The sequence below is a fragment of the Cucumis melo genome, chromosome 2, assembly GCF_025177605.1.
Source record: "Cucumis melo cultivar AY chromosome 2, USDA_Cmelo_AY_1.0, whole genome shotgun sequence".
NCBI classification, from domain to species: domain Eukaryota; kingdom Viridiplantae; phylum Streptophyta; class Magnoliopsida; order Cucurbitales; family Cucurbitaceae; genus Cucumis; species Cucumis melo.
In genome coordinates, this window is record NC_066858.1 from 274623 (window position 1) to 414571 (window position 139949).

Below are 139949 nucleotides of genomic sequence, written 5' to 3' on the forward strand. Positions count from 1 at the left end.
AATTATAATTTTTCGATAATAGAATTCAAAATTAAAATATTAATTTATTTCAATTTGAAGTTAACGTATTATGATTAAAAAATATGTTCTTTTTGAAATTAATTACGGTGATAAATGTCTATGAAATTTTATTTAAAAACCTAGTAATATTAATATATATATATATATTAATATTAAACATTAACCCCTCTAGGTTTTATCTCCCAAACAATCTCAAACCATTTAATCTAAGAAATAACACGAGAAAGAAGCCCTTTATTTTGGGCCAAATTAGGGAATATACCCCTAATATTTTGGGCCTTTTGATGCTGGGCTGACAGGCCACGGGGATGGGCCCAATTAATATTTTCCTTTTCTTTTTTCTTTTTCTTTTTTGGTTTTAAAGTAATTCAGCCGCTGTCGATCGAGGTCCGTCGCATCGCATCGCAACGCAGCTTCTCAAGGTGCTCGTTGAAACAACCAAGTTTCCATCTTGTTTGACCTAATTTCTTTCAAATTCAGGTACTTTCTTTCCCACATACGATTCCCTTTCATTTACCACGTACAATTCCCTTGCATACTCCCATGATTTTCATTTTTTCTTTCTATGTCGCCCACGCCATTTGTTCTCCCCTTTGTTTTGGCTCTGGAATTTCATTGCTTTTCTGCTTAATCAATTAGCTACTTTTATGAATTTCCGTTACATTCTTTTTAGCTGAATTGTTAGCTTCTGATTCCTCCTTCTTGGGGTAGTTGCAATTTTATTTCCGCCTCTTTATGCTATCATTTGCGATCATGGGTATCTTCTTGTTGGCTGGTTTTTTATATGTATATTCGCTCGTTCTCTCTATGAAACTATGGTCATGTAAGAGGGAATTAGGGAAATTAATGATCCACTAGGAAGTGGATGACCAAATTTCCCAAACACTACAATTCTTCTTCTTTCGGAGGTTATTTTCTTGACAAAACCTTCAAATCTTCAGATTTATTTAATAAAGCTCAGAGCTGTGCTGAATGATAACTAAAAGCAACCGCATAATGAAATGTCCAAAAAGAACAATTCTTTTCACCAACTCTAAGATTATACTTGCTTGAGATCTTGTTCTATGCATCTGTTTTACTCGCAACTTGCAAGTGCTACAATTTTGGTGTTCCTGGGATATAACAACCATGAGTTGTCCATTAGCTACTGGGTCAGCTCATGATGAATATTTTGAAATCCATTGATAAAATTGATTGAGTTTTTTCTTTTGCGTGGTTAAAATTTTTATGTGAAGTCCTGTGTAGAAACTGACTTTGGTGCTTGAGGTTAACAGAAGTGGATTTGACATGTTCTTGTCAACCAATCTAGAACTTTCTAACTTATTGTTCATGTGCTTCAAATTTCTATTTGTAATTGTAATGCTTTTACCTAACTTTATGATATAGGCAATACAAAATGGATTATCGAGGTTTCAGTAGTAGACTGGAAACAAACAACCCAAGTAAAGGCTATGCTCGGGAGCAGGTATGACTGAGTGATCATGTCAAACTGGAAAATTTTGACATATGTCTAACTCTCTGACTTACTGAACTCCACTTTTTTTTCAAATCCATTTGGTTTTTCTAAAAAAAAAATAATAGGAATTTTGGTTTTTGTGATATCTAATGTTTCAACTATTTCTGTCTTTTGTGGGAATATTAGGAATCTCTTGGTGATGACTTTATTGATGATTTTCGCTTGCCCATCAACCATAAACCAACAGAAAATGTTGATCTTGATAATGTGGAACAAGCATCATTGGACACACAATTAACATCATCAAATGTGGGATATAGGCTTCTCCAGAAGATGGGCTGGAAAGGGAAAGGACTAGGGAAGGATGAGCAAGGTACTGTGTTTTTCTGGATATGAAATTCTGCTCTGCTCATTCGTTGTACAATCTGTCTCTTAGTGTATTATTTTTCATAATTTTTTCTCATGAACCTTAGATTCTGTAAGTATTTAGTGGTCTACTCATTGCTTTCCCTCAAAGCCCTTGCATGCAAATCTCATCCATTTTCTTTATATTTCATTCTGAACACGATATGACTCATATATGACAAGAAGATAGAGTTCCATTCTCTAAATCAACTTCTGGTCGTTCTATTTTACAATCTTGTAATTACTTGTCTTTCCTCTGTTCCCTGTAATTCTTAACTAAATTACTCCCGTCGCCATATTTGAACCAGATTTTTTCTATAGGTTGTACTGCTACTGTGCCCTTGAATTCTGGGAACAGAATTACTCTGTTGCTTGATTTATATTTTTCTTCAAGTTTGTATGAAATTGCACACCAGATTTTTAACGCAAGGAGAATATCTATTTTTTAGTTGGAAATAGAGTTCCTTGTTTTTAATTAATGTAGTCACGTCAAGTATGAGTTTAATGATTGCCCATGCTCAGTGTCAACCGAGTATAATAAAGGGGAGAATCCTCTAAAACTCCAGTGTTTTAAGATACGTGAGCATGTTTAAAGTTGCCCATTTGAAAAAAAATTCTAATATAAAAGCAGAAACGTGTCCCAAATTTAGATACTCTGTAGAAGTAGAAATCTTAAACTTAAATAGAGATATAAAAAGAAAAAGTTCTCTTATGGGCCTAAAAATCTTTTTAATTATTCTTCTTTTAAAATATAACTTTCTGTATGTAGATCCAAAATTAATCCATAATTGGCACTTGTTTGTCTAGCATTATGAAAATAATAGGAACTTGTGGTGGTTTGTTTAGGAATTATTGAGCCAATAAAATCTGGAATGAGAGATCCCAAACTAGGAATTGGAAAACAAGAAGAAGATGATTTTTTCACTGCAGAAGAAAATATCCAGCGGAAAAAGCTTGATGTTGAGGTGGAGGAGACAGAAGAACATGCCAAAAAACGGGAGGTATGTTATTTTTGTCATACAATTAGTTGGGAAAAATGAATAATTATTAGCTAAGACTTTGAGGTTGATGCTTTCCTCTTTCTGAAACTCATATCAAATAGCAGAAGGCTGCATATAGCATATATGCATGTCTTTTAGCGGGAATGGTATATCATAGGGGACCATCAACTTTGGACGGTCTTCAGATTTTCCTGCAGTTTTTATTACCTGGTGGCTTCTACTGCCCGCTTCGTGCACATTATGAAAATCCAGGTTTTAGCAGAACGTGAGGAGAAAATTCAAACTGAGGTCAAAGAAATACGCAAGGTTTTCTATTGTGATCTTTGCAATAAACAGTACAAACTGGCAATGGAGTTTGAAGCTCATCTCAGCTCATATGATCATAATCATAGAAAGGTAGGAAATTAAGAGTTTCCTCATAAGCAAATCATCATTCTTCTCTCTTTCTTTGGATGTCCATTGAATCTAAAGCATTGTAGCATGGGATTGCAGCGTTTTAAAGAAATGAGAGAAATGCATGGTTCAAGCAGCCGGGATGACAGAAACAAGCGGGAACAGCAACGTGAAGAGAGAGAGATGGCCAAATTTGCTCAAATGTATCTCTCTTTTTTTCTTCTTCACCCTTCTTTTTTCCAAAAAGATCTTGATTCCCATTGTGCAGTTTCTCTTTATATTTCCATTTCGTGTGGTTTTGTTGATATGTTCTTTCATGTTAAAATAGTGCAGATGCCCGGAAGAAGCAGCAGCAGTTGTTGGAGCAACAAGAAAGAGCAGCCGAGGCTCCTGTTTCTACTGAACTTAGAAATGCTACATCAGTTGCAGATCAGGATCAGCGGAAAACATTGAAATTTGGATTCTCTTCTAAAGGTGGCACCTCAAAGGTAAGCTAAAGTAAAGCTCTAATGAGTGTTTTTTTTTTCCTCTGAAGAGGAAACATGACCTTTCGTTGATATAATGAAAAGATCTGAATCCTTATGGTGAGTAATGATTATGAAGTGTCTGGCACATCTTTTGGAGTGCTTAGGATTCAATAAGTGACCAGTTGAATACCCGGTTCCCATGGGATCGAAGCGAAGCAGCACTATTTTGGCATTATTGGCAGCTCACATGTTCCATGTTTGGAACTTAACAAGCATTGCTCGAGCTTTCGGGATAAAATATGTCTTCTTCATGGTAGTAGTAATAGGATCCGAGAAATCTTCTCTAATCTTTTTCCTGTCTAATGTTATTGCAGAACATGTTTGGTGGAGCCAAAAAGAAACCGAAAGTAGCACCTGTAGCTTCTGTTTTTGGGAATGATAGCGATGACGAATAGAAAAACCGTTCCTAAGTTGCATTTTGTATCAGCATTTTGAGGTTGTATCTTCAAGGAACACCTTCTTACCTTCCGTAGAGTTCTTGTAATCTCATTCCAGTGGATATTCTTGTTTAAACTTGTTGATACTCGCTCTATTAGACTGATGTGTCTATCTTATTTGAAGCCGAGTGAGTTAGTCTGATGAAGATATCCATACAAATATCATACCCCAGACAATATCCTTATACAAACTTGTAGTTGTGATATTTTCTGTTATTATAAGTACATCATGCAAATGAGACTGGATAATATTGTAATCTAAGACCGTTGTCAAAGTTTATCATGTCACCAGTCTTCTGAATACGTATTTTATACTGGTATGGATTGATTGCTATTTTTCATTTATCTTATTCGAATTATGCATAAAATCAATGGCAGTTCACTTTGTTTTTCACGCAACTTGATACAATTGTGTGTATTTAGATTTTTAAAAATAAATTGTAAATATTCTTATTTAGATTAAATGCTAATTATTTGAGTCTAGAGTAGGGTTTGGATATTTATGTGTTGATTCTTAGATTTTAAAATGCTACATTATTACTCCTCAATCCTGAAATCAGTCTCTGATTTTAGCTAACTCCCTTTCAAACCATCCAGCCTCTGTTCATATTCATTCCTTTATGTCCTTGTCAGTTTCATGCCACGGTTGATTTTGTCTTTCTTTTTTGTTATATATTTTATTTATTTAGAGTTTTTCTTTATACATCAGAAAGAAGAGTCGATCCAAATCATTCGATATAATGCGGATAAAGTGTGGAAGTTGTAGCTATTAGAGTTGATGAATTCTACATCGTTTTAATTCAAGAGGCATCAGTCATTGTCTTTGTACCTTATGCATTCGTTTTTTTTTCCCCTTTTGACCCTTCTATGTCTCTTCATCCCTCCAATCTTCTTAGTTGAAAGCATAGGCACAAATATTCTTTAAATGTAAATTATTTTTTATCACATTTGTCCTGACGTTACCTCGTACTTGTATGTTCTTATTGTTCAACGTGACGATATTCATTTGGCATGTCTAAACTAGGGCCAATGAAGTTTTCTGTAGAGCTTGAGCCAAGGGGTACCTCCAACTCTATTATTTGTGTGTATATAATCTTATTACATTTCTTTAAAAATATATATTAAAAAGAATCTTAATACATCCTAAATGTAGAGACTAGGGAGTGTTATTTTTAATAAGTCTTATTTTGAAAATGAGAGAATGATAAATGTTTATAAAATAAAATGATGATTCTATTTTATGTCTTGTCTTGGCCAACTTTGTATTTTGTTGACTTTAAAAAAGTATTAAAATTATGGTGCAAAAATAAGATAAAACAAGTTAAAGAAAAACATGGTCATATTAAATTTTATAAAATTCAAAATAAATAGTCTTGTTTATTATTATTATTATTATTATTAGAATATTGAAAATGGTTTTTGGTTGTCTTCTCCAACAGTGAGTTTGAGTGCAAATTTGCAAACCCTAATTTTAATTTCTCTGCAACTTTCCCCCTCCTTCAACTTTTGAAACCCAAAACTCAAACGAAACCCTATCAATACCTTCTTCTATTCAGTATTCCCTTCTGGGATTGTTTCATTCTTCCATTCTTCCATTCTTTTCATCTTCAATTCTTACCTTTGTTTACGGTTTTTTTCTTTCTATTCCTTCTCTCAATGAATCACCCTCATCTTCCTCCTCCACCTTCCACTCCAAATCCCCCTACCAAAATGCTGAAGGAGTGTGGAAATTGCGGCTCTCAAGGTCGATGGATTCTCCATCACGTTCGAATACGAGGTATTAATCGTCGCCTTTGCACTTCCTGCGTGCTTCGTCTTCATCCCAGTTCGTTTTGTCCTTCTTGCTTCCAGTTCTATGATCTTTCTGTGTCTCCTCATCCCTCCAATCGTTTCACTTGTTCTAAATGTTCGTCTATTACGCATTCTCATTGCGTTGTCAATCCGGCTTGCCCCGACCCTCAGCTTCTGTCCTCCACTTCCTCCTCCTCTTATCTCTGCCCTCCCTGCGCCAAACCCAATTTTTCGTTTTTCGATTTGGACTCAAAGCCTCGAATTTCTCCTAAGTCTATTGATAGGAAGACGGCTGTGGTGTTGCTCTGTGCGGCTAAGATTGCCTCTACGTCGATGGGTAAGGCTGCGATTGTGGCGCGAGCGGATGCAGAGAGGAAAGTGAGGGAGGCGGCTATGGCGAGGAAGAGAGCAAGAGAGGCTCTTGAGCATGTTGGTTTTGTTTTGGCTAGAGAAAGAGCTAGGCGTAAGGAGGAGGCTTCGGTGGAGGTTTCAGGTTCTGGGAATTTGGGAATGAAGGAGAAAGAGAGGAATAGGAATTTGGGTCCTACGGTGAAAGCAGAGAATGCTTTTGAGATTCCTGCAGTGTCAACTTTGAACACTGGTACTGCTTTAACTCAGAGAAGGGAGAGTTTAAATGGGTTTGTGAGACAGATGTCAATGGTGAAGAATGAGGTGGCTGCTTCCATGGAGGAATCTGCAAGGCATAAAAATGTTGAGGTTGCTGAACGTTTACAGAGTAACAACAACATTGGTTTGTTAAATGAGAAGGAGAAGAATGAGAATGGTGAAGTTGAGCATGTGAAAAATGATCATATTGGAGGAACTGTTAATACCACAAAATAGCCTTTTTTTTCATGATACAGAGCCAAGAATTGATCAAATCATTGTTTCCTTGGTCTTTTGCTAAATGATATTGTTCTAAAGTATGAAAATTGATTGAGCTACTTTCGTACTGGGTTTGACTTGGCTCTTTAGGAATTCATGTAGTGAGGATAGCACAATGCCTGTGAGTTTTTTTTCTTTTTTCCTTTTTTTTAGAAATATTCCTTGTTGATATTTGGGTGGTCTAGAGTTTATCTGAGTTCTCTTTTTAAGGGCCCCTCCAAGCAATGGTGTAAAAATTGTAGATTAATTGAAGTTTAACATTATTCTGTGTACTTGCCACATTCTTACTTTGCACATTACTGCAAACATTCGTTTAGTTTTCTGAAAGCCTCTCCCAATTTTGATCAACTGTGTCTTCTCATTCTTGAGAAGATAGTGTTGTAGTTATTTTGCTTATTTATATCAAGATTGGCGATAGTCTCGTAGAGAAAATGACCCAGAATTGTGATGGAATGAACTGAATGTGGTTTTCATTGCCTCTGGACTGTGATAATATATTGTTGGTTTGGTGCTTTGAATCATCCATTTTTACATTCTTTTCTAGCAGGGTTTATTTTACTTTGCATTATGCCGAGGGTACTTTTTTTTGGTAATCAAAGCCATAATTTGATATTTGGCTATATGTGGAAAAAGTGTTCATAAATACTTCAGGTACTCAAAAAGTATTTCTTTTGATATTAAGAAGGAAAGAAGAGGCAAAATACTCTTCTTGAAGGAACATGCTGTGATCAAGATTTACAAGACCATGTTTCCTGTGAAAAATAGTATTCTTGAAGAAATTGTGTGTGAAATACCTTATGTGAGTTGACATGTGAAGAATCAATTTTTCTTTGAGATTCAAATGGTAAAGTAGATAAACTGTTTGTGTTGTCTTCTGCAATTTGTTTATTTCCCTTCCATTTTGGATATAGTTGTAAACAGATGGTGGGAGCTGTATGGGCAGATATAGAAAAGTTTGATAAATCTCAAGTGGTGGTTAGGTGAAATGCGTAATCAAATGATTGCAAGTTAATAAATGGGTTGTTAAGTTACTGCTTTGGAATCCAATCCCAATTCTTAAAGTTGGTGGCAACGGATAATTTTGTTTCTCTACCTATCTCTATTCCTTGGATTATTTTTTTAGTTTGCTTCCACATACTTGAAGGCTTCAGCACAACAAATCTGAAAGGTATCAAGAGTTTTTGGTATTAAACTTACTCAAGATTTTGAAGACCTCTTGAGTCAGTAATAGACTCTAAACCCTTGATTTGAGTGATGATTTGGGAGAAACACCAGTGGCCACCATTATTGAAATTGTGGTAAATATTGCTTTAACTAAATCAATCCACCAAATGTCTCTTCCCAATCATTGTCCTAACATGCCTGCATGGCTGACTAAGTCCCCACTTTTCTGCTTCCAAATCATCAATGATCAATTCCTTCATTTTTATTTTCAAGAAGTACGTATTAAGAAAGATTGTTGAACTTTGTAGGTTTACTTTTTACTTTCTACACTTAATAACAAAACTCATCTTATACTGTATCTCTATTTTTCATATTTACCAAGTGATTACATTTACTTTCTTAATCTATTTTTTCCAAGTATCTAAGAAATCTTACAAGTCTATACCTCAATTCTCACTCCTTGATCTTGGTAATTCTATTGATACCACATTTAGAGATAATAATCCAAAGATGATTAGGGCAAAAGGTGGAGCAAGGAGTAAAATTGATGTTTTTTTAATAGTAGGACCCACCAACTCTTTAAACAAAAGGTGGAGTTCCCAACTCCTTGGGCCAAACACACTTGGTATATAATAACATTTAACACAATAATAATAATAATGAAATAACAATAAATTTTAATATAGCAAAATTTATTAGTGATAAGTCTCGATAAACTCCTACCAATACTATGATCTATCTTTAGTAGATTTCGAGGACTAAATTTAATTTTATGATGTATGCAAATTCTTTATCATTATCATTATGCCATAGCTACAAATAATTTGAGTTTGATTGCAATATTTGGAATTGTTTCTAAATGGATTATAAAAATCCAGAGAGCTTTTAAATGTTTCTTTAATGATAAGTAGAGATCTTTCCACCTCATTTCATTCCTATCACCATAGTTTTCTGTGTGTAACATTCTTTTTGCAAGTTAGGCACCGCAAATGAGTAGATCTCACATCAGCATTCGGACTATTTTGTCCCAAGATTGTTCCTCAACTTTAGTCTAAGATTTAATTTAAGTGTACTCACATTGATGCTTAATGCTCAAGTCTTCGGTCTTTCTAATCTTCCTTCCAAGTTCCAAGTACTCTTGTTGTTTACTGGATGGAGAAGAGCAAGTTAACTAATATAATTTCACACGAAAGTTCAGCAACAGCTCATCATGCAATTGCAACTCATACGTAAATAAACAATAAATTAATCATTAACCCATAAAAAACATTCAAGACTTAAACATAGGAACAGAAATACTTCCAAGTCGAGTTATGTGTCTCTGTTTCTTCTAACTAAAATTTTAATCTTAATGCACAATGATCAACAGCAAGACAAGTCCCAAAATCTAACAAACATTATATTATATTACAGAGTCTCAAGTTGGAAGTAGCTAATACTAATACATCCCTATCTTTGATCTTTACACAAACAAAAGCTCAAGCAGGGCAGTGGCAGTGGTTTATCCTTCCAAACTCAAACTCACCTCTGGTTCCTTTTTCTCCTCCAAAAATTGCACTAATGGTGGAACTGGGCGACGATTCTGAAGCTATGAATAACGAGGGCCTTTTCATGTACAGTAGAAGGAGAAGTCGGTGATTTCATTTCATCATCAGTCCAGAGTGATTATTCTGTGAGTGATGAAGGACATGGTGAGAATGATGAAGCAAGTAAAGGGTCTCAATCCAGCCGCTATGGATATTGAAGTGCTTGAGCTTGGAGGGATCTCAGTTCCAAACCCTGTTGTGCTGCCTATGCTCGAAGCTGGATTGTCTGTGTTAAATGCACCAGGAGGACTTCCATTTCTGCACCAACAACATGGATCATTAATTACTTTCTCCCTTAATAACCGTTCCATGATTATTTGGTTATTGATTTTCAATCTTATAAATCTGTTTTTAGCTATCGAAAATTAAGTTTATTTTCTTTTAATTTTTTAATAAGTTGATTTCTTAGTCAATTTTATTTTTTTAAAAATTAATTAATTGAATTAAATTAAAATTACTTCTTTTTAATCTTTGTTTTTTAAAACATTAATAAAAGGTAGAGGAAAGGATAGATATGAGTGTTTATAAGCTAAATTTCAAAACCTAAAAACTAAAACTCAATTGATTAACAAACAAGGTTCAGTTTTTTGTTTTTATTTTTTAAAATAAAGCCTATAAACACTACACCCTTTAAAAGTAGTTTTGAGTAAAAATAAAAACAATAGTTTGGAAGAAAAAAATATTAGAAAAGAAGCACAATTACGAAAGTTAAAAATTGAAATTCAAAACGACTACCAAACTAGAAAATAGCTTTAAAAACTTTTTTTTCTTTATTGCAATTAGGATGAAAATGTAGGATTGTGCCATAAAAAATAAAATAAAATAAGTAAAGAAAAAAAAACATACATTTTCCCGAAACAAAAGCAAAATAAATCTTAATGAATACACAATCAAAAGGCCAAACGACTCAAAATCAACAGAATAGTTAATCCTTCCGCAACGTAAGATACAGAGGTATTGAACCATCTGAATTTATTAAAAATAATCAAGTTGAAATGGAAGATTGTAAATAAAATAAATCAGATGGATACCATTTTATAAGTTGAAGATATATTGTAAATATAAGCTATATGTAGTTCAACCCTAATTTAACCTATGAATTAAAAAGTTTCAACTTTTTCAAAGAATTCAAAGGCATGAGAAGTGAACAGAGGACTTACTCTGGCATGCCGGACCCCACGGGTGAAGAAGTTGTTGGATTTGTAACTGTAGTTGGTGAGACTGTGATCGGCGCTGTTGTTGTCGGTGTCTGTGTTGGAACCGACGGCGTCATGGATGCCGGCGTCGCAGAGGAAGATGATGATGGGTAAATGCAAGAGCCAGTGCCTGTCGAAAGAAAAGAAGATCAATTGCGAAAAAACAGAGGAACAAGTGGGGGTATTTAGAAACAATGAACATCTTCTCTTACTTGGATTGGAGTTGGTAACCATGGCAGATCCTCCAAAGTCACAGCTTGTAGAAGAAGGATTCTTCTGGAAATAGCTATTGAATGCAAAAGATGCGTGGTTTTCAAGTGTATTTGGGTTGTAACAGCTTCCACCTTGCTGGATTTGAGAACAGTCAGCCCCTCCAGTGCCACAAGCGTAATCCAACGCCGACTGAAGAGCCATCTCCGAAGCGCCGGACCTGGCTACACACCAGCTCTGTCCTGGAATTACCGGTGCGTTTGTTGTCGCCGGAGGGGATACCGGAACTGGGTTTGTGGGGGGTGTCAACACTGGAGCGCCACCTGACGGAGCTGGATATGTCGTTACAGGGTTCGTTATGGGCTGTGCTCCGGGAACTGTAACCGGCGGCGCAACTGGATTGGTGAGCGGCACCGGAGAGTTAGCCGGAACTGTGAATGGTGTCGTTAAAGGAATGGACACCGGTGTGGCCGCAGGGCTCGACGGAGTGATAGTGACAGGGTTGGTCGAGGGAACGGTGATGATCGTCGGTGTGGAGGTGTCCGGGGTTGTCGGAAAATTTGTTGTGGCGTCGTGCATTGTAGTCCGACCAAATTCAATGAACTTCCATTTCAACTGCAAGGAAGTATTTTCTTCCACTCCCAAATGCGACCCACCAAATCTACCTGCGAAAATGGAAGAAGCAGAAGCATTCAGAAACAGAAAGGAAACAAAACCTCCAAAACAGAAAATGCCGTTAAGTGGGAACAAAAAAATGCAAAGCTTAGATTTAGAAGCTGTAACTCGCAGGAAGCAAGACACAATCAGAGCAGAAAACGACAAACTGAGCTAGATCTATAATCTGTTCTAGAGGCGAAGTTGCTTACCAGAAGAGCAGATGGCAAGGAGAGACATAATGGAAAAAAAGAAGCATTTGGAAGCTGCTTGGGCCATTTTAATGGTGGGAGGATATAGTTCTCTTCTAGGGACAAATGAAGAGACCCAACTGGATTCCTAATGGGATCGGTTTAATTTAGGTATTGCTTTTAAAAACACAAAACCAGACAGGGGAAATGGTGTAAAAGGAAAGGGTTTAAGAGCGAAACATGCAAAGTGAAAGAGAAAGAGAAAAAAGGGAAAGGAGGGGGGAGGGAAAAGGTAGAAGGTAAAGGTTAAAAAAGTAGACAGATGACCAAGTTGCAAATGCTTACGGCTGCAATACAAAAGAGAGAAATAGATTATTGATAAAAGAAAGGGAAAAAATGGTTACTTTATGAGCAAGGATGATATTGGAAATATTGGCTCTGATGCGGTAGAAAAAAGGGGATCAGCCATCCTTACTTTTTTGCTTTTTCCATCTTTTTTCAAAAGATAAATAACCTCAAAGATAATAAAGTAACATTCAACCATAGCACAACTACAGGAGAAGAAAACATGCATGTGCATTTGTACACATGCACCCATGACTGCAACTAAGCTAAGGTGATTTCATTCACTTCCCTTTCCAAGTAATCGCAACCCTTTTTTCTCTTTTCCCCGACCTAATTACTTTTGAAATCGGGAGCAAGATAATCAACTGATAAAGTTTATACGTTAAATTGAATAAACAATAAGCTAACAACCATTTCAATAAATACAAGATATAATTTCTCAAAATTCGACTTTAAAGTCTAAAGAACATAAGAGATAAAAGTTGTCTCTGGACAGATTCAGTGGAGGTTTAAAATAATATAGTTGGAGTCAAATGTGTTCAGCTCAGCAAAACCCACAAAGCAAATAGTTTATTAGTGTAAAAGAAAGAAATGAGAGAATCAGATGTACATGGGAATTGAGATTAGGATGAAACGATGCAGTCTTTGGCCTTTTGAGATTACTTCAGGAACAAGATTTGACAGCCATTATTGGAAAAAATGAGACATAATGGGCAGAACTTCTGAGTTTATGCCAAGTGCAACAAAACAAAAGGAAAAAAAGAATACACAAGATGATGCAGACTTCGAAACGAGGTTGATCCTGCAAAGGCTTTCCCAATTGGCTCAAAAAAAAAGGTTTTTTGCTACTTTCCGCAAACATGCCATGGAGGTTCTGTTGCTGCTGGTGATGGTGGACGTGGAATTAAGATTTAGAATATACAATGAGAGTGGGGACAATGCATGTGAAATTACCTATGACGCCTTGGTTCTTCGTATCAATGGACCAAAAGCACCTGTGTGACTAGACAAAGCCGAAAGCAAACATATTACATTTCAAAGAGAGAGGGTGCCCATACCGTCAATCACCTGTTTTAATATTTCTCCATTGGGCTTTCCTGCATAAAGCCATACGCCCACCCTTCTGATGCCCAATTCTAGAGTCAAAACATGTTTTAAAACTAAATCACAAACTTGAGAACAATAATTCAAATGCACTCAAGATAATCCCTGGGAATAGTTCCTGCACAATATAATAACTCAGAAAAGGCACTCGAGATAATCCCTAAGAATAGTTCAGAAAACAAAAATGAAAAGCTAGCTTTTCAAAGTAATTCTCCAGCAGAAATATAAAAGATGATAAAAAGAGAAGGGTGCTTTTCCCTGCCCAAAATTGGAAATTAAAGAACCAGAGGAATCGAATTTTGGTTCATGTACTGGTCTATCATGCCACAATCCTTGAGAGTTGAGCCTATGTCATGCATATGCATGATTCTAGTAGAAGATAAAATGGTAGTGGTTTTCCAGCACATCTTCAGATGATGTTCTAACAAAGACTCAAATCAATTGGCTTAGAGATTATCACAAAGTAAATATGATGCAAAACATGATATAATGCACCCTACTTTTTACTAAAGCAAATTTATCACTTATCAATCCCTTTTTTCTCTGATAAGTTTGCCTTTAATTTTTCATAACTATAAGAACTCAGATAATTCATAATGAAATGAGTAAAGTCACTGTCGAGAAACAAGATAACATAAAATTCTAAAGAGAGGTTATTAAAATAAACCTTTTGCCATTATACCTACAATTTCTGTAAATTTGGTCTACATTTTCTTAAACGTTATAAATACCGTGATTTATTTACATGATTAGATCCACCGCAGGTGGCAATATCCTACAAAATATTGGTGCAAATGATATCAGTACATAGTTTATGCAATGACATTTCAGGACTTCATTCTACATCATGTTGGAAAAGTCCAAATCATCCAGCTCTACTCCACGCTGCTAGACCAAACAATCAACTCACTGAAAAATGGATCATAAATTGCTTCTTTTGCTGAAGTATATTTGTCCAGACGTTTCTTGAATGCACGCAGTTCCCTTTCATGTTTTGAACTACGCTCCTGGAAAATATCGACAGCCTTTCAATCAAATTTTTCCAGTTGACATTTCAGACAGCAAAAACATTTCCAAAACCACTGTAAATGTACACCTTATTGGATATCTGAATCCCCTTGATGGCAAACACCACAGCAGGGGGAAAAACAAAAAGGAGAGCAGCTAAAGTATTTAACTTACATTTTATGTGAATCTTCAGAATAATCAACCTTGTACTTCGCCAAATTTTGTTCAGACAGACACAGATGAGAATATATATACAAAAGTATAAAACCAATTCAGAAATAAACTTTCTGAATATGTACGAACCGTTGGAAAACAATACTACCAAGAAAATCTAGATACTGGTCTGGACTCGAAATCAAAATTCAGAATAATAATTATAGCTTAAATAGAATCGTTTGATAAACCTACTCTAAAAGTCTTTGAGAAATGAGCAATTAATCTTCTTTCCGATAACCTCTAATTGAACGTGATTATTCACAAAAGCTAAATTCAATTCTTCGGTTTCTAAGGAAGGTTTATGATTGATTTCCTGATAAAATATAGAAAACTTACGAATGATTTCTTCAGAAGTAATATATCCACAAGGTAGAGTAACCACAGGACGTTCGTTCTAGGAAAGCTGTTGAATATAAAATCAACGGTTTCAGTTATAAGTCGTATACAATTTTCAATAGCGAAAGGTATCGGGTTAGTATGACGGAAGGTAAAAGGTTTACTACTAAATACTATATTTTGAAAGCATGTTGTCTTGCCAATTTCATCGATTATATTTTTAAATTTTAGATGTACCAACTTTGTGCATGGAGTTGTAGATTCATATCAAGTAGAATAACCGTGTTCGCTCTAGCTGGGAGGGGAAGGGGAAGAACTAGAATAAAATCTTCCCCCTTTGCACGTTTACCAAGAAGAAAATCCAGCACAAGCTCATCTTTTTTGGACATTTCTAAAAGGGTAAACATATTTAAGCCTCTCATGTTTGGGTATTATTTTAATCTAGTCTCTATCATTTAAAAAGTTTCAATAATCCCTATAAGTTGGTAATTCTAAAATAATCCCCTATGATTAGCATTTTTCAATTTAGTCTATGACAATTGATAAATATTAAATTTATAGATGATAAACATGAATTGTATAATACACATTTTTTATGAATACATGTTATAAAACTTAAAAGGAGAAAAAAGATCGTCTAAGAAAGGGAAGTTTCTTATTTTTCCTCTAAATTTCTAGAAATTAGTACAAATTTCGATTCTTTTTATTTTATATGACCTTTTTACTCCTCTGAATTCTAATTAATTTTAAGTTAATAATCAACCAAGTTTCCTACTCATCAAGAAAGATTAGATAAAATGTTAAGTTAAAAAGTATATTTTTTTTCCTAATCTTTTGTGGGAGCAATAATTTATTCTTTGAACTTTTTGTAGTTTTAGCTCCCGTATCTTCATTTTGACAACAGTTTAGTCTATAAAGTAAATAATGTAATAACTTAGTCTTTCACTTTAAAATTTGTTTCGATTCCATCTCTATCATGAAAAATATCGTTAAGATTTAATTAGTTTTCTTACTTAGATCAAATTAGTTGGAAACCAAAAAGCTTATAAACTACAAAACTTAAATGCTTATATAACAAAATTTGAAATTTTATTTTGCGAAAAGTAAAATTACGAGTTTAAAATAACATGGATTAAATTTTACAAATTTAAAAATGTCAATAATAAATTGTTGCATACTAAAATTTAAGGACTAAATTATTTCAAAATCAAAAGTAGAAAGTTTAATTTTTTATACACTGAAGTTCAAAAAAAAATTACCAAAATTGTTTCTGGATCAAAATTACTCATCCAAACAAATAGAATGATATCCCTACTGAGGGGGTAAAATGTTATCCCAGGCTTTTGGTATTCAAGTTTGTATACCAAATCCTTGGAAGTGAAGGGAAACATGACTATTGCTGAAATTTTGTAACGTGTTAGAGCATTTCGTTAGTCAGACTAAGTTGGAAACTTTTAAATAATAAAAACGAATTGAAAAATACCAAATATTAGCTACGGAGCCTATACTGAGTTTTTCTAAAATCAATTGGCATTTAAAACCTGAGGATCCCAAACGGAAGAGATCAAAATCGCCTCTATGATTGATTCAGATATGATAATTGATAGAAAGATAAATGCATATAACACTCGTACCTCCCCTCCCAGCAGTCTCCGGTCACCTCCTTCATTTTTCTATATGTTTCTGACTGCATATGAAAATAAAAATTGAAAAGTAACACGAAAATTTTCAAATAAGTAGATTAATAATAGTTATCTTTAGCAATCAAATTGAACGGTTGCTTACTTGTCTATCTCCTCTTGGACCTTTAAAGAGATAAGGATCTGAGGAGAGATCTAAAAAGAGTACGTCTTCACCTGCATGTCAAACATTCATTGAGTTTTCTAACTCCATTTTTGGCTAAGCAAGCAACAAAGCTAGCTCATAAACAAATTTTAATTAAGAAGGGAATTGGCTCAGTGCAAACTCCCCAAAGATGATAAATTAAAAACCTCTTACCAGTATTAATTCGCGATAAAGTGAAGTCGATTATCGAAATCTGAAGTCCAAATGTTTGTACGGTCATGTTCTTACCCTCAAGGGTGAACTGCAACGCTTCGTAATCATTCCGACTTAAAAGTACATTTCCCCTGGCAATAAATACACGATGCAAATCAATAGTCAATGAAAAGAAACGACTAAATTTTTGTAGACTGACGAATAACCCGACCAGTGCAGATCTCGGTGTTCAAATTCATAAGCAGCTTCAGCTACAGCCAGACCCGCAGTTACCTGCAATTCGTCAAAATTGGTTTGATTAAAGCTTCAAAAGCCAATAACGTTAGTAAAATCCATTGCAAACCTGTACTAATAAGCTTTGGGCCTCATCATAATTTAGGAGTACAAAGCTTTCAAGATCTTTTCCCCCATGTTGGAGAACAAACACAACATAAAGCTGTACAGAACATCAGCAAGAGTCAACAACCGGATAAATTACATAAACCAAGCCTCCAATATCATAATATGACATTTATTTACTGAAGGCATACATTGTGAGATCTTACGACAAAGTGACATGTTGGTATTATACGAAGAAACACAAAAAAGAAATGATCATGATCTTCTAGCAACAAGAATTATTTTCAGAAGATGAGCAATATCATGTGAGCATATATACGTTTCTATGTTTTATCTTTCCCCTTTATAACTTGGGTACATGTAATCCCCTATAGGTGTTTTGGGGGTTTTCCCTGACTTCATTTATCAAAAAAAATGTTTTTTCTAATCCAGAAAAAGACCTACTTGAAAAGATCAAAAAATGCAAATCCAGGTAGGTAAAAGTAATTCGTGATGAAAAAGAACATGTTTCTCTGTAAACTCAAATACATGTGTAATATGAAGAAACATAAAAATAAATCAAATGATCTTCTAGCTACATAAATTATTTTCACAAGATAAACAACATTGTGAGAATGGAAATACGTTATTGTGTTTTATGTTACCATTCTAAATTTCGGAAAAAAAAAAAAATTATTCATGATCTATACAAAAAGAAACCTGTTTCTCCGGAAATTCCTTCGGGTGATCATTTTCTGAACCATGCTTTTCATCCCAATCTTCCCAAGCCTTGACTAGTACAGCGTCATAAGAACCTTGACATACCCTTAAACTATTGGATAAAAAGATCACGTAGATATTAGTTCATAAGTCATAAGAAACTGCTCCATTACTGCATACGAAAGTCATTCTCACAAAACCCAGGGTATGGAATGTGCTGGAAACAAGTTCTCCCCTATAATTGGACTAAAAATTGTATCACATCAAAATGTTTGATTGCCCAACATAAAGCAGAAAGAAACTACTGCGGATAAAGAAAAACATGGTCAAAAATTCTAGTCAGTGGATGTGTATTGGCATTGTAGAAAACCGTGGATATTTATCTCACTAGGCAGCAAACATACTCTATGGTTCGTATGAATGTTGTGCAGAAGTTATCAGCACTGCCCTCGTTACTTCTTAAAGAATTCAGAGTTCTGGAAAGTATGACTTCCTCCAGAAGTTCTTCTGATCTCTGATACAAAGTAAGTATGACTGATTTAGAGTTCTTTTTCATAAAAAAACCCACTTCCATTGAGAAAAAATTAAAGAATATACGAGCATACAAAATATCAACCAAAAATGAAAAGGGAGATACCCATTACAAGAAGGGCCTCCAACTAAGCAAAATCATTCCTATAGAATAATGACTGACTTAGAGTTATAACAAGTTTCTGGTGAAACTACATTTATCAGAATCAATGGAATGAAACAAAATCAAAAACAAATATTATAATCTTTTTAAAGAACAAACGAAAGAACATACAGTAAAGAATTTCAAAAAATTCAATGAGTTAAAAATCTACTTCCCAAAACGCAAGGATTCGTCCACATGATCTCCCACCCCCCAATTTTTCTATCAAGTGCCTGCCAAGATGGAACAGTCTTGAGTTGGTGCTAAAGTGTACCTTTTGTGTTTCTCCATTAACTTGCAAGTCTCCGTCTATTGGAACTACCTTGCAAACGGTGTTACCAGCTTTGAAAGCTTCTCCATACGTACCTTCACCAACTTTGACAATAGTTTCCAGGTCGCTGAATCAAAAACAAAGTAATTACAGAAATTTAAAGAAAGTGAATGAGCAACATACAAGATAAAGTAAACCAAGAAATTAACTTGAATTGCAAGAGCAGTGGCCGCAAACCATTTACAAAATGGCATATAAAAAAATAAAAGTGAATGTATATTATTGACTCTATGACAATTGGAGACTGAAATTTCAGAAGAACTACTTGAGTTCAACAGATTTAAGAAAGCTGTAACTTGTTGAGCTTGATCCTGAATCAACTCATTCAATTAGTACTTCCAAGTAGAGTCTTTCATGCTAAAGCTTGATAATAAACTAAAGGGCAGCAACACAAATCCCTAAAAAGCTAAACCTCAAAAAACACTTCGTGCATTACGTTACTTGGGAATCTCCGTTTGGAGGTGAAACTGTCGATTCATAGAACCCAAATATGTTGAGATATAATTGATAACCAAAGTATAAAACAAACTAAGCAAATAAAGGTATTTGGACCCCCCAATCTTGAGATCACACTCAACCCCTAATTCACTCACCAAAATAAACAGATTCAGAAACCAACCATCAAATATTGGATAAGACAAAAGGCTAAATATATTGTTTTATGCCTTTTTAAACCATAAGCAGGATAAAGGCATGAAAATAAGTATTTCCAGACTGACGAACAAACCAATAATTAGAGAAAGCATCTTTAAGCGTGGAAGGAGCTGACTGTCCACAAACTGCTAATAATGCATTAAGTGGATCCAAATCATATTTATGGAAAGAAGTAGATGTTGATGTTAAAGAAAGTTTCTTCACAGCAACTTCAATATCTTCACGATCCTCAGTTCTTATTTCTTCTGCTCTGTTACTTCTGTTGTCATTGCTATCTATTCCAAGGGCATCGATATCATTTATACTGAAAATAAATCTTCTCTGAATAGAGCACCAGTGCGCATCTATATCTCTAGCTGACTCCTCAGGAGTTTTCAATTTTAATTTGTCCAAATGAAGTCCACCAATTGGTTCAATGGACCCCAGTGGAGTCTCTAATATCTTTGATAACGTGCTAGAAGGTGCAAGACTGTAATTTGATTTCTTGGAAATTAACCATTTTTCTATTCTAGAGCATAGAGATGGTATTGTAGAACTATCAAACTGGCTGCTTGTCCATGTACTGAAGCTCTTGGGGGAAGGGCTCTCCTCCAACAACTCAAAAGCATCTACCTCTTGAAAGTATGCACGCTCCTTGTCAAAGTTTGTAGGCTGTACATACTTTCCCTGCCAATTTCAAATATTAAAGTACTTGTGATAAACGTACAGAATAAAGAACCTCATATAAACTTTAAATACTAAATGCAAAGCATAGGAGTGAGATGCAAAAAGGTTTAACATTCACGAAGAAAAGATTAAATGAACAGAACACTCTAACTGCATAAAATAAAGGGGAAACAGAGGTCACCAGTAAAAAAGAAGCCTACTTTAGGAAGAGCAGGCTTTCCTTTTCTCTTTGCCTGCTTATGTTGTCGCTGACGATCTATACAAGCCTCAATTGCAATACTCACCCTCCCTCTGATAAAAGTGAAACACAATACACTCAGCCAATTGGAAGTGAATGAGAAAGAAAATGAAGACTGTTAAGATGTTGAGAGTCCCACATTAGAAAAACCAAGGAGACTAACACTCCTTGTAAGATAGATGGGCTACTCCTCTCATTGCCAATTGGTTTTGAGATGGAACCCGTTACTATCAAACATGATATCAGAATCCATTAAGCCCAAACAGGTATTCAATCCAAGATAGGTAAACCCAAAGAGGCGCCATCTTGAGGGGGCATGTTGAGATGTTGAGAGTCCCACATTGGAAAAACCAAAGAGACTCACATTCTTTATAAGATAGATGGGTTATTCCTCTCATGTCAATTGGTTTTGAGATGGAACCCTATGTTATCAAACAAAGACAATAAGTGAATATTTACTATTTGGTTAGAGAATAACATCAATCAATAAATCAATGGAGTAGAGATCCCATCCTTGTCCTTAGCTCTATAAGGATTTTTAATCTCCACCTCAGTCCCATATAACGATGCAGTTAAAGCATTACTAGCTGAAATTTGGTTTGAAAGGAACTAAGAGTTTTCCGAGATAAGAATCTCCAGTGGCCTGAACATTTTAAAGTAGCAAAAGTTATGCTTCCTCTTGGTGTTTCTTGTCTAAATCCTTCATGAATTTTTCCATTCAAGATATTTGTCTGAATTTGGGAGATTTTATTGTTCTGATGATGTTGTACAGCTTTCAGTACCTGGTTTTTTTTATTATTTGTATCGTCCATTTTGGAACATTAGCTTATTTTCATTACATCAATGAAAAGTTAACATCCTTCCACCGCCACCACCACCCAAAAATTGCCTTCTTCTATTGATCTTAGAAAACAAAGGTTGATTTAATGGTTGTGCGGGTTTTGAGGCTCCACCAAGAGGTTCAACATCATCTTGAATAAGCTAACAATTCCTGTAAGGCTCACGGCGTCTAAGGGTTTTCAACTTAGTGATCTTGTAATGGTGCATGAAGATTCCCGCTAGGACTCATTCTAAGCTCACCAACAAGAAGGTTGGCCCATTTCCAATTTGAGAGAGGATTGGCCATAATGCTTATTGTATTGATCGCCCTCCTTACATGCCCATTAGCAACACCTTAAATGTGTCAGTTGTCTTCCCTTACTTCGCATCTTCTGAATTCAACTTAGCACCTAAAATTCTCGGGCAAGTCTTCTTTCTGGTGGGAAGGGTTTGATGTAGGACCTTTCATTATGTAAGTTTTCTTAACCAAGTACAGTTGTGGATACTTTTACTCTCTTTCTTACAATTATTTAGGCTGAATGTTATAAGTTAGTTATAGCTGTTTCTTGGCTGTTTAGTTGGTTAGCAGGCTGTTGGCCGGTTAGGCAAGCCTTCCCTTTTGTACAAACATAGTCTCTTTGTATGCTTTTAGGCTAAATTTTCCATTTCAAAAAAATAGCTTAAACTTGAGTGCATCATAAAATCTAGCTAAGAGAACCTAGACCTTGTTAAAGAGTTTCATTAGCCATTCCATAAATGTGAATCTACTCAGCATGAAATCAAACGTGCAATATATCAAATTATACGGGGTCTGTGAATGATACTCTTGTTTGCAAGAGAAGAAGAATGTACTACGAAGGCCAAGGCCACACAGTTGACACTATTGATTCCTACACTCTCTAACCCGTTCTTACAACTCATCTATCTTTCTGTGATAACGTCATGGCATCCGATTAGCAGTTATACTTCATGATAACTTACTGCCGCAGAGCATATTAGTGTGTTGTCTAGACTTATATCATTGTCGTTCGGATATTTTTCTCTCTGTGTTTCGTTGTAGTCATACATAGTCAACTTAAAGGGGATGAGCTACAACAAAATTGTCCGTGTTAGCAACAATTTATAAAGTAGATACCAAACCACATCGACAATCTTATTGGAATTGGCAGCACAAAATTGAGAAGAACATTAAAAGAAAATCGAAGTAAACCTGATGGAAAGGGCACGGTTCCAACTAATTCTCTTACTGTCAACAGCAGCTAAACTCACTCTGTTCACATTGCAACCATTGGAACCCAAGTTTTGCTTCCTGAAAGAAAATTGAAACAGAAACACATGGAACAGTGGATTTGATCAAACAACGTAAAAAACAGAGAGGAATTAAACGAGTAATTGAAGAAAATTTACGGGTGAAGGGGATGAACGGTCTTCTGGGTTGGCTTTCTTCGTCTATAAACCTCTTCTACTGGGGCTTCTTCTTGGAGGTCGCTTCCCTCGCTGGCTATTAACTCGGACCACAAATCAATGGCCTTTCCACCTAGAATTTGACCCGTTTGACACAATCAGAAAATAAGCAAAAAATTATATAATGAAAGGAAGATGAGAGTTGAAATGCTGTAAGGTTTGGGGTACCTAGATTGGAACTCATGCTGTTGCTGTAAAGATAATTGGAGAAAGTAGAGGGAGTGAGAGAGGAGATGGGCAAATGCAGAGAAGGAGCGTTCGAAAGTTCGAATGGCGGGAGGCCAATGAACCACCCAACGCCAGAAATGAGACCACTTATGTGAAACTTAGAGAAATCGTTTTAAATGAACAAAACTTTCAAAATATTTATAATAATCGTTATTTAAACGAGAAAAAAAGAACTTGTATTTTTTTATTTCCAAGGGAAAATTCGATCATTCTAATATTAAGTTTTTATTTCAAGTTAGCAATTTTTAGGTTTGGGCTGAAATCAGATTTTAGAGTTAAGTTGAGATAAATTTATACCTTATTTTCCTCGATTTTGTTAGTGAGCTAATTTACATTTTTTCTTTGGTTAATTTTAAAATGCACAAAAAACAATTTTTGTTTTCAAAATTTTGCTTTAATTTTAAAAACACCATTTAAAAACATACAACAATAAAAGAAAATCAACAACTAGTGAACGTAGACTTGACTTTTGAAAACAAATGATTATCGAAAGATGAATAGTTATTCACGTTTATTTAGATTCAATTGTGGACGTAAAATTTTGTTTTGTTTTTTTACTATATAATACAAGAGCATACACTATTCTAGTTACCACAATATTTTTCTATCATTCCATAAGTTAAACTTAGATTATCATATTTATTTTTATCTGAAAAACAATATCATGTTTACCATATAAATATAAAATGTAACGTATACAAAACTTATACTATTTATATTGAGATTAGAGTTTCAATTTCATATATATATATATATAGAGAAGCAAAATAAGAATTTATGAAGTGCTTGGATTGGACTTTGACCAAAGTTTATCTACAATTTTTTGTTTTTGGCTCGGTTTTGGATTCTTAAGAAGAAAGATGTACCAACTTTATTAATAAAAGAACACAAAGAGAGTACATAGATAAATAATTGAGTAAAGCCATATTACTCGAATAATACGTAATAATAAATGAAGTTTTCTTTTGTTACATAAGATCAAGATAGATTTGATATATAAGATGATCCCAATAATTAATCGTGAAAAGTAGTTAATAGCATAGAAAACTCATTAAATAACTTTTTTGTCTCCTTTATTTTTGTCAAGACGTATCTTCCTATTGTTAATATGACGACTTGGTTTGCAGCGGTAATAATGTCTGTAATCACATTCAGCACTGGCATCAGCAATTGGATCGCTATAATCACTAAATCTTGATGCATTTACAATCTCAATCATGCCAATGTTGATGCTAAGCAAGATAATGCAAATTGTAATGAAAATGCTTCTCAAAGAGAACGTCATTCTTGCTTGATCAAATCAACAAAGATCTGAGATAGAATTGCTAAAACTATGGTCAGAAGAATGTAAGTAATGGTTAGAAATTTGGGGAATTTATATTGCATTAAGTCTTCCATATTAAGTGTTTTGTTCCAATTTCTAATTATGGCTTACATTTGTAGGGTTAACATTAATTGGCCAACTCTCCTTAGTTCCTATTTACATACATTTTAAGCTATAAAGTATCTCTATTTATAATAAGTAGTACAACTCAAGATCACAAGTTAAATTTTAAAGCTTTTGTGATTTTGTATCCTCGTCGAGTATTTATCGTCACCAATCAAGATTTAAAATGGTACAACATAAATGGTTAGAAATAATTTTTTATCTATAATGTTATATATACACAAACTATATACATACATACATATGATGCAAAACTTGAATTTAAGTCTCTTGTGTTCCAGTATTATTTTGTAGATATACCTTCTAAATTGGAGAAATATTAAAATGTGATTGTACAAACTATATTATATATAATTTTTATTCACAAACAACCGATTGAGCTAGAACTATGTTTGGTTTACTTTCTTAGTGCCTAAATAATATTTTTAAAACATTTAAAAAGTTATCATAAACATATCCAAGATACACTAATGTCCACATCAAAATTATCAAAATAATTGTGTATCAATCTTAATTTCAAACTCCACAATGATTTTTCCCCACTTTTTAAAACTTAATATTTTTAAACACTTTATCACATAATTTTGTAAAAATGACCCTTTAGTTTATTAGTTTCGCTTTACTTTTAGGTTTTTCTTTATCTTTTAAAAGAAACATATATTTAATAAATTACTTACATCTCTCTTACTTATCAAATAGGTCCCGTAGCTCAGTTGGTTAGAGCGTTGGTCTTATGAGCCGAAGGTCGCGGGTTCGAGCCCCGCCGGGACCAATTTATTATTTTTTCTTCCATTCTATTTTTCATAGTACGACGACGTTTTTATTTATATAAGGCCGAATATGAACAAACCCTCTTATTATTATTATTATTATTATTATTTTTAGAAAGCAAAGCATGATATTGTTCTATTGCACTAAACGAATAAATATGGTGTCTATCATACATATACCATTTTGCTATAATTTATATAAATATTTTAGTTCATTTTGTTATAATTTATATAAATATTTTAGTTCATTTTGCTATATTTGAAAATAATTATATATTAAAGTTAATATCTTGTTAATAAAATTATGTTATCTACTTATCTAAAAATTACGAAAGTGTGATTGTATATTGTGACTTTAAATTATAAGTAAATTGTATACGGTATTTTTAATAATAATAAAACTATTTATATTATATAAAAAATCACTAAAAGGTAAAATTTTGTTACACTGAAGTATAAATACTGTATTCATTTTACTATCTTTTACGGTTTTTCTTTATTTTTATTGATATCATCACATCAATTTCTTGGTTCATACCATCTAATCAAGTATAAAAATGGAATAAAAACTTTTATAAAATAGAAAAAAAAATCTGACAATAAGAGAATGAAAGGGTCGTGTGCTGAGACTAGAGACTTGGGTATCTAAGAATCAGGAGAGCTTTAAACAAGCCAAACAACCAAAATTCAAAGATGAAAGTGGAGTTGGGAAGAAGAAGTACGAATAACACCCTTATATTAAACATGGCAAAACAAAGAAAAGAAAGAAATAGTTACACAGCTAAAGCAAGATTAAAGTAAGCATTTTTTGAAAAAAAAAAAAAAAAGGAAAAACAAAGCAAAGTTGTGGAGAATGTTAAATTTTGATAATAAGAACAGTACATTGAGGTGATTACGAATGGTGCACACAACGGGTTAACCGGAGTCAAAAGGAATACACACAGAACTTAACTCTGGCATCATCTTCATATGGCAAAGAAATAAGAAGGGATTGTTTTCCAAATTCCAAGGACCACAAAATTAAACGAGCAATATACCAAAACTCCCTTTCCTTTACCTTTCCCCTCCCCACTGCAGCAGATACCAAGCAATAAAGGATATTTAATAGATCTTTCAACTCAGTTATCCGCTGCAAAAGAAATGGGGGACTATGCAGCAGACATTATGCACTCAATTGCTTGTTTGCAGATACCAGTCATTGTGGCTTCTGGGCCGAAAACCTGCATGGAGAGAGGGAAGAAAGTCTTATACAAAATGCATAAGCCGGGAAAACGTAGGCCAAATCTATAACCAAACCACGGAAGTTCATCCCAAGAGTTTAGGGATCACTCTCCAAAAACAAAGGTTCTATTTTAAATTGATATTTAAAAAACTATTGCAACCCTAGTGGGGGATTTTGGGATAAGGAGTCAAATTTTGTCCGGAGAATTATTTACTCTTGAAAATTTGATTTTTTTTAGTATTGAGACCCACAAACTCTTTGGACAACAACATGAGCATAACTCCTCGTCGACAAACAATGTCGATACCGAGTTTGAGGAGCTGTAGCTCAGTTTCGTTTTCTTCCACATCATCCCCCTGGCCAGTGCAAACCCTTTTTACTCTAGGAACTATATTACAATAAGTTTATAGAAGACCAGATATCATATGATCTCCAACATAAGTTGAGCCGATATTGGGTGTTTTCTACTGAAATGCAAACGGCTACCCTTCCACTCATTCACAACTTTTCTTTAAACAGGTTATCTTTCATTGATGTGATGAAAAGAGACTAATGTTCAAATTACAGTGATATGTAATAAGAACTAGATTCAACTTATTTGACGGAGATCAATAGGTGCACCCAACTATCTCAATTAGATTGACACACCCCTAGGATATAAAGGAAGCATTTCATAAAAATCCCTTTCATACATGATGATCTTTTGGTTTTCTCTTTTTAATATGGAATTCATTTCAATACCCCACTTCGTATTATGGGACCACTAAAGGATGAGTGAAAATAGTTACACCATCTACTTGGTAGAGAAGAATTAAGAGTGAACTTATCGTACCTCGAGTGGAACTCCAAGCTCTTCCCCGAGAGCCCGCATTTTCGTAAGACCAGTCTGATAATTTGGACCACCTCTCCGAACATAGATATGCATTCTTGCAGCCTTTAATTTTGATTCCTGGTAGATAACAAAAATATTAGACTTTATTTAGTGGAAAAAACTAAACTGAAGAGCAAATCAATTCTAATAGTAACCCACTTTCTCTCTTAGAGCTCGGATAATTCCATTGAAAGTAGCAGCAACATCTGTGAAATTAGCTATTCCCCCTCCAATTAGAAGGGCTCGCTTCCGCCCATCAGGGACAGAAGTAGCACACTGAATTTCATCAAGATTCAAAATCAATTAAATAGTTTCGTGATGAAAAAATTATTCCCGACATATAGAGATGCTTAAACTGAAGGTGTAAACATTAATTCTTACATCAATAACAACTCGGGCATATTGCAACACCTCCTCCTCATTTGGAGCTCCACTGTATTCTGCATAATTACCAAGCTCAGACGCATAACCCAAATCTCCGACCTACCAGTAACAGACAATACGGCATCAGTAGCAATGTCTTTGGACCATAAAACGTAATCATCAAGAGCCATATAAAGCTCCATGCTTTCAGTTTGAGGAAAATTATAAAGTCCATGCATTGGACTAGGACCACTTACAGTATCCGCATATATAACGCTAGCACCCCCTCCTGCCACCATTGTCCATATGCGCCCTTTTGGGTTCAAAACAGTGAATTTCAAGGATGCACTTGTCTACACGATCAACATTATAATATGTTATTAAAACTTCTGCCTTCTTAGGTAGAGATGCAAATTCTAATACTATACACTTCATTTTTACCCTTTCTTATGAGTATTTGGACTAGGTTGTTTATGCTTCTACCAATCTTGTGGAACAACTCCCGATTTAAAAAAAATCCTTATAAGAAGAAACCATACAACATTTAATATCTTAAATGTTTTGAACCCATGACACCCAAGACTCCAAGGTATGTTGTCGTTTTGATCATCATTAAATATCATAATACTCAGACAAAATCATTGGTTAATTTACAACTAAATATCATTATTAATCATCATGGAGTAATCCAAAAAAACAAAAAACAAAAACAAAATCTTCATGGCTTCAGTCAAATATTGAGACGTGAAAACTCAGGTTATTTCTAAGCATCAATGATGGCTCAAAATGAATTACCTTTTCATCTAAAGAGTGAACAAAACTTTCTGTAGGGTTTAGCACTCGACCAAAGGGCAAAGGAAATTCAATGTTTCCCCATCTGAGAACAGCATATCATAAATGAGACGCCACAAAGGATGCATTTTCATATGGTAAATGATTTTTTTCAAACTGAGAATTAATGAACAAGTCTTAAAGATAAGAAAAAAATTTTGAATGAAAAATGAAGCACACGTTAGAAAAAAAAAATTACTGAGAATATATATTATCGATGAATACTTCTTAAAATTTTTGAAGGCAGCAGTGTCATCCAATTCCCCTCTCATATCCAGTGGATATGGCTCCCCGTTCACCAGGGTGAATGGATTCATCTCCAGGAAACTGAAGTCCAGATCTGTAGAAAATTTAAGCCACTCTAGAGTCAAATGCTATTATTTTGCATTCTTTAAGGAAAAATTATCTGAAAGCATATGGACATATGTACGGAAAATCTATGAAAATAGCTACGGTATTATTCTCTGATTGGACAAGTGACACATATATGTGCCTAATATCATCTCTAGAATATTTATGAGGCCATGGCTTCATCAGCAGATATTGTACCTTGAAATACATTGAATACACCCATTATGAAGTCACCAATCTTTCCTCGAATCTGGGAAAATACAGATGGTGCAGTAAGTACAACAGAACTATAAGCAAGAGGAAAACAGAGTTGAAAATAAATCATTAATTAACTTATAAAAACTAGACAACTCTTTCAAGCTTGAGAAAGTTAAGAGTAAGAGTATCCAGGAAAGGAAACAGTAAGGGAATTTTGTAGTTAAACCATAAAAATGGTTGAGTGGAATGAAGGTTGAATCCTAAAGCATTATCCAACACTAGCATGTGGCACATTCCCAATGGAACTTCAGAGAATTTTAATTATAGCTGAGCCGAGTATTATAAGATGTATACTCTTTCAAGCATTCGTCATTTCATATCACATTGTCCATTTGGGCATAAACCCTCATGACTCTACTTTGGTTTCACCTAAAATATCTCATACAACTGGAGCTAGTTGTCCTCGCTTATATACCCATGATCTACTCTTTATCTAGCCAATGTGGGACTTCGTTTGTGTTCCTGACACTCCTCTGTTGATCGAAGTACCACCTTGAACCTCCCCTCCAATAGTCATCCCTTCAAACTAGATTCGGTGATATCACTTTTAAACCGAGCCAACTCTTTACTGAAGCACACTGCCTATCTGAAAGCTCAACCATGGATTCACAATGACTATTGACAAACTACAACTATGTGATTAAGGCTCAGTAACTTTATTGTTATGCACTAGAGGGCTTTTTTTGAACTATGGATTTTGTATTGACGCAATTAAGTCAAGGGTATGGCTCTGAGTCCACTTATTCGACACAAAAAACCTCCAAATATCTCCACAATGGTATGATGTTGTCCACTTTCAGCATAAACCTTCGTGGCTTTGGTTTGTTTCACCCAAAAGGCCTCAACCTTTGGAGATAGTTGTCCACTTAAATACTCATGATCTTTCTCTTATTTAGCTAGTGTGAGACTTTGTTTGTATTTCTAACAGATCATATTAGGCATGAAAAGATAGAGAAAGAGGGTCAATACGCGCTTGAATGGTGATGACCGATGCCCTTGACTACATCATTGCTCGAGAAATGGAACTTTTTATCATAATTATTGTAAACTTTGAAGCATACCCATCTCACACTGTTGTAGGCTAGTTTTCAACAAAATGTGGACAGAGAAAGAAGTTGATCCCTTAGAAAGTAGATCAGTGGGCTTCGCTCATTTCTGTCTTGGGAGGTCCTCTTTTTTTTTTTTTTTTTTGTGCTGTTTGTTATGAATACAGCTTTGGCTTAAACAAAAGGCTACAGTGGTTTTGAAAATAGAAAATTAAACTCCATAACAATTTAAATGAAACTGACCTCCAGAGGAAGTGTAGCTATTAACGGAGCACATGCCTCAAGTGTAAAAGTTTTTTCAGTTGGAAGGAAAATCGTCTTGACCTGTATGAAAACAAAACAAATAAAGTTTACCACTCAACTCCCAGATGAGAAAAATATAATTCACGTATTGAAAATAAGTTAGTGAAAATCCAACGCCTACTTTATCCCAGTTCTCTTCAATTTCGATACCCCCACACTCCGAAAAACTTATTGTGCAGCCAAGCCTTTCAGAGACAATAGATAGGTAGTATTCTTGATCATGGGGAACAAATGGCTCCACAATGAACGTTGTAATTGGAGCCTTGCAACCACCCATCTCAACCTATCATAAAAAGATACTTGTTTTATATGAAACAGAAATAGATAGAATTCAAGGATCATGAAGGTGTGAAAGAATAATCACCTGCACTCCAAGGCGTTGCTTCACGAACTCAGCAACTTGAGCTAGATCCAAATTCAAAGCTACCAAGCCACTCTTTCCACGTTTCCCAAATAACATGTCTGGTTTCACTACCAACCTGGTGGATGACAGCCATGGTTCGTTGTTTGTCAGCTCAGCGAAGTCAGTTGATTGATTTATCTATGCCCCAGCAAATTCCATTAGGTATATATAAATATACTAGACAATTAGTCCAAAAAACGGACAGCAAGTGAAACAAAATGATTGATAAGTCGAATGCTTGGTTGATTGAGTTACAAAGTCAAACAAAAGGACATTTATTCCAGAAATGGACAACAGAACTTAGTAAAAGGAAATGGGAAATAAGTTGTTTCTATGCCTTCCAAACGCAGAAGATAGGTAATATTAACCCAAAAAAATCACGCATGAGTATTGCTGTTAGCATGGGAAGAAGGAAAAACGTATTGTTACAAGATTAATTGAGAGAGAAACAATCCTTCATTATTAAAAAAATATAAATTAATAAATTAATATAATAAAAACAACAGCAAGAGCAACAAAAACAGGAAACAAGAATAAAAGGATTATCAAATCTGGTCCTCCTTGGTAACCATTCAAATGAAGTATATAACAAAAAATCAAATGAACAAGATAAAATCCAAACTTCGTTTTAAACATCTAAATTTCAAATTTCATTTCTGAACGGGAAAATGCTTCCAAAAACAATGGATTGCTGTTTTCGAGGAAAACCCCATATCGAAAACAAAAATCTCCACATACACAAAACCCCATCCAACGACATAAAACCGACCCAAACTAGAAAGCAAACTCATAAAAAACTCGATCAAGAAACCGGCAAAGCAATCGAACTTCTAACTACTAAATCACACCCACATAACAATCAACACGCAATTGCGCAAATTGGACAGATTGGCACCAACCCACCACCAAAAAGAGACCAAGGAAATTGAACCCAGATAATAATCAATCGAAATTCCCGACACATATCGATGAAGACCGAAGACAAAACAGATGTGCATTACATAAAGACGCATAGGAATATGCATTATGAGTTATTAACCTGAGCAGAGCAGATCTGGAGGTCGATATTAGCGAGGCGTTTGAGATGCTCCTTGAGAAGCCTCTTAGAGTCATACTCTCTGATCTTCTTCCTAGCCATTACAAACTTGCTGACGTTCTTCCGATTGAGAAAAGAAACTCAACGAGTGTGAGAAATAAGGGAGAATAGATGGGAAGATTAAATAGAGAGAGAGATATGAAGAATAAGGGTGTGGAGGAGAGTTTCAACAACTGGTTAGGTGAGTAGGTGACTCAATTAAGAGAGATAAGTTTCTGAGAAATATGTCCACGGTAACTGAAAGAATGGCGCGCCGCGATGAACTGGACGACGTCGGAGTAATCTTTTTCCTTAACGGTCAACGAATTAAACGAAAACAGTACATTTTAATTAATAATTGATAGTTGATAATCATATGCTTTTACTAAATATGTATGACTATGCTTTCTGCCCAAATATTATATGGATGTTTATAAATTATATTTTGTTACATTTTAGAAATATTTTAGTTAATCTTATCGTATTTGAAAACAACTCTAGTCATTATTTTTTGTTGTTTCATCTATTAATTGTTAAGATTCGTTCCACTTGGATTACCATTCTTCTAGACAAATCTTGTGAGATATGATGGATTATGTCTAGAAGTTTGAGTTAAGCTCGCCCTAATATTTCTTATTATTTTTGTTGCCACAAGATAAGGTTAAAAGTTTGAGTTGCACTCACCCTAATGGTTTTTATTATCTTTGTTGCAACAAAACAAGATTCCTATAAAGATTCAAGTAATATTTCCCCTAAAAATGATTTCGTGTAATTGCAATATGTCGGACGTAGTAGAGATGCTAGAAGAATTATAACAAAAATAACCATTTTAAAATGAAACGAAAAGTTTTTTCAAACAAATTGTAACTCTAGTGACTAAAAATAATTATGAAGAGATACTTGTTTTGAAATAAAAACTAATTACGATAAAGATCCCTTCAAGATTGGCATGTAGCTAAATGTATCTTAATCGTCGACAATAACATGGATAATATAGCTTAATTGGTCCGATCTAACTCCAATTAACGATGCCTCGTTCTACCTCAAGAAAAATAATTGATAAACATATAAAATCAAATCAAAGAACAATCCTGCTTAATTCAGCAGGTAGAAAGAATCTTTCAAACACATTTTAGATACTATCATACTTTGATGTGTATATAATTGTTAAGTTGTCCGAACTCTTGTTATGATTGGTATAAAAGTCAATGCAAATATGAGATAGGTAAAACTAAATTTCTTAATAGATAGTGTGACGTGTAGTTTGGCATTAAAAAATTCGATTAAATCATCAACCTATCTTGTATATATGTGGTTGACCAAGGTTAGAGGGGATAACCCATAGACCACATGCTTGGACAAAAGGGGAATAGATGACCATTTTTCTTTTGTCATGATGGGTGAAGTCTCAATTGCATAGTTGAATAAGAGATCAAACATTTATTCCATAAGTTGGATGACAATTTCAAAGTAACAAAAAACAATATATTTTTTGTTTTTTTAAAAAACAAAATACATAGTTTTATGATATTTTATATAATTTAGTATATAGTTTGGAAGAACAACTTATTTTAAATGTTAAAATTATTCGAAAATATTTTTAAATATAGTAAAATTTTGGAATCTATTAATGATATATATTGACAAATATTCCCAAAATTTTATGGGCGTTTATATCAATGTCATTGATAGAGGTTCAACCATAGACACTGAAAATTTGCTATATTTTATAAATATTTTGACTCATTTTACTATATTTAAAAATAACATAATTTAAAACATAACATTGTAAATTCAATCCTTAAAATGCTGTGTCATTTTGGTTATTGATTTTTTAAAATGACAATTTTAGCCATGACAGTTAAAACGATATTTGTTTTGTTTTTAAACTATCAATTATACGGGACACAAAATCAATTATAATAGACATTCAAATTAATTTATATCTAATAAATTAATTAATTTATTAAATGTTCACATTTATAAAAATTCTATTAGACATAACATTAAGAATTAAAAACTTGATAGAGATAAGTTTGAAGTGTAAATATTTTGACTGTTTTGTCATTTTTTAAAATTCAACCACAACATACCTATATGATCGAGGTTGTTCAGGAAACTATAATAGAGTAAATAAGAATAGAATTAAAAAAAGAATGAAATGAATTTAGCTATCACATACCGACTTAAAAACAATGGTTCCATAACTTAAAATTACACCATATTATAAACTCCTACTATCACCCAAACTCCAAAACACATAAAACTTAGAGTAAAGTAATTTGATGTTAGTGTTGTGAATTTGGGAGGAGTATATGTTATGTGGTATGGGGGTAAAAAATGTAGAGAGAAATAATTGAGTTGAATTAATTTAGTGAATGAATCGGAAGGGAGTGGATGCTGGTGGGTTCCCAAAATCACTGATCTCTCTCCTCTCCTGTCTTCTCTCTCTTGCTTGCTGGCTTTCGTTCTTTCCTCACTTCCGATCCGCCCAGCTCTTCGATCCCACTCTGTTCCTCTCTGCTTGCAGACCCTCCTACACAAGGTAAATCTCTTCCCCTCTCCCCTTTTAGATTCGCCTATTCAATTCATTTCAATTCCACCCTACCCATGTTTGATTGCTTTGCTTTGATGTGATTCCACTTGCTTCCGACTCGGTTTCTTTATTACAATTCTTTGTTTTTACTTCTTTGCTTGTGCCAGATCTCCCTTTCTTTTCACGCAATGCTAGCTTCTATTTCATGCTCTTATTTGACTTTCCCGGAATCATTTCGACATCTTCTTTCTCTTTCAAATCTAGTTTCCCCCACTGCTATTATTTGCGTACCCAATTGACTTGTGAATTCAGTTTCAGTCATTGATTATACTTACTCGATGTCTGCCTCCTTTGAACTCTGGTTTCGGAAATTCTTCTGTCTAGCTAAAGAATCAGTTTGAACAATTACGTAGATGGAATCTGGGGGATTTTCTGGGTTGCATTTTCGTGTTCTTTATGTTTTTCCCCGCATCCCGTTCATTTTTCTATTGTAATTTAAATATGCTTTGCCGCTGAGTTAGGAGATGTCTGGCTGTTTAGTAAGATTTATGTTGTGGAAGTTCTTATTTGCGCGTCGATTGGCAATTCATCCCCCTCTTCTTTGAGAATAGTTTTGATCTTTTTCTCATTTTTCACTGTTGGCTGGACAGGTCTGCGTCATGCTAGCATCCCATTAATTCAAAAAGCGTGAGAGTGCGACAATAGAAACCATGGGGACTGAAAATCCTGCTCACCAGAATTTTCCTACTAGACCTGCCGGCACACCTTTTACTGCCACTCAGACCGCGTCACCCTTTTCATCCTCTGGTCCTGTAGTTGGATCAGACACCACTCGTTTTAGACCTGCCGCTCCTGTTATGCCCCCAAACACAATGCCTTTTCCTCCATCCTCTGGTCCTGCAGTTGGATCAGGGGTCCCTGGGTTTAGACCTATGCAACCAGGTAGGTTTTCTGATCCATCTGTTCCACCACCACCAACATCAAGCGTCCCGGCTGCTGCTGGGTCTTTCCAGCGTTTCCCAGCTCCACAGTTTACTTCACCATCTCAACCACCTCCTCCACGAATTCCACCAATGGGGCAACCCCCTGGAGCTTATGTACCACCCCCTTCAGTTTCCTTTCACCAACAAAGTCAGGTTCCTTCAGTGCCGATGGGATCACCTCCTCAAGGCTTAGGTCCTCCTCCCACAAATGTTCCACAGCCTATGTCAGATCCATCTTTTCCATCAGCCAGGCCTAATTTTCAGTCCTCTTTGCCTGGTTATGTCCATAAGCAACCTAATGCAGATTTACATTCCCAACAAATGCAACCTCCTCCTTTTGTTAGTCACCAAGGGCCGTATGTTCCTCCTGCAGCACCAGCTTCCCCTTTCCTTAGTCACCAAGGAGGTTATGTCCCGCCTCCTCCTGCTGCAGCCTCACAAGGTTTACTGACTACAGACCAAAAGCACCATCCAGGAGCTGGACCTCCTCTTGGTTCGATTCAAGGATTGGCTGAAGATTTCAACTCACTTTCTATTGGATCTGTTCCAGGATCAATTGATGCAGGAATTGATCCAAAAGCACTTCCAAGGCCATTGAATGGTGATGAAGAGCCTAAAATGTTCTCCGAGACGTACGCCATGAACTGCGATAAAAGATATTTACGTTTTACAACCAGTGCTATACCCAGTTCTCAGTCACTGGTCTCAAGGTGGCATTTACCTCTCGGAGCAATTGTTTGTCCACTTGCAGAAGCTCCTAGTGGGGTTAGCGTCTCTGTGTAATATTTTGGTTTCTGTGCATGCTAAAGTTTCTTGTTAAATTTCTGTAATTTTTCTCTAGGAAGAAGTGCCAGTTATCAATTTCGCTTCAACTGGCGTCATCCGCTGTAGGAGGTGTCGCACTTATATAAATCCATATGCCACATTCACAGATGCTGGAAGAAAGTGGCGCTGCAACATTTGTTCATTGCTGAATGATGGTATGAAGAATTATAATTTTCTAGGCCCTTGAACACTAGAATTAGAAACGATATGACCTATTGCAATGCAGTTACAGTTTCTTACGTGGAAATCTAGTGCATAGAAGAAATATTTTTAAGAGTCAAAGTTACGTCCATTCTTTTGAACTTAGCCAGTATAAACTTGTCTTTTTATTTTCTCCTTCCTTTTCTTGGACAGAGAATTTAGTGTTACTGTAGAACTCGAGCATAATATCCACTTCATTAGCTTTCGTTTTCTTGGGGAAGCCAAATATTACCTATTTGTATTTTTTGCTTAGAAAAAGTAATTTCTTTTTGTATCTTACTATTTCCCCTGTTGAATTATATTGAATTACATTGCTTCCTTATTCAGTTCCAGGAGATTATTTTGCTCATTTGGATGCCACTGGCCAGAGAATTGATTTGGATCAGCGACCTGAGCTCACTAAGGGTAGTGTGGATTTTGTTGCTCCAACCGAGTATATGGTTCGGCCACCTATGCCTCCACTATACTTTTTCCTCATCGATGTTTCTATAGCTGCAGTTAGAAGTGGGATGCTAGAGGTAAACATTTTTATACTATTGCTTCCACTACTTATTATTTCTTTAAAGAATCATTCATTGATAAAATGAAATTACAAAATGATGAGATCACCCATTGGATTACAAGTGCTACAACTTACAACTATTATTAGTTTTATTTTCTTTATCTTCTCATTTTCTTTGTATATTTTCTATTTCATTGATTTTTTTGAAAAGGATACTAAATTTTTCACCAAGGAAATGAGAATAGTTAATGCTCAACCAAATCCAAATCATAAGAACATTCTATTTTGGGACTCATGCTTCCAATCTAAAAGAATGGTATGAATTGGAAGATAGCATTTAGGTTGACACGAAAGGTTTCTTTGGTGAAAACTAAATCAGTGAGTAAATTGAATGATAATCTGTCCATCGCCATCCTAATAGTGGTATTGATACCATTATTATAACCAGCTGAAATCTAAACCGACAACTATTAACGGGCAGTTTTACTGGTTTGTAACTACAAACAACCCAACAACCTACTAGCTAGCGACTCATGGTCCCAAAACTATGCTCATCTTTTTTACATTTTATTTTGGTTAACTAAAATCAATGCTTACAAGGCGCCCTCAGGCTAGCCTATTGAAGGGGCAATGGGAAGCACATGCCCTTGATTGAGACTATTGGATGTTATATTAAAGTTTCCCTCATCTATAAGCTTAAGCTTTTGGGTCAATTGGTGATTTAAGATGGTACCAGAACTCATTAAGCCCAAACATGTATTTGGTCCTAGATTGGTGATCCCAAAGAGGCACCATCTTGAGAGGACATGTTGAGATGTTGAGAATCCTACATTGGAAACACCAAGGGGACTCACACTTCTTATAAGATATATGAGCTACTCCTCTCATTGTCAATTGGTTTTGAGATGGAAACACATACCATCAAATATGGTATTAGAGCCTCTGCAATGTTATTTACCTCTCCAATTAACATCAATTTTCACTTGCTTGGCCCTTCCTCATATTTCAAGCCTACAACTGAGGAGGAGTATTAGATATTAAATTAAATTTACCTTCACCTATTGTCTTAAGCTTTTGAGTTGAGTTGGTAATTTAAGATGATATTAGAGTAGGTGGTTCAGGAAGACTCTGTGTTCAAGTCCCTGCAACATTATTTCCTCGTTTAATGTTAATTTTCACTTGTTGGGTCTTTCTTGATATTGCAATTCCACAAGTGAGGGAGAGTATTGGATGTTATATTAAATTTACCCTCACCTATAAGCTTAAGCTTTTGGGTCAATCAGTGATTTAAGAGATATCCTAGGTGAGCGCCTCCAAGGCCCTTGCCATTTCCTTCAGTAATATTTGTTTATTACTTTATTAAGACTTTAAGAGTTTAGCAACATCTTTTTTAACATATTCAAATTGTGCTCGAGAGTCCATAGTATCCTCATTACTTACACTAACTATTGATTCTCCATTTGAATTGTAAATGGAAAGATTATCCTTAGGGGGGAACAATTAGAAATTATCCTTAGGGGGGAACAATTAGAAATTATCCTTAGGGGGGAATGACTAGAAACTCCTTTAACAAAAGGAATATTTGATCCCAAGATATTAGTGATTGATTGACTGAAGTTCATACAAGGAGGCAATGGGTGTGGTGTGGTTTGTCTATCGACCGAGAATCTGCTATAAGAGACGTGCACAAGATTCCTCATGAACATTTAAATTGATAATGTTCATTTGCAGATGGTTGCGTGTTAAAAGAGAATAAACTGCTTTAGAGAGTAGAGAAGTGTGGGCTTTTCATTATTTACGGATAGAACACCACATAAGTGTCTATGTATATTGATGTGAAATGGTAATTACAAGAATTGAAAGACTCTTCGTGAATCAATGAGTATTGATGACGATGACAGAATTCCCAGGAGAATACTCAAACAACAATTACAATCATAAAAGTAAAGACTCAAGAACAAATTCATAAAAACCTGGACCCTCTGCGTCTCCTTCCTCTCAAGGAGTCTGCAACCTCTCTTTACAAAAGTTCCATCCCTTCTCTCCGTAACCTCCCTTCTTTTTGACTCTTTCTTCTAACTAACTTCCAGTCCCATTAGAGTGGTCCCTCCCTCTCTCAGTTCCTCCTTCATCCTCATTCGCGTTATTATTTTTATTTCGTCTACTATATTTAAATTTCAGCGAGGGCCTAACACTTACCTCCACCGAACCAAGAGAACTGGAACTAGGATGCAACTGAACATTACTTAGTATTTTAATTTGGATATGATGTTTTGGTGCCAAGGGGTGGTTGTCAACCTAGTTGAGATGCTTGGGTTCACCTTCTGATTTCCCCTGCATTTTGCTTTTTAGGCTTCTTTATTACACTCAATGTATATATCTCTTGTACTTTGAGTATATATTATTAATAAAGAAGTTTGTCTCCGTTTAAAAGAAAGATAATATAACCACATGCATGGTAGCGAGGTTGGATTTTCATTTTTTAAACATAACTCCTCTTCATAGTAGGGAAGGTAAGTTTTGTAGCGAATCTCATTCATGGTAGGGAAGGTAAGTATTTTAGCGAATGCCAAGCCCCATAACCAACTATAAACTTCGGATGAAAATGTGCTTTGTAAGACTAACTTTCCAACTTCCTAATGGAAGTTGCCAATTTTCCTCCATTTTCCATCAAAGTCCATATCATGAAGTTTTATCGTGCCCTATCAACCATAGAAAGATTGATTATAAAATAATCTTTTTATCTTTCCTAACCCTAGAAGATGAAAGATTGTTATCAGGAATACTAATAAAAAAATTATTTAAAGCCTGTCGAGAATTGTCCAAAATGTATTTGGGCACTTTCAAATCATCTGAGGAAATAGAAACTAAAGACTCACCAATACAATGATAACTAACATATTTTTCTCGAACTCCCTTTCTTATACACTCCTACTAGGCTATTACCCAACCAGCCCCACGTATTTATTCTGAACATTATTGCCTCTCTACGCATACCCTTCCTCTCATCATTTTTTTAATATTTATTATTTTTTATTCTCATCATTGGAGAAATTTCTGGTTACTTTGTTTCTGTGGGTTGCTCCTCGTTGGGTGTATTATGATTTATCTCCATGGACCATGATAATTGTCCGTGAAGAGAGTGTTTCGAATACAGTTATACTTAATTGAGGGATTGCCAAACAATAAGAGCCTAATTTTCAGCGTGTCAAATTTGTATTTCCTTTTGCAGGTTGTGGCACAAACAATTAGGTCATGCTTGGATGAGCTGCCTGGTTCTACTAGAACACAAATAGGTTTTGCGACTTTTGACAGCACGATACATTTTTATAATATGAAGGTAGAAAATATAGGTTGCTATTGTATGTTTACCTCAATTTTGATACTTCATGCTAAAAGTTCTGTTTCTTTCACAGTCGACTTTGACTCAACCACAAATGATGGTGGTTTCCGATCTGGATGACATATTTGTACCTTTGCCGGATGATCTCCTTGTCAACTTATCTGAATCAAGAACTGTGGTGGAATCATTCCTAGATAGCTTGCCATCCATGTTTCAGGAGAACGTGAATGTTGAATCTGCCTTCGGCCCAGCCCTTAAAGCAGCATTTATGGTTATGGTATGTGATCTACACCTTTTAAGTTAGTTTCCGATGTCATACTTGTTTTTCTAGTTCTATTATATAAAATTGTTATTTCTTTGTCTTTGAATTAAAATATAAACATGTGGATATTATTGTAAGTTCGTTTATAATCAAACTGATCTATTTTAAAGAGTTTTATATGACTATTGGTTTCGCTCCACTCTCTTTGCAGAGCCAACTTGGGGGGAAGTTGTTAATTTTTCAAAACACACTGCCATCTCTTGGTGTTGGCCGCTTGAAGTTGCGTGGGGATGATCTCCGTGTTTACGGAACAGACAAAGAACATTTGCTAAGACTGCCCGAGGATCCATTCTACAAACAAATGGCTGCTGAATTTACCAAGTTCCAAATTGGGGTCAATGTCTATGCATTTAGTGACAAATATACAGATATTGCTTCCTTGGGTATGCCTCTCATCTCTTATTTATTTATATTTGGTAAGAAACGGAAACTTTTCATTCGAAAAGATCATGAAGGACAGCCTAAGGAGGCAGGGACAAGGAGTCCCTTCATATTTTCTCTGGAGAATGTATTTGTGGTCACATGATTGAATTTGATTCTTTAGAATTTGCTGGGGGCTGTCCTGTCAAAAAATTTTTTTTCCCTGTCAAAAGAACATTTGACTGGGGCCTGCTATGATTGTTGGTGACTTTTTATAATCACCTCAACATGCTATGAACATTTAAAAAATATATTTCTATGAGCTTCTCTGGTTTAGCTTTGAAGATCACCATGGCTACTTGTTTTCATTTGGGAGGATCTGAATAACTCATGGTACATTTCTAAGAAGCACCGACACTTCTAAGATGGCCACGTGTGGGTGTCAGACATGTGTCTGACTCTAACATGCTTGACACGCCCCCAATTCGTGTCCGACACACTAGCTAGCGTATCAATTATTTTATTATTATTTTTTAATTTCGGACACTCCCAGACACGGTTGGCACACTTCTAGGACACGGCTGGGATACTTCTTGGACATGGAACCTGCAGATTTGGGAAGAAAAAATTTACTAAAACTAACATTTTAAAAGCCCAAATGCGTAGCCCACAAACCATCAACCCCACATTTTAGGCTTGTCTGTCCTTTTCTTTTCCAAAAAAACAGACCTCACACAGCCACAATATCCCTCATTTCTCCATGCCCTAACCTCCACGTCCAAACGGTCACACCCCAACATTCACGTCCAAACCTTCACGCATAAATTCATGAATTCTATGGTGTTTAACTTGTTATTTTGATGATTTCAAATGGAACATTTCACAATATGTTTATATGCACGACTTGTAGATAATAAAAAAATAACGTGTCCCCAATGTGTTGTGTCTTACCTTTTTGAAAGTTGGTGTATCATCGTGTCACCGTGTCACGTGTCGGTGTCCGTGCTTCATAGGTACATTTTATGTTTGCTTGTTCTTCTGTGAACAATGAGGTCTAATGGTTATTGGTTTATTAAGAAAATAACTTTTACACAATAATCCCGGTGCATTCAAATTTGTTATTTCAGTCAGCTTTATAAGAAAACTGGAATTTTAGGTCTACATTTTATGTTTACTGTCACTCATGTTTGTTAAAAATTAATGCTCGACATTTCCTTCTTCCTTTCTTTAGTCACAAATTTACTGATTATTGATCTAGGTCTGATAGATCTAATGACAATCTTTCCTGTACCTATTTATCTTTTTTACATGACATGCCGATATCGCTTTTGGTGCACTGACAATTTATTTATTTATCTTTGTTTCTCTTGTATTTAGGGACTTTGGCAAAATATACTGGAGGCCAGGTGTATTATTATCCAGGCTTCCAATCTTCCAATCATGGGGAAAAGTTGAGACATGAGTTAGCAAGGGACTTGACCAGAGAAACTGCCTGGGAAGCTGTAATGCGTATAAGATGCGGAAAGGGTGATCTTTTATTTTTATTGGTTCTCAAGGATTGTTTATCTCCTTCTTTACTTGCATGTCGATACTTCTCTTCTCACTATTTGTGTTTGTTCTCCTAGGGATCCGCTTTACATCGTTTCACGGGAATTTTATGTTAAGAAGCACCGATTTATTGGCACTTCCAGCTGTAGATTGTGATAAAGCATTTGCAATGCAAATTTCTTATGAAGAGACCTTACTTACAACTCAGACAGTGTACTTCCAAGTTGCCTTGCTGTATCCTTTGAGTAAACTGTTGGGGTAATACCCATCTAACGTCTATTAGTTCCCCTATTAGGTAGCAGTCCCAGTCCTTAAGTATCATCAGCTGTTTAAGTAGGTTTGGTGCACACGATGTGTTTCTCCAATGTTTGGTTTTAAATTTTCTTAATTATTTTCTTCTTTTAATATTCGTGCATTTGGTTCTCCAGTGTTTTCAAAGTTGGCATCTAGGGTTCTACTGATAATTTACTTATTTTCTCTATTTTAAGGGTTCTACCGATAAGTTTGTTCTTTGACAATAAAAAGATATACTGCATCTTGTGGAGAGAGACGTATTAGAGTGCACACAGCAGCAGCACCCGTCGTTACAGATTTGGGTGAGATGTACCGCCAGGCTGATGTTGGTGCCATTGTCTCCTTGTTTAGTAGGCTAGGTATGTTAGGCACAAACTTCTATGCGTTGCATGTGAGACTTTGATAATCGTCTGTTCACTTTATTAATCGATCATTCTAAATTCTAACTGAAACAACTCGCAGCAATTGAGAAAACATTGTCCCATAAGCTGGAGGATGCTCGCACTTCAGTTCAACAAAGAATCGTTAAAGCCTTCAGAGAGTATCGTAACCTCTATGCTGTACATCATCGCTTGGGAGGCAGAATGATATATCCCGAGTCTCTTAAGTTCCTGCCTTTATATGGGTTAGCATTGTGCAAATCAGTACCTCTTCGAGGGGGTTTTGCTGATGCTGTGCTTGATGAGCGATGTGCATTAGGCCTTTCAATGATGATTCTTCCTGTTAAAAACCTATTGAAACTTTTATATCCTTCACTAATTCGACTTGATGAGTATCTATTGAAGGTTGCAAATCTTACGATTCAGTTATATATAAAAAATATGCTATATATTCTCAGAATCTTTGAAGTTTATTCTACTTTAACTTGCAGGCATCTCCCTCTCAGACTATTGACCTTAATAGCATAGAGAAAAGGTTGCCACTGACTGCTGATAGCTTAGATTCCAGAGGCCTGTACTTGTATGACGACGGCTTTCGCTTTATTGTTTGGTTTGGTAGAGTGCTTTCGCCGGATGTGTCTATGAATTTACTTGGGGCAGACTTTGCAGCAGAACTATCAAAGGTATGTAGTTGTTTTAAAATTTAAATAATGGAGTTCCATTCTTGAATAAGAGGGGAGAGTATTTGAATTAGAACAAGTTGGCTAGGAACTTAGAAAAACTCGTGAGTTGGCTTATGGAAGAACCTTGCAATAGACATTTATAATCTTCTTTGAGTAATATTGTTTTCAGCCTGAATTTAAGTCCCAATTTCAATCTTATTGAAATTAGAGACGAAGAACAAATACAATTTTACGTGAAACCCTAGTATAGGGAGAAAAACTAGAGGGCCGATAATTTTATTATTTTCTAATAATCATAAAGGTACAGAGGGGAAGTATTTAAAGGCAACATGAGCCTAGTTAACATAATAAAAATAGGGCAAAGTAAATTATGTAATTTCCTTTGGACTTTCAACGTGACCTAAGCCATCAAATTTAACCATCTTTTTTCCATAGAGCTTTCTTGCTTCTATTTACATGACAATACAATAGCTGAATAGTCATTCGATAAAAAAGAAATCATTTGAATATCTCATTTCCTATCAGAATAGGATCTAAATCTAATCACTAGGATTATTAAGTATTAATGAGTCCGTCTTAAAAAAAAAAGGTTCCGTTATATATAGTGAAGTGATACTTAGCGTTCTCTCAAAAGAGAATTATTTTTTTTTCAATTAAATCAATTCAATTATTAATTTATAAATAGTCACCGGTAACACTCCCCCTCAAGTTGGGACGTAAACGTCATAAAGACCCAACTTGTTAACACACAAATCAAAGTTTTGCCTGAAGAGCCCCTTTTTGAGGATATCGACAATCTGTTGGCTCGAGGGTATGTAAGGAATGCAGAGACTACCATTGTCAAACTTCTCTTTGATAAAGTGTCTTCTCCACTTGTTTAGTCCTGTCATGTTGGACAGGGTTATTGGCAATGCTAATGGTTGCCTTGTTATCGCAGAATAGCTTCATAGGCACCTTATAGTCTTGACAAAGATCAGATAATACCTTCTGGAGCCAGATCTCCTCGTAGATCCTCAAACTCATACCCCTATATCAACTTCAGCACTGCCTCTAGTCACAACTCCTTGCTTCTTACTTCTCCAAGTAACAAGATTGCCTTACACAAAAGTACAGTATCTTGAGGTAGACTTTCTTTCAACAATAGATCTTGTCCAGTTAGAATCAGTATAAGCTTCAACACATTGTCAGTCTTCCTGAATCTCAGACCTTTACCAGGAGTTGCTTTTAAATACCTCAGAATCTTGTTAATCGCCCTCATGTGGTCCTCATAAGGCGCCTGCATGAGCTAACGGACGGTGTTCACAACATAGGAGATGTCGGGCTTAGTGTGAGATAAGTAAATCGGCTTTCCCACCAGGCGATGATATTTCTTTATCAATAGGAACCCGTCACTTGAATTTTCAAGTTCGGCATTGAACTCAATGGTTGTGTCAGCAGGATGACATCCTAGCATACCTATCTCAGCTAATAAATCAAGAGTGTACTTTCTTTGGGACACTGAATGCCTTCTCTGAATCTAGCAATCTCCATCCCAAGAAAGTACTTTAGATTTCCCAAGTCCTTGATTTCAAACTCTAACCCTACCTTTTTTTTAGTTGAGCAATCTCATCAGTTTCATCCCGAGATAGCACAATGTCATCGACATAGACAATCAATACTGCAATTTTCCTTGCCTTGGAGACTTTGGCGAACAAGGTGGATCAAAGTGCCATTGATTGTACCCCTGAGACTTGATGAAAGTGACAAATCTGTCAAATCACGCTCTTGGTGATTGTTTCAACCCGTATAAAGACTTCAGAAGCTTGCAAACCTGATTATTAAATTGAGCTTCAAATCCTGAAGGCAAACTCATGACACTTCCTCTTTTAAATCCCCATTCAAAAATGCATTCTTAACATCAAGTTGATATACATGCCAATCCTTATTCCCTGCAATAGACGACATAACTCTAACAAGAGAAAAAGACTAAGAATAGTCAATCTCATAAATCTGATTAAACCCTTTTGCAACTAGCTTGACCTTATGTCTGTCAAGGATACCATTTGCTCTGTACTTGAGTGTAAACACCCATATGTATTTGACAGTCTTGTGTTCCTTATGGAGCGTGCTCAGATCCCAGGTTTTGTTCTTTTTCAGGGCTCTCATTTCTTCCATGACACCTGCTTTCTACTTCGGACACTCTAAGACAAGGTGAATACTCTTGGGTATTGTGATAGAGTCAAGACTGGCAGTAAAAGTTCTGAATTGTGGTGAGAGATTCTCGTATGGTACATAATTAGAGATGGAGTGCTTTGTACAGAACCTTGTACCTTAGATCAAGAGTTGGATCATACTTATTGGTATTTCCTGAATGGTCTGACGTATTTTCGTTTTAGTATGTTCAGCAACCTCATTCTCATCAATCCTGTCCTCTCTATCTATAATGATCCCATCAATATTGCCCTGCTCACCTATATCTTCAGGAACAACTGTCTCGGAGTCTCAGACCCGTCATTCTCACCTACCTCTTACTGTCGTTATGGGAGATAGTTGAATTCATTTCGGACCCATTACACTCGATATAGGTTATTTATATTTGTCATAATTTTTGTTGCATAATATGTTGAAAATACATACAGGGTCTAAACAGGTTACACATTGAAAACTAACAATTTTTTTTTTCTATAGGTTTCTATATATCCCAGTGATCTTATTGGTTAAGTTGTATTGTCTTTGAACTGCAATTTAGATGTCAACTCTTAGTTAAAAAAAAAAAAGAGGTTACCAACATGGCTCGAGAAATTGTGCTGCTCCACCATATCAGACTTGTGATACTGAGCTTTTGGCATCTGTGTTTTTCAGACGAAGAAAGATTACTTAGCACTTTATGCTTTCTCTCTCTCTAAAATGTTCGCCTTTCTCTTTTTTAGATTCCACATGGAACCTTGGTCAATTGCTTATTTTGTGTATGATTGAACTGATTATATCTACGGTCTACCCTTCTGTTTTCTTTACATTCAATTAATTATTTCCATTTTAGTTTGCTTATCTGGTGTTAGTAATGGTTTTCTTTTTTTGAAAAATCCAGGTTATCCTGAGTGATCATGATAATGTAATGTCAAGAAAACTATTAGAGACGCTCCAGAAATTTAGAGAAACTGACCCTTCATACTATCAGCTATCTCATCTTGTTAGACAAGGCGAACAACCTAGAGAAGGCTTTCTCCTCCTAGCAAATCTTGTTGAGGACCAAGTGGGTGGTACAAATGGTTATGTTGATTGGCTTCTACAAATACACCGGCAAGTTCAGCAAAATGCTTAATACAAGGTGAGAAGTGTCTTGCGCCTTGTTGTACTTGGGTTTTAAAATGTTTTTCTTTTAGTGAAAGACGTATCTATATAATTCTTTTAATCCTCATTTTCCCTTGCTTTTATCATTGTTTTTTTTTTCTTTTTCCCGTTTAGAACCTTGCTTTTATCGAATGTTTGGCTTTTCCGTTGGATGAATAATTATTTAAATGCAAAATAGTTTCGTGTTCTACAATGAATGTCAAGTTTTGTACAAAAGATCTGTAAACATTTTGCATAAACTGATATCAGTATGCAAAAATTGCTTTGGGTTCACCTCATGGAAATAAAAAAGAGTTTAGAGGGAATTGGTTCAAGTCATGGTGGTTGCTTAGAATTTAATACTGTACAAGTTACCTTGACAACCAAATGCAGTAAGGTCAGGCTTTAGGCAGTTATTTCTCTCTCAGTGGGTTGGTGGGAAGCTTTCCTCGATTGGCTTCAAAGTCTTTTTTTCAAACAAGAGATGGAATTATCTCTGGTTGGGTTTCAGAATCTTTCAAAAGCATGCATCACTTATGAAATTATTGCAACGGGTGGATACAGTGAAGACATGATCCCAAATGGTAGGATTTAACGTGAAGGTGACAAAAGGAAATGTAATAATAAAGCTTTCGGATCTTGGAGGAGAATTAAGGTTTACCTAGCATGTGGGAAAGATAATGCCATGCAGTTTCTGCAATTGTTTATGTTGTGGATGCTGCTGGTTAGGAGAACTTGTCTGTCTCAGCAAGCAAACTTCATGCCTTGTTAAAAGTAAGCCTTTACTTGATGGAATCCCATTGTGTAACAAGATTGACAAACAAGGAGCTCTCTCTATGCAGGATCTCGTAGAACGGATGAGACTCAAGTCTATAATTTTTTTTATTTTTAAAAAGAAATAAGGTTTTTTATTGATAAAATGAAAAGAGATCAAATCTCAAATTAAAATGAAACAAAATAAAACAAATATACCAAAATGCCATCCATTATAGGCACTTAAAGTTTAAAAAGAAATAGAAGCCATTCGTTATCAACTAAGCAGAATACAAAAATAGTTTTATGATGTCACATAGGGCACTCGCTGCATGCATTTCTTTTTACTGTTTCAGGCCTTGGTGATTGAGACTTTCGAATGACCTGGCTCAATTTTCTGTTCAATACAGATTCATTTTCGTTGAACGTGTCAGTCAGTTCATGAAGTTCATATATTACTGTATTAGGATGATAGATGATGAAACAATTTTGAAGCGATCTCACGAAATGAAAGCCATATTGAACCTTTTCTCTTTAATGCAGTTTTAAATCTAGCAGGACAGAGTTTTGGCATAAAGAAGCCCGTTGTCTCGGAAACAATGGAAGATTTTACTGAAGGCCATGAGGGGGATTCAGCTTCAACAACTGGCTCCAGGAAGCAACGTGGATTCTGATTCGGCTCTTCATAAATTTGTTACCAGATAGATTAATTTTTTTTTGTCTTTTAACAATAATTTTTTCCCTTCTTGAGAGGTTGTCACGATTATAGGGATATCTAAATCAGATGTTACTTTCTATTTCTTATATTATGTTGTCTATATCTCACCCCCCCCCCCCCCCCCCCCCCCCTAGATTTGGGTAGAATTGTTGCAAAAGCTTTGGATTTTGTTTGGTTATACAACTTTAATTTTGTCCTGGTTATTGAGGTGGTTATTTGAAGGAAGTTGTGTAATTTTACAACTGGAACTACATATTATTTATTATATTCATATTTATTCAGCCAAATTTTGGAACTCCTATGAAGTAGGTCACAGCCTAATCTTCACATGGCTTTGTATTTCTTCTTTGGTTTCATGCAAATGGTGGCCTTCTACATTATTTCTATTTCTAGGTCTCTTTGCTGTTGTCTTTTCAATTTTCCATTTTTAGGCCCCAACCTCCCCTATGCTTTACTTTCCAATAGACCTTTTGGCGATCTTCAAAAGATGCCTGTTATTTTCATTTTCCATAAAGGAAAGAGATTATCGGTTGTTTAGACAACCTTGAGTGAGTTATCATCAACCCACGATCACATACAATATAACTCAGTTTGAGAGAAATGGTATATGGCAAATGATGCCCCTTGTGAATTGAATTGAATTAAATTGGTTTGAAAACACCATGGGAAAATGGAAGCAAAAAGAAAAAGTGGAGTTGAAAATTAGGGGAAGTTAATTCAAGTCTAATGTAATGAAATAGGCTTTTTATTTTTTGGGAAAATGAGGTGCCCGCACCAGAAATAAGAGAACAGAAAGCAGAGGAAAGTTGAATGGTCAAAAGAGAAAAGCCAAGCTGGAGTTCGCACAGATTTTCATCTTAAATTCTTAATTAATATAATCTGTAGTTTAATTAATTAAATATAGTAATAATAAAGGCAGAAATGTAGGTGAGGACACCTATTTCCATTTTGCTGGGGCTCTTCTTTTCTTTGACTGTCACCAGCGCATTATAGCATATACCACAACACAACAGCACAATACGAATACAATAATCAAATCAATTAGTAAAAAAAAAAAAAACTCTCTCTTTCCTTTCATTCTCTCTCTTCTAACGCAAAATCCAAAAGGGGAAACCCAGTTCTTCACATCGCACATCCCACGAAGCTTTCTCCCGATCTGACCCTTTCATTTTCTCCCACCAATCTGTACCTCTGTTTTCTCCTTCATGTCTCAAGATTTTACATTTCATTGGTAATGGGTTTCTTCTACTGATTCTGTTTCTGTATTCTGTTGTTTTTTCAAAAAAAATAAAAATAAAGATTGGCTCCTTTTAATGGGTTTTCTTTATCTGGATGGTGTTATTCTTGAGTAGGATCATTCTGAGTAATTTATCTGGATTACCCACTTGTTGATGTTTTCCTTTCCCCTGTGGTTTTATGTTCGTTTGTGTTTCGATTATTTTGACAGCTTCCGACGGGGTTGGTGGGTTAGTTATCTAATATTTTATGCTGTGTTTGCTTTATTGTTACCTCGAGTATTTAGTTTCTGTTTATGTTGATCTATACCCTTGTTTGAGGCCAGATCGCATTTTTTTTCTTGTGAGGATTTCTTGAGAAGTTTTTTTTACTATTTAGAGATGGTTTGGATGAATAATGGTTTGAGCCAAAACTTTATTGATGTGAGAGAATGACAGATATGAAGATGAACGCCTTTTGGGTATTTGGTTTCATTTTCTGCAAACTGGTTAATGAATAAAAATGTAGAAATAGGTTTATCATTTGTGTAGGCATTATGGTGGATTAATGTGCCCGATTTAGCATAGTGTTTTTCTTCTTCTGGGTCCTAGGAGCTGAAAATTTCCAGGAAAGTGCAGTGTGGAAAATTAAGTCTAAATTCTTGTGAAGTAAGGATTATTTTTTCCTGCCAGGGTTAAATAGTTGATGCAGTTCATATTAATATTTCACGGAAATTGTGCCAAAAGGGTTGAGTAATGTGGTAGATGATAGTGGAATGAAGATATATGATTAAGTTAGCTTATCTGAGTTGATCTCAACAGGTGAATGGTTAGTTTTATAAGGATCATTCACTGAAGAAAGCTCGTGACATTTCCAAGAAATGGCGTCTATGGGTGTTGTTTCTACTTCAAATTTGAGAGAACCAGCTGGCCATAATGTTGGTGTTGATAGGTTACCTGAAGAGATGAATGACATGAAAATTAGAGATGACAAGGTACACTTGGATTCTTTGATGCCCTTAAATTTTATTTCTAATAGCTATTGTTTACCTGAATTAGGTCTGAACTTCGTTCTTGTCCTTTTTTATGATTTCTCACGAGTTGAAACAATGGCATAGGAAGTGGAAGCAACCGTTGTAGATGGCAATGGGACAGAGACAGGCCATATAATTGTGACAACAATTGGTGGTCGAAATGGCTACTCAAAGCAGGCATGAAATTCATGATATTCAATTCTTCCTTGCATCTCATTGCTTTTATTTTAAGTGTTTGTGCTCATCTGAGTGGGCTAATCAACGTTTTCTAGTGTGAGATTGCATATATTATATGTTGTTCATGCCTCTTTTCTAGTGCTGAAATTCATTATACATTTTATACTTATGTCTTGAATTTGAAATGTAAACTATTATGTAGTTAGTTTGGGCTTTTTTCTTATTATCTTCAAGTTACTTTTTTGTTATGCCTCTAATGGTATGTGGTATTACACTACAGACAATCAGCTACATGGCAGAACGTGCTGTTGGGCATGGATCATTTGGAGTCGTGTTTCAAGTAATGTTTGCAATTTTTTCCCCAATGGATGGCAGCTTTTCACCTTTTCACGTTTCTAAAAAATTACCTTCTTAGGGCTTTTCAGATATTGAGGGTGCGCACTTTGTACGTGTATTTATTTATTTTCTGTATCTTGTTTAGGCAAAGTGCTTAGAGACTGGGGAAACTGTGGCTATAAAGAAGGTTCTCCAAGACAAAAGGTACAAGAATCGTGAGCTGCAAACTATGCGGCTTCTTGACCATCCAAATGTTGTTGCATTAAAGCATTGTTTCTTCTCAACCACCGAAAAGGATGAACTGTATCTCAACCTGGTTCTTGAGTATGTCCCCGAAACAGTTCATAGGGTGATAAAGCACTACAACAAGTTAAATCAAAGGATGCCACTGATCTATGTAAAACTTTACATGTACCAGGTATTGTTCTTCTGTATATTTTTTAAGAAACGGAATATTCACCAGTTAGTTAATGAGAAAGAAAACCCCTATTAAGTCCATTCTGTTCGGTTTGGTTTGAATTTGAACTACCATTTTCATGAACTTCTATTGCTGATTTGTTCTTCTTAGGGGTTCTCTTTTTCTTTTTATAAAGAACTTAATCAGTTTTGCTTATGTTTAAGAAAGTAATGGTGGATGATTGATTGGCTTCAATTTTATCTCTCTAAATGTTATTATCACAGATCTTTAGAGCATTGTCATATATCCACCGTTGTATTGGGGTCTGCCACCGGGATATTAAACCTCAAAATCTTTTGGTAAGTTGAGAAAAGCAAGAATTATGGTCCTCATTATTTGCTCCTGGTATCCATATACGTAATTTGTTTCTTCTTCCTATCAAGGTGAACCCACATACTCACCAGGTTAAACTATGTGATTTTGGGAGTGCAAAAGTCTTGGTATGTTCTTTCTTCTTTTTCTCAGAATGAAATGTCATTTCGGCTGATTGTTATCTGACCAAGTAGATGCAATTATATTCTTTATGATGTACAGGTAAAAGGAGAGCCAAATATTTCCTACATCTGTTCAAGATACTATAGAGCTCCTGAGCTTATTTTTGGAGCAACAGAGTATACTACTGCAATTGATATATGGTCTGCAGGTTGTGTTCTTGCTGAGCTATTGCTTGGTCAGGTATTTGGTTGTATGTGTTTCGTATTTTGCATGTATTTTTGTATGAGGTTTTGTGGAAACTAAAGATTTAATTTATTTCATATCAGCCTCTTTTTCCTGGAGAGAGTGGAGTTGACCAGCTTGTTGAGATCATTAAGGTAGCTTTGACGTTTCAAATTTCTGAGTAAATTTTGCAAAACGTGCTCATGCGACTAACACTTCTAAATTATGTTCAGTGTCAAGCTGTCTTAGAATTTTTTGGACATCCATCTGTTTATCACATTTTTTTTAAAATAATAAATAAACAAACAAAAGAAAAAATAAATAAATGGGAGAAAGTAAATTTACTGTTGTGTTTTAAATGTTTAATGTTTATCTCTCCATTGATTTATATTGGCTGGTTAAATCTTGGGACTTTTGGATGACAAAGAAACATTTATTTAATATTGTGATCCTGAGGATGCTTACCATTTTCCTTCCTACGATTTTTATTTTATCCCCAAGTTTTGTTGTAAGCTTTATGTACTTGTATGTAATGCAATTGGTTTTGTAGGTTTTGGGCACTCCTACCAGGGAAGAAATTAAATGCATGAATCCCAACTATACAGAGTATAAATTCCCTCAAATTAAAGCCCACCCATGGCACAAGGTAATTGTATTTGGAAATTTTGTATGTATATGTATTTATTTATTACTTTTTTGAACTAATGTATTTATCATGCAGATATTTCACAAACGTATGCCACCTGAAGCTGTTGATCTTGTGTCTAGACTACTGCAATACTCTCCTAACCTAAGATGCACAGCGGTAAGTATCTGTTCTCATAACAGATTTGTCATGTATTGCCATGCTAATACATAACGTCTATATTTTGTATTGGCCTGTTCAGATGATATGAGCATTAGATATACTGGCTTGGCCATTGTCTTGATCCACTTTAAAATTCTGATGGTCGTGTGTATTTTCTCCTCATTGTCTTTTGTCATCAACTCCTGCAACTTCTTGTTTTTATTTATTATTTTTTTCATACGCTTGCATATTAATGGTTCCTAACCTTGGCCTACTTGAGCATTTTACTTGCACAGTTGTGTTGTATTTGAAAACGCTGGATCATTGATTGGAGAAGAAATTCTTCAGTAAAATGGTTTCTTCAATTCTATCAGTTTTAGGTTAGCTGTGTGCAGTGTATGAATCAATATAATAAGAGAATAGGTGGCTACCAAAAAGTAATCTATATATGGGTTGTCTTGTTGAGCAATATAAATATTTCCACCTAATAAAAAGGACCTCTGAAATTCAATATGATATCATCAATCTTTTGACTTTTAGTCCTTGGGGTAGCATGATTGTTGACTTGTTGTCTTCATGTGCAAGACATCAACCTGTTCTCATATTCTTATATCTGCATTTTATTATAATAGGAGTTTTCCAATTGTAATGTTAGAATTAATTAATTCCATTTGACATATGATACAGTTGGATGCCTTGACTCATCAATTTTTTGATGAGCTTCGTGATCCAAATACCCGATTGCCTAATGGACGCATCCTTCCGCCACTATTCAACTTTAAAGCTCATGGTATGGTCACAGACTACGTTTTTATATTTTTTAAAAAATAAGTGCAAACTATTTTCATCCAACTATTTTTCTAGTCGACATGCTAATTAATCTTCTGCATTTAATGTTGCGTCTACTGCTGCTGCTTCATTTGACTAGAATTGAAGGGTGTGCCTGTTGAGATATTGGTGAAATTGATACCAGAACATGCAAGAAAACAGTGTCCATTTCTTGGGTTATGAGTTTGATTAGAAACATAACCGTTTGACCGGTGGTGATTTCTTGACAAAGAAAGCTACGGGTGTCCCAGTCTGTGCTATTCCTTCTGTTTGCTATGAGTATATCTCTGTATTACCTGCTACCTTGTTTTGAAAGAGCAGATCTAGATATGTTCTTAATGAATGGGTAACAACTCTATCTAATGTTCCATGTGTATTGAATTCGGGTTCAAGTGTTTTAATTTGTATTAGGATTTGGATGTAGTTAAGGTGAAGTTGGCAGCGGATTTCTTGGTCCGGCTGCCCTCGACGGAACTGGCTTACCTGGCTACACAGTCTAGTTATTGGAAAAACATGTGTGTGCCAAGTATGTATCAACCTTTTATCTCCATGTGCAGATGATGATGTATCTACTTCCACTTGTACACTTTTATGAACACGGACTTTCATCATCTTTCTGCTCCACATCTTTTCTTTCCTCCCTCGCTTACACCTTGTTCAGAAGGGGCCCATAATGTACATATTTTAGTTTGGATTATATTTGAGAATCATTTTCCCTTGCTCAGATTCACAGTGAGATGAAGGACAAGGGGACCCTTTTGCCTTGCTTCTGCTATTACTTTGCTTGATACAGAATTGAGGCTCATTGCTACTGGGAATTGTAAGGAAACGAGAAATTTCTTTTTTTTTCTTTCTTTCTTTTTTGTGTGTTCTCTTTCTAATTCGTTGAAACTCTCATTATATCCGCCATGGTGGCAAGTGGCAAGCTTAAAGCTGTCAATAACTTGGAGAGTATTCAACCGACGTATTAAAGTGATTTTGAACATAGATTTTTTCCATTGCAAAGTAATCTTGTTGGTGTATTCATCTCTCCCTCTGAAAACATTAATCTTCTTTTCTTGTCAAAGAAGACTATCTATTGCTAAAATTGAAGTTTGTGTTGGGGGATTGTTATTGTGGTCCAATTCAGATGCTTTGATATTGAATAATCGTTTGTTTTGTTTGGTGTGGTGGGTTACTATAGAAGATTTCTACCGCTCGTCTGAAATCTGTCTATTATGATTTTTCCCAGATGTCGTGTGGGAAGAGAGTTAGCACAAAAATGAAATTATATTCATACTGTGGTTCTATGGAGGAAAGCCATTTTTCATAGTGTTCTATGGTACTACGAACTATCAAGGAAAATACCAAACACCCTCTTCTTCTATCGTCTCCCCTTACTCATCTTCCTCTCCTTCCTCTTTAATGGTCAGCACCGAGTGGGGGTTGTAAACATTTTTTTCTCCTCATCCGTATTTTCCAATGGATCTCAATTTTAGGTTTTATGCCCTAAAGTTTTGCAATTAACTATCAAGGGTCTATTTAATTATTATTTTATTAACTTATTTTCAATACTACTTATTCATTACAAGAGAAGTTCACGGTTAGTAGTGTAAACTTAAGAAATATGTGATCGACATAAATTTTGTTTTATTGGAGCTTATGTTCTATCAGTTCATAACGTCTTCTTACTAACTTTGTATTAGCAATTAATGATCAACTTTAGCAAAGGAAAAGGATAAACATCCCCATCAATTTATATTAAATAAGGAAAATTATGTTTATTGAATCTGATACATTATATATATGTAGGATAGGGAATTTGTTTTCCAGATTGGGTTAGTAATCAACTGGTTTGTTTTTTCTTTTTCGGGTTAAGCAGAAGGTGTTTTTCATTCTAGAGATAATTTTGTGGAGAGATTTGAGAAATGGTTTAGTTTTTGCAATCTGAGTATGTGATGAATTTTCAAATTGGATTTGACGGTTACTTTTCTTGATCCTCAGTCAAACTGTGACCAAACAATAACAATTTACCAAAATTGTAGTAATTTTCATATGTTGTCAACTATCAACACTGTCGATGCAGTCTTTCACAATGTTAAACAATTCTCTATTTTTGGTACTTTAGCAAATATTAACAATTTGACTTATTGAACTGTTGACTCGGATGCATCTACTCACAAAATAAACACATCGAAGTATGCTTTGCTCAATGGTATCAATATATTAAATTCGCCACCTCATGGTTGTACTAAAAAAGGAAGTCTTAATACCAATTTATACCCAAGAAAAACAAATCTAGAAATTGTGGGGAAAAAAACATAAGGTTGATTGTAGGAGAAATTGATCAGAAACAGAAAACCTTCAAAGAAAGCTTTGGAACGACGAACAAGAAGATGCCATTGGGAAAATATTATTGCGACTATTGCGATAAGCAATTTCAAGACACTCCCTTTGCTCGGAAACGCCATCTTCAAAGTCTCTCCCATCAGAAGGCCAAAGCTCTATGGTTCGACTCCTTCAAAGGTCCAACACCCCATCTCCTTTCTTCTTTCTCCCTTTTCCCCTCATTTCCCCCCCTCAATTCTTCCTTTTTCCCTTGCAGATTCCAATCAAACTTTCCCTCATTCCTTCCACTTCCGACCACGCATATGTAATCGATTCCTCTCTACGGTAATTCTCAATCCTTCTTCTTCTTCTTCTCTTCGCATCGTCATCCATTTTCTTTTAACCTAATTTTTGCTTCTTTTTCGTCTTCATTTCAAAGGGGTTTTGCCAATACGGTGATTCTTGTAAATATTTTCACCCCAAGAACAACCACAATGACAATACGCACAACTCCAGTTCTCACCCCATTGCAGGTATCCCGAAATTTATTTTCGTTTTTCATCCATTTCCTGTCTAATTTTGAATCTAATTCACAGGTTTCCCGGAAAATACTCAACCCCCAAATGTTCCGTTTAATCGATTTGTAGACGGCAACTCTTCTTCCACAGGTAACTTTTAAAGTGAACTTGTTGCTGGTTTTTTTGGCGGCTTTATGTGTTCCACGCTTTATTTGTTTATTTATTATTACCAAAAGGAACAGCCGTGTATTTGCTCATTCGTAGCAACAATTCATCTTTCATTGATCGATTTTGAACAGCTCTACATATTGTTTGGCAACCAGGTTTATTGTATTTGAAAATTAACCATCTAAAACACTAATCCACCTCTAAGTTCCTTGCTTTATTGTATACTTCCTACCAATTTTTAAAAAATCAGGCCATGTCGTGAAACTTAAAAAAAATTGTTCTTATTTTTAGAATTAGCTAAAAATTGAAATTTTTTACCCAATAAAGATGAAACGAGTGTTGTAAGAAATTGAGAGGAGATGGACTTAATTTAATAAAACTAAAACTAAATGGTTACCAACCCAGTGGGTTTCTGTTCCTTACATTAGTTCATAATCTTTACCTTCAGGTAGTCTAGTTAGCGATAGACTGGGAACATCATGGGGAAATTTACCTCCATCACTGATGCCTCCTCCAGAGGGTGGATACCCACCTCTTCCTTTCGTAGATTGGGGATAATCCATCTCAATATCAGCTATTGGTACAACTCTCATCGGTTCTCTGGTTTCTGGGAAGTGCTACTCTATTTATGCAGAAATTTGTACAAATTTGTTGTCTTCACATCCAGCAAATGTGCTCTCTCTTGTTTCCCCTTCGGGTACGATTTGCAACCCATAAATGTTATCAACTTTCATCTTATGTTAATGTTAAAGTATTTAGTTTGCATATGTTATTATAGCTCAGGTTGAAACGTCATGATATATTGAGTTATATTGAGTTTATGGTGCTTTGAACTTGTTGAGATCATAACGATCGAATGATATATGGTATAACAGCAATATGACGATGAAGAAATTAAGCAAAACGCTTGATTCTGAGACTTTCTTTCTTCGCTAGCAAATTTAACTTTTCATTCATAAATCAGGCACGGGAGGCTCCAAATGTTATTGATGTCGACAAGTAGCCAAAATCATCTAAAGATAAGTATGAAGAACATTTGAATGCACGTTTTTGAAATACATACATTAGCCCTTAAAGCATATTATTATTTCTTTTATTCAAGCATCTTGACAAACAAGCATCACCCCAATACATCCTCCTATACATTGGTAACCTAATAACTTGAAGATGCAAGAACTTCTAACAAGGAAGCAATAAATTGCATCTGGGTCTCTTCATCTATAGTTAAGAAGAGAGGAACATGAACAAATAGTGATTTGATGCCGTTCTCTTCTGCTTGGCGGAGGGAATGGTAGTAGACATAATTGCACACGAACCGACCAGCATCATCCGACGTCATTACTTCGTATCCCTTCTTTGCCAATGTCTTGGTTATTTCCTCCACTGGAAGAGAGGTCTGCAGGCAGAGTTCGGGTATAAAATCAGGACGAGGAAATAATTTGCATAAAAATTAAAGGTCATCAATGGCGGTAATATGAACCAACAAAGGTTCTGTAATTTCTACAAATCAAATCTTATGCCATCTTCGTGTTTATAAGCAATGGAATTTACTATATAGTTTGCAACCTGCCCCGAAGAATAACATAGACACCACACAACAGGGACACCAATTTCGCATTTCTCAAATAAACAAACATTACCCTGAATGGCTTGACATTTTAACAGAAAGAACTCCAAATCAGTAGTGTTTATATTTATATCTCGATCATTATAAATTTTGTCCAAGTGTCGATCAATTTATTATCAACAAAAAAATGAAAGATATAACATTTAGCTTGAGTGTCAAATGTGACACATATTCATAAGTTCATAAAACACAGTCGTTTGATCAAAAGGTCAAAGGTTTAAGTTCATCTCCACGTGTTGTTGAACTTAAACTCAAAAAAATTAAACAGGTTCAATCTGGGAAACATGATAATAAATGTTGCATATTTGTGTTTCAAATGCTCTATCAATGTTGTCTAACGTATGTTTGACATATAACCCTAACCAAACTGGTCATGCTTTGTAGGTGCAACAAACCCTCAAATGTAGGTGCCAACTAACCCTCAAATATCAACAGATGCTGATGTGTGATATATTAACATTAGTATTTGGTAAAAGAGAAGCGATGTGCAGAAAAGCAAATCAAGCAAGAAGGCATTCCCTATAAAGTTCTAACACAGTCAGTAATTGATGGTTGTATGTTTGTCCCAAGAAAAAACAAATCCAGGTACCTCTCGTGTACGTGATACTTCACCGTCCTCCGGTACAATTGGCACTTTCTGCAGAGCAGACAAAAGTAATAACAAATAATCAACCTCCCAGAAAAATAGACCGTCAAGCAAACTAAACTCTGGAGACTAGGAGTTCCAATTTTATCGGATGTCCCTGAAAGGACCTCCGGAGACTAGGAGATAAATACATATTAAGCAAATTATCTACCTGAGGCTTCCATCCCATTTCATCAGGACAACGAAAAGTGGCTTCATTAAAGGCTTGGCGTTCGATAGCAAATCTTGAAGCACCACTATTCACTCCCAAGTGAAGCTGGAGGAAGAACAGTAACAATTTCTGAGTCATCACTCAGAACATTAATGAAGATAACAATATTAAGTTGTTAACATGATGCAAGGCACAAACTTGCACAAGTTCTGCTTTAAGGTTTGCCGTTTCTCGTCTCAATCATCACAGTCAAGTGAAGGAAATGGCAAATGAAGACAGCTAAATGCTTTCTGAACTTAATGATCTGTATTTCAGAATTATGACACATGTATCTAGATTGTTTAAGACGTGGATTCCATTTATATGATTTTATACAAAAACCAACTTTTTTCCTCTATTAGTATTTTCCTTGTTGTGTCATGTGTGCATGTTCCGTTCGTCTTCTCAACTCACTGAAACATTAATATGGTTTTTTGCCTTATAATAGTCCTGTGCAAAATACCTAATCAAATTTCATAAGAAAAGTTAATCATGATCTACAACAGATCCCCCAATACTAAATTAGGCGACATCACTCAATGGTTAAGTGGCTGTTCGTTTTCTTCTCCATGCACTTATGATTGTAGAGACACTGAAATTATAATGATATAGACTAATTTGTTTTGATGCTCTAGACAACAATACACTTGGGAGGTTTTTCAGCTGAAGATCGAAAGCTTTGTAAGAAAATAAAGGAAAGTCAAACCATAACAAAAGGAAGTAGTGTATCCTCCGAGTAATTTCTGTTGTAGATTTGATTATCCAGTTGCAGAAACTAACACGAAAAGAACTAATGACAAGCAGATAATAAGTTGTAGTGGAACATAAAATGAGAGAAGCTAGATAAAATGGAAGGCAACTTCAGAGATGAGCAAAACATGAAATAAGTGTTGTATAGAGAAAGGTTTGAGCTAGGGGCAGGAATAACTAACCCAGATGATTCTTCTAGAATTGGTAGGTTCAGAACCCTTCCCCTCTACAGCAGATTGCAACGTCTTATGTAGCAAGTCGAGAGCTCCCTGCCCCGCAGTCTCAAGAATGCTGCAACTCCCAAGAGTTAGACCTTCTGGCAAACCATTCTTCTCCATATACTTCTTGAGATTGTTCACTATCGTCTCAGTTGGATTATCAGAAACTCCATGGAACTTCTTAAACCCTGTTACATGAATCGTAACCGATGGAGGCCCTTCCGACCCCATTTAACAAAGATCTGTTCTTAATAACAGTACTGCTACGGAGAGAATTGTCCCCAACAATCTGCAATATATGAACAAAAGTGATTAACTTGTTGCAACTGATCACCAAAATCTCTCTCTATAATCCATCCTTTTCTCTTAGACAAGGATTAGAACAACAACAAATTTCACAACACTAGCTCATTAATATTGTACTGTTAACAACAAATTTCTGAAACCAAAAATAGCATATCTTGCCCTCACTTCACTAATTGTGTACGCAAACTCAAATGAGAAAACAAAGAATGAAAATAACATCACAGAGTAACAGCAGCAATTTCCACTGGAATACCTCAGAAATCAAACAAATCGAGAAGGGAAAGTGAAAAAAAAAAAACCCAGTTCATAAAACTACTTGACAATAGAATAATAGTAATGATCCCATGTAAAAGTTGAAGAATACAGAAGCCAAACCATCCAGCAATTCATGAACACTCAAGGAAAAAGAGAAATTAACTCCCGATCGAGATGCTAAGTTTTTCTTTTCTTTTTTTTTTTCTTAAATGGAACAGAATCAAAAACCCCAAAACGATCAAAAACAACAACAATTGAAAAATCCAAACTTGGAACAAAAATGGAAATTAAAGAAATGGGTTCAACAAAAAGAGGAGAAAAAAGAAAATTCCTGAGAAGGGAAAGAGAATTTAGACATGTTTACCTGTAACGATTGGAGAAGAAGGCAAAAACTCAACCACCAGTCTTATCTATTCTTTACCTAGTAAAAGACGATCAGATTATCAGAGAATTTATTAAAAAGGAAAAAAACAAAGATTAAATAAATAGCATAGTAGAGAACGTGGAGATGATGGGAGTTGGAAAGTTCGCATCGAAACGCCAAAACCAAAATTATTAACTCTGATCATTGTTTTTTATAAAAAGAAATTTAAAAACGCATCCACTTTTTTGGATAACATTTTGCTGTCGTAATCATTCATCGACATCGTTAACTTATCATCGAAGAAAATATTGAAAGAAAGAGAGAAAAAGAAAAAAAAAACCATGAGCTTTGGTATGATAAAATATTGTTTGATGACTTTTCTCTTATAAAATGACAATCATAAAGTTGTTTTGGGAGCTGGATGCCAATATTCTAAACAGTCATTGAATAATTATAAAAAACATAGCTTTTTTTTCTCTTAATTTATTCAATTATTTATGATACCATATCTTTCTTTTTTTTTTTTCTCTAAAAAGTAGGATTCTTCCCTTCTATTCTTTATTCATCCTAAATAGTTAAGTAGATTCTTGATTTAAACATGTCTTGAGCTTTCTCTTTTTTCTCCTCTTTCAAATATTCTTATTGGAGTAGTTTCTTAAGTGTGTTGTTGTATCAAAGTATTGTGTCTAAAACAATGCAAATCACCTGACTTCTTCAAAAAGAACCGAGACAGACTAAAGGTTAGATCTAAAAAATAGTTGAAATTTTGAGAGTAAATCCCTACCAATGCTATAGAGTTGTTCAAAAGAGAAGTAACAACAAAAATAGTAAATAAATAAATAAAAACCAATCTTTTTAAGTTAGATACTTCCGAGGAAGGGAAGTAGATGACTCTTAAAATTGGTTTTCTCGTAAATAAAAGATCTCATAAATCAAATTTTAGAAAAATCACTCTAAAATATTTTATTTTACCATTTTTAAATCTTAAAAAAACATTGAAATATTCATTAACAAAAGCTTTATTTAATTTTTATTATCACCATAGTTTATTTTCGAAAAATAGCCTCAAAGTAATGAAGACAAAAATTGGTGGCTATATTCATGTTGGTATTGACATTTTTCTATTAGAAAATATATTTGTTGACGATATTATTAGAAAATATATTTCATCTCAATTTTCATCTACGTGTATTTGGTTGTGTGTGTATTTTAGCTTTCGCTTAAATGTAATTTTAAGTTATATATGTTCACACATATTTTGTTGTTATTTCATTTAAGAAATATTTGGATGAACTTGGTATTAAGGTTGCTCAAAAACTAGTGGACATGTTTCTTCGTCGACAAAAATATATTCTTCACATCATTTTAGACCGGAAGATGCAGTATGCAAAGTTTCCAATGAAACAAAATCGTCGTTTAGCACTAGTTATTGGTACTGTGTTGGTTAATCCTAAACGATATTAATGATTAGTTAGAGGATTCATATATTCCTTCTTCATGCAATTTGACGTAACTTACATTTTAGCTCAATTTATGCCTTCATCACGACTATCTTTTTTATATGTTTAATTTTAGACTCTTCTACTTTAAATTTAATGCTTTCAATAAAATCTTAAATTTTGTATTTAATATTTTCATTGACTTCACCTTATTCTTTCTAGGAAAAAAACAATATTATTATTTAGTCATCATTAGTGTTAATGTATAGTGTACATATCATTTCCCTTCAATTTCAAAGATGATGTTTGTTTGATGTGACTTATCTCCTAATCAGTCTTATTTGGATAGGCAGGTGGAATACAAATTAAAACAACCTTCTTTATTAATTTGTATCATTCATCAAGATAAAATCCAAAGTTTTTATGGAAAAAGTGATTAATTATTATAACTTATAGTTTGACTGCAATGGCATGTTGTTTTAAGGCATGGACTACTCCAAGTAAGTATGAAGATGGGAGGAAGAAAAGTTGGTTTGTCCTTCTCTCACTCTAAATAAAAATAAAACGATCTCCTGATAGCTAAAAGAATTAAAAATTTAATTTTCCAATTTATAAATCATGCTGTCTTTTAAAATTAAACGCATCGAACTAAGAGGACGACCATATTGCAAGATAGAGGCTGCGTGGAGAAAACATCGACCTATCTCATTAGGTTACAGGTATTGCAACATCATGCTGAGAGAGGTACCCCTAACCCAATAGGACTTAAGCACCATTGGTGCATTCTTACTTAGCAAAAGATGGCAGTAAACATATAAGAAAAGGTGATTTATTTTGGACTATCTATTTTTGAGAAGGGTGTTTTCGATTATAGCAAAAAAGACTACAATGTTTATCAATGGCTTCGTTCTAAAAATTTTCCATATTAAACTTTTTTTTAATTACTCTTATTATTTGATATTTGAATTAATTTCACATTTTCAAATATACATTTGCTAATTTTTTCTCTCTTTTTCTCGGAGGTCAGCCGTTCGCCCGCCAGCTACCGCGCACGCCAGGCGCCGACCCTAGCCAACAGCCGTCAACCGCTACTCCTTGTCCTCGGCCACTGATCTTCGCACGGTACCGTTTTCGCCGCCGCCAGTAAAGCCCCTCTTTTATTCGTCTCCCTCATAGTTACCATTCGTTCAGCGCCTGCCAGGTACCTCCGCGCCACCTCCGAACGCCAGTGCCGCCGCCTTCCACTGAGTTCGCAGTGGTCAGCGCCGCCGTCATTGGAATTGGTGTTTTGGGTGTTCTGGATTGTTTTTAAGTGAATTTTGATTACGCATTGAGTTTTGGACTAAGTGTTGTTTTACCCATGATTATAGAGGTTACATTTGAAATTTTGAGATGATCGAGCCGCTGTCCAGCAAGGGAAACGGGAATTTGGACGTTTTCGGTAGGTTCTGAAACCCGTTGGATTGGTTTAATGAAACCCTTTCGGTAGGTTTTAGTTTGGAATGACAATTGACACATGACACAGTATAGCTTGGAATGATAGTTTTGGCCTGGAATGGCTATTGACACAGTTTTGGTTGCGGTTGGCCTACTTGTGTTGGGTACCACTAGTTTTAATGATTTTCAAACTCATGATTGTATGTAATTGCATTGCCTGAATGAACCTAGTAGTGGGGTTTTTAGTTGGTATTTTAAATACTCATTCTTTTCATATTATGTTTTTCTACTCAAATTTTGTTTTAAGTGATTCAATGTTTTGACGCAAGGCATTGAGATAGATAACAAATTAATGAAATATTTTCAGGGGATCTTGAACAAAAGTTCTCGTCGCCTTTCATCAAATTGTCTTGACAACGTTTTGTTTATTTAGAAAGTTTTATTTTATGTCAAATTTGTCGACTTGTTATTGTTTTGAGATTGCATACATGTAGTAATGACTCTTTATCTCTTTTAGAAATCTCAGAAAATCGGGTCCTTACACAAAGTCAGTCCAATAAATTTTGAACGGGGTTTGATTAGAAACAAACTGGGATGAGTGTTGACAAACTAGCATCCTCCCCTCATTTCCACCCAATTCCATTGATAGTAAGAAACTCTCTTCAATGGATAAGCAACTCCACCTTACAATCAAACCCACCTTTCACACCAAAAGGACCATCCTTTTGGGCCACAAATCTCATCAAATCATACTTCGACAAAGGCCTAACCAGAGAAGCTTGTAACCTGTTTAATGAAATTCCTGAAAGGGATGTGGTCACTTGGACTGCTATGATTGTTGGCTTTACTTCCTGCAATCACTACCCTCAAGCATGGACTATGTTCTCTGAGATGTTGAGGAGTGAAGTTCAACCAAATGCCTTCACTATGTCTAGTGTTCTCAAGGCTTGCAAAGGCATGAAGGCTCTTTCATGTGGGGCTTTGGCTCATAGTCTAGCAACCAAGCTCGGTATTGACAGGTCGGTGTACGTCCAGAATGCTCTCTTGGACATGTATGCTGCTTCTTGTGCTACCATGGATGATGCATTGAGTGTGTTTAATGATATACCACTGAAGACTGCTGTGTCATGGACTACTTTGATTGCAGGGTTGACTCACAGAGGTGATGGCTACAGTGGGCTTCTAGCTTTCAGGAAAATGTTACTGGTAACAATCTTATAGTTGTTACAGCAATCTATTTACATTTATGAAGTACCTTACTCGATTTCTCGGGCACACTACATCAGTTATACAGTTGCATTGAGTTATTAATATTAGTTTGCATAATAGGCATGGTTGTGTTGATTTGGGCTTTGTATGGTCCTTAAGCTTTAACGTCTTGTCTATTCAGGCCTTGTATTTTTAAGCATTAGTGTAATAGGTTTCTAAACTTTTATAGTCGTGTTTATTTAGTTTATATACTTTTAAAAGTTCTTACGAGCTCTTAACCTTTCATGCTTTTATCTATTTAATCTTAGCACTTTAAAAAGTTTCTAAGAGTTTCTTACACTTATATGGCATGCTAACTGTGTATTAGTTAAGAACCATAGGTGGGTTGATTTCAAACACAATCCTAAAATAATATTGTTACCACGCCTCACGTGTTTTAAACTAATTTTGTGCTGAGAACTTATCAAACACAAAATTGAAAGCTCGGGAAACTATTAGATGCATTTGAGGTTTAGGAGCTAAATATAAGACAGCCCAGAAAGTTCAGGACCAAAATTCCAACTTAACGTTAATATTGTCACAATCTGTTTATCTTTATGTAACAATGCATGCTTTGCCCTACAGGAAGATGTTGGACCAAACTCATTTAGCTTTTCCATTGCGGCTAGAGCTTGTGCTTCAATCAGCTCGTATTCATGTGGAAAGCAAATACATGCAGCAGTCACCAAATATGGTCTACACTGTGATGCTCCAGTAATGAATTCAATACTCGACATGTATTGCAGGTGCAACTATTTATGTGATGCAAAAAGATGCTTTGATGAATTGACTGAAAAGAACTTAATTACATGGAACACCTTGATAGCGGGATATGAAAGGTCAGATTCCAGTGAGTCTCTGAGTTTATTTTTCCAAATGGGGTCTGAAGGCTATAAGCCGAATTGCTTTACATTCACAAGTATTACAGCTGCTTGTGCCAATTTAGCAGTCTTAAGCTGTGGACAACAAGTTCATGGTGGAATTGTTCGTAGAGGATTTGACAAGAATGTGGCATTGATCAATTCCCTTATTGACATGTACGCAAAGTGTGGAAGCATAAATGATTCACACAAACTTTTCTGTGATATGCCTGGAAGAGATTTGGTGTCCTGGACTACTATGATGATTGGCTATGGCACACATGGATATGGGAAAGAGGCTGTGAAGTTGTTCGATGAAATGGTTCAAAGTGGAATTCAGCCTGATCGGATAGTGTTCATGGGAGTCCTAAGTGGTTGCAGCCATGCTGGACTTGTGGACAGAGGACTAAAATATTTTAGATCTATGCTGGAGGACTACAATATAAACCCAGATCAAGAAATCTACAGGTGTGTGGTGGACTTGCTTGGCCGTGCTGGGAGAGTTGAGGAGGCTTTTCAACTTGTCGAGAATATGCCATTTGAACCTGATGAGTCTGTATGGGGTGCTCTCCTTGGAGCTTGTAAAGCGTGTAAACTTTCCAATCTAGGGAATTTGGCAGCTCAAAGAGTATTGGGTACAAGGCCAAACATGGCGGGGACCTATCTGCTGTTGTCCAATATATATGCAGCTGAAGGTAAATGGGGCGAGTTCGCCAAAATGAGGAAGCTGATGAAAGGGATGGACAAAAAGAAAGAAGTGGGTAAGAGTTGGATTGAAATCAGAAATGAAGTCTATAGTTTTGTGGTTGGAGCTAAGATGGGCCCTCACATAGAGTGGGTGCACAAAGTTATCGATGTACTTATTTGGCATATGAAAGATGATGGGGATGTGGCAGATTTAAATTACATAGTAGATTATCTAGAAGGGACTTAATCTAGAACATGATAACCCGGAAGACCTCATGAAGCAATATGAAGTTTGGAATATCATATGCTTCCTTTTTCAAAAAACATCGTTGTCAACATGATTGAAACAAGAAGACGAAAATGATATTTGCAAAGGAGGTAAGGGTCCTTCTCTGCTATGTTCTTAATAGAATTTGCTGTTCAGAACTTCATATTTTCTCAGTTTGTAAAATGCTTCCCATATAGGCCTTTTGTTTCCTCTTCATATCATAAACCTTTGTTTATTTGTGTTAGAATTAGTGGGCTTGGCCCAAGTAAGGATTTACCCTAATTTCCTTTCCTTTTTTTTCTCATAAGCATGTTGTCTATTTATTTTTTCCCTTGTATCTTTTGTTAATATGAGAACTTAATAAGAAAGTCAAATCGTTGTTTTTCTCCCGGTACTCGGGTTTTTTACGTAACTCAGTGTCTATTTTCTTTACTGCTTTTAATAGTTTGCACTTGATGTTTTATATTGAGTTTAATTATCGTTTGAATCATGTTGATTTTGTTAACTAATTTCACAACAATGGGATGTGAAATTTACTTTTTAGTGAATTATCATTTTATAGAAAATTTTTTGTTGTACAAGTTACAACAAATTTAAACTTTTGATTTTATGCATTTTTGTGCTTTATAGTGCTTGGGTCTGTTATTCTTGGTTGGACTTACTTAGCATTGTGATTTTCTTGACTTCCTCTATACCGGCGTCTTAACGCATAAATCAAGTTCACATGCTTAGTGTGGGTGTGACTGTGTGGTTACAAAACTTGACTTCCTCTATACCGGCGTCTTAACGCATAAATCAAGTTCACATGCGTAGGGAGTGTTTAACCCAAGCATTATAGATAATGAAATTGCATTGACTCCTTGATTCAAACACCTCTTAGGAGAGTATTGTTCCACCCATTAGTGTGATGCTCCTTGTGGTAGTATTCATGTTTTGTGATCCTGTAGTTATGGTAACCACTTTAAGGTTGTTGTGAATTACTTTTTGGTCTTGAGGGTGCTTAGACATCCTTAGAATATGTTTGTGGTTTTAGAGTGTGGGTTACACGCCTAAATAGCTGTAAAAATTTCTTAAGGTGGTTTTGAAAGCCAAAATGATACTTGAGCAATTTTGAGATAGTTTTGAATGAGAGTCAAAATGACAATTAGGTTGTTTTGAGAGTTAAAGTGTTATTTATGCACTTTGTAAGAATTTTTTTACGTGGTTTTGATAGTCAAAATTCTACTTAGACTTGGGCCCTTTTTTAGGAGGTTTAGAGAGTCAAAATGTGAATACTTTTTAGATAGTTTTGAGAGCCAGTATTATTTTGGACACTTCTTAGTTACTCCTTCGAAACTATTTGGATAAGTTTCCATTATAAAGCTTGCAAAAATCATATTTGAACTTCCCTGAATTCGTCGCAAATTTAGAACAAATGCAACCACTCTAACTAGTTAGTGCTTCACGAGTAGATATAATAGGTTTTTAACTGTGCTAATTTTATGAACTCTACAGTTCTTTCTAGGCTTTCCCCGTTAATAATTGTATATACATATTCATAGTTGGAGAGGAAGGAGAGTTACGGTTAATGACTGTTCCTACAAATTTTGTGTGCAGCTGAATACCAAGACATTGGTTTCGACCACTCCCTCTTGAAGATGAGATTTGGGAGCATCCTCAATCCTAGCAAAATGGAACCATCCAACCATCGGCAAATTCATCGTTGATCATTGATGTCCAGGCATAGGTATATTGCTCTATGATTATTTCTTAGTTCGGTGAGAAGAAAATTGTTAGATCGGTGAGAAGAAAATCGTTAGATTTCATACATACTGTTTAAAATGCCATAGAATGTTAGTTGAGTCCCCTATGTTGGCAAAATGACAAACTTTACTCAATTGAGTTTTCTCATTAAGAAAAACATTACCTTGCAGCCCTGTATGGTAACAATTTATTTTTGGTTGGTTTTTGAAGATTAAGTTTATTTCCTTCTCATTTCATACAATTATTTGTCTTTCTTAAATACAATGGTTGAATCCTTAGACAAATTTAAAAAACGAAAACAAATTTTTAAATGCTACTTCTTTTAGTTTTAAAATTTTGGCTTGGCTTTTTAACTAAAGAAAGAAAAGTTGAAGGTGAAAATAGTGTCTGTAAACTTATTTTAAAAAAATAAAATGGTTACCATATAGGGCCTATACGATTTGAAATTTTGAGATGGTTTTGAAAGTCAAAGTGATATTAGGCATTTTTTAGGTGGGTTGGTGATTCAAAATATCGGTTAAATACTTGTTAGGTTGTTTTGAGAGTCAAAGTGACACTTTTTAGATTTTGATAGTCAAAATGTTACTGAGACATTGTTTAGGAGGTTTTGAGAATGAAATCTCTTATGCATTTTTTTAGTTGGTTTGGACAGTCGAAAGTGTCATATTTTTAGTTGGTTTTGACAGTTAAAATGTCATTAAGAAAATTTTCTGGAAACTTTTTAAGTGGTTTTGTTATTTCTGGGTCTTCTAGTGCATTGAAACAAGGTCTAGCTAGCTTGTTAATTTTGCTTTAACAATATCTTTTTTGTTGCGATGTATACCAAATGAGAGATTTTTTTTTATTAATTTTTAAAAGTTGTGAATACAAGTAGACAAATACTCTATTTATATTTGAAAAGCAAACCAATTCTAATCCTAATAAACCAAGAAACTAATCCTAATTTTAATAAATAAAAGAAACTAATCTTAATTCTAATAAATTAAGGATTTGACCATAATACCTTATTTTAACTATACCCTATTTTAACTATATAGAAGGTAATGCACTATGTTATATGTGTGTTATCCAGCACTTTGGAGGTTTATGTAAGATATGTATATCTAGAGGTTAATTGGAAATAATTTGGAGGGGGAGGATTGTTCATTACGGGGAGAATTTTATCATAGGACTATGAAACTAATGATTGTTATGGAGTTTATTATTTGTTTTTGTGCAAACACGTTTGGTTAAGGAGTTTCAGTCAAATCTGATGGTAAATATTTGTTTCTTTTGCAGTAACCGAGCAAAAAAGACAACTAGTCACAACATGATGTGCAATCTAAATGATGTAACATATAAAAAACTAGAGAGGTTACTTTTTATTTTTTATTTTTCAAAACTTTTTACTGTTATGTAATTATGTAATTTGCAGTGTTGAAGTGATTAGAGAGTCACATTAGGAGATATACAACAATTGGAGGTAGAAGGTGTGAGCCACTAACTTCCTCGGAGATATATATGTTTACACTCTTATTTTGATATACATGCACTTCCATCCATCGTTTACATATTTGAGGTTGCTTCTACAAAATATTTGAGACTGTATTTTCTAGTTTTGAAAAAGTGCTATGGTAAGTCAAAGATGTTTAATAACTTTGATTATGACAGTGTTTTTTACTGCTATAAAAAACGCTATTAAAAATAACTACAGTATTTTGGCCAACACCTTCGAGAGAAAAAAAAACAAAAACAGAAGCAGATGAATGAAAAACAGACTTGTTAAAATTATGCCTTTTCTTATACTGCTGAAAAACTGTCATGAACAACCTATGATTTCTTAATAACAGTACCTATGACAACCTTTCAAAAATGATATGTACAATGAAAATAAAAAATGTCCATTCAACTATAAGAATCCCACTTTGATAATCTAATTAAATTAAAATAATTGAATGTATAACGTGAAATACTATACTAACAACATTTAAAAACGGCGTACCATATTCATATTTGCTAAACAGGAAATTTGAAGAACATAAAACAAATTTGAACCGTAACATTTTTTTATTTCATATTGGCACCATCCATTTATGCAAGAAAGTGAACGAAGAGAGAAAGCATAAAGAAAAATGAGGAGGAGATGATAAATTAGATTAGATTAGTTGATCTAAACCTCCTTGACATGGTCTTGAACTTGAAAAGCTGAGACAGGAAAAGTCCTAAACAAGCCTGTTGGTGTTTGGAAAGTAATTTTCCCACTAGGTGGTTCATCAACATAAATATCACTCAATGTAACCCAAACCAAAAGCTCCTTAGTCTTAACTCCGCTGAGTTTCTTGATTTTGTTCTTCTCTACAATGGCTGTCACTTCATTTGCATAAGAAACAAGCTTCCCAATCTTCTCAAATTTATGAGTTGTGCTTTTCTTTTGCCTTATCCAAACAAACCCTGTTTCTCTCAATATTCCACATTCTTCTATGTCTTTCAATGGTAAAAGCCCATTTGGAAGCCCCATTTCTTTCAGTATTTCTTTGGATTTCTCTTGACACAACTCATCTCCTTGGTATACTTCTGCTTTTCCTTTCACTTCTGCTCTCACAATAGACATTTTCTCCCCTTTCTTTGAATGGAATCACCAAAGTGTGGGATTCTTATAGTTCTTTGCTCTCTTTTCGCCCTTCATTATCTTTAAAATTACACAAATGACATTGCCAAAGTCAAAGACTTCTCAAGCTATGTAATGTGTGGTATGCTACTTAACAGCCATAATTAGTTGGTTTGACAATGCACCCTTCGCACCTCTCTCTCTCTCAATTTTAAAATATATGTTTTCTTTTACTCAAGCAGGACGTGTTTAGTTATGGGAGTTAGGAAGAATGCCAATGACAACGACCTCAACTGGCATCTAAGGGTCTATTACGTCTAAAATTTTTGAAAGTAAAAGTAGGGAAGTATGAACCTATGAACTTCACTTTTTGTTTGGTGTAAGGAGTCGGTGGATCTTATCACTAGAAAAACATCATTTTTATACCTTATCACTTTTTATTCTAAAAGTTCACAACTCCTTACTTCTCACTATTTCACTTCTTATTCCGAATACTCTTTAGTGTACTGGTAACTACGAGTTTTGTGATTCCAATTTTCTTATCCCAATCATCAATTTGGTGTTTTATTAACTCTTTATTTTGTGGGCTTCAAGAGTTTACACTTCTCTAAATTTCACACCTCCATTACTTGTTCTATATACCCCTAAGATGTGTGGTTAGGATTACAACGTAAGTTTTTTGTAATAGGAATTTGTTTCCTTTCTTTCTTAGGTTGGACTTTAGTGAACAATTTTTCTTTAAAAAGTATTGATTTATAAATATTAGAGGCACCGAAAGATTTAATATAGACTTAGGTGGCTTGAGCTTTCCTAAACTAAATTGAAACTAATACTAACAATTAGTCTAGCGGTAAAATTGTAACCATACCCCATGTTCAAGTCCTGCTACTTACATTTTCTCTTCCAAATATTTTTTTACTAAGATTGCTTTTGCAAGGAATGCTTCTCTTCCATCTTAAATTTATCATTTTATTAATTTATTTTCTCATATTTATTTCAAATTTTAATTGGTTTAATTTCTTATAAATGTTATTTTAAAACACCTTGTATAAATGTTAGTCGAAAAACGAGAAAAGTCGGTCGGATTGGAATCAAAAGTTTTAAATCGAGAATTTCCAAAAAGTATTTTTAAGTATTAAATCGATCCGATCGATCCTTATCCATCGATGTCGAGACTAGTTTGGCACTTTACTAAACTGACTATGATCGATTCGGAGTCGATTTTATGAGAAGACCCAACTCCAACATACCAATGATCATCCTTGATTGAAATAATAATCTAGCTTTGATTATATAACTAAACTACACAAATTTAATATTTATTTACCAAACGTCATGGTTAGTTTTTTTCTAATTTAAATTTAAACTTTACCAAATACTATTTTACTTTTTCTCATATATGATTTTTCTAGATGCCTAACTGACTTAAAAAGCTACCAAAATACTAAACGAAAACCTAAAACTTAGATTAGATTAGGTTTTAATCAGTTGAAACTTAAATGAAAGCAACTAATTTAGTTTTCACAAATACCTAAAATTAGGTGCTAACTTCCAATTGAAAAATTGTTAGGTAACCATTCATATTTAGCCAAAGCCATAGCCTAAAAGTTTGTAGGAGACATTTTAGGACCATATACATACTTACCCTCCTTCATTATTTTCCATAAATTGATTGCTTAACAAAGATTTAGGAACTAAAAAAATAAAATAAATTATTATTAGATGATGTGTTTGGAAATAGTCTATTTTACTACTTAACCAAATTAAAACCCTTCTTTTTTATATTACAACAGAGAAGGAACAATTCCAACCATAGACTTTAGGATTTCTTTTAGTATAAATTATATATAAGTTGAGCTATGTTCGTTTTGACGATAAAATCAAAATTTTTAAAATCATAAAATGATATGTAAATCATTTTCGTACTAACATAATACTATAAATTTTTTCGTACTTTAATTCAATTCATTGCTTGCAATAAAAGAAGTACTTAAAAATTATGTTAGACTTGTAAATTAAAAGAATATATCATTTAATAAAGTGTTAAAATATAAGTAGTATAAAAATTAAATCTAAGCTTATAAACTTTTTGTTTTTGATTAAAAATCACTTTTAGTATCTAAAACTTTTTACAAATAACAATTTAGATCTTTCAATTGTATAGCAATTTAATTCAAGTAATAATTTGGTTCAAAAATTTATTTTAAAAACTTTCATAATATCTCTCTCTTGTCCTCACTCAGTGGTCAATATTTATTTATGGATTATTTTATTTACTTTTAATTTTTGAATAGATCTCTCCAAGAAGTGCTCACCATGAAGGAGAGGAGAGGAGATGAGATGTGATGTGATGTGATGGGAGCATTTGAGTTTTATATATTAAGTTCTAAGTTCATGAATTAAATTTATAAGTAGTTTGTAAGTTTTAAAATATTTATTTTAACGAAAATTTATGAAAAAATTATAAGAACAAGAAATTTAAATCAATAAACGTTTCTTCTATTCTTTTTTAATAAACCCACCAAATAAATATATATATATATATATATTTATTATTATTTTCTAAAGAAAAGCTTAAACCCTATCTCGCGTCTTGTTTCTCTCTCTCCCTCTTCCACCTTTGTTACTCGCCGGAACGCCCCCACCTCTTATCTGTTGCATCCTAACGCTCTCTTTTGCCGCCGTCCCTTCAACTCTTGTTCACTCGCCATTTAGGTCTGTTCTCTTCTATCTTTTCTCTCTTCTTTTTTTGTTTCATAGTGGCCTACGTTTGTAATGAACTTCATTTCTCAATTATAAATCTTCCTAAATTTGATTGATTTATTTTTTTAATCCTAACAAGCATAATAGAGGGTAATGGGTTCATTTCCGTCTTGTTGTGAACAAACCTTGCTCCTGATAACCTTCATTGGTTCAGCTCGCCAGATAACCTTGTTCTTGCTTCTTTCTCTCTGTTTCTCGGATGTCAGTGGATTCTCCTGCTCTAAGCTATCCAATCCCAATGCCTACTGATTTCGTTGTGTTGGGGGTCAGCTGGTTGATATATCCATATCTCTTGACTATCAAATTTTACTTTCTAGTGTGCTCCGGTGGTTGACCCTGCCTATATTGGCGTAGGTTACAGATTTCTTGTATGTATTGATTCAACTTAGTTGCCGTATTGTATGTTAAAAGTCTAAAAGCTAGTTTGTTGAAATGAGGAAACATTTGGGGATTTGAGCTGTGTTTCTGTTGATTTGCTTATTGATATTTATGTTGGAAAGAACAGAGAGTGCAACTGGATTGTGTATTTTACAGGGAAATGAAACTACAACTAAAAAGACTGAAGGCTTGGCTTTAGGGAGAAGTTCTCGTTTTCTCTGGGGCTGGCAAAGTTCTTACTATTTCTGGTGTTATTTTGAAGTTACAGTGAACTATGCGTTGATGTTTGGTGGGGAGGACAATATTCTGTTTATTCTTGGAGTTTTATGGAGATTTTATTTTCAGGTGTAGAATTAAAAAGAGATTTGATTTACGTGAGAACTCCATGTTGAGTGGGTATAAGAAGAGAATGCTAAAACACATATAGGCCATTGACCCATATTTGGTGTGTTAACCTCACGCGTATTTTTCTCCCAAAGCTAGCTGTTCAGATGAAGTTTTCTTTCAAGAGTTAAAGAAGGTGGAGGCTTGTTGAGTTAGTGGGTTGAGCGTAAGATGTCAGCCTCAGATTTTCTTAAAGTGGAAATCTTTGAGGAGCTCAAAGCTTGATACTCGGAGCTCTTCCTAATTTGATTGGTGGGTTTGTGACAATTCTTCTCAATCAGTTTGCATCGATTTTCCTGTGATTCTATTTTATGAAAATTCATTGGAAAGTTGTGGAGTATTTCAAGCCCCTATGGATAAGTTGTGTACAATTTGTTTTTGGATTATTGAAGTTGGACGTTTAACTTCCTCATTACATTATTCAAGCCATTTTTTTCCATGAGAGTTGAGGAGCAAGTTGTTCTTCTCCTCCTTCTCGGTTTTATTGAGGCTTTTGTTTTAGCATCAAGGAAGTCAGTTGAAAAGTTTCAATTTTTGCCCTCTGCTAGACGACCCTTCAGTTGAAAAGTTTTTTGTCTAATGATTTTTAGTTGTAAAGTGTAGCCTCATTTTTTTTTTGACTCTTTGAATTGTTCTCGTTGCTTTTTTATTGTCCTATGTTTTTTAATTTTCTTATTTTGTTTCCTTGTATTTAGAGCATCGCTCTCTTTTCATTTCTTGAATGAAAATTTTCATTTCTGTTTCAGAAAAAGAGGGTAGGGTAAGATGTTTCCTTGATCAGTGTACAGTGATTCATTGTTTATATTCATATTACATTTAACTATCTTGAAGTAAAATTAAAGAATTGAGCATACAGAACTTTAAAGCTTTCTGTAACTTGCTTCAAAGCTTAAGACCTTTCATGAAGAGATGCACATGATTTTAGACTGATAGATTTATCGTCCACAGCAAGAAGGATGGCATGGAGGAATATTATTTCCAACCATAGGTCTATACTGCAACCATACTCAGCTTCTTTATTTGCTAGATTCTTTTCTAAATCTAGCCCATATATCGGTACGTGGTTTTTCCTGTCTTGGTTTCTATAATAACTCTATTCTCATCTTGATATGAGAACTGAACCTTGTGCTTAATTTGGTTTCTGAAATATGGAAAGTAAACTTAGTTTGTTCTGTCAGCTAAAGACGAGACGCGAAGGAATGTATTGTTTACTGAATGGTTGTGTGAATAGGCATGGAAATGGAGTTTATTTGTTCTCATTTTGTTGAATGAGTTTATGGCAGACCTGTTAAATGATTTTGTGGGGAGTGATCTAAGAGGAATTGCGGGAATCTTAAAAGGGTTGATAGGTCTTCAGAGGTGGGGGAGGTGGGTGGGACTCGTGGGAGGATGCGAGATTTAATGTGTCATTATGGGCATTTTTTGCTAATTAAATGTTTAAGATTTCAGAACATTGAATAATAAAACATTACTAAATAAAATCAATTAAAAAACTTCAATTTTGGAAAAAGAATTTCATGTAATAAAGTATAATAACATAAGTTTTTGTTAGAAGTAAAATTATAAATAAGGTAAATTAAAGGGAGGTAAATTGTTAAATAATTAATAAAAAGATGGGCGCATGCAATGGGTAGAACTTTTAGGGCTAATAATTAAGTGAAAAGCAACATTTTTAAAGAATTATAAATTTATAAATATAGCAAAATCTATCAGTGATAGATCCTATCGCTGACAGACTCCATCTCCCATTTCCATATAATCTATCATTGATAGACTTCGAGATCTAGATCTAAATTTTACTATATCTGCATTTTTTTATTTTTTTTTTACGTTGTGCTATATCTAGTAATACTTAGGACCTACATGCTATATTTGCAACAACCCTAAAAAGATTGTGGATCTCATTGTAGATGAAATAGAAAGGTTAAGGATGTTAAGTAATTAGGTGGTAGGTCAAGGAATAAGGAATGTGAATGAGATTGGTGAAGGTTTGGGGAAGAAATGAGATTACCTTATTTATGGGTAGGGATTTCCAAATTAGTGGCCTATTCCACCAATTGATTCCAATTCTCCATTCTAGAAAACACCATTGATGGAAGTGTACACCATCGGTGTAAGTGTAAATTTCTCATCCCTTGACGTAAGCCTAATTTTTTTTATTTTTTTATTTTGGAGTCAATAAGATAAGATATATATGCACTTGATTTTGTGACATTATGTTCTAGTGAAGGTCGGGATACCAGAGTTTTTAAATGGTATTGGGCATGGAGTTGAATCACATGTGGCTAAACTTGAATCAGAGATCGGCGACTTCCAGAAGCTGCTTGTTACTCGCACACTTAAGCTGAAAAAACTTGGAATTCCATGCAAACATGTAAGTATTTTATTCTTTACTCTTTTTATAATTTTTATAAGGACAAGGCTTAGACCTTTTTAATTGCCAAAACAACTAAGAGGATAGGCATATTGGCTTCGTTAACCTTATATTTAACGATCTTTCTAGAGGCAGCAATTAGCAACTGTAGCAATCTGAGAGCCATCTTTCTCTCTTCTGCTTATAAATTCATTGGTGTTAATTGTTGACACCAAAAGAAAAAAGTGAAAAAAAGAAAATAGAAGATATGCTATGAGCAAATAACCATGTAGTTGCAGCCTCACATGAATCAGAATGATGGGTAGTCTAGTTGTTATGATGTATTTTATTTTGTTTTTTTTTTTATAAATATTTTCAGTTTTTCAGTGCCTTCAATTATTTCTACTGAACTCTTCTAGTTCCTTCTAGATATTACTATATATGATGTATATATAAATGCGGGGATCAATAGTTTCTCTTAAGATCCTCTTGAAGTGTAAACTTCACTGTTTTTGAATATTTATATATATGAATATAGTATTTAGAGATTACTTTCTCTTTTTCAAAGTTGGTTATATGTAAACGTTTTACTCTTCTGTAGCCTAAGAGGCTAAGAATCTTAAATAACTAAAATGAGTTTAAAATTCCATTTACAAGCTTTTATGAACTTTATACCGAGATTTTAGTTGACAGTTGACATGATAGCCTTAATTAAACTGCAAATCATTGGTATAAAAATGTAATCAAGAAGTTTTTTCTTTATCCCTTTAGTTTTTGGATAATTAGTTCTATAATTGTTTTTTAATAAACCTTTGTAGCCGCTTTGTTTATTAAAAAAAAGGGTTTCTTAAGAGGAGTTTTGATCACTTGTTTGGTTGATCTCCTTATAGGCTTTCATTTGTGAGGAGTTTTGTTCTTACTCTCTAGATCTTATTATTTTTGGATTGGAGCCTCATTTTATATAATTAGCTTTTTGACTCCTTTTGCTAGGTTGTCTTTTTGGAGGGCTTATTTTATTTGTTTTATTTCATTGTCTCTCAATGAAAGCTTGGTTCTTTCTAAAAGGAAAAAAAAGAAGAATTTAGTATCAAGGAAGTATTTGGCCAGTGACATTGAAGTGATAATCTGATTACAAATGTGTAGTTATATAACATGCATATCTTGGAAGTTGAGTATTTTGTAACCAAAGTAACTAAACCAAGGAAAGTTACATGTGCATTTACTAGTCCTAGTCTAATGACATCCATCATTCTCGAAGCTAGATCAGATGCATTCCTCCCTTCGGGTAAGATCTGTCTACCATAAAATTATCTGATACTCTATAGATGTGCAGTTAGATTCATAAAAATTGCTTCCAGTACTTGCAAATCTTACTTCATATCCATAAGTGGAGAAGTACACTTTCCTCAGTTATCTTATACAGTTATGGATATACAACCCTTTCCCGGTTACAAGTTTGCTGTTACAGAAAGGGTCCACACCTACATTACACCTGTTACTGCTAGTTTCCTCTTGCCTCTTTTTCTGCTAAATATATCAATAATAGTGGGTCTATCACACACCTCACTGTTGAATTTGAATCTCAGTCATGAACTCATGGTTATTGAGGAATTAGAATACAAGTTTTGGCAATAGTAAAGTTCTATAGATAGCTTGTATTTGATTTAGAGCAATAGTGGTCTGATTAATGCCTTCACAATCGTGCTTGTTGGCCTAAATTTTCATCTCTGTGGCAGAGGAAGCTGATATTGAAGTACACCCACAAGTACAGACTTGGACTATGGAGGCCTCGATTTGATTCCTTGAAGTCCTGATGGTTTTAACTATGTTTACTAGGCGATGGAATCGTTTTTCTTTAGAAATAACTATGCGATGGAGTCGTTTGGTGATCTTCAGTTTGTAAGACTTCGAGGGACAGTATTTCATTTACTAAATCTAAAGCGTATCTTTATTTTTTTGGCTTTTGAATTGTTTTTATTCGTTTACAAACTATATAGCTATTCAGTTCCTTTAAGACATGCATGAATCTTAAACTCAAGTGAACTGAGAGTTCAAATTTATATCAATTACATGACAGGGCAAAACCAATTCTGGTAAGTTGGTTGCTGTTCTCGTTTGAACTCTTATTTTATAGATTCAGTCCGAGTTGTAAATTAAGTTATTCTATAGAGGCATATAATAGATACTGTGTATGGAATCCAATCAAAACTTTTTCTTAGTAGCCATTTGGGGCTCTTCTGAATCTTTTGTCGCTATTCGTAACAGTACCCAAAAAAAAAGTAAGCAAGGGCCCATCATTGTGAGTGGTCATTTTCCTTGTCACAGCAAAGCCACGTGTGAGGCTATGATTGGGTCCCACTGGAGAAAATGTGTGATGTTTGATAGTCAACCTCCTGTTTTGTCATTACATGGGGAGGGAAGTGGTGATGTTGGTTGGTTGGATGGATGCACACGATTTCGCCATAATCGAGGCCATTAGGTTTGAGCCACCACTTGTGTTTGGTTTATGTTTCATTCTTTTTTCTTGTTCCCACCACCCACCTAAGCATGCCCTTCAATTATTGCTCTTTCTCTCTTATTTCAATTATGTGTGTTGTAACTAGAAAATTTTCAGGTGCATTGTCAGAATGGACTCTTCTCTTGCTGTCGCATCTTCTCTTCTCCTCTTTAGCACATGGAGATGCACTTTCTTTTATGTTAGATTTTCTTATTCAAACCCTTTTAGGATTTGTTTTAGATTTCTCAGGTTTATATAGAAATGTGTGCTGTAGTTTATCATAAGGCTTGTTTGACCCATTGATGTTATAAGTCAGTTAACTTCATATTTCTTGTTCTTTATTTTGCAAGTTTATCAAAAAGCTTCATCTTACAATTTTATATCTCAAACATAAACTTACTAACTCTAACATATTAACTTTATACTTTGTAACTCAACTTAGTGTTTCGAACATTCTATATCGAAATATGAAACGAATAAATTTCCTAGAATTTTGAGGGGCAATGTTGCTTAATAGAAGAACTTTATGGAACTGTGGTTAATAGTTGTAAAGGTTGAGTTTAGAAGAAAGTCTTCATTTGGTTTAGGAAATAGGGTACCAGTTGTGTAGAACACTTTCATTGAATTGAGATGAATTATTAGTACTTGAAAGTATATCTTAAAGATCTTTAGTTTTAAGAGAGAGAATGACTTTATTTGTAGGATATTCATAATAGTAAGGAAAATAGATACTATAGCTCCATAAAGAGAGAATATAAATCAGCTCATAGGACAATTATCTACAATTATCCAAACATGTTATCCATTCTTATAAGAGAAACTAAATTGTCAAAGATGTTTTTTTCTTCAACAAGGAGGGTACTACTATTTGTATTGAGTCATTTTCAGGTTAACAAATTGTTGAGTGATTAGACGAAAAAGTATTGATTCATATTTTTTTTTGGAAAAAAAAGAAAAGGAAGATGTCCTTGGAACATGGCTTGGCCAATCCAAATAGGAAAAATATTGGTTGGGGGACCTAAGAGTGTGTTTAGAGGACTTTTGACAACTCAAAAGCTGTACCTTCATTTTGTCAGTTTCCTCACCCTCTCTCTAATCCAAATTCCATTTTCCCAACTAATTTTTTCTGTTTTTTTAAAAAAGAACCTAACAGATTGTCAAAGGCTACACCAAAACTTTGTTCAAAAGGCATTGCTGGAAGATGAATAAGAAGAAATGCTGCAAAGGCTGCTGTGTAGCCCTTTGCTGTTATTTAAGGACATTCCAACTTTGCAAAGACCTTTGCTGTTATTTAAGGACATTCCAACTTTGCAAAGAAACCCTTTTTCTCCCATCACTTTCTTCTTTTGTTTTGGTGCCATTCTAAACTATCTTAAAAGGGCTAATATATATAACTTTAGGAATGGATAAGGGATAATTTGGCATTACATAGTTCAAGGAAATAACATCAAATAAATAAGAGTAAAAGTTAACCCAACATTTTTATTTCACTCCTCATCCAACATTTTTTGGGTGCTCATCTTTCGTCTAACTTACTCGGTTATCTTTCATTACTTGTTAGTTTAATTCACATATCGTATAAGTGCAAGTAACAAGGTAAAATGAATTTATTATCATAAAAGTTTAAGACTATACGAGAGAGCAAAGGTTAAATAAAAACATGTTTAAAGTTTTTGTTTTAGGGAGGTATTTTTTAAAATTAAAAAACTAAATTGATATCTTGAGTATAGATTTGAATTTATAATTTAATAATAAAATACATTGAGTTGACTTGTGATAGGAGTCAAAAGAAAACTAAAGGGCTCAAAAGGAAAAACTCGTTTAAATCATAGTAGCTATCAAACTTAAATGTCCTATGCGTTTTCTTAACAACAACCACCAAATTTTGAATGGTGTAAATGTCACTTTCTGTTTAAAATGATTCGTATCAATAGTACCAATTACTATTGAGTTATATTTAAGTTGGATTAGATTTTGAAACACTATATGTATGCATATATTCTTAAGTTTAACATAACATATGAGGATTAGATATCGACTAATGAGCTGAGAGAATAAACTTAACTCAATTGAAGTTGACCGGTTATATAATTATAAGAATAATTTAGTGTTTTTTTCAAGTAAGACTAAAAGTTCTTTGTTTATGTTAAGCACCATTTAGTAATAAAGGAGTAAGAAAAGTTGTGTGAAATTTCAACATTTTTTTTTTTTGAAAAAGTAATAGTTATATGTATGGTAGATTTCAAGTTTACTTTATTGTTATTATTATTATTTTCTGTACAACCATTCAAAAAGTAACTTTATTACATTGAATGTTTGATATGGTTTTGCATCTTCAAATCCCAAATCTACTGTTTTACATTTCATTTTTCTACCTATAATCTTCTTTTTTTTGTCTATATCATGAAACATGTCTAATCAACTTTACCTTTTGTTTTTAAAATACTATTCTTCTTTCAAAAATTGGTTTCAAATTATCTATAGAGTAGGAAAGTTTGATATCGGTAATAATGCGGTGATGTTAGAGAACATACAATACAATGATCGGAGTTTTCATTCAAGGTCATCGGCGCATCACTTATGATTTCAATTTTCCTTCAAAATTTTAAAACTTTGTACTATAACAATAGTCATAAACTTTATAAAAAGATAAAAGTGATATTATAACTATCAAAAGATTATGAATACTTTTTAAATAAAAGACCATCTACTATTAGTATTCTTTTATAGTTTTAACCTAATTTTTTAGTTTTTCTTAACGTTTCAAAAAATAACTATATCGTAAGTTGTTGATATTAAAATTTGGTGCTAATTGCAAATTTGTAATTCTCAGAAAGAATGGAACAAAGACCTTGCAAAGTAGAGAAGAATTACGCACTAGTGTGGTGCTTGGCTACCAACACTCTGACAATCAAGTCAGTAATGACTTAGTGAGTTGGAGAGTAAGAGAGTTTAGGATGTGTTTCAAACTTCAAATGTAAAGGGTCATTTTGATTATGTAAAAATGAGTTTCATAACGGTTATTCACTAATTAACTTCTCAGGTTATTAATAAGGTTGATACTCACTGTTGTAAACTCTAGAATTTATTCACCCAACGACCCAAATATGTGGCAAAGTACACAAACATAATTTTTATCTTCCTATGGCCAACCCCATCAAGCTTTATAATTGTCCCTATAGGCAAACCGTTAATTTATACTTAGACGACAACATGACTTTACAGCTGACTCTGTGTATTGGTTTCCATACTTAAACAAATAAATTGATTGATGACTTACCTCTATACTTAGGCAATATGATTTTATGGGTTTGCATGTTTAGCTAAATAAACTTGTGGTTTAATGGTCAACTTTACAGGTCGTTCTCCACATTTACCAAATAAGTATTCACTTTTTCACTCTTGCAACATAAGCCATCATATATTCGTTGTTTACTTCTTTTTTGGTTATGTGACATATATGAATGGAGATTTGAGCCTTATTTGAAACAACGATCTATTGATCATTCATTTATATTAACACATTCCTATTTACAAATTGAAAACTAACTCGAACCAACCTACGGGACTTGAAAAAAACATAAATTTATGAAAGTCCATAGGGTGAAGAGTGACAAAGAAAGATTTATACTTTATAATTATTGTCATATTAAATGTTGTTCAAAGTTTAAGAGATAACTTTAATTATCTCATAATCATTTCAATTGAAAGATGAAGAATAATAATGTAAACTTATAAATAAAAATTTGGGGGCTAACAATACAAATGTCCACATCTATCCAATCAAGTTTCGAAAAATATTAACTCAATGTTTTTGAAATATTTTTAAAAATGACCATTTTGGGAATATTTTATATCAACTAAAAGTAGTAAAGTTTTACTTTTACCAATATGTGTCAATTTCATCTCCATATTTTTCTAAAAAGGTACTTATTTTCAATATTTGGTACGTAAGAAGTCTAAAATAGCAGAATCAAAAGCCAAGTAGATTATTCAAAACATAATATTAGATTATATTATATTAGTGATAGTAAGAGTAAGAAAAAAGGAAAAGTAAATTAGATGATTAAGATTGGAATATATATATATATATAGAATATATGGAGATGGGGATGGATGCACGTGTTGGAGTTGAAATAATAATAATTCACATATAGATTGGAAGTGTCTTTCTCTTTTAATTTAATGTCTCTATGTCATATGTCCTTTTGTCTAATGTCTTTTATGTTATCATCAAATCCATAAATGACTTTCATCATCCATCCCTTTCACATCATCTAATTTACTTCTTTTAATTTCACCTCATCAATATCTTTTTTTCTATTTTCCTTATATATATATATATATATATATATATATCTAGATTGAAGTTATGTTTACCATGATTTTAATTTCCTTTTTAAAATTTTAAAAAATTATCTATTAAAAGTGAAATTAGGGTGGTTTTAAGTACAACAAGTATAATTAATTAAGGAATGATACGTTACATAGTAATTAAGGATATGATTGGCATTGGGATTTTTCTTTTGGGTAACTTTCTTGGAAAATGTCAGTGAAGTGAATCTTAGGCTGAAAAATTGAAAGTTGGGGATGATTTTTATTTATTTTATATGGGTGGAATAGTAAATACCCATAAATATGGGGATGTACCAATCATGTGGGTGTAAAGGGCCAAACAGCAAAATAATAGAAAGGTATCAATGTTTCATTTCACATTATTGTTTTATATTTATTGCTTCTCTCTCTCTCTCTCTCTTTTAATGCCTCAAGTTACTAAGTTGAATATCATTAGTTAATCAAGATTTTGGTTTTGTTTGAATCTCACTTAGTTAATGCCAAATATAAAACAATAATGTAAGAAAGAAAAATATATTTTAAGAAGATTGTTATTAAGAAAATAAGAGACGAGGGATAAAAAAACGATAATGAAAAGGTTGAACGGAGTTTAAATTAAAGTTGCACTTATTATGTACTTTCTACAATGTATTCACGGAACAAAAGAAAATAGTTTCTATAAAATGCATCTCATTTGTACCCCTTTAAATAAAGTAATAGAGTTAAAACAATGTCATTTGTTTGTGCCCGTGAATTATATTATACCCTTTATTGTATATTGGTCTATAGTCAATAGACTATACTAATTCGTACAAATGGGTTTGGAAGAAACTCTTTGTCGATGATATAAATAAGTTGTTGATAGGGTAGCTATCTCTCGATGATGCTTTATATCACCAAAAGTAATCTTCATTTGAAAAATGATCTCCCATTTTAGTGGTGGTCTTCCAATGGGATGCTGAGCGAAATATGTTACCCGCTGACGATAACTGCTATTGTCAAAGAGTTATCCACTAAAAATGGTATTCTATTTTCATGAAGATCTATTGGAAGATAAGATATTCACCGACAATTTTTGCTATCATCGAGATTCATCTACTTGTAAATGGTCTACCAACGCTGGTAGACGTATTTAAGCATGAAGCCAAGGAAAGAACAACTCACCACAAGAAGCAAGAAAGAGACGTAAGTAAGGTAGAGGAGCGCACAAAAGAGATTTGAAACCACAGAATTAGCTGAAAAATGCATGCTTTGACTAAATTGAAGAAACAAAAACTTTTAACCCTCTGTTCCACACAATCTTTCAATAGTAAAAAGATCGAAACAATTCCATGTTATCTCTTAAAAACATAGCATTATTATATATATATAACTTGTAAATTGGCCAAAATTCAATGCATTAGTAATTAAGCTGGGATTTGACAACTAATTCAATCTTCTAAGAAGAATATTATTTAATTAAATCTGTATTTCTAAGAAAAATATGAAGTTTAAAGAAATATATTAATGAGACGAAGAGGGTCATTTGATTATGGGAGAGTGAGAAGATAGCAACCTGAACAAATATGACCAATATACTACGATAGTAACCCTTTATGTTTCAAGATTTTAATAGCTCTAAAAACAATTCTATTTGCAATTTATCATGTTATAATATATATTTTTTTAATTTTTAATACAAGTATACTATAACTTGAGTAGATCAATTGTAAAAAGACAAGAATAATTTAAGATGAGTCTACTACTTTTCTATTTTTATTTTCGGTCAAAACTCTTAACCCATTATTAGTTCAAAAGATACATAATTTAAAAATGGGATGTGAAATGACACAATTAAAGTGTATTCTTGATATATAGTTTTAAAAGGTCAAAACAATATTAAACTTAATTAATTCCTCTCATTCAATTTATTGACCTTTAACTTTGCCTCCATTACCATTTGGTTAAACTCGTTCAATGAAGGGAGGTTCAAATTCTCACGATCTCACCTAACATGTTGTTAAAGTTGAAAGATTAAAATATTGGATTCATTCCATTCCAACCATGTAATTCAAATGCATATTTTTTGTAATGCCTTAAAGTCAATATGTCTATCTTTACTTGTGTTAAATGTTTCAAATAGTAAAAGTTGTCAATCACAAACCAACACAAGATGTCCTCACTCAAATGCACCCAATGTAAGATTACTCGAAACCAATTATATATACTTAACTTTAGATTCCCTATAATTGAGTCATAGAGAAGGAAATAACAAATAGTGACTTTCAATTCTTTTAAATTTTTCTTAATCATACTTGGAATCTCTTTGATTCGGATATGATCTTGGCAATAGAGGAAATGAAATAAAATTACCAAAACCCAATACCCTAATTTCATGGAGGCTTATCTATATCTTCTCTTATTATATTAAGAGAATCAAAATTAGGTAATACTTTTCAATCAAAACATTAAACCCAAAAAGAAAGAAAGAAAGAAAGAAATGAAGATTAAAAATGTGTACAATAAAATATTTCATAACAATACACGAATAATAATATTCGTGAAAAGAAAAAAGATTATATATATATATAAAAAAAAGGGGGAAAAAGAAAAAAAAGAAAAAAGAAAAAAAGAAAACACCTGCTGGCATTACAAGCCTTGGGGAGTGGCTTCTACGAATTCGTTCTCAAACTTTGACGATCAACCGGAGCGCCGCCCAGAAGCTCGGCCACGGCTGTCATGGCCCGAACCTGCATCTGTAGAGCGGAGATGTAATCCGACGCTTCTTCAAGAAGATTCGGAAACGATATTTTCCGGCACCCGGGAACAAGGCGGCCGAGAGTCCGAACTTTCCTCTGCACCGTCGGCAATTTTCTCGTCTCATACTTAATTTTCAATTTCTTCGCCCGACTACAGTTTCCGACCGCCTTCACCTTTTTCTGCTTCTTGAGTTTGCGTTGGAGCCGTGGATTCGTGAGAATTGCTCTGCTCCAGCGAGTCTTACCTTTGGCAGCGACGGCGAGAACTCGGTCCGCCGTCTCGCGAACTTTCCGGCCGTCGATCGAGGATCTGGATGGAAGGGAGGTAGATTTGTGAGCAGTTACTCGATGAAGAGCATCGACTAGTTTGGAAGAGTAAATCCGGTGCTCCGACTCTGTTGTCCACCGTGTTCTCGAATCTGCGGATTCATCAACGGAAATCTCGGGGGATTGGATTTTTCGGCGTTTAGTAGGACGGTGGTCCTCGGTGAAATGGGAACTGGTGAGGTGTTGGAGATTAGAAGAAATGGGATCCATATCCATTTCCATTTGAAGAAATGAATCCAGAATAGAGAAGGCGTAAGATGAATAGAATTGATAGAATATTTGTAGTGGAAATGGAAATAGAAGAGAGAAGAAATACCTTAGGAAAGGTTAAGGAATGGTGTTGTTAATGGAGGAAAAAGAGAGAGAGAGAGAGAGAGAGAAAGGGGTTTAGGTTTTTCTTTAGTTGAGAGGAGAAAGAAAAGAAGTAAGGATGACTAATTTTTAAAGCAAGAAGAGGCAACTACGCGGCCTCTTCTTAATCACATCAATTTCTTCCCCCCTCCTCTCTCCCTCTCTCTCTCTCTCTCACCATTATTTATTAATCTTTATCCATTTATATATATATGAAATTAATTATTTTGAGTTATTTGTTTGTCTTATCTCTTACTTATTTATTTTTTAATTTTTTAATTTTTTGTAATCTTTATTTTTGATGTGTAGAGATTAAAATTCCACAAAATATGAGTACCAAAATGATGTTATATACATACACACACACACACACATATATATATATGTGATCTAAGAAGGGAAAAAGATGTAATTTCATTTTCAAAGCAAATCTAGTAGATGAAGGGTTGAATCATGTCATTACTTGAAAATTAAGAGATCTTCAAATCAATAATAATCAAAAGATAAATTAGTTCAACCAAACAAATACTCATAATTAAGCTTTGCAGATAAGGGCAACTAATTAATATTATTGCCTTAATTATTCAAATTTATTAGGAACGATTTTCAAAAGTTTGGAGAAAATAAGAGACAATTTCTAAAAGAATTTTTTTAAAAAAATTGTTTTGGTCCAAAATTTTCATAAAAATATCGTTTATATGAAAAAATAATTGATTCTCGATCGGTTCAAAGATATTTGTTATTAATTTTAAAAGAGATGATGAGACAAAACCGTAAACCGTAAACCCTAAATTCCTAAATTTTATATTATTATATATTGTTGTAAAATTTTTAAATTTACTACCATTTATTTATAAAATGAAAAATGGACGAAAGGGGAGAAAAAGGCAATTTAAATGTTTGAAACATGTGAAGATTGAGAATTTATTTCATTTTACTTTTCTTTTTCTTTTTCTTTCTTTTGTCAAATTCTCTCCAATTTCAACCGACGTTGACACTTTTGACTATTCAACATAATAATATATATAATTTTAGAAATTTAGAAAGCTATATATACAAAATTTAGGTTTAAATTATTATTTTAGTTTCATAGCTTCCTATCACTTGTTTACAATAATGTAGTAATTTTTTTAATTTTACAATATAGTATAACCATTTTTTTTTAATTTAGGCAATAAACGTGAAGGTGAATCCAATTTGATTACATTTATTATTTATCTACATTTTATAACTATGATGAACCACAAGAATTACCTTTTAAATATGTAATTAAAACACGTAACCTATAAGAGATATCCCATTTCTTCTGTAGGGACCCGTTCTAAAAATGGGGTGGAGATTTGTCATTTAGGTAGAAAACATGAGAACGAGTGAAAAGAAAATTACTCGAAAGCTAAATGGGGACAACAACGAGAAACGTTACTTGTCCCTATCCTGTCGTCCTACTAGGTTTTTTCTCTTATATTTATTATTATAATTTATAATAAGTTGAGGTCATTACAAAAAATAAACAATAACAAGAGACACTTTCTTGACAAAAGAAAGACTACATATATCATCTTGAACTCACGATTAAATATATCATCTTGAATACGCTTCGTGCCGTGGACACCTCTACTTACAAACATAATCTCAAATGTGACTGTAATTAAGTTAAATATAACTAAGAGTTTAATCCATAAATTTTGAAGTATGTGTTTATTTGGTTATTGAAATCTTTTCACTAGTCTGTGTATATGTTCCTAAACTTTTAGTTTGTGTCTAATATGGTAAACCGTCAAAAGTGAAATTACTTTGTTTTAAAATTTAAATAACTAATTAATTAAATATGAATCCAATTTTGTTTAATAAAAACTCAATTAATTTAATTTGGTGTTGAGCTAATCCATGAACTTCAAGGGAGTGAATTTGCTATTTTAAAACTTAAAAGAGTACCAATAAATAAACCCTAAACCCTATATTAAAAGAAAGGAAGAGTCTATACATACCCATTTTATCCTTACAAATTTTTATAATTCACAATTTATCTTTCATTACAACTATTAGAGTCGACGTATACGTAGTTTATACAAAAGTGGTGTATTATTTAATATATAGGTGTGATCGAGACTAAAGTTATAAACATCACAATCGAATGCTTAAGTTATGTTAAACGGACATGCGCAACATTTACTTCACTATAATTATTTTTATTTTTATTCATAGTTTATAGACGAAAATAAAATAACATAAAATATTTTAAAAGATTTTTTCGAAAATAGAAAAATTGACAAACTATTAAACAAAACCAGTAAAAGATAAAATTAATTATATTTGATTTTTGTTTGAAGTGTAAATATTTTGTCAAACATTTTATTTTTGATAATTTTTTTTTTACTTTTTTATTCTATGATCCAAAAAGTTATAATAAGGCAAAAAGAAATGTAAAACCAATAAATAAAAGAGATTTTTTAAAAATAGAAAATTCTGACAAATTATTTATACTCCACCAAACAAAACTATTAAAAAACAAAATTCGTTACACTTTATTTTTTAAGAATTATAAATATTTTATTAAATATTCTACTTTTCAAAATTTCTTAAACAATCGCAAAAAAATATACATTTTCGATGTCTATGGTTGAAAAATGGACATAAAAGACAAACTTTCAAAGTTTAAGAAATGATTAATGGATTGAAGCATCAAAATGCAAAGATAAAAGACATAAATATATATTAATTATATGCATGTGATTATTGTTGATTGGGCATGTTCTAATCCCCATTAGAATTCAATTATTATTATTCCCATTTCCCTCCCACAAATTAAGAATTTTGATTGAGACATAAATCCTATATTTGGGGTGTGGCCATGTTTTTTTGTTCACCTTTTGTACATTAAATTAGTGCAATATTTTCACCCTTTAACTCAGCCACCATTTATTGGTATATCTTTTTCAAATCCCTATATATATATTCTATTTGGTTATATACCCTTTTCTTTTTCTTTCCAGTACTATATCAAATTATATACTTTTGTGTGCATGCCACTTTCACATGCAATCTCTTCTTTCCCTTCCCAATAATATATATCAACCAACATTTCAATACTTCAACCATACCATTCACACTAGGATTTTGAATTCGAATCTCAATTCCGTAATCGTCTTGTCATATTTTTCTACGTTTCTTCCAATTTGAAAACGCCATCCTTACTTATTTAGAATATCTTCAAAGTGAAAATGTTGTAATCCCCACAAACTAATTATACAAGTCTTTTCAACATGTTTGGTTCTCGTTCATATGCATCCTAAAAAAAAGTATTTACATGTTGTAGTTTCTTGTATGGTAATTATTGTTACGATCTTTTAACGAATTTAAATAAAAAAAAAATAATTTTAGAAGGCTAAGTTTAAGATTTATTAAGAGTATACGAATTGAAATAAACATCTAAAATTACACCAACTAAAATCAAATCAATTCAAAAAAAGGCAAACTTGTTATTTTAACACAATTTTCAAATGCAAAAAATTAGAAAAGAAAAAAGAAAAAATTGTGACATAAACTATTAAATATTGTCTACCAATGATATAGTTTAAGGTACTAAAAAAGAAATAATTAAAATATTATAAAAAAAAATATTTAAAAAAAACTATTAAAAATGTTTACAAATATAGCTAAATATTGTAGTTCTATCTACACTGTACAATATATAGTGAATTATAATATTTTGTTATATTCAAAACAATTATATTATATATTTATTAATTTTTATTTTAAAAATAAATATAAATCCATAAAATAGAATATAATTGGAGACTTAAATTAAATATAAATTGTTCTAATAATTATTTTCATTATTATATTTTTTTGGTTTTGATATTAATATTATAATTAATGTTTGAAGAAACATTGAATTTGATCAAACTTAAAAGCATGCATGCATGCACCCATCTTAATTAATCCACAATTATTTCTTAATCAACAATTTCTTAAACCTCAATTACTTACTCACTATATATAATAATATATATAAACAAGAATTGAAGAATTCAAATCTAAAAATTAAGAATTTTTTTTTAAAAAAATGGAGAATGAAAATAGGAAGAAAAAAAGAAAAGAAAAGAAAGAGAAAAGGAGAAAGTTGGAAAAGTGTGCCCTCTCAACCAAATCCCTAACTCCATTGCTTCCTTCCCTCAGACAACTCTCACCTACTCACCCTTTGACTTCTTTTTTCTTACTTTACTATTCAATTTTAATTACTTCTCATACTACCATACAATCAAATCACTATTCTTTTTTTTTTTTTGTTTCTTTTATTAGAACACAAATTCCTTTTTCTCTATTTTATTTTCTTATACTTTGTGATACTTAATCCCTCCACCTACCTAAATTAGTTAGGAACGAGATTGGTCTCACATGAGTTTAAAACCTTGATTCAATTTTATTTTCTAACTTTTATCTACCAACATAAACATAGCTCGTTTGTCTTTGGATAAAAGTTTAATTTTCCACCCACGCGTATTTATTATTTTTTCCCTTGTCCTTGGCCAGAGATCAATCAAAAGATTTTGGACATGGATTTAAACAAAACTTTATACAAAAAGTACAATACCATAGGTAAAGTAGTTAAAAGTACTAGAACTTAAATCATACTTCATAGTTAAGACATACTTTTTATTCCTCAAATTTTATATAAGTAGCAATTTGGTTCGTAATGTTTAATTTGCAACAATTTGGTCTTTTTAATTTTGAATTTGTAACAATTTAGTTTTTAAACAGTTTTGTAATCCTAATTAACTAAATCGATTTGTGTTGTTTAACAACTTAATCTTTATGGTTTATGATCAAATTTAATCCCCATTTAGTTTATTGATATATGTACAAACGTTTTCGCTAAATATTAATAATATTTTTACAATAAAAACTAAATCTTTACAAAATATAACATACTACGATAGTTAAATTGTTATTGTCGCAAAGCTTTTAAGAACAAAACGGTTTACTTAATCGATATTATGAACGTTGTAGTAAATAGAACACGTGATTTTTACTCGATTTAAATAACCAAAATAAAAAGTGAAATTATTTACGAAAGCTCACGTTAAAAAGGGAAAGGATTTGGATAGACATCCAAATATAATATTATGCCTCATCTAATCTGATTACTTTGTCAGATTGTTTTAATCAAATGGAAAGAGTTGAAAACCTATAGAATTAACTAAAGATTCATTCTTATCCATAACCAAAAAGATTAATAAATTAATATGACAAAGCCTTTGAGGCCTTTAATAAGGTATTTAACAATGTGTTAACATAATTAAGAATTTAAGAGAAAAAGAATACAATAGTTTTTTAATGCTGACAGTGGAAAACAACACAAGTTTTAAGAAAAAAAGCATATGATTGGTTTGTGTTCCAATGCCCCCTAACATGGGTTTATGAATATAATTTAATGTCTTGTCTCACACACATATTCACAATTTAATAATACGCCTCCCCTCATTACCTAATAATTGATGTGAAATTGACAAGTAATCCATTTTGAATTTTGTTTGTTTCTTTTGTCACACTCTCAAATCATCAAATGCATTTCTTTTTAGTATTTAAAAAAAGTTTCTAACCATTTCACGAATCATTTCAAACACACTTTATTGAAGTACCAAAGTTGCATCTTGTTCTACCGATTATGTTGCAAGCAGCTACTTTGTTTCGAGTCTTCGAACAACATCAAACTGATTTCTGCACGACAAAATGTAACTTTTTAATTGGCCATCTTCTAAGTAAAAGACTAGGATCTTACTTGACAAATGTCAAAGAGAAAATGATATTAGACCAACTCAAACACAAAATCTCTTGCTCTAATACCATGAACAATCAATTCAAGGGTTGTCATTGGAAACAAGTCTTGAGAGTTTTTGGCTTTGAAAAATAAATTAATAAATAAATCCATTCGGCAAGCGAAATGAAAATTTTGATTTTAATATGAACAAGAAGATGAACATGGTGTGTAGTGGAAGGAAAGCTGTCAAATTTGTGTACTATCATATCTAATTAGATTATATTTGATTAAACATATGCATTCCTTCCACATGGTCAGTCCAAAGATCTGTCTTTTTCATACTAAACAATTATATGAAGAGGCTAACTAATCTGTCACTTGGGATTTAAACATAATTCCAAACAAATCTTCAATGATATGCAATACAACATGACCAATGTGCAACTAATTTATGTCTAGGTGTGCATTGTACGTGCAAATTTTATAAGAGATTCACCAACTTACTTGGACCGACGAGATGTTCCCGCTGCTTGAGCCACGACGATGACAGATTGCCTGACCACAATTAAGAATCATAACTGATGTTGAATCCTTATAAGAATCCTGGTGTTCAAAATTTTGATGTTTCACATGGATATAAAAGAAAAATAATAATAGCATTGTTCATACCTAACAGCCAATTTGTAATTGCTTGAAAAACATGCCATCCTCATTGAATTTCTCTCATGTTTTATGAAGAACTACTAACAATACTGAAAACTCACTGAATTCTCATCTTGATAATGGAATAAAAACTTTAGATCAAGTGTATTTCAACAATTTGAGACAAGATTCAATGAATATTATCACCAAACCATGTCCCTCTGATACTTTGTACGATGAAAATATGTATGGTCTGAGAAATTCTAGCGATAATTTCCATTTTCTTTCTTATAACTACAGTGTCAAGGGAGATTCCTTAAATTATTCTCATTCCTAAAAAGCTTTGCCTACTCCAAATTACAAAATTCAAGTGTCCAAATGAACTATGATATAGAAAAACCAAGTTTCTTAGAATAAATCAAATGTTAACACTATGGAAATGTAATTTTCAATTGTCAACAGAAGATGACTAAACTAGTACACGCTTATGTGATACTAAGTTACTTAATAACCAGAGGAAAGAAATAGAAGGCTTATGTTTTCATGTGTTGGTATGAGTATTATAGTGGCAAGCTGCTTGTTGAAGTTTTCGGCTTCACTTCAAAGGCCAGTGTGATTTCAGCCTTGCTAGTTTCAGATACTTCCTCACGAAATGGTACCTCAAACAACAACGATTTATATAGACACACCTCATCTTCCTTGCAATAGTAAACCTGTAATCATAAATTAGATTTAACTTTATAATCAGAATAACCAAGAGGTGAATTAATAGACTATTCTGATAATCTGATCTGAAGTATACTGAATCTCATGTAAGAAGTACCTTGCAACTTATTCTTCCAAGTGAAGCTTCAGGAGAGGATCTCTTAAAATGAAGGCTAGCAAATCCTTCTGGACTAAGATATCCATCCGATGGGTCGATAGACAATGCAGTCTCAGGCTCAGTTTCGACGTTAAATTTACTGCGAGCTTCCTGCAATCGAAGAAGGCAATAGATGATGTGTATGATTACTACATGACTGGCAATGCATTACAAGAAGTAATCAACGTATACAAGTTGATCATGTTCATGAGAGAAGATAAAGTATAAGGACGAAGGTAGACCTTTGAGAAATGGTACTCTTTTGGTAATGATATTTTCAGGGATAAGTTTCCCTCACTGAATGCGCCCCCATCAACAATGATTGTCTGAGTGTCAGGTGAACGTCTACGTAGCCGTTTAAGAGATTTAGTTTTTGGGTTTGGTGGTTGAACGCCTTTCAGTTCCAATGTTAAGAGTAGGGACTGTTCTCTATTGTTCATATCTAAATATCTGATAACATTGTTGTTTGTATCAGCAATAAAAAGTCTTCCTGCATGGGCAGAAGAAATGTCATCTAAATGCAAGCTTTTGAAATAAAAAGCACATTTACACAAGGATACATGTCATCATTTCCTTCTAATTTATTTTCCACATATTGTATACAGGTAATACTTTAGTAGAACCAAAATAGTTTCAAAAGAATGAACTTAAAATGCATTGTGATGACCTGCAAAACTTTCAAATTCAAAGGTTGAGAAGCAACGGATATTTCCTTATTTGAGATTCTATAGATAAAAATTGCAGAATCTCACTTTTTGTTGTGCAGTATAATCAAACAATATAATTCTTCATTCCATGAAAGTGAGTGTACATGAAAAACATTGTTAAAAGACTGGAAAATTTTCACAATTTGTTTCACTTGATATACTTGATTGATAATGCAATATAAACTAACCTATCTTATCAGTGGCCACTGCACTCATAAAAGAAAAGGAAAATGATAAATAAAGAAAATAGACAGTTCAGTCTCGGTAAATTTTGAAGTGATCTTAGAACTTAGATGCGGCCAGGATGTTACCAAGTTAAGTAAATGGAAACTTTACACAAGGTTATAGCATGTTCTCAAAGAGTGAGATGAGTTATCACTTCACCTTCAGCTTCAGTGATTCCAGATGGCTCTGAAAGCTGCAAAACACAAACAATTGTATAAGAGTTATATTTGCCTATAAAAGAGAGTTCACGAGCATACAAAAGAACAAGCCCATAAAATGCCCCCGTATGATATATGCTGATAATTCAGACTTTGAGCCTCAATGAGAAAACATACTAAGATCTCACGTCAAAAGCCAATGATAATTCCAAATACCTAGCAGGAGTTGATACTCCAAACACAGATATCATTTGATAATAGCAGGTGGAGCTAACATTATTGAACATCATTAAAAAATAATAATAATGATAATGGGGGGAGTTAGAACTTGGAAAATAAAATTATATCCCTCCAGACAAAACTACCAAGCTTTGCCCCTTGATATCGATAGACATACATGCAGCAACTAGTCATAAAAACAAGTATATAAGCAGCATAAAAAACTAAGGTATACACAATATCTTGAGTTGCAATTACACCAATGGATACACTCTTAGTTCTGTACCAGTTCTATGCACAATTATAAGTATATAGGTGAAGGATAGTTCCTAACCTGAGCTTCTATGGCTGTCCCGTCCTTGAAACCAGCCTTCCCTGTTCCTGCTATTGTAGTTACCCTTTTACTGACTGGATCTAGCATCTTGACCTGAAGTGATTAGGGATCAAGAGAACTTAAGAAATACAATCTTGTTGATCAAGTAGATAAAGCAGAATAGTATTATCATCTAAAAACCATATAGAAACAGGGAAACTAGTATGATGTTCTGAAATATACTCTAACCCCTTGAGGAAAATTCTTATTCCATTTGTGGTTCAACTTGAATTTTTTTCATCAAATTGTAACCCTCAAATTAAAAATGGACAAAATTTCTAAAACTGATAGCAACAGACTCAGAAGCCTCATGTTGAAACTTGAAAAGAGAAATATGCTTTCACAAAGATCAGATGGGGAACATTTGTTGTCATTAAATGAAAACAGGCGGTGCAAGGACTATTCAACAGTAACATAACAGAAGAACCGAACCAGAAACCTGAACATACTATGCTATGATAATATCTTAGAAGTAAGAACAAGAACTCCAATATAAAGTACAATTAAGTACCTTATGATTATAGCTATCTGCTATATATATTTGACCATCTTTTGAACAGAAGACTCCCAATGGATGTTGAAGTAGTACTTCAGATCCTACACCATCATGATCTCCAAACTGCAAGAGTTAGAAAAGAGCAAGTGATATAAAAGATTTTGCTGCTAGAAACTGAAACAAATGGGATAAACTCTAAACATTATCAAAATGAAGTTACCTTAAATAAATTGTCTGAGAAAATTGGGTCACCCCCAGCCAACAATCTCGATCCACCTGTTTTCAGGTCAACTGCTCGGATGGAGCTACTCTCACTGTCAGCAATATAGACCTCTGACAAATCTACAAACAAAGCAATAGATGAAATTCACAAGTTTTTCTAATATTGTCTAAAATCAAATTGATTTCAAGTAAGTTCTATTACCTGGAGACAAGGAAAGTCCAGAGGGCTGAGCAAATGATGTAGTTGTAGCACTATTTCAATGAAAAAAAGGAAAAGAAAAAGACAATGATACCTTAGTTTAAAGACTTGAGATACTAGGTGAAATATTCCAAAAATAAAATCAAATGTGAAGTATTTGATAACCAAAATAATGGGTATAATAAAAAAATGAGTATTTTGATAATTTGTTTCTTTATTAGAATTCATACATAATTCTGGGTTGTTGTTGGAATCATGTCTCTTCATTAGCCTCTAACCATTTCATTTGATTCAAGTCGTTACCTATAGTAGAGTAGAGTATAATTTTCAGTAACAATGAATTTTTCTGGATTACCTGGATCCATTTAGATTCCTTTCAAATCCGTCACCACTAAATGATTTAGTTACTCCATTTAAAGTATCATGCACCCAGATCTGGTGTTGGCCAGCCATAGCAATGTAGACCTTTTCATTAATGGCCTCAAAACAAACATCCCAGGGAGAGTTGAGAAGCTGAAATATGAGATGAAACTCATAGCATTAGTAATATTATAAACAATTTCAATATTATTAATTTTTATTGTAAGTTTCTCCCTCCTAAAAAATTTATTACAAATATAAAGAAAACAAAATTTAACCAACAAAATTTCTTTAGTTTCACAGGCATTTAAATGCGACCTTTTTCCTCTTCAGTGCAGTTGCATGCATCAATTAAAAGCACCTAACCACTTTGTGAAGAATGTTTTCCTAACTTCATTATAGGGAACCGTATATTTTTACAAGCATTTTTAAATTTAAACCGAACGTTGATTTGAAACTTGTTCTGAATCTTGCCTGAGATGTTCCTTCTTTTCCCCCTTGATAGTCAGAGCCTTTACTTCCATCTCCTGCAAGTGTACGTACTCTCTCTTTAACAAAGTCGACCTCCCTAAACAGTAATAAGTACAGAAAAATTATTGGGAAAGTCCAGCAAAAGGAACAAGGAAATAAGAAAGACAAAATGATCAGGAGGTTATGTCATTAACTCTTATCATTGTTGTCATCTTTTTTCATTGGACAAAAACTCATTTTCTTTATTTTGCACGTATAAAAGAAAACACTGAATAATAAAAAAAACTTAAAATAAAACAGAAATTAAACGCGTATATACTCTTGTTCTTAAAAAGGAATGCATTGCAAAAGTTATTCACATGTTCTTTTAAACTTCTTTAACGACCAGAATATAAGTTATGATTACAAATTCATTATGCATCAGATGCTGAAACTGAAAGACACCCGTACCTCAAGGCATGGTTCTCAGTATCAGCAACATATAAGAGGTTTTTCTTTGCATTATATGCCAAGCCCTAGAGAACCCAGATGAAGTGAGTTAAGTTACATATAGTTCATTTAAGAGGAAGATATACAAATCTTCATTGAATGCCAATGTTAGTATTAAAAATCCAGACCTCAAACTGCATGTATAGGTCTTGCATAATTACCTGAGGGCGATTAAAGGTGGCATCATCAAAGTTACCATCACGTAAACCATCCTCTCCTGTGCTCCCAATTTGTAAAAGGAAATTCCCACTTAGATCAGTTACCACCTAATATCCAATATAAAAAATAAAAAATAAAAAGTAAATCCCCATAGCTGTATACGTTAAAGCAATTTTCAATACATTTGGCATCATGTACATGATGAAATCATGAATGAAACCATTGCATGGATTAAAATACAAATTATTTCAACGATAAATAACATAATCAAAGCAAGCTGAAGCATATAAAGTGTCCGCTTATCATGGATTGGACTTCAAATCAATTATCTTAATCTTCTTTGTTTGTGATTTCAAAAAGATATGTTGCAAATGAAAACTTCTTTGGACTATGTTCCAGTATCCAAAATCACCATTTCTCTCTTAGAACGAATTAAATGCTTTCTAGTGCAGCCAAAATTCCAAATGCCTTTCAGTCAAAAGGAACAACAAACCCGTGCTCCATCTGTTCATGACCTGCTCATTTGCTGCTTGATTTTGGAGAATTATCATCATGGCTTTTAATTGGCACTTTGTTCACCACGCAACATGACCATATTACTCGAAATTGTCCTCACAGGTCACCCTTTCAGCAAGAAAGAAGAAATCCTTTAAAAGTGCTTCAATAAAGCCTATCTTTGGCTTATCTGGCTAGAAAGCAACCATCGTAACTTTGAAGATAAGGCTATTATTTTTTATGATTATTTTGAACATTTAGCATGTACATGTCTATCATGGTGTAAATTTTACCCCCACTTCAGGTCGATAGCAAGTATATTTAAATTTTCTATAATACATCAACATAATTTTGAGTTGGTGATTTAACGTGGTATTAGAGTAGGTCTTATGTTCAGACCTTTATAACGTCGTTTTCTCCCTAATCAATATTAATTTTCACTTGTTGAACCTAACCTTGACAAAATACTTTATAATGTCGTTTTCTCCCTGATCAATATTAACGCATAGATAAGTATTTTTGAGGGGGTGTTAAAGAATAACAGGTATCTTTTTTATGAGCTTAAATAACAAACTATATGGGCTAGAAAAGACTAGAAATTAGTATTGGTTAGAGGGTGTTAGAAGTATTAGAAAAGAATAGCTGTACAAACTATAACCAGTTTCTTTTGCATGAGCTGAAATAATAAGACACCAACCAGAGTAAACAACGTATGCAAGCTACAATTAAAAAGAAAATATGAAGTAGTTTCAGGAGATCTTAGCACAATGCAGTTGATTTTCTCACTAAGCAATCTGCATCTTCTAAAGGAAACAAAAGGAAAATGCGTAGATTTATGTCCCTCTTTAGTGAGACAATCCTAAATGATGCAGAAAGAAATAGCCTTAGAATATAGATGTAAGTCTAGTAACTTTAAACTATGAGGGAGCCATAATAGAAATATTAGGTTCTCTATTTCAGAGTGCATTGAAAATAATGATATGAAGAGAGCATAAAACTTAAGTAAGAGAACCTACTATGCGATTATGATTACTGTCTGATATGAAGAGCCTGTTGTTAAGAGTATCAATAGCCAGTTTCCCAGGAAACTTCAAGGGAGACGCAATTAAACGGGGATCATTATCCTTTTCCAATCTCAAAGGAAGTGGTCTGCTGTCAAGGATCTTCTTCTCACCGTAAAACAGAAGGGCTGCCTCCACAAAATCATCAAGATCCTTCATGGAAAAAGTTCCTTGTTAGCCCCAGAACGAGTTAATTGAATTCCTTTCAACCATTCAACATACAAATATATTGTATTTATAAGAAAATGATAAAGGCTTTAAGAAATGGTATGGGCATGATTGAGTTGAAACAAGTTGCTGACTTCCAAATGTTTCACCAATATTACGTGGTTAACCATATTGTACTAATTCTGTTCATGGCTATACTGCTGGTGAACTACTTTTAACGATTCTAATCTAAGGAAACAATTTTTGAAATTAAAGATCTGGCACTTTTGCTCGTGGGTACATGCCAGAATTTGCTCTTTTAACTTCTATACTTTCATTTTAACTCTTCCAAAGAACAAGTAAACACAGAAGGTCGTCCAATACCTTTCTACGTCCTTCGCCTGATATCTGTGCAAGAAGCTTTCCATTGGGACTCACAATAGCAAATGTTGGCCATGAATTAATTCCCAACTCCCGCCACATAAACATGTCTCCATCATTAACAACCTAGTTCAAGAAACAAATTTTAATTACTTACATTAAAATTCTAGAGAGAAAACTTAGAAACAAAAATACAAAGATATCTGTTGCTGACTAAACACTATAACATGAGAACAATCATACAATAGAATTGTACTAAGCTGTTAGCAGTTGTGAAAATAACCTTTTTTTTTTCTTTTTTTTAATTTCTGATATTTGGTTGAGACTGTGGACTAAATATTCTTTAAAAATAGAAAAACTAAGACCCCATTATGTAACTATTTTGTTTTTGAAAATTAAGTTTATAGACACTACTTCCACCTCCAAGTTTCTTCATTTATTATCGATATTCTACTAATGATTTTAAAAACCAAGCCAAAATTTGAAAAAAAAAAAAACAGCTTTCAAAAAGTTGTTTTTGTTTTTGGAATTTGTGAAAGATGTAAAACATTGTAAGACATATTGGGGAAATAGGCTTAATTTTAAAGAACAAAAACCAAAAAAGAGAATGGTTACCAAATGGTGCCTAAAGTTCAAATAGATATCACTCACAATCTTAACTAACTGAAGGGTATTTTTGGCTACTCATTTTCTAGACAGCCTTGGTTAGATGAAGACTTTAAACGTTTGAAGACATTTTTCAATCAAGTTCAGTCCATGGGTTATTTCTTTTTGGTTGACGATCAGTCTTTTTAAGATCTGGCCTTTATCAAAAGTGCTAAGCCTAACCTAGGTATTTTCTTAGTTTATTTGTCAGATCTAAGTTGCGAAGAATAGTTTTAGAAGTAATTTGAATTAATCTTAAAATACAAAATAACTATGATGAATCCAAATACAAGTCTAACAATTAGCTTGTCACGCTTAATGTGTCCTTAAATCATCCTTATACATGCTGTATGAGCAGCGAACCAATTAGATGGCCAAACCAAGAGAACAATGAAATATTTTTTTAAAAAAATCTATGCTCAGATTTTTGTAGCAGCTCAAAATATTGGTACTCCAGTATTTTGAATCCAGGCAATTCAAAAAGGTAGATAAGCCATAGAACACATCAAGTACATTGAAATATCAGCTTCTGATTAAGCTTACTGGATGAGTAATGCCATAGCGTAAAACTGCATTGCGGATCGCTTCCAAATCTTTCTCATTGTCAAACTTTGCAGAATGAACTCCAACCACTGCAAACTGTACGAACACAAGAATTTCTAAGGAACAAATTGTGAAACCAAAATTTTAAAATTGGGCAAATAGGCAAATAAACCAACTGTAGCTTTCTGGTATCCAATAATCCTAAAAAAGAACCAATCAAAAATACATGTAAATAATTCACAGCACCCAAAATAAAACCAATGTTTAATCTTTAGTTGAGGCAATGTTTGTCATCACTACTTTTATCTACAAAATATTGGCTCTTTAATACATGTCGATTCGGTTTCCTCTTTATTGTTGTTTTGCAGCAACTTAGCTTTTCTCCTGAAAAGCATGCACCGGCACCATCTAACCAGAATTCCCTTTCAAGTTGTCCAAGAATATATACACAAGATTGAAGGCCTAATACCTTGCTCACTTAAACCGTCAAGGAACTAAAGAAGGAGAGTATTTTTTTTCTCAAGCTGCTAAACTGATAACAATTGATGACAAAAAGCTCTTAGAAAGCTTCACAATCTTGCATCAACCATTTTAGGAATAGTTCGGCCGTATTTATAGACTAAAACAGCAGAGATTACAAAGTAAGGTCTTCTTAATCAACTGGAAGACAAAAATGAAATAGGAAATTACCGCCTTGTCATTGTACTTCTTTTCCAAATACTCCAGGTCTGGCAAAACGTGCATACAATTTATACAACAATAGGTCCAAAAATCCAGGAGAACAACTTTTCCTTTCAAATCCTACCAAAAATATAACAAATTTAAACAGCATATACATTGCTTGAATATTTTGGGTTCACAGTGAAGTAACAATTTACCTTGCTGAACTGGAGGGGAGAAGTGTTTAGCCAATCAAGTTTGGATGGAAATTCTGGCACAACTGGAGCAGTTTCCCTTACACAGTTTGAGATAAATAAAAATTTACAAACGTGACAGCATCCAATTTATATTGGAAAAGTTCGATGCAGAGCAATTACCTGGTTTCTATTTCTGATATATATTCCATAAATCGTTGGATTCTGTCACGTACGGGACCACCTATACCCAGTCAAAGGAGATAAGTTTGACTTCTTTTCCTTGTTCTGACGACAAGGATGTAAAACCATGAAATGAACAAAGGAGTCATATGAAAAGACAATAAAATCCCATAAACTGTTAAAATACCAAAGACAAGAATTATACAAGTTTATGAATAGAAAAATAAGAGAGTTTTAGATAATAATTCTGTAAGACCTCCCATATTGCATACATATAAGAGGAGGGACAGAAAAGTAATTCAGCTGGACAGGAATGTGGAAAAAGGAAAATAAATGGGGGATCGTGCGTGTGGGACCCAGGGAGAGAGAGAGTGTTGGATAATGCCTATATATAGCATCTTTTGGGGATTGGGGAGGTAGGTTTTATTTTGATAAAAAGCTTGGGAGGGCGGCTGCTGTAGCCAAGGTTACCCTAGGGTAGACTACATGTGGTATGCTATTTGTTATTGTTTTTCCTTAATGTTCTTTACTGCTTAAGCTTATGACTGTATTTGGCATTATAAATAAATAAAACTACAGAGGATACTCTGTTTTACTGCCAATAAGTTAGGTTATTACAGTTTTCTTTTGGAAAGCCTAACATTTGGTATCAGAGCCTCTAGAACTGGGGGTGATCACGAGACAAATGGCTCAAAGACAGATGGAAGAAAGAGTGGAGGGTACTGAAAAGGAGCTCCTGAGTATGAAAGAAATGCTGCTGGAAATGAAGAAGGCTGTAGAACGATTGGCTGACGAAATGAAGGAAAATCATAGTTACAAAAAAAAAGAAGAGTCAGGAACCACATCAGACGGTTCAGTGATGAAGTTAAAGGGGAAGATGGATGAAACCGAGCCGATAACAGAGATCAATGGAACAGTAACTGACCGGAACAAGTACAAAAAACTGGAGATGCCGATGTTCCTTGGAGAAAACCCTGAGTCATGGGTGTACAGAGCTGAACATTTTTTTGAAATAAACAACCTGCCTGAGAGTGAAAAAGTCAAGGTAGCTGTGGTAAGTTTTGGCCAAGATGAGGTGGATTGGTACCGTTGGAGTCATAATAGGAAGAAGGTGGAGTCATGGGAGGATTTGAAGAGTAGAATGTTTGAGTTTTTTCGAGACTCGGGACAAAAGAGCTTGGGAGCAAGATTGATTAGGATTCAACAAGAAGGATCCTATAATGAATATGTCAAAAAATTCGTGACCTATTCAGCCCCACTACCCTACATGGCAGAAAGTGTGTTGGTTGATGCATTTGTCACTGGTTTAGAACCTTCCCTACAAGCGGAGGTAATCAGTAGGCATCCCCAAACACTTGAGGATTGTATGAGGGAAGCACAGCTAGTAAATGATCGGAACCTCGCTTTAAAGCTGTCCAAAATGGAGTTAGGAATGACAGATTGGGAGGTAGGAGGATCATCTAAGGTCAAGAAGCTGGGTGATGTGGATAAGCCACCACCAAGGAAGACCGATTTCCAAATGAAACAGATCACCATACCTATTAAAGGTAACTTCAAGAAAGGGGAACCACCGGTGAAAAGGCTGTCGGATGCAGAGTTTAGAGCAAGACTAGACCGGGGATTGTGCTTCAGATGCAATGATAAGTATTCTCCAGGTCACCGATGCAAAACCAAGGAGAAAAGAGAACTGATGTTCTTCATCATGAATGAAGAAGAAGAGGATGAAGAAGGAGACAGCCAAGAGGAAGTAATCGAGGGAACCGTAGAGCTGAAGACTTTGGAACTTACCGATGAGGCTGCAATTGAACTGAAGACCATGACTCGCCTTTCCTCAAAAGGAACGATGAAACTTAAGGGATGGATAAGGCAGAAGGAGATAGTGGTACTAATTGATAGTGGGGCAACCCATAATTTCATCCATCAATCCTTGGCAGTAGATTTAAAGCTGGGATTGGATCCACACACTCCGTTCAGTTATACCATAGGAAATGGAACACGCTGTAGGGGAAAGGGGATATGTCGAAGAGTGGAAGTGAAGCTTGACGAAATTACCATCATAGCAGATTTCCTAGCGGTAGAACTGGGCTCGGTTGATGCTGTCTTAGGAATGCAGTGGCTGGACACCACAGGTACTATGAAGATCCACTGGCCTTCCTTGACGATGAGCTTTTGGAACGGAGGTAGACAGATCGTATTGAAAGGAGATCCTTCCCTCATCAGGGCCGAATGTTCACTAAGGACATTGGAAAAGACATGGCAAGAGGAGGATCAAGGATTTCTATTGGAATGGGCAAACATGGAAGTAGAAACTGATGATACTTACAAGACTGTTGAGAAAGAGGAAGGAGATGAAGCGAATATCCCTATGATCCGGTTCTTACTACAACAGTACATAGATATTTTTACCACACCAAAGGGACTCCCTCCAAAGAGAGATATCGACCACAGGATATTGACACTACCCGACCAAAAGCCGATCAATGTAAGACCATATAAATATGGACATATCCAAAAAGGGGAGATAGAGAAGTTAGTAGCTGAAATGCTGCAAGATGGTGTCATCCGCCCAAGCCGAAGCCCATATTCCAGCCCTGTTCTCCTGGTTAAAAAGAAAGATGGGGGGTGGCGTTTTTGTGTTGATTACCGGAAGTTGAATCAAGCTACAATCTCAGATAAATTTCCTATTCCGGTGATTGAAGAACTATTGGATGAGTTATATGGAGCAGCAGTTTTCTCTAAACTGGACCTCAAATCAGGTTACCACCAAATTAGAATGAAGGAAGAAGATATAGAGAAGACAGCGTTTCGCACCCATGAAGGCCATTATGAATTCCTAGTGATGCCTTTCGGTCTCACCAACGCACCAGCAACGTTTCAATCACTGATGAATCAGGTTTTCAAGCCCTTCCTTAGACGTTGTGTTTTGGTATTTTTTGATGATATCTTAGTATATAGCAGGGACATCACTGAACATGAGAAACACCTAGGGATGGTTTTTGCTGTGTTAAGGGATAATCAACTCTATGCCAATCACAAGAAATGTGTGTTTGCTCATTCTAAAATCCAATATTTGGGACACCAAATATCTAAGGCAGGGGTAGAGGCAGATGAAGATAAAATTAGAAGTATGGTAAATTGGCCAAGACCTTCAGATGTGACCGAATTAAGAGGATTTCTGGGGCTGACTGGATATTACCGAAGGTTTGTTAAGGGTTACAGCAACATTGCAACCCCCCTTACTAAACTATTACAGAAAAATGCTTTTAAATGGAATGAAGACGCTGAAACAGCATTCGTCAGGCTGAAGGTGGCAATGACAACTATACCAGTCTTGGCACTACCCGATTGGAGTTTGCCCTTTACCATAGAAACTGACGCTTCAGGCAGCGGCTTGGGAGCAGTTTTATCGCAAAGAGGGCATCCCATAGCCTTTTATAGTCAGAAACTCTCACAAAGAGCCCAGGCAAAGTCCATATATGAAAGAGAATTGATGGCTGTGGTATTATCTGTACAAAGGTGGAGGCATTACCTGTTGGGAAGGAAGTTTTCTATACTCTCAGACCAGAAGGCTTTGAAGTTTCTGCTGGAGCAGAGGGAAGTGCAGCCCCAATTCCAGAAATGGCTAACCAAACTCCTAGGGTATGATTTTGAAATACTCTACCAACCGGGCCAACTCAACAAAGCAGCAGATGCTCTCTCAAGAGTGGAACCAAGGATAGAGCTTCATGAGATGACAACTTCGGGTATTGTCGACATCAGTGTTGTGTGTGAGGAAGTTGACAAGGATGAAGGGCTACAGAAAATTGTGGCAAAGCTGAAGAAGGAACAAGAAGTGGATGGCAAATTCGAGTGGAAGAATGGTAGATTACTCTACAAAGGAAGACTTGTACTACCCCAAACTTCCTCCCTCATCCCAAGATTGCTGCACACATTCCATGATTCAGTGCTAGGAGGCCATTCGGGATTCCTACGAACGTACAAAAGGATGAGTGGGGAACTTTATTGGCAGGGGATGAAGAATGATATCAAAAATTACGTGGAGCAGTGTGAAGTTTGTCAGCGGAACAAATATGAAGCTACTAAACCGGCTGGTGTTCTTCAACCCCTACCCATTCCGAACAAAATCCTGGAAGATTGGACAATGGACTTTATTGAAGGATTGCCTAGGGCAGGAGGAATGAATGTAATTATGGTTGTGGTGGATCGTCTCACTAAGTATGCCTACTTCATCACTCTCAAACACCCCTTCTCGGCGAAACAAGTAGCGCTAACCTTCATTGACAAGATAGTTAGGCGCCATGGAATTCCAAATTCTATCATATCTGACAGAGACAAGATCTTCCTCAGCAATTTTTGGAGGGAACTATTCGCATCCATGGGGACCTTACTGAAAAGAAGTACAGCCTTCCACCCACAGACGGATGGACAAACTGAAAGAGTAAATCAATGCCTGGAGACTTACTTGAGATGTTTTTGCAATGAGCAGCCACACAAGTGGGATCAGTTCATACCGTGGGCCGAACTGTGGTACAACACTACCTTTCACGCATCTACAAAAACTACTCCTTTTGAGGCAGTTTATGGTCGTTCCCCTCCCCCTTTGCTATCCTACGGGGACAAGAAAACCACTAACAATGAAGTGGAAATATTGCTGAAAGAACGTGATTCAGCTCTAAGTGCCTTGAAGGAAAATTTGACATTAGCTCAAAATCGCATGAAGAAGTTTGCTGATCTAAAGAGAAGGGAGCTTAAGCTAAAGGTGGGAGAGGAGGTCTATCTCAAACTAAAACCTTATAGACAACGCTCCTTGGCACGGAAGAAATCAGAAAAATTGGCTCCTAGATATTATGGGCCTTACAAGATCATTGAAGAAATTGGAGCTGTGGCTTACCGGCTGGACCTCCCTCCGGAGGCAGCAATACACAATGTATTCCACATTTCTCAGCTCAAACCCAAGCTGGGGGCACAGCAAGTGGTTCAGCACCAGCACCCCATGTTGACAGAAAACTTTGAATTACAGCTTCAGCCAGAAAATGTCCTCGGAATCCGTTGGAATAAGGAGTTAGGGGCTAATGAGTGGTTAATCAAATGGCAAGGCCTACAGGAGAGTGATGCTACATGGGAATCAGTTTATCAAATGAATCAACAATTCCCTTCTTTCCACCTTGAGGACAAGGTGAATGTGGAACCAAGGGGTATTGTAAGACCTCCCATATTGCATACATATAAGAGGAGGGACAGAAAAGTAATTCAGCTGGACAGGAATGTGGAAAAAGGAAAATAAATGGGGGATCGTGCGTGTGGGACCCAGGGAGAGAGAGAGTGTTGGATAATGCCTATATATAGCATCTTTTGGGGATTGGGGAGGTAGGTTTTATTTTGATAAAAAGCTTGGGAGGGCGGCTGCTGTAGCCAAGGTTACCCTAGGGTAGACTACATGTGGTATGCTATTTGTTATTGTTTTTCCTTAATGTTCTTTACTGCTTAAGCTTATGACTGTATTTGGCATTATAAATAAATAAAACTACAGAGGATACTCTGTTTTACTGCCAATAAGTTAGGTTATTACAGTTTTCTTTTGGAAAGCCTAACAAATTCCTCTCACTTATGAATAGTTTTCTTACAAGCTTAAGTAAATATGTTATAAAACCAAGAAGTATTAAAGTATACTATTTAAGCATCCATACCCTCTTTCTTTCATGCAATTTTCTCATGAATAATTTTCCCTTGACTTCCTATAATTAAAGTAAGAAGTATTAATTAAGGAACGAATATGCAGCAGGCAAATTAAATATGTCATATTTTACCTGAGTTCACATCATTTTGAAAAGAAGGCTGGCTTACTCCAAATAACAAATTCCAAATAGCTTTAGGAGATGCATACTGCATTGCCTGGAGAATTGATGCATAAAATTAAGTAAGAGAAAATTAGAAAGTTGGATCATGTCATGTACTCTCATGTTGGTTAAAAGAAACTGCACCTTCCAATTTCTAATGGTAAATACGAGACAAGACAAAGAAATTGCCAAGCTTCCATATCTCACTATATCTCGCCTTGTACCCTGCAACCTGTCCATGATTTACTCAAGTATCTAACAAATTTTGGAAAGATGTATATCTCTCAAGTATTTTGATAATATACTACTGACGATATAGCCATGCCATCACAAATGAAAAAAAAAAAAAAAGAAGGCTATTCTAATCTGCAATCCTTGTCAATTAGGATATAACTACGAAGCACGGATGCTCTATTCTTGGTTAATTGCTGGTGTTGGACAAATTTTCCACATTTTAAAAAAGAAGTTCAACTATTAATTATTTTTTAGCGTCCTATAGGCAACATTGTATGGATATACATGGGATACCTTTTTTTATTTTCATAAAAAAATTAGACCGTTCTACTGATTAAAAGTCCCATCTTCCTCGGGTAAATGATATTAATAAGAAAGAAACATAGTTAAAAGAAAAGAGGACAAACACTTGTTTGATTCTGTTTCTAAAAGAAAAGAAGAAAAATACTCTTTTGATTCTGTTTCTATGTTTGTCTCGTAAATCTGCTAAAAAGCTGTTGGTGGCCTCTCACCTTTTCAATGGATAGTATTGTTCTTTTATATATCCATAGCATATACCGACTGTGTTGTGTCCTACTTTTTTTAAAATTGATATCACCATGTTCATGTGCTTCTTAAGGACTTACAACACAGCAAACAGAAAAATTCACAATAAGTCGAGGCCTACCATTTGTCTATGATATGCAGACAACTGTGCAGCCAAGTCAAAATCTCTTTTTTTGCCAAGTCAAAATTTTCTTTTTCCTTTTTTCCCTATTCAACGCTCTCCCTCAAGCTAGTGAGTTAGTATTTTGCGTCACAACTTGCTAATAATTCTGAAAAGTTTTGTTACTTATCCTAAGGGTTTCAATGAAACATGGACTTGAAAAATAGGATTCTATTACCCACTAAAGGTAGTTTTTATTTTTTAACGAAAGTAGAGGTATATAGCAGTTTCAATATGAATAGCATAGTCTTCTTGGGTCATATTCATAAAAGATGTAGAAGTTCTATTGACCTCTACCTTCCAATTGGCGATGAACCATCTTTGGCAGCATCCAAATCCTGTAAAGCAGCAGCATCAATGCCTGTGGTATATTTTTGTTGGGAAAGTTGTGCAGAGGTTTGAAGAAATTGAGGTTCCTGTATCTTCTCATCTGCAATGATATGTGCCAAATACTAACTTCAACTATTAGACAGAAACAAATTAATGGGTGTATCATTATACACAGGAAAATACTATTTTTTTCATGAACCATAAATGACTATATGGCCAAAACCAATCAGATAATGTAAAATTGTTTATTCAAAAGTGGTCTCCTGATACATAGTAGCTCAATTGCCAGAAATTGATCTTACTTCTGATAAAAGAAAAGGGAATTCTGTCATAATTCATGTAACACAGCACAGATATAGCTTCTCAAAGTTCAACATTAATGGTGGTACAAAATGACATCATAATGTATTCTCAGAGCTACATACTATAGGCATCAGAACCACCAGAGAGAATATCATGAATTGTGATATTTCCTATATCATTTCGAATAAGTGATGGACCAGCGGTCTTTAGAGTTTCATCCGATAATGTAGTTTTGACAGCAATGCATCTGCAAGCAGTATATAGCACCATTTAACCATAAAAAATCTTGAAAGTGTACATATAAATTTAAATTTGTTTACATATATAGAGAGAGAACTAGATGGACTGAAGCAACGCTGGACAGATTAAAAACCAACAATCTCCATTAGCGATACAAAGGAAGTTTAGTGTTTGTGCTATCCATCACTTCTAATAGAGAAAGAACGTGAAAATTTTCGGTACCTCATTTTGGCAGCTTGGGCAGCTTGCACTCCAGCTAGTGCATCCTCGATGACAATGCACTGGGGAAATGTAGAGAAAAATTGAAATAGCACAATTAACATTTATTGTTCAGGAGAAAGATATAGTATGTAAATTAGATCAGATGATATGCAAAAAAATGATTTCAAATTTATCTCATAAAAATGGACAAGGGTCATTCTTCCACAAAGAATTTAGAAGACCAATAAGGAAGAGCTAATAAGCCAACAATCTTAGCCTAAAGAACAGGAATAATTACGCACAAGATGAGGAATGAAGTTGATAAAATAACAACCATCTAGAAATATATTCATAATGAAGAAAATATGTGTACCATGTAACTCTAGGTACCTGGGACCTCCCCTCTTGAGTCTACCTAAATCAACTAAACCCATGCATACCTTCATCCTTTTCTACCCAATCTATTAACAACAAATCATCCTAACAACAACTCTAGTTAATTACTAATATATCCTTAATATTCTAATAATATTTCTAATTCTATCCCAATATTATTCATATTCCTATTAGATGTTTATACAAAGATAAAAAGAAACTATCTAAATATTATATTAAACCGATCTTGGTATTCATGATCCTTAATACTCTCATTTTTCTTTTCTTCTTTCCTTTCTTTGGTTAAAAATAAAATTATTGTTTGAAAAAAGATTCATTTTGTTTATATTTAAATTCACTTAAGTAAAGTTGTGTTGCAGGTCTTGAAACTCCTAATCCTGACCATTTGAACAGAAAAGTAATACTCGTAGAGAGTGAGAGTTAGTAGCTCTTGTGGATATTACACTGCAGAGTGTAATATTACAAAATTTCTTTCCAAATTATTTGTGATTCATCAAGAAGGGGGCAAGAAGAACTGTACAATTGAGCGGTCTTGATAAGGAAACATCTAAAAGAATTCTCAGTCTTATACATTTATTATTCGCATATTCCAATAATTGATTTGGATAGATTGACAATAGAGCTACAGAAAATAAAATAAACAAAGAAAATTTTACGTTCAAGGCAAAGACCACTTTATTAGGATGTTCTGCAGGAAACCACCTGGAAAAGTAAACTTTTAAAGGTAGGCATATGGTTTAGTTTTAACATTGATATACAAATCAAAGAACAAAACATAGTTATACAATGGAAATCCTGCACGCCTAGGAGCATTCTACAAGCAATGTACAGCAGGTCTTTAATGCCAAAAGGAAGAATGAAATGAAACTGAATGGCTTTACACATTGGCAGCTCTGGAAGAAGAGAGAGAGGGAGAGTGGAAAAAAAAGAAAGAGGTGGCTGATCTTTGTACCTCGTCAGATGGCACATTCAACAACTTTGATGCAGCTATGAATATATCAGGTGCAGGTTTCAGATTCTCAAAAGCATCAGCTGATACTATGGCATCAAACCTATACAGGAGAGGCATAAATTCATAATTAAAAATCTTAAACAAGTCGAGAGAAAAATGAAATAGAAAGTTTCAATGATCCAAACCCTTTGGACTGAGACAAATCCATGAGAAAGCCATGGGCCAAAATATTTTCAGCTAGTTTCCAGATTATTCTCTTCATGACTACTTTCTGAACCAAATTTGATAACATCTATGGTCAATTGTTTGAGAAAAACGCCCTTTATTATGTTTTAAATTTCCCTAGGAAGGGATTTATGGCCCCAACAAATCTAAACCATGTTCCACCTATGCACTATCAATTACAGTTCTCTCACTGAAAGCACTTCTATTTTAACATTGTAGCTTGATACATGTAAAACAGTCACATTCTTAATAAATATTAAATTAGACCCAGAGACTATTAAGTGGAGCGCGCAATCAAACTTACATCGACGGTGGTAACCCGGCAGCAGCTAAATTGGCATCAACCTTGATACGATCAGCACTGGATGCAACAGCAACTTTAAGGCCCTTGCTTTTACACTAATATTGATAGTCAAAACTCAAATAGTAAGTATCATGAATATCATCATCATCAAGTAACTTACATTCCACAAATACTCACCTCAGTAATGAGTTCCAGTGCACCGGGGAAGCCTATTCCAGAATTGGGCTTTGCATACTATGACGCCAAAAACATTAATTACAGTTGGATTTTAGCAAAGATATTATTGAAGTATCAGACGAACAAAATAGACTAAATATACATTTTGGACTCTAAATAGGCGTTTTTTTTTTAATTTCATCCAAATTGTTTACAAAGCTTCAATGTAATCTCTTGTGCTTTTAACATTTCAATTTTGTCGTTTCTGTCAGTGTATGTTACCTGTGACTTATAGTAAACTTACACACCACAATACTTCCTAAGTTGGCTGCTAAGTAGGGGAAAAACACAGGAATTTTTGCTAACTTCGTACAATTTTGGAGGGGTTGGGGGCTAGTTCCTCTTCTAGAGTTTTGCTAATTAACTATGTATAATGTCACATAAGTTCTTTCCATCAACTACATTTAACCTCCACTAACAGAATTGGTATCATTGAAAAATATTAATATAGAAGGAACAGAAACACTTTCAGAACAATAAGTATTATATAAAATAAAAAAACGTATACTTAGTCAATAAAAGAAGGGGGAAATGTTGCAAACTGATTACCTTCTTTAGATATATCTCAAAAAACCTCTTTTTTGCTGCCTCAGGACTAAATCCTGCTACCCCTTTCACTGATGCAACTCCTCCTAAAAAGTTTGCTTCACCTGGTATAATAAACATATTTTGATATTTCAAAGAAATAAAAAATAAAAAAATACATATTTTGGGAATTAAGACGTTCATGTTATTTATGAGTATTAGAGTCATTGGTTACCAAATTGTAGCATATGTAGTTCATTAGGTAAAACTTCTGGTTGAATATTACATGTTAGAAAATGAATATGCCTAAATCCATGAGGGTTTTTTTTTTCTTGGATAAAAATCAACCTTTTATTAAGAAAGAAAAAGGAAAGAATGTAATGAGCATATATAAAATATTTTTTTGTAGTAACACTCTTACTCTTATTTTACTTGACTAATGCCATGAATACACAGAGAGGAAACACAGCTGAAAGAAGAAAGATTAGTATCCGTTGAATAGTTCCTCTTAAAAGTAAGAGACAATAACCTCGGAAACTAAGAGCATAGAAGTTGGAAGGCTCTTTTTCGTTAGTATTGTGGAGAGTGGTAATCTCTAACCCCTTGCACTTATGATGTTCTTTAGTTCTTTGTCGTAGGAATCTGCCTCTTTAGTTTCTTATCTTAAAAACAAAAAAGAGATCTATTTCCCAACCACTTATCCTCCCAAAAGTAAGTGTCGATGGGATTAAGATCACTCTACATATTTTTTTAAAGCCCAAGCCATTCACATCCATATTTTCTTGATGACCATGGATACCAGTAAACTTGAGACCTCAGACTTGAAATTTATGCCCCAAATTCTTAGGCCCTCAACCAACTAGTAATACCACAATTACACTAATTCTTGATAAAACATTACTTCATTACTTTCCCACCATTCTTTCAATGCTTATTTGGAGCTTAGTGACTCCGATCAAAGGCAACAGCAGTACAGCACACTCTCTGCATTTACTTCCTAATGAGTCAGCCAACTCGAGTAATTTTTTATTAATCAAAATCAAAACCCATAATTCCAAACAATCTAGAATTCGGCATAGTAATATAACAGTTGATTTCTGGGCTGTTGATGAATAGAGTATAAGCAACTATTTTGAAGTACTGAAGAAACATTACATACCAATACTGTGAGTATACAAAAAAAAAAAAAAAAAAAATTGCATAAAAATATAAACTAGTCTCACGAATAAGTACCTAACTCTAGCAATTAGATTAAAAAAAAAAGAAAAGAAAAAAAACACAGTAGGATTTTAATACCTATGTAGGTTGCCACCCCGAGTTCATACCAAAATTAGTTTACTACCTTTCATTTATGAGTTATCCGAATAACCAACACTCCCAACCCATTGTATTAAAATACCAAAACAGTAGGATTTTCAGCAATCTTCAGTTTTATATTCAAAATAACATCCTCACATCATAAGGCTACTTGTAAAATCGAGAATAACAATCACAAATTTAGCACAACAATTTTCAAACATCAGCTCACTATTAAAATATGTATTACTAGCAAATATTATTCATTATCAGCCAAGTAAGTTTTGAATTTTGATCGACGAAAAAAAAATGTTCATCTTAACTTACCAGTCCCCATGAATGGCACAAAGTCTTCAGGAGTGACTTCAACACCCAACTCCCTGAAAACATCAACCGCAGCCCTTCGAGATAAGTCCTCGCTATTACAAAGCACTCCATCCATGTCAAACAACACTGCCGAAACCTTACCCCACTCGCTCTTATAAGCGCTTTCCTTAGGACTGCTCTCCTCCACCTTCACGCATGCTTTAACCGCCATTTTCCGCGGAACCACAAAGCGTTGCGATCTCCATTGAAGAAGATAGTAAGAAACTGGTGTGGGTTTTGTTCCTTTTAGCTTACTTGAAAAGAAGCATAATCTGGCTGAAGACAAAAGCGGAGGAGAAGGGGAAAGATACTTCAAGGTCATGGAGCTTTCCCTGGAACTCTTCCTCGTCTGTGGTGTGGCCGAGAGGGGAGTTTGTTAAAAATGGCATTGAATTTCCTTAAAATGGATTGGTTTTTAACGTCATTTTACGGACCTGTATGCATTGTATGGTAGGGATTTCCTTCTGTCCCTGTCTGTCATTATTGTCTCTCTTTCACCATTTCTTTAAGGAAATTTACAATCTTTTCAGTGGTGGAGAAATGGGTTTGGCTAATTTTTCTCTTTCATTAGCATTATCCACTTCATAAGCTAATGTTACCATTCAATTCAATTTCTTAGGCTTATATCTCTCCAAATTACTGTTTGGACTGCTAACGCGTATTAGGACGATGTGTAGCTAAGGTTTAAAGAAGTGTGCTGTAAACTTTCTTATAATAAACAGTTCTTCACGAACACATGTACCATAATGTTGATGAACTATGAAAAACTTTGTTTTAATTCCTTGTTTTACACTTTTCCGCAATTTTTATTTGATTTCATAACAGAACAAACATCAGCACATGATATAACTTCTGACTCTTAACTTAGTTAACAAGAAAAAAGGATGGAAAGAAAAATCATTGGTGAGAGTAAACTGAATTAGTTACACTGGAAGAACCTGTTAAACCCATTAGAAATGTATATAAATTTATGACTATAATGATATTACAAGAGGAAAAAGAAGGGGTATTTAATAGATGAAGAAACTTTTGCATTGATTTGACATTACAATTTACAGGTATGGTACTTCCTTTATTTTAGGATGTAGTTGTGAATTACAGGTTGATGAAAGCTGAATTGGTGCTTCTTTCTACTTCCTGTTGTGTTGTACCATGCATTGAAAGACGATTTGTTCACGAGGAGATGAAATTAAACGAAGTTGGGATTGTAAATGGTGCAACTATGTGCTGAAGCCAAACGAATCAACCTGAAAAATGAAAAGGCCTCTGGTAAACATGGCCTAGCAACATAGGCAGCAAACCTTCAGTTAATTGATACAGTAATGAAGATTAACATAGTAAAAGTTAGTTGCAACCTGGAAAGCCTTCACCTTCTCTTTGCTTTGGAATGGAGAGATAAGGGCCTAGTGGACAAGAGAAGGAGCAGAAGAAGCATGTTGTATTTCCCTATCTCTAAAGTTCATAAACAGCATTCACTCCATACTTATGAGCACGTATAGTACAACGCCCTTGTCTCTAATGAGCCTTAAGTACTTCGGAAATTTTGAACCGTCAACTGGATAACTCCTGTTTTTCACAAAATGTAAGTAATTTTCTCATAACTCCATTGGATTGAATTAACAAAAGCAGAGATGAGCAGCAAGACTTTAGAATAAGGAATATGTAATAGGGCTCAGCTCTGAACTTTTAAAAGCCCGCAAACTTAAAACCATCATTGGCGCACAGGTGCTAATGGATCAAGACATCTGTTTTTGAATTTACAAAGAAATGGAAACGATTTGTTTCAGACAGCAAACATAAGTTATCAATCTTAGTCATCCAAAACAGTCAGTGAAAAGTCAAACAGCACAAAAATGTTTGGTTAGAAAAAATATTGAGAAATATTCAATAGTCGGTACACTCTGATGAAATGAAAAGATATGATACGAAAAACGATTTTAACTAATTCATATTTTGCTTAAGCTTTATGGATTACACATTGAAATTGAGAACATTTCACCTTTCCTTATGAAGATGAATTTGAACTTTTCATACATTGAATTTAATTAGAACTTAAGAAGTAAATTATTGTGAGGTTACAGATATATGAGCATGTTTACCTTATCATTCAGAGCTTGATTGCACGGGTTTCCTATATTCGACTGATCTTGACTAGGTTCTCATTTTTAGTTGTCAATTATAGCCTTCCGTTGCTTAAGATGCTTTCTCAATATATCGAGTATGTACACTTTTTGAGGAGCATAGATCACCAAAAATCTTTACACGAACAAGTTCCATTTTTGAAATGGTGATAACGAACACGGTCCCTCACAATTATTTCTCGATCATAAATTTGAGAGATAAGCTTTGTAGCTGAATGACAATCGTCACAAACCCTCAAGTTCTTCACTATGTGTATGCGTTCACCTGGCAAGGTATTAATCAATCCAAAAGCAATTGCAAGCTTTTCACTGTGGTACTGAACTGCAGTTTCCTTCTCTTCCTCCTCAATATCAAATAAAACTTGAGATGTATCAGGTGAATGTCCTGCCATCTGTAGCCTCTCTTTTATTATTTTTAGCTTCCTATAAATTTCTTTCATTTGCAGATGTGATCCGTCGCCCATTTTGAATTCATGAACTGTACCATTTAAATCAACCGTGCTGACACCAGGCAATGTTTTTATTCCCCTATCCTTCATCAACTTTCTTATTTTAGCAACATCATCAAACCTACCTACTTTTGCATATATATTTGACAGTAACACATACCGGCCACTGTTCTGTGGCTCTAATTCGAGCAAAATCTTCCCCACTCTTTCAGCCAAATTGAAATTTCCATGAATCCTGCAGGCACCCAAGAGCGCTCCCCAAACAGCTGCATTGGGTTTCATGGGCATTGAGTTTATCAAATCCTCTGCTTCAGAAAACAACCCTGACCTCCCTAGCAAATCAACCATGCATCCATAATGTTCCAGTTCAGGATCAACGCCATAAAACTCTCTCATCGTTTGGAAAATTCTCAGGCCTTTGTCAACAAAACCTGCATGAGCACAAGCAGTAAGGACGCCAACCAGCGTGACTCCATTTGGTTTCATCCTCCCCTCCTGCATCTTAGAGAAAAGCTCAAGTGCATCCTCTGCTCTTCCATGTATAGCAAGCCCACCAATCATGGCATTCCAAGTGAAGATCTCTCTTTCTTTCATTTCTTCAAATACCTCCCATCCCATGTCCAGCCTACCACATTTTGCATACATATCCAATAAGGCAGTCCCCAACACTGCATCCAATTTAATGGAGTTCCTCTTGAGATAAGCATGAACCCATCTCCCTTGATCAATGGCTCCAATATTTGAACAAGCAGCTAGAACACTAGACAAAATGAACCTTCCAGGCCTGGTCTCCTCTCTTTGCATTTGCTGGAATATCTCTAATGCTTCCTTGTAACAACCTGCTGATATGTAACCATCTACCATAGAACTCCAAGAAATTTCATCTCTTTCACTCATTTCATCAAACAACTTCCTAGCATCTCCCAACTTCCCACCCTTAGCTAAACCATTGATCATCACATTCCATGAGCCAATATTTCTTACTGGCATTTGAGCAAACAACCCTTTAGCAGCTTCGAGATCCCCACATTTCAGGTACCCATCAATCATTGTATTCCAACAGACAACATCGGATTCCCCAGAGTAAAACAGTTTCCTTGCATCCTCTAATCTACCAAAAGAGGCATACATTTGAATTCCGGCACTTTTGATATGCATGTCACTACCAATCCCATGTTTCACCACATGACCATGAATTTGCCTCCCTTCTTGAACAGCTTGTGCCACAGAACAAGCTTTAAACAAAGTTGGGTATGTGAATTTATTGGGCCTAGCATCAATAACCATCCTACCATAGAAGTAAATAGCTTTAAACAGTTTGTTGTTCTCTAAACACCCTTTAATCACAATGTTCCAAATGAAAACGTTGGGATTTGGGATTGAGGAGAATACCTTCAAAGCAAAGTCAAAATTGCTGAAATGGGGATTTGCATAACACTTCAGCAACGCCCCAGAGACGTAATGGTCTTGGAAATGACCACTACGCAATACAAGGCCATGAACTTGGACGAGATATTGCAAAGAAGTGATGGATTTTGAGTCGAAAAGCTTCAAAACAGTTTTTTGTGGAAGTTTTGATGTGGGAATCTTCTTCTCTGCCGATAAATCTACTAGTTTGAAAGGAGAAGGGAGGTGTGAGGTGGAGATTGAGCTCATCCTTTGATTCTTTTTCCCTCCGCTGATGAAAGGGAATCAAACCAAACTCATTTATATTAACCGTTGGAAAGTTCGTTGGTAATTTGGGATTTTTGGATAATTTCAAGGAAAAGTAGAAAGAGTTAAATAACCTTAAAATTTAGGTTTGTTAAGTTTCAATCTTCATGTAGAATTGTGAAGTTCTTTGATAATATGAAAAAGGAAAATATTCAACTTTGATTAGTGGAATTCGAGTTATTTATAACTTATAAAAAGTTAGGAGGTTAAACGCTCCTTAATACTTATTTTTAGAAAATTCTCCGTCTTAATTATTTAGCTATAATTCATTTAACTTCAACCAAATATTTTTATTTAACTTTAAATCGAACATTTTTCAATGTATTTTTCCTTTTAACTCACACATTATTAAACTTTCTAATAGGATAATTATAATGGATAACAATTTTTAGAATACTTATTAAGTATGTAACACCATTTTTAAAAAATTACAAATATAGCAAAATCTATCGGTGATAGACTTCTATCGTTGATAGACTCCTATGGTTTATCAGTGATAGACCAACATTTGCTACATGGTCTATCGGTGACAGACTTCTATCATTGATAGATTTTAACAGATTTTGTTATATTTGTAATTTTTTAAAAATGTTGCTATGTACTTGACTATTATGAATATAATCGATACATTTTCAACTATCCCTTCCATGTTGAAGATTCTCATCAATAATGATCCAACCTTGATTTGAATCGTCAACGCTTTTTACATCAATAATAAATTCATCCGGCTAGAGAAATCAATCCTTTTTTATGTTTCACCTTGTAGTTAGAAGAAAAAATTATAGGTTCTCCTTCTATACTTGAATTAGAATGATGATACTTCATCACATCACAGACACAAATCTTGAACATGTTTAATTTTAACAATATAGTAAGGGTTTATAAATATTTGAGAAATTAAACTTGACCAATCACATCTTAAATATACATTATCCATAGAAGAAAAATGATATATTAATTACCACATTTGCCTTTCCTTAGTTAACATGTATGTTTATTTGGATTGATTTGATTACGGAAATATCATATTGATAAGATTAGAATGACGTATCATAATACTTGACCATTTTTTAAAGTTTTTCAATGGTTGTTTTGCATGCTCATTTAATGTATCAAATAAATTGTTTTCAATAATAAAATTGTTGAATTTACGAATATAGTAAAATTTTATGATCAATCAACGATAAACTAGATAAATTATTATTTGTGTCTATCAGTACACATATAGTAGCCTATTGTGATTTCATCGCTAATAGATGATAGAATTTTGTTATATTTATAAATATTTTGGTTTTGCTATATTTTTAAAAGCAACTTTTTATATATATATTATATCAAAATATTCATTTGTGATAACTTAATATTAATACAAAAAACAAGGGGTAACAAATAACAAATAAAATTACGAACCATATCACTCATATATATATATATATATATATATATATATATATATATATATATATATATATATATATATATATACACACACACACACACACATCATCATCATCATCATGCAAGTAGGTATTTTATATATACCAATAAGAGGAAAGGACTTTTGACTTGATCAAGATTTGTTTACGATGTATGACAAATTTTCTTGAGTCACTGGAAACTCTACGAGAAAATAGACTTGTTTTTCAAAACTAAATGAAGTTTAAAAATCTTGACTTGAATTTTGAAAACACTCTCAAAATGTAGACAACAAATAAAGTTTTCTGGTTTTTTTTTTTAAACAACAAACAATTAAAGAAAGAAAAGTCTAATCGTGTTTATAAACTTGATTTTCAAAACCTTAAAAACTAAAAGTTGAAATGGTTTCGAAACTTAATTCTTATTATGTATAATAACCGAAAAAGTTAAAACAGAATATTATGTTACTTGATGCAAAGACCTAGCAGCTCTATTCATTTAACCCCTTCGTGTTGTGAACTTTGGTCAAATGAAAATTAATTTTCAGTTTAAGTTTCATAGTAATTTTGTTTTCTAAATAAAATCACCATTTAATCTTTAATTTTTGAAAAAGTAATTAAGTTAATTATTATGAATACTATTTTCACTTAACTTCACCTTTTATTAATATTTTTAAAAAATAACTAAGAATTTAAGCATATTTTCTTTAAGGAATAAATACGAGAATCATATAAAAAACATAAAATTTGAATAACACAAGGGTAATTAAAAACAAAATTACCTTAAAATAATAAACACTCTAAAGAGTTATATCCTGACAAAATAACATAAAAACCATTTAATTGTATAGTTTTGATTCTCATCCAAAAGTGAGAACACAAAAATTATTACAAATTAAACATATATAGCTGAAAAGTACTTCTCCATTTGCTAGAGAATAACCCAATTAAACTCTAGAACACAACAACATTAATCAAAAACAAAAACAAAAACAAAAAACATATATATATATATATATATATATATAAAACCTTTGCTATATATGCTAGCTAGCTCCTTAATCCCCATGAATGTGTTCCTCAAATATGAAAAATCAAAATTATTTTCCCATGTTGAAAACAAAGAGGAACACATAATAATTTTGAGAATCAGAATCAGAAACCCCCACTTAACAAGAATTGTTCAAGTAGGGTGAATTGTTATTATTATTATTCAGCCGCTTCCATTGCAAATTCCTCAATCTTACCTCCATGATTATTATTGAAGCCGTTTTGAATCTCAGAACATTTGTTATTATGAACAACACCATTATTATCCTTCTTATGATCAATACCACTACTAATCTTCACCTTCTCATTTTCGTCTGAATTAACAAACAAACAACAGTTGTCGTCGTTGTTGTCGTTGCTGTCATTTTCGTTATCATATTTCGTTGTTTTTCTTGCAATTATTACTGAGTTGATAACTTCATCAGTGGGATGAAACACAGATAGAACCTCAAACCCTAACAAATCAGAATCTTCAACCACAGGATATAGAAAAGCTCTTCCTCCATGAGCACTTCTTACCATCAAATAAGCTCCTTCTGACATGTAATCTGACAAATGCTTAATCACCTTCAATTTTTCGTCCTTCTCCATTCCTACAAGGGCTGCCAAAAACACAACCTCGTACTGTTTTAGCTCCTCTGTCACTTTCATGATGTCGCATGTGTGAAACACCATCCTCGTCTTCAGGTCCGGGTCAAGCGACACCAAATTCGACGCCTGTAGGAAGAAAATACGAGTTTATTAGTACTCCATACCTGCCATTTGATAAATATCTGTTTTTCTTTTAACAGATTATTAATCTTATGAACATTAATTAATTTCGTTCTCAAACCATAAGTTTTAATGCTTTGTAATCTTTTCAAAAACCATGTTTTAAAAATACACTCTATTTGATAAATTTTTGAAAAATTAGCCTTCTTTTCTCTCAATTTATATAAAATGTTTTCCATTTATCTTTAGCATTAGAGTCAAATTTTTAACCTAATTTCAAAAATAAAATAAAAAAAGGTTTTCCTTTTTAGTTTCAAAACTTGACATTTATTTTTAAAAATACGAGTAAAACATAGATAAAAAAAGTATTTATAAACATAAATATTTTTTAGAAAATTACTAAAAACAAAAAATCAAATGATTATCTAATAGGGTCTAGAAAACAATTTTTCCAAAAAGTCTGTTTTTGTTCTTAGAAGTTATCAAAAACTTCGAGGACTCTTTAAAACATGGATATCATATTTCAAAAATAAAGAAAAATCATTTGTGATTCTCAAAATCAATACGAGGGTTAAGAAAATTTTCCTAATACCTTATTAAATCACTTCTAAATTAAAAAATTCACAAACATAGTCGGAAAATTATTGCAACAAACCAAACTAGCAAACCCATATAATTTTTCTTGCAAAGACAACATACAACCTTGGAATTAGCAACCGGGTCGAGATCGTAGTTGTGGAAGACGGTGGAGGTGAGGTGGCGAGTGGCAAGGACGATGGAGGTAAGAGGAAGAGGGCCAGAGCCAACGAATGCAACGGCAGAGGGAAGCACACGGGGGCCATGGCGGCGGAGAATAGAGAATTCAAGAAGGCTAAGTTTAAGGTAATTAGAGAAGTAAGGGAAGACATGAAGATGATCGATAGGGGAATCAAATTTGGCCAACAAATCAGAAAAATGAGACTCTAAAAGAGACTCAGCTTGACCACAAAGACTAATGAGATTTGATCTCATTTGCTGAAGTGGTTTTGAGAGTGAATTGATATGGAAATGAGGGGAGGTGGGTGACATGCACGTGACCACCAACTTAGTGAAAAGAGTGTCGACATTGTTACAAGGTTTGAGGCTTTCAAGGCTTGTGATTTCATCATATAATTCACAAACCCTTTGGATTAGAGTTTCTTCTTCACAAACCATGTCGACACTATGAGCAAAAAATAAAGAAGAAAAACAAAAAATAATACAAAAGAGAGTTCAAAAGAAACTCTTGTTTTTTTTCTCTCTTTTTCTTAAGGGACTTCTTCAATGAGTGCCTTTATTTATTGACATTTGAGCCCATGTTCTTGTGGGGTCCATGCTAGGGTTTGGAACTGTATATATTCTATTTTGATGGTTTTAACTTAAGGGTACTTAAAAAGATTGGTTCTAGTTTAAGATGTCGAATTTATTGATAAATTTATATATGTGTTCACGAATCTACGCTTTTTACGTAGTTTTTATAAACATTAATTGTAATGAGTAGCTTTTGTAAAGTTTTCATATTAGTGATATAATCTATCGTTGATAGGTTTGAGAGTTGAAACTAAATTTTGCTATATTTGCATTGTGTACTTATTTGCCTTTGTCCTTTTTATTAAATTCAAGTATCTAAAATTTTATGTTTGGATTTTGTTTTTGGTTTTTGAAAATGAGCTTTTTTTTTTTCTTCTTTTAGATATTTTGTTTTTTGGTAACTATTAGATATAGAATGTTTTAGGTCATATTTTTGGAATATAGCTTAAAATATAAGTCCAAACTCTAGAAAATCTAATGTAAGAATTGAAAACCCTAAAAGTCAAAAGAAATAATTAAAAGATTAAAAAGTTTATATGCAAAGCTTAGGAATAAAAATAAAATCATGAAAGTAGAATGAGATTAGAATTAATAAATAATGTAAAAGTTGAAGATCCACAATACAAATTGTTTTGTTCATTCCTTTTTCTTTTTTTTTCTCCAAGCTAGAATGAAGCAATATAATTTGATTTTCTTTCCAAACATTAAACATCATTAGTTACATAATTGTTAAATAGAAAATTATTTAATTATTAAATTCTCATCATCTTAATAACCAATTAATTACAAAATTAAAAAAAAAACAAATTAGTGTATAACTTCTAAAATTATAAAATAAAAAATAATTTATAAAGGTAGTAATCACATTCTTACTTTTTAGTTTTATAAATTTATCCATGTTTTTGCCAAACATATATATATATATATATATATATATATATATATATATATATAAAGAGCACATCTCAATTGATATACAAATTTATATCATCGTTAACTTAGAAAAAATACATAATTTCTTAAGGTAATCATATACAAGAATTTTTCTTCTTAAAAAAAATATTCTAAAGTTTGAATTGAAAATGAATCAAATTTTTGAGCAATCTATGTGGCCAAAATCAAATTTCTCTAACCCAATCAAGTGTGTTAATTAATTACAAGGCTCTATTTTCTTTTCTCCATTTGTATTGTAGCTAATACATATATTTCAAATACCATCATTATAAATAACTTCCTATATCAAAACACAGCAAATTAAAATTGAAAAAAGAAAGAAAAAGTAAGCTTGAAATAATAATTTATATTGCCAATACAAGCTAGTTAACATCTCTCTAATCCATGTTCATCATTATATTGATTATAAATAATAAATTCATTATTTTTGACTTGATATATCTAACACCAATTCTTTTCTAGTCAAATTCTTATCGACTTTCCTTTTAAATTAGGAAAAAGATGTTAAATTAAAAAATATCGTAACTTTTCTTTCTCTCTTTTTTTTTTTCTTTTTAGTTAAAAAGACTCCTATTCTTTTACAAAGTTAACAATTTTACCAATTATTTTATAGGCATTTCAATATATCCTCGAAATAAAAATTAAAAGTTAGATAGAAATTGAGATTTAATTTGCAATGCCATTTGATAAACTAGAAATGGTCCAAGTATCTAACCTTCTATGGAATTTATATTCCAACATAATCTTAAAACCTTAAAAAAAGATTTGATAACGTTACAATCAAATTATGAATGAATTATAATTGATACGGAATTATAAAAGAAATGATATTAACATTTATAGCCTTTATTTAGATAATCAATACATTAGTATCGCACAATTTCTTCTATTTTGTTTAGATTTTAATTCTTTTTTTTTTCTTTTATCATTTTTAATTAGACAACATCTATTATTTTTATTCATGAGAGGTAGATTATAATAATAATAAAAAAAAACACATAGAGGCATCTAAAAGTAGAGAGACTTTGAGTGGAAGCACTATTCATTGTGGCTTTGCAAATAGCCGAATGGGTGTCTCAAATTGATAATGTCAATGCCATATAATATAACGTAACAATCACCTCATTTCTCTTCTTCCAAAAAGAAACCATTTTCATATTCTAAATCATCTTTTTATTTCTTTCATTTAATAATTCTTTAGGATTATGCCATATACAACGTGTCATAACCTACGTATTTATCTAACTTTATATAAATTGATATTTTGTCAAAACGAATTTATCTCCATATATAATTGACATGATCTTTTTTTGTACAAATAAATAATAAGTTTGAATCTCAAACCCTCAATTTGATTGTTGTACGAAAAAGAAATATAATTAGTATTTTACTTAGTAATTTTGTATTAATATATAAATAAGGACGGACATGTACCTTATCTCATTACTTAAGTGAAAATTTTACATAGTTGAAGTCGTCGTAAAAGTACAAACCTCGCTTTGTCATATATGTCATAATTTATAACAAAAGGTGTAAACATAGATGTGGAAGCTAAGAGAATTCAATAACTCCAACCAATTAAATAATTATTTATTAACAAACACTACTATTGTTCTTGTTTGTTGTTTCTTTGGTTCTTTTGAGTGAAAAGAACAAATTCAATCACCATTTTGTTTTCATTCTCTTTGTTTTTACTTGAAAAGGAAAAAATAAATAATAATAAAAGACTTCTTCTGATCAGAATTTGATTCTTAGTTCTTATTTATTTTGAAAATTATACTTATTTTCATGTAAAATATTTTTTTTTTATCATATAGGGTTTCATGTTTTGTAATTATATACACTTAATTTCTTAGCAAAGGAAAAATATATGAATAAAAAAATGTATTTTCTTTCTTTCTTTCCAAACTTCTTTTGATTTTTAAAAACGCTCCTAAGTCTAATTATATTTTTAAAAAATCAAATGATTTATCAAATGAAAAATTTTAATAATCGTATTTTTGTTCTCTAAATATTAGTTTTTTTCATTAATGGAGTATATATACTTTTATAGGGATACAAAAAACTTATTTGGGTTTCCATTATAACATAAGATAATTTGTTGAGGCGTAAGGTATGGAGAGTTGTTTGATGTTTTGTTACCTATCCTATTTGGTGTAAGATACTTTGTGTTTGTGAAGTTTACTTACATCCTCCTCAAGTGGTTAGTCAGGTAGTTTTCTCATTCGAATTTTTCTTTTTGTCGTATACAATGGTTTGAAGCTTCTCTTGAACAGACTCACACACGTTCTTCTCATTGACTTTAGAGCAAGTATTTGGTATCTTTATCAACTAAGCCTATCTTAGACACTCTATAGAAGATTGCATGTATATTTATACAAACAAAAGGAACCTAATAATCTTTAAGTATCTTGGAATGTTGGAAACAGAAAAGGACAAGGACTTAATTAAGTAACTAAAAATATATTAGCTAATTATGTTCGTTTTTTTTTTCTTTAAGAGAATATATAATAAAATCAATTTGTTTGGCACTAAACTACATTGTACATTTTTTGTCATTAGTTGCAAATTTTCATATGTTCAGTTTATCAACTTTGCAAATGGATTGTTTCAATATTAAAAAACTCAAACCATCAATGTCCTCTTTTTCCTAAAGTTTTCCTTCCTTCTGGGAATTGACTGTTTCATAAAGTTAATAAAACTTAGGTAGTTCTTAGGTAGTTCTTTTTTCCATTTAAAGTTGAACTTCTAATATCATTCACATCTCTCTGTACAGGTTTTTCCTTTGAAATGTTGTAATATAGCAAAAAATCCAGCCAAAGGAAAACACCCCTTTTGACATTATATTATATTCACGTGTCATAGTGGAGAAGAAGATTAAACATCGTATACCATCTAGCCTTTAATCACATACACTCTAATGCATAAGTTAGTTTACAATAATAATGGAGGAAGCAACCTTTTGGGGAGGAAGAGTTCTCCATTGCTTTAATAATATATATGACGTTTTTATAAGGAGTAAACTAACATTTCTCATACTTTTTACCAATTTTGCATGTTGTTTCTCTTTGGAGCATATATTGCGTTTCAATACCCTCTAACATTGTGACACCATTCCTTTTGTTGTTCTTAGGTTTAGAACATCAAGTCATGCTCATTTGAACATTGCAATGTCTAATTGGGTGGCGACTATGCCCTCTTTTAGGCTCTTTTCTTCTCTCTTCAAGCCTTATGTCTATTTCCAAACTTCTAAAAGCAATTTTCTTTTCATTTTTGTTGAATTGCTTAGTTCCCTGAATCAACATAAATTTGGAATCAAAATATGCATTTAACATAAAAAAAGTATTAAAATTATGAACCCTACAAACCACTTTTCTAATGCTTTTGATTCATTATTACTCCAAATAAAGACCATGGAAAATTCTAAAGTTTCAAACAATTTATTAAAAATATAAGAAGTAAATAGAAAGATTTAAAAATAATAGGGCTAACGAAAAAAACCCTTCAATAATATATATATATATATATATATATATATATATATATATATATATATATATAAATAAAGAAAAGAAAAGCACCATGGGATATGGAATCCCTAAAAAGTGAAGATAAGAAAATCCTTTAGGGCAATTTGTCCCACTTTCATTGATGATTAATCCAGTCTCTTTCAAAAAGTTCCATTTCTTCCCAACCAAATGCGACTACTCGACCTTGAATTTTAAGCATCTTTTTCTTTTCTTTTCTTTTCTTTTCTCCAAAAAGGCTTTCTAGGGTTTACATCTTATTGCCCATCAAACTTCAATGCTTATTTTTTTCACTTATCTTTTCAACCTTTTTTTTCAAACAAAAAAATGAACTCAAATTCTACCGCCAAATCTTTTGGTTGATAGTACAATACTTTATATCCGTCAGTGTAAATAAAAGTTTGATATTTTATGATAACCGAAATTAGGTTTAATATACATATCATTCTATATTCATCTTTTGATAATTAATTACATCCAAATAAAAAAGAAAAATAAGAAATAACTCACTAACACTTTAAGAAAACAAAAACAAATCAAAAGCTAACAATTAGAGTGGACCAAAACAAAAGGGAAAAAGAATAAATAAATAAATAAAGGAAGTTTATTGCTTATATATAAGCCATTCAATATTACTTTTTCATTTTTGTTCTGGTTTTCTTGTTTTAACTATTTTTATGTCCATGAGTATATTTCATAAATATATATATTGTGTGTAAAAGATTTAGTTTTTACTTCTAAAAAGATTTTTAAAGTAACTTTTATAAACTTAATTAAGGTGTAATTAATTAATAGGCAAAAAGACATTTGAAAAGAAGAAATAGAAACATTAAAATTACATTAAAACATACCTTTTCTTGAAATAAAAACTAAAATCCCAAAAAATTGGAACAATATAGAGAGAATTCAAAATAATTTGTTTTATTCTTCTTTTATTTCTTTTTTTTTTTTTAGGCAAAATTCTCTCTACTTTTAAACAAAGAAAGAAAGAGAGAATAATTCACTTCATAATTATTATGATAAGAGATGATTATATACTTTTTTTTTTTTGGCTTTGGTAATATTCTTAAAAACTTGAGCATATATGGTATAGTTCTTTTTGAAAAGTCAAATAATTATTTTCAAACAAATACAAGAAGGGAATTTTGTGAAATTGGGGTTTCAAAAGCAATAAATAGCATATTTGTTGGTTATAAATAAAGTCAAAACTTCATACACAGTGAAGCCACCTCTCAATAATAATAATATACAATTCCATTCATTATATATTTGATTGGAGACCATATATCTATATATATATATATATATATATATATATATATATATATATATATATATATATATATATATATATATATATATATATATATATATATATATATATATATATATATTCAATTTATTATTCAAAGTGTTGGCCTTCCATTCAATGTGCTTTTTTCTTTTTTAATTTTTAATTTTATTATTTTCATTTTTGTTAATGGGAGACTTTATGTGTGTTGGTTTTATGAATGGAAGAAAATATATAGAATAATCTCTCAAAAGAATTCAAAACCATCTTAGTTAAAGTTGAATTAATTATTCTCTAGGTTTTTTCTTTATTATTATACTATAAGAATAATCTTAGCCCTAATTCATTTGTTTAATATATAGTAAATATTTTGTAAACAAAAGATTAATGTTCAAACCTTCCATTAGTACTTAATGTGTTATATATGTTGTTGAAATTCAAATTCAAATTAGTAGGTAGAAAGAAAATATTCTCTTCACTTTTTTGGAGATGTTGATTTCTCAACCCTCACCTTATGTGTTCATAAAATTACAATACCAAAAAAGAATAATAAGAAGGGATAGTTTTATGATTTTACTATTCAACTTTAAGTTTTTTTTTTAAAAAAGAAGATATTTGATCTTCTCAAGCTACGATGCAACGAGGAAAACAAAATATACTCTTAAAGAAAACTCATTGTTTATGTTGGAATAGGGTTGTTTTCAAATACAACAAAATATATCAAAATATAACAAAATTTTACTTTCTATCAACAATAAGTCGCAATAGACTAACATCTATATTGTAATAGATCTAGATAGTACACATAGTAGTTTATCATAGTCTATCGTTGATAGATTGTACTATTTTGCTATATTCGTAAATATTTTCAAAAGTTTTGTCATTTAAAACAATTTCTTAACACAGTAATATGTGTATACACATTTATATATGTAACAAATATTTATCGTTCGACAAACTCCTTTAGTATCAATTAATGATAGACTTCAAAGCTATACTAATGTTAAAGATTACTGACATTAAATAAGGTGTTGCTAAAAAGTGTTTAACGTCAATTAAAGACCAACGTTGTGCTCCTATAATATCAAATTTCAACCGACATTATAGCTCACTTTTGTACTAGTGATGATCATAATTTATGCACGCTTGTCACACCATATTTTGCAAGTGCTCTTGCTACCCTTTTATTGTGTGACCAACAACGCTTTCATTTTCTTCTTCCATAAGGAATAATTGTCTTTTCCATCCAATCATTCAATCACAAAATTGATGTGTGATTCCACATGCTTTATATGGGCTAGGGCTAGATTGTATTTGGGCCCAAGCCTTGTTTTGACCAAATCTCGGTTTCAGGCCCAACTCTTTCATTCGGCCATTTTTCATAGTAATGGGCTTGGGCTAATCCGACAATTTGGCCCTAACCAGGAGAAATGTTTGAATTTTAAACGAATCTGACTCCGTTGCGTTTCATCGTCATGGGTAACACTTTTAGGTTAAAAATTGAGTACATATCAACATTTCTATAGATAATCCTAAATCTATATAATTGAGACTCTTAAGAGTTTGATTTAATTTTAGTTGTATTTAAAAATTGAGTACATATCAACATTTTTATGATAGGAAAGATGAAAACCGTAAAGAAAATAGTATGAAACAAGTACAATTTTGATAGCCGTCTGATATCATTAATTACTTATCATATTTGCTATATTTACAATATACAAAAAAGATGTGCTATGAGATGTTTTTTTCTATTTTTTATTATCTAATGTAATTTTCCTATTAATATTTAACTCTCTCTCTCTCTCCATATATTATAATGTACAGGAGAGTTTGACATAACACTCCATACCCAAATCTCGACATTTCTTTGCACCTCTCTCCTACAATCTAACGAATTAACACGATCTACTTATCTTAAATTGCTTCAAAAGTGAAAACTATTCCTACAAACTAGACACAAGTTCTTGCTTCTTAATTCTAAGTTATCAAAATCCAACAACTCCGCCATCCATCGTATACTTTCATATCACAATCATTAATTTTCACGATGAAAACCCAATAACAATAACACCCACATACTTTATGGAGTATATAATTTGTTGGAACTAATTAATGGTAGTGGGTAAAGAATTTAGGAAGATCATGATCATGTTTATAGAGAGAGAATATTAGGGTTTGAATTATTGATAGGAAATGAGAATATAATAGTCAACAAACTCAAATTTCAATTGTATAGTCTTGAGATGTTTGAATTTATATGTATCTTAATTGCACGCTCACTTTATATATACATACATATATATATACATACATATATATATATATATACATACATATATATATACATACATATATATATACATACATATATATATACATACATATATATATACATACATATATATATATATATATATATGATTATATATAGATAGATATTAGATAATTAGCGGCTCCTCCTTTTCTCCCCTTTTTATTTCACATATCCTTTTCTTTTACTTCATCAAACCACAAGAGTGGGTTGGTGCTCATCTTTTTTTTTTTCTACTTAATATTTCTTTCCAAATTCTTTTGATGATAAAGATTTAGTTGTGATTTCGAAAACGACTTCCAAGTTTATAAAAGTTGGAGGAATAACTTACTTATCGTTCGTGAAGTCTTCGTTGAAATAATCATTAAGGGTTTGATCTTTTTCTCTTTATTTTTCATACCTCATAACTCGCTTCATTCTTCATTATCTTTTTTTTAATGGAAGAATGATTATAATGAACAAATGACTTTTTTTTTTTTTATTGTCTATCGTTTTTACTATTATTTATAGTTTTCGAATGGTACCAAAGATTTAAATAATGTTTTAAAAGTAAGTTAAAGAAAAATACGTAGATAAAGAGATGTTATGAAACAAAGCTTTATAAGTTCACTTTTTTCTTTAATTTTAGTACAATAGAGATAAGAGATTCGATATACACTTTCTTAATCATTAACACATCTACCTGCTAATTGTACTTATCTTCATTTCTACTTAATATAACTAAATTTTGATAACAATAATCAAATGAAAAAAAAAATTGTGTAGATATTAAGCACTAAAAATGGTTAATTTAAGTTAAAGACACCACATTTTTGTGTGTGTTTAGAAAAAAAGTGAACTAAATTTTTGGAGAATGAGAATCCCATAAGAATCTTACAATGCATGAACCTCCAAATCTAAACCTTAATGGAGAAAAAAAAGTGAGAAAACATTATGATTTCCCAATTGAAAAAGAGAAGTCCATATCTTTGTAGTTATTATCCTAAATTCCATCATTCTTTAAATACTTTTTATTTCCTAATTTTTACCCACCAAAAGACCATTTTATTTTTTTAGCAATCGTTCTCTAAGTTGGTCCATAATTAACATCAAATTATTTCATTCTTAACCTTTTAAAACTATATTTTCATATATTCACGATTTCTCTTATTTATATGTGATTTTTCTTTTCTTTTTTTCATATTCATGTGCACATTCTAATCCCACGAAAATGTATAATATAGTGAGCAATAGTAGAAAGGCATACATAAACAAAAGGAAAAGAAAAAGGCCACGTGAGTGTTTGATCTTTGATCTTGAGAGAATCTTTTAGATTTGAGAATGAACTAAAAAAGGCCACAACTTTATTGAAGATGAGAATGTGACTCATATTTGATTCTTCTAAGATATCATTAAATAATTATTGGTGAAAATAACCTTAGTTTATACATTCATTTCTTTTTCTATTGAAATTAAATAATAAGCTAGTTTTAACATACCCCACCAACATTTCATTCTTACCTCTTAATTCATCTTTCTATCACCCCAACTATTTTCCTTTCTTATTCTAACTAATAAAATTTTTCAATCATTAAAAAAACAATGTTTATATAAGTTACTTCTAACTTAATTATCTACGATATATAATATATATGCTAACTTAAAATATAAAGTTCATTAGAATTGCGTATACTTTTTCTTTTGAAGTCAAATATTCCAAACGTCTATAATATTCTAAATTTTTTGAACTATTAATTATAAAAATGTACGTAAGGAAAAGAAGGTACAATAATAAAAGTTAAAACAACAAAAATCAAAAGATACAAATTGGACCCAAAATTATAACATTAACTTTTCTTTTCGTTTATAAAGTTAAACAAGAGAGAAACTATAAATCAATCAATGAGATTTTAGCAATTAGAATAATTATGAGTATACCAATATGTTTCCATGTCACATATCCTTGACAAGATCCAAAGTTTTTTCTATATATAAAAAGAAAAAAAAAAAACCCCATTGATCAAACTTAAAAAAAGAATTGCAAGTAGGAAAGTAAGTAAGGAGGGGGTGGAAGATGTGTTGTCATTGAGCTGTGTTTATAGCATTATTAATTATTAAAGAAAGGGTTATAAGAGGAAAGCCATCAGCATCAAATCTTTATATGCATGATGTATTCATTGATGATGAGAACAATTTTACTTTAAGACTACTCCCCCAAAAAGCCTTATCATTATCTCTCATTCTGATCTCATCCTCTCTGATCTCTCAATCCCAATCAACTTTGTAATTATACTTTAAAAACAAAATCAATCTTAAATATTTGAAATCATTAAACACACTTCTAATATTTCAAAATATAATCGTCGAAATGAGCATACATATACGTTTAGGGATAGTAATTAAGTGTACATAAACACCATTCATTACAAGAATTATAGATACAGTAATATGGTGGTTGAAAACTTGATGTAAATGATTACTGTGTTTAGTAACTGTGATGGCAATATTTGGAATTAAGTATATATGATTGTTATATAGATATCGGTGTTTTTGGTAAAGAGATGGGAGCGGAGGGGGAAGCCGCCTGCCTATGAAAAGATTGAATTAAGTTTGGTGAATTGGATTTTGTTTGGATTATCATTAATCCCTTTACTAATTATATGTCTGATGTCTTAATTCTTCTTTTCTTTTTAATAAAATATTTTAAAAGGATAAATATAATGCTTCATTATGATAAGTTCTTCTTCATGCCATATGGATATAGTGGTAATTTATCAACCATCAATATTATTATTATTTCTTAGTAATATATTAAAATCCACCGACCATTTTTAACATATAACTACAAAATTTTTCGAGGAACCGACGACTATAAGGCATACAACTAATGACAACTACGGAGAGACTATGTATATCATTAAACAACGCTTCGAAATTTAAGATTTAGAAACGATAACCAATGATTATGAATAAGGGGTCAATCGGGAGAGGTCCATGACTTGATTAATTACTAACAATAATCGGCTATTCATCAGTCCTATCCTTGTCGTCAATCTCTAATCTCAAGTATCCATCATTAGTCATTTTCTATAGACACAAATTACATGTCCATTATTTGTCAAGGGACCCCAAGTCGATGTTTTTCTTAATTTTTGACTTATTTGTTAGAATCAATTTTACCTAAAACATTAATTCCTACTCGTAAGGTAGAGTGAGAAATCGAACTTTTAGCAGTTGGTTTAAGTAAGGCTAAAGTATGGTAACTAATGTCCCTTTGTTATTATTATTATTATGTACGAAAACTTATGCACAATATAGTCCCACACAACAGTGATACAATCAATTTATATAATACGTCATAGATTTGTAGAGCCCACTTCAACACTAGTGGAGGTCTTGCTAACAAAATTTAAAATTAAATCCACTATTCATAACACTGCTAAGAAAGTTACATTAATTATTCCAAAAAAGAAATTATTATTACTTCAATTCTCTAAAATTTTAAGAAATGTTGTTGTTAAAGGACTTGCACAATATTCTTGCTTGTAGAATTGGAAGTGGAAAACTATTGTAGAGAATTGGTAGGAACACAGGGCAGGATGTTCTTGGTTTGATATCAGTACGAATGGTGAATTGATATAACTCCATTTTCCTCTTCTTTCTCTATCTCTGTGATGTTTTCAATGACTTCACTCCTTAGCTTGGCTATTCCTAATGACCAATTTCAACGACAATTATCATCTTCAACATGCTCCAACAAAAATCATACCTTTGATAGCCAACTTTCGATCGATGATCAACTTCAGTGGCCATCTCCAATATGTCAAACTGTGACAAACAACCACACTGGTAGGCGACATTTTTGAAAACCACCTCTCGTGACGAAACTTTGACAATCACTTTCGACAACGACCACCTTCAATGACTACATTTGGAGAAGACCACCTTCCATAATCATTTTCCAATGACCACCTTTGGTGTTCAACTCCATGCAACTATCAACTCCATCGATCATCTGTAACAACTAACTCTAATTAATGACCAACTGAATATATCATATATGAATAAAAAAATGATCGGTTTAAAGTGTTTTTAAATAAAAAATTGAAATTGTTAAATCATGATGTTTAATAGTCATCTTATATAGTAAGTAATTTATATCCCTCAAAGCTTTGGTTTTGTTTTCATCTAAAAATGTCTCATGCAATTAGTGATAATTTTTCTCCTTTATATAGTCATGAAGATCATTTATAAGAGTTTGATCTCAATTCAACATTTATCATACATGTATAAATTCTAACCTACAATTCAACATAAGATTTCATAAAAAACCCTAAAATTGGTTGAAATATGACATACTTTTTTTTTTCTTTTTTGTGTATACTTCTCTCGTATATTATACTTAACGTGAGAGTATTTTTTTTCTGTATATGTATGCGCGTGTGCATAATCTAAGAGTTAAACTTTACGACGCTCTACTCCCAAATATAAATTTCTTAATTTCAAATCAAACAACCTTGTATTTAAAACACAGATTTTCTAACCCTATAAACATACTAATTCTATATCTCACAATTTAACTCAATGCCTCAAAATAATGAACACGAATGTAAAAAATCGTTATTAAAAAACTTTTGTTAGAAGAACATTTTAAAATATGGTAATTGAATAGACACATAAAACAAAAAAGGTTTAACCAAAATATGTATTACTTTATCTGCCACTAAATTAAGCAATGAAACAACATTCCATTGATTTTTTAATTTGATTATGAAATCATTTCTTTTTTAAAAGAATATATAAATATATAGCTTTATAGATTGTTCACACACATAAATACACACACTTTGCACACCAAATCTTTCAATCTATTGAGAAGCTTCTGCCCATTAATATAACAAAAAAGTTAATGGATAAGGAAGAACAACACTTTAATGGATCATTCTCAACTCCATTTTCTCACCATTTCGATTACAATAATTATCTTCTCAATCATCATCATCTCTCAATTCCTCTTCCTCCAAATCACAAGCTTCACCATTGCACACCACAAACGAAACACCAGGTTTTCCTAAACCCTCTTTTGTGTGTGTGTTTTCATAATTTTTCTTCTCTTCTAAAATCCTCTTTTGATCTAAAAATGGGTTTTGACAGTGTTTTATAAACATATATAATTTAGGTTAAACTATATTGCAAATTTTGGTTTTTGTTGTTTGAAAAGAGTTAGTATTTAGTGCTATTATTTATCATTAAGGAAGTTAATCAGGTTATATTTTAATAATAGAGACTAAATTTGTACTGAAATTCTATTAATCGAGTTATGAATTCTATATTAAACTATTGCATGTCATTCACTTGTTAGGACTTCTACAAGTTTTCAAATCTCCAAGTAGTTTAAAAAAAAGCTTTCTTTTCTTTTTTCTTTTTTTTTTTTTTTTTTTTTTTTTTGCGTTGGTATAGGAAGAAGAGTTAATGGAAACTCTCATGAAGTTGCCTGCGATTGGATTAAAGCTTCAAATTTCACCCTCTTTGTTAAAACAAATGCAAAGAAGCACACTATCCAAAAGGAAGAGGATCATAAATAATGCAAGAACAGATCATCATGATGGTGAAAGGTTAAAGGCCTCCATTTTAGGTGCATTGATGCTTCAAATTGGGTCTTGGCAGGTAATATATACTTTTGTCGAATCTTCGAGAAGTTGTTCGTTCGTCAATTTTCTTATCGTAAAATCACGAGACCGGGTGACTTATAAATGTAAAGATAGATCATCGTTATTATTGCAACTATTGATAATACATATGGTGATTTTATGTGGTAATTACTTTATTAAGATCCTTTTTTTTTTTATGGTACTTCAGTTAGTGGCTAAAAATGAAGGTGACTTGGTTGCAAAATTCTATTTTGCAAAGAGGCAGCTTGTGTGGGAGATTTTGAGAAATGGGTTGAAACAAAAAATTGAAATTGAATGGTCAAACATCATAGGCATCCAAGCTTTTCTTGAAGAAGACAAACCAGGAATCTTGGAAGTAGAGGTAACTGATTAACTATTACTTCTTTTTTTCATGGGGTTGAGTAAGTTCGAGTGATTCTAGCTAAACACAAGGTTTGCTTATAGTTTGTCCCTCTTTATTGATCTTTTCAAATATATTATATGCAGTTAAACCATCCGCCGAAGTTTTATAAGGAGATCGAACCTGAGCCACGAAAACACACGCAATGGACAGATGGGTCGGATTTTACAGAAGGTCAAGCTTATGTAAATAGGTATATATTTTGCAGTTTATATATGTTCACTACATAGAATTAATGATCAAAATAAGTTTATAAAGTTAATAGAGATCATTTTATGTGTTTTGGTATAGGAGGCATTGCATTGTGTTTCCTCCAAAAGTGTTGGACAAACACTACGAGAAACTAAAAGATAAGGATAAGCATTTGTTTGAGCTGAGCCAAAGGCCATTCCCAACTTTACATTTCTCCTATTTCTCTTCAGAAGTTGCTTTCAGTAATCAAATTTCTTCTATTATTCAATTTGAGGATATAATGTCCAACAAAATCCCTTCTTTTCCACCCCATCTTTCAGCTAATGAAATTCACAGCCTAACTTCACCAAAATCAGGTATACACATTTTCTCTTACGACTTTCTTCAGATTTGTAAATCTTTTCTTTTTTTAAACAATTAATTGGTTCCCAATTCCTACTTTGGTTGTAATTAATTAATTGCGAGACATGAGGAAGGTCGATCTCACAAAGTTAATATGAACATATATAGTTTAAATGGTAAAAGACACACATACTTCTTTTAACGAGATATATTGGAGGAGTGGACTATGAAATGAAGGATTCATTTAAGATGTTACATATGGGTACATTTATTACAACATTTTGTAATTTCCTTACAATTTTGTCTTATAGTTGTTGATTACAATACACCACATTTCAATGAGATCATAACCCATCAAGACCAGAGAATGGAGGTGTTGAACAAAGGAAACAGCATGAGAAGATATGAAGTTGAAGCATCATCAACCAATTATTACAATAATTATGGGTATGATCATGGTCTTGACAATGCAAATCCAATGGCTTCTATGTTTTGGTTGGGACGAAATGGTGAAGCAGCTGCTGCAACTAATTTGAGTCACCAACAAAACAAAAGTTTCTACGATCATATTGAGTGTTTCAATGGAAGTGAGGACATGAGAACCCCTCAGCTTCCAGGTGGCCACTTTTTTTAGTCACCACTCTCAACTTAAATGTACTCTAAAACCTTCAAAATTAAATGAATGAAGAATTGTCTATTACCATATAATCGTAGTTTACTT

General features: G+C 33.4%; 16 protein-coding genes and 1 non-coding gene across 42 annotated transcripts; 8 read left to right on the plus strand and 9 right to left on the minus strand.

The window, feature by feature from the left end:
• The first annotated feature begins 381 nt into the window (after positions 1 to 381).
• Positions 382 to 4523, plus strand: LOC103492095 (uncharacterized). Of its 2 annotated transcripts, none has more exons than XM_051081205.1 (8): positions 382 to 501; positions 1408 to 1486; positions 1664 to 1850; positions 2729 to 2883; positions 3136 to 3279; positions 3376 to 3479; positions 3605 to 3764; positions 4118 to 4523. In XM_051081205.1, the coding sequence occupies exons 2-8, from the start codon at positions 1418 to 1420 to the stop codon at positions 4196 to 4198; spliced, it is 900 nt and encodes a 299-aa protein (XP_050937162.1). In that variant the 5' UTR covers positions 382 to 501; positions 1408 to 1417; the 3' UTR covers positions 4199 to 4523. The 2 variants fall into 2 exon arrangements, with proteins under 2 accessions (XP_050937162.1, XP_050937161.1); XM_051081204.1 differs by lacking the exon at positions 382 to 501 and adding an exon at positions 574 to 929.
• Positions 4524 to 5628: 1105 nt separating this feature from the next.
• On the plus strand, positions 5629 to 7188 carry LOC103492096 (uncharacterized). The gene has a single exon (XM_008452293.3). The coding sequence runs from the start codon at positions 5897 to 5899 to the stop codon at positions 6872 to 6874; it is 978 nt and encodes a 325-aa protein (XP_008450515.1). The 5' UTR covers positions 5629 to 5896; the 3' UTR covers positions 6875 to 7188.
• A 1546-nt stretch (positions 7189 to 8734) lies between these two features.
• On the minus strand, positions 8735 to 13889 carry LOC103492098 (uncharacterized). Of its 3 annotated transcripts, XR_007818922.1 has the most exons (5): positions 11939 to 12690; positions 11075 to 11737; positions 10827 to 10992; positions 9606 to 9924; positions 8735 to 9228 (listed from the first exon to the last, which is right to left on the minus strand). XR_007818922.1 is itself a non-coding variant. In XM_051081206.1 (4 exons), exons 1-4 carry the CDS (start codon positions 13371 to 13373, stop codon positions 9732 to 9734), a joined length of 1065 nt encoding a protein of 354 aa, XP_050937163.1. In that variant the 5' UTR covers positions 13374 to 13889; the 3' UTR covers positions 9307 to 9731. The 3 variants fall into 3 exon arrangements, 2 of the variants coding, with proteins under 2 accessions (XP_050937163.1, XP_008450517.2); XM_051081206.1 differs by lacking the exons at positions 8735 to 9228; positions 11939 to 12690 and adding an exon at positions 13331 to 13889 and having other exon boundaries at positions 9307 to 9924; XM_008452295.3 differs by lacking the exon at positions 8735 to 9228 and having other exon boundaries at positions 9307 to 9924; positions 11939 to 12730.
• Positions 13890 to 14019: 130 nt separating this feature from the next.
• On the minus strand, positions 14020 to 23146 carry LOC103492097 (serine/threonine-protein kinase haspin homolog). Its single transcript, XM_017045512.2, has 15 exons — positions 22976 to 23146; positions 22751 to 22880; positions 22554 to 22652; positions 20487 to 20577; positions 19694 to 20286; positions 18910 to 19033; positions 18367 to 18476; positions 17963 to 18074; positions 17268 to 17360; positions 17136 to 17197; positions 16925 to 17055; positions 16712 to 16782; positions 16561 to 16613; positions 14927 to 14993; positions 14020 to 14373 (listed from the first exon to the last, which is right to left on the minus strand). Exons 1-15 carry the CDS (start codon positions 22989 to 22991, stop codon positions 14242 to 14244), a joined length of 1884 nt encoding a protein of 627 aa, XP_016901001.1. The 5' UTR covers positions 22992 to 23146; the 3' UTR covers positions 14020 to 14241.
• A 2034-nt stretch (positions 23147 to 25180) lies between these two features.
• TRNAI-UAU (transfer RNA isoleucine (anticodon UAU)) lies at positions 25181 to 25254 on the plus strand. The gene has a single exon. It is a non-coding gene; the product is annotated as a tRNA-Ile (tRNA).
• Positions 25255 to 26096: 842 nt separating this feature from the next.
• On the minus strand, positions 26097 to 32280 carry LOC103492099 (ATP-citrate synthase alpha chain protein 2). Of its 2 annotated transcripts, none has more exons than XM_008452296.3 (12): positions 31940 to 32280; positions 30862 to 31038; positions 30619 to 30780; positions 30438 to 30518; positions 29089 to 29140; positions 28765 to 28879; positions 28504 to 28585; positions 27966 to 28061; positions 27727 to 27828; positions 27505 to 27621; positions 27307 to 27423; positions 26097 to 26472 (listed from the first exon to the last, which is right to left on the minus strand). In XM_008452296.3, exons 1-12 carry the CDS (start codon positions 32036 to 32038, stop codon positions 26401 to 26403), a joined length of 1272 nt encoding a protein of 423 aa, XP_008450518.2. In that variant the 5' UTR covers positions 32039 to 32280; the 3' UTR covers positions 26097 to 26400. The 2 variants fall into 2 exon arrangements, with proteins under 2 accessions (XP_008450518.2, XP_050937164.1); XM_051081207.1 differs by having other exon boundaries at positions 30862 to 30976; positions 31940 to 32276.
• Positions 32281 to 34316: 2036 nt separating this feature from the next.
• On the plus strand, positions 34317 to 49019 carry LOC103492101 (protein transport protein Sec24-like At3g07100). Of its 2 annotated transcripts, XM_008452297.3 has the most exons (14): positions 34319 to 34520; positions 35162 to 36259; positions 36336 to 36474; positions 36848 to 37038; positions 40255 to 40362; positions 40439 to 40642; positions 40839 to 41070; positions 42425 to 42574; positions 42673 to 42829; positions 43121 to 43248; positions 43352 to 43674; positions 43761 to 43952; positions 47020 to 47259; positions 48558 to 49019. In XM_008452297.3, exons 2-13 carry the CDS (start codon positions 35222 to 35224, stop codon positions 47251 to 47253), a joined length of 3096 nt encoding a protein of 1031 aa, XP_008450519.2. In that variant the 5' UTR covers positions 34319 to 34520; positions 35162 to 35221; the 3' UTR covers positions 47254 to 47259; positions 48558 to 49019. The 2 variants fall into 2 exon arrangements, with proteins under 2 accessions (XP_016900967.2, XP_008450519.2); XM_017045478.2 differs by lacking the exons at positions 47020 to 47259; positions 48558 to 49019 and adding an exon at positions 46089 to 46927 and having other exon boundaries at positions 34317 to 34520.
• A 674-nt stretch (positions 49020 to 49693) lies between these two features.
• On the plus strand, positions 49694 to 54833 carry LOC103492102 (shaggy-related protein kinase NtK-1). Its single transcript, XM_008452298.3, has 13 exons — positions 49694 to 49963; positions 50769 to 50941; positions 51065 to 51157; positions 51438 to 51497; positions 51639 to 51911; positions 52175 to 52249; positions 52334 to 52390; positions 52485 to 52625; positions 52712 to 52762; positions 53158 to 53253; positions 53329 to 53412; positions 54082 to 54184; positions 54323 to 54833. The coding sequence occupies exons 2-13, from the start codon at positions 50828 to 50830 to the stop codon at positions 54403 to 54405; spliced, it is 1230 nt and encodes a 409-aa protein (XP_008450520.1). The 5' UTR covers positions 49694 to 49963; positions 50769 to 50827; the 3' UTR covers positions 54406 to 54833.
• A 1546-nt stretch (positions 54834 to 56379) lies between these two features.
• Positions 56380 to 60036, plus strand: LOC103492103 (zinc finger CCCH domain-containing protein 3). Of its 4 annotated transcripts, XR_007818925.1 has the most exons (7): positions 56454 to 56727; positions 56807 to 56874; positions 56969 to 57062; positions 57126 to 57197; positions 57664 to 57912; positions 58180 to 58238; positions 59227 to 60036. XR_007818925.1 is itself a non-coding variant. In XM_008452299.3 (5 exons), the coding sequence occupies exons 1-5, from the start codon at positions 56598 to 56600 to the stop codon at positions 57771 to 57773; spliced, it is 474 nt and encodes a 157-aa protein (XP_008450521.2). In that variant the 5' UTR covers positions 56380 to 56597; the 3' UTR covers positions 57774 to 58010. The 4 variants fall into 4 exon arrangements, 1 of the variants encoding a protein (XP_008450521.2); XR_007818924.1 differs by lacking the exon at positions 58180 to 58238 and having other exon boundaries at positions 56435 to 56727; XR_007818923.1 differs by having other exon boundaries at positions 58180 to 60036.
• Positions 58263 to 61965, minus strand: LOC103492104 (uncharacterized). Of its 6 annotated transcripts, none has more exons than XM_051081209.1 (6): positions 61912 to 61965; positions 61572 to 61628; positions 60611 to 60935; positions 59640 to 59744; positions 59432 to 59479; positions 58263 to 58611 (listed from the first exon to the last, which is right to left on the minus strand). In XM_051081209.1, the coding sequence occupies exons 3-6, from the start codon at positions 60875 to 60877 to the stop codon at positions 58369 to 58371; spliced, it is 663 nt and encodes a 220-aa protein (XP_050937166.1). In that variant the 5' UTR covers positions 60878 to 60935; positions 61572 to 61628; positions 61912 to 61965; the 3' UTR covers positions 58263 to 58368. The 6 variants fall into 6 exon arrangements, with proteins under 6 accessions (XP_050937166.1, XP_050937165.1, XP_008450523.1 ...); XM_051081208.1 differs by lacking the exon at positions 61912 to 61965 and adding an exon at positions 61710 to 61817; XM_008452301.3 differs by having other exon boundaries at positions 61572 to 61928.
• Positions 61966 to 63679: 1714 nt separating this feature from the next.
• LOC103492105 (putative pentatricopeptide repeat-containing protein At1g56570) lies at positions 63680 to 70805 on the plus strand. Of its 8 annotated transcripts, none has more exons than XM_051081213.1 (6): positions 63680 to 63729; positions 64038 to 64451; positions 64965 to 65653; positions 66281 to 67620; positions 69107 to 69236; positions 70532 to 70805. In XM_051081213.1, exons 3-4 carry the CDS (start codon positions 65042 to 65044, stop codon positions 67487 to 67489), a joined length of 1821 nt encoding a protein of 606 aa, XP_050937170.1. In that variant the 5' UTR covers positions 63680 to 63729; positions 64038 to 64451; positions 64965 to 65041; the 3' UTR covers positions 67490 to 67620; positions 69107 to 69236; positions 70532 to 70805. The 8 variants fall into 8 exon arrangements, with proteins under 8 accessions (XP_050937170.1, XP_050937169.1, XP_050937171.1 ...); XM_051081212.1 differs by having other exon boundaries at positions 63693 to 63834; XM_051081214.1 differs by lacking the exon at positions 63680 to 63729 and having other exon boundaries at positions 63870 to 64268; positions 64381 to 64451.
• Positions 70806 to 71280: 475 nt separating this feature from the next.
• LOC103492107 (uncharacterized) lies at positions 71281 to 72011 on the minus strand. Its single transcript, XM_008452311.3, has one exon. It carries the CDS (start codon positions 71841 to 71843, stop codon positions 71403 to 71405), a length of 441 nt encoding a protein of 146 aa, XP_008450533.1. The 5' UTR covers positions 71844 to 72011; the 3' UTR covers positions 71281 to 71402.
• A 2134-nt stretch (positions 72012 to 74145) lies between these two features.
• Positions 74146 to 79686, plus strand: LOC103492108 (uncharacterized). 2 transcript variants are annotated; one of them, XM_051081217.1, is made up of 5 exons: positions 74264 to 74555; positions 75138 to 75617; positions 76314 to 76421; positions 77591 to 77739; positions 79455 to 79686. In XM_051081217.1, the coding sequence occupies exons 3-5, from the start codon at positions 76322 to 76324 to the stop codon at positions 79530 to 79532; spliced, it is 327 nt and encodes a 108-aa protein (XP_050937174.1). In that variant the 5' UTR covers positions 74264 to 74555; positions 75138 to 75617; positions 76314 to 76321; the 3' UTR covers positions 79533 to 79686. The 2 variants fall into 2 exon arrangements, with proteins under 2 accessions (XP_008450534.2, XP_050937174.1); XM_008452312.3 differs by lacking the exon at positions 75138 to 75617 and having other exon boundaries at positions 74146 to 74555.
• A 7344-nt stretch (positions 79687 to 87030) lies between these two features.
• On the minus strand, positions 87031 to 88116 carry LOC103492109 (transcription factor bHLH149-like). Its single transcript, XM_017045450.2, has one exon. It carries the CDS (start codon positions 87835 to 87837, stop codon positions 87202 to 87204), a length of 636 nt encoding a protein of 211 aa, XP_016900939.2. The 5' UTR covers positions 87838 to 88116; the 3' UTR covers positions 87031 to 87201.
• Positions 88117 to 94760: 6644 nt separating this feature from the next.
• On the minus strand, positions 94761 to 116232 carry LOC103492110 (protein SUPPRESSOR OF QUENCHING 1, chloroplastic). The gene is made up of 28 exons (XM_008452316.3): positions 115711 to 116232; positions 114112 to 114212; positions 113524 to 113580; positions 113347 to 113441; positions 112818 to 112917; positions 111491 to 111549; positions 111151 to 111275; positions 110693 to 110825; positions 109600 to 109687; positions 109426 to 109510; positions 103619 to 103679; positions 103460 to 103535; positions 103272 to 103382; positions 102582 to 102677; positions 101397 to 101519; positions 100821 to 101018; positions 99312 to 99416; positions 99112 to 99176; positions 98665 to 98758; positions 98186 to 98343; positions 97834 to 97883; positions 97630 to 97751; positions 97425 to 97532; positions 96875 to 96967; positions 96323 to 96356; positions 95474 to 95721; positions 95193 to 95342; positions 94761 to 95082 (listed from the first exon to the last, which is right to left on the minus strand). Exons 1-28 carry the CDS (start codon positions 116069 to 116071, stop codon positions 94930 to 94932), a joined length of 3249 nt encoding a protein of 1082 aa, XP_008450538.2. The 5' UTR covers positions 116072 to 116232; the 3' UTR covers positions 94761 to 94929.
• Positions 116233 to 116653: 421 nt separating this feature from the next.
• Positions 116654 to 120030, minus strand: LOC103492111 (pentatricopeptide repeat-containing protein At5g48910-like). 5 transcript variants are annotated; one of them, XM_051081220.1, is made up of 3 exons: positions 117849 to 120030; positions 117120 to 117315; positions 116654 to 117029 (listed from the first exon to the last, which is right to left on the minus strand). In XM_051081220.1, exon 1 carries the CDS (start codon positions 119993 to 119995, stop codon positions 117995 to 117997), a length of 2001 nt encoding a protein of 666 aa, XP_050937177.1. In that variant the 5' UTR covers positions 119996 to 120030; the 3' UTR covers positions 116654 to 117029; positions 117120 to 117315; positions 117849 to 117994. The 5 variants fall into 5 exon arrangements, with proteins under 5 accessions (XP_050937177.1, XP_050937178.1, XP_050937179.1 ...); XM_051081221.1 differs by having other exon boundaries at positions 116654 to 116996; positions 117105 to 117315; XM_051081222.1 differs by having other exon boundaries at positions 117105 to 117315.
• Positions 120031 to 122296: 2266 nt separating this feature from the next.
• Positions 122297 to 124642, minus strand: LOC103492113 (nicotianamine synthase-like). Its single transcript, XM_008452323.3, has 2 exons — positions 123931 to 124642; positions 122297 to 123234 (listed from the first exon to the last, which is right to left on the minus strand). The coding sequence occupies exons 1-2, from the start codon at positions 124420 to 124422 to the stop codon at positions 122677 to 122679; spliced, it is 1050 nt and encodes a 349-aa protein (XP_008450545.2). The 5' UTR covers positions 124423 to 124642; the 3' UTR covers positions 122297 to 122676.
• Between the last annotated feature and the right edge of the window lie 15307 nt (positions 124643 to 139949).

What these genes read in the sequence shown, in the direction of transcription:
- LOC103492105 (XM_051081213.1), top strand. Translation starts at nt 65,042, where the DNA reads ATGAGTGTTGACAAACTAGCATCCTCCCCTCATTTCCACCCAATTCCA. An exon ending in CTTTCAGGAAAATGTTACTG is followed by an intron (nt 65,654 to 66,280) that starts GTAACAATCTTA and finishes TTTGCCCTACAG; the next exon opens with GAAGATGTTGGACCAAACTC.
- LOC103492110 (XM_008452316.3), bottom strand. Translation starts at nt 116,071, where the DNA reads ATGACCTTGAAGTATCTTTCCCCTTCTCCTCCGCTTTTGTCTTCAGCC. An exon ending in TCAAAATGATGTGAACTCAG is followed by an intron (nt 103,680 to 109,425) that starts GTAAAATATGAC and finishes GACTGGGTATAG; the next exon opens with GTGGTCCCGTACGTGACAGA. An exon ending in GCTATGGCATTACTCATCCA is followed by an intron (nt 101,520 to 102,581) that starts GTAAGCTTAATC and finishes TTCTTGAACTAG; the next exon opens with GTTGTTAATGATGGAGACAT.
- LOC103492102 (XM_008452298.3), top strand. Translation starts at nt 50,828, where the DNA reads ATGGCGTCTATGGGTGTTGTTTCTACTTCAAATTTGAGAGAACCAGCT. An exon ending in GAAATGGCTACTCAAAGCAG is followed by an intron (nt 51,158 to 51,437) that starts GCATGAAATTCA and finishes ATTACACTACAG; the next exon opens with ACAATCAGCTACATGGCAGA. An exon ending in TTAAACCTCAAAATCTTTTG is followed by an intron (nt 52,250 to 52,333) that starts GTAAGTTGAGAA and finishes CTTCCTATCAAG; the next exon opens with GTGAACCCACATACTCACCA.
- LOC103492099 (XM_008452296.3), bottom strand. Translation starts at nt 32,038, where the DNA reads ATGGCTAGGAAGAAGATCAGAGAGTATGACTCTAAGAGGCTTCTCAAG. An exon ending in AGCAACGCCTTGGAGTGCAG is followed by an intron (nt 30,781 to 30,861) that starts GTGATTATTCTT and finishes TTTTTATGATAG; the next exon opens with GTTGAGATGGGTGGTTGCAA. An exon ending in TTCACTCTTTAGATGAAAAG is followed by an intron (nt 28,062 to 28,503) that starts GTAATTCATTTT and finishes TTGATCGTGTAG; the next exon opens with ACAAGTGCATCCTTGAAATT.
- LOC103492103 (XM_008452299.3), top strand. Translation starts at nt 56,598, where the DNA reads ATGCCATTGGGAAAATATTATTGCGACTATTGCGATAAGCAATTTCAA. An exon ending in GTAATCGATTCCTCTCTACG is followed by an intron (nt 56,875 to 56,968) that starts GTAATTCTCAAT and finishes TTCATTTCAAAG; the next exon opens with GGGTTTTGCCAATACGGTGA. An exon ending in CAGTTCTCACCCCATTGCAG is followed by an intron (nt 57,063 to 57,125) that starts GTATCCCGAAAT and finishes TCTAATTCACAG; the next exon opens with GTTTCCCGGAAAATACTCAA.
- LOC103492111 (XM_051081220.1), bottom strand. Translation starts at nt 119,995, where the DNA reads ATGAGCTCAATCTCCACCTCACACCTCCCTTCTCCTTTCAAACTAGTA.
- LOC103492095 (XM_051081205.1), top strand. Translation starts at nt 1,418, where the DNA reads ATGGATTATCGAGGTTTCAGTAGTAGACTGGAAACAAACAACCCAAGT. An exon ending in AACATGCCAAAAAACGGGAG is followed by an intron (nt 2,884 to 3,135) that starts GTATGTTATTTT and finishes ATGAAAATCCAG; the next exon opens with GTTTTAGCAGAACGTGAGGA. An exon ending in CTAAAGGTGGCACCTCAAAG is followed by an intron (nt 3,765 to 4,117) that starts GTAAGCTAAAGT and finishes ATGTTATTGCAG; the next exon opens with AACATGTTTGGTGGAGCCAA.
- LOC103492097 (XM_017045512.2), bottom strand. An exon ending in ACCGTTCATCCCCTTCACCC is followed by an intron (nt 22,653 to 22,750) that starts GTAAATTTTCTT and finishes ATTTTCTTTCAG; the next exon opens with GAAGCAAAACTTGGGTTCCA. An exon ending in CCCAAAGCTTATTAGTACAG is followed by an intron (nt 17,198 to 17,267) that starts GTTTGCAATGGA and finishes GACGAATTGCAG; the next exon opens with GTAACTGCGGGTCTGGCTGT.
- LOC103492098 (XM_008452295.3), bottom strand. Translation starts at nt 12,005, where the DNA reads ATGGCCCAAGCAGCTTCCAAATGCTTCTTTTTTTCCATTATGTCTCTC. An exon ending in GGTTACCAACTCCAATCCAA is followed by an intron (nt 10,993 to 11,074) that starts GTAAGAGAAGAT and finishes TTCTTTCGACAG; the next exon opens with GCACTGGCTCTTGCATTTAC. An exon ending in GTGGGGTCCGGCATGCCAGA is followed by an intron (nt 9,925 to 10,826) that starts GTAAGTCCTCTG and finishes TTGTTGGTGCAG; the next exon opens with AAATGGAAGTCCTCCTGGTG.
- LOC103492108 (XM_008452312.3), top strand. Translation starts at nt 76,322, where the DNA reads ATGGCATGGAGGAATATTATTTCCAACCATAGGTCTATACTGCAACCA. An exon ending in TAAATCTAGCCCATATATCG is followed by an intron (nt 76,422 to 77,590) that starts GTACGTGGTTTT and finishes ATTATGTTCTAG; the next exon opens with TGAAGGTCGGGATACCAGAG. An exon ending in TTGGAATTCCATGCAAACAT is followed by an intron (nt 77,740 to 79,454) that starts GTAAGTATTTTA and finishes TCTCTGTGGCAG; the next exon opens with AGGAAGCTGATATTGAAGTA.
- LOC103492113 (XM_008452323.3), bottom strand. Translation starts at nt 124,422, where the DNA reads ATGGTTTGTGAAGAAGAAACTCTAATCCAAAGGGTTTGTGAATTATAT. An exon ending in ACCCGGTTGCTAATTCCAAG is followed by an intron (nt 123,235 to 123,930) that starts GTTGTATGTTGT and finishes TTCTTCCTACAG; the next exon opens with GCGTCGAATTTGGTGTCGCT.
- LOC103492101 (XM_008452297.3), top strand. Translation starts at nt 35,222, where the DNA reads ATGGGGACTGAAAATCCTGCTCACCAGAATTTTCCTACTAGACCTGCC. An exon ending in TTGTTCATTGCTGAATGATG is followed by an intron (nt 36,475 to 36,847) that starts GTATGAAGAATT and finishes TTCCTTATTCAG; the next exon opens with TTCCAGGAGATTATTTTGCT. An exon ending in TACTTCCAAGTTGCCTTGCT is followed by an intron (nt 42,830 to 43,120) that starts GTATCCTTTGAG and finishes GACAATAAAAAG; the next exon opens with ATATACTGCATCTTGTGGAG.
- LOC103492104 (XM_051081209.1), bottom strand. Translation starts at nt 60,877, where the DNA reads ATGGGGTCGGAAGGGCCTCCATCGGTTACGATTCATGTAACAGGGTTT. An exon ending in ATTCTAGAAGAATCATCTGG is followed by an intron (nt 59,745 to 60,610) that starts GTTAGTTATTCC and finishes TTCTTCCTCCAG; the next exon opens with CTTCACTTGGGAGTGAATAG. An exon ending in AAGTATCACGTACACGAGAG is followed by an intron (nt 58,612 to 59,431) that starts GTACCTGGATTT and finishes CTCTGCCTGCAG; the next exon opens with ACCTCTCTTCCAGTGGAGGA.
- LOC103492107 (XM_008452311.3), bottom strand. Translation starts at nt 71,843, where the DNA reads ATGTCTATTGTGAGAGCAGAAGTGAAAGGAAAAGCAGAAGTATACCAA.
- LOC103492096 (XM_008452293.3), top strand. Translation starts at nt 5,897, where the DNA reads ATGAATCACCCTCATCTTCCTCCTCCACCTTCCACTCCAAATCCCCCT.
- LOC103492109 (XM_017045450.2), bottom strand. Translation starts at nt 87,837, where the DNA reads ATGGAAATGGATATGGATCCCATTTCTTCTAATCTCCAACACCTCACC.